General features: G+C 47.9%; 1 protein-coding gene across 3 annotated transcripts; it reads right to left on the bottom strand.

Annotated features, from left to right (window-relative positions):
* Window positions 1-28,662: 28,662 nt before the first annotated feature.
* ZBTB40 (zinc finger and BTB domain containing 40) lies at window positions 28,663-109,158 on the bottom strand. 3 transcript variants are annotated; one of them, XM_045476061.1, is made up of 19 exons: window positions 108,995-109,158; window positions 105,174-105,721; window positions 66,136-66,900; window positions 65,310-65,443; window positions 56,983-57,175; window positions 56,232-56,374; window positions 52,231-52,423; window positions 49,659-49,795; window positions 49,047-49,248; window positions 48,559-48,692; window positions 46,755-46,923; window positions 45,973-46,440; window positions 45,007-45,213; window positions 40,795-40,959; window positions 38,033-38,247; window positions 36,702-36,864; window positions 35,923-36,009; window positions 34,520-34,737; window positions 28,663-32,709 (listed from the first exon to the last, which is right to left on the bottom strand). In XM_045476061.1, exons 3-19 carry the CDS (start codon window positions 66,830-66,832, stop codon window positions 32,515-32,517), a joined length of 3,720 nt encoding a protein of 1,239 aa, XP_045332017.1. In that variant the 5' UTR covers window positions 66,833-66,900; window positions 105,174-105,721; window positions 108,995-109,158; the 3' UTR covers window positions 28,663-32,514. The 3 variants fall into 3 exon arrangements, with proteins under 3 accessions (XP_045332017.1, XP_045332016.1, XP_045332018.1); XM_045476060.1 differs by lacking the exon at window positions 105,174-105,721; XM_045476062.1 differs by lacking the exons at window positions 105,174-105,721; window positions 108,995-109,158 and adding an exon at window positions 108,797-108,969.
* Between the last annotated feature and the right edge of the window lie 25,244 nt (window positions 109,159-134,402).

The following is a 134,402-nucleotide window of genomic DNA, read 5'->3' as shown; positions in this document are numbered from 1 at the left end:
CACCAGGAAAAGTTGGTTGGATCCATGGCTGGAGGTTATACGGAATGATCAGGGCCATTTGGGGAGTGCGTGCCAGACCCTGCTTTCGGCACTTTTTCAACTTGCTCTACTTTAAGCCCCGCACAGCCTGCAGGCGAGGTGCAGCTAAGGAAACTGAAGCCAAGAAAGACCATCGTCATTCGCCTTAGATCACACAGCTGGTTAAATGCTAGCGAGGAGCTCAGATCCAGATCCACTGGACTCTAAAACCCACTTCGTTTCCGTGCATCTTTCTTCGTTATAGAAAGGGGGAAGATAGCTCAAGTTAGGAGCCCTTTCCTAGCACCAAATGCCTCAGACCAACTGCTCAGACCACCTGCCTCAAAGATGTAGTAAGCCCTCTGTTACCAGGAGCATTCAAGCAGACACTAGCTAAAAGCCGTGCAGGGATGCTATGAAGAGGGGGATGTTGGGGTAGAGGCAGCAGATTGGACTAGACTTGGAAAGGCGAACTCAAATGCTCACATGAGACGGGCAGGCAGCCCGATGAAACCAGCTAGGGGAGTCTTTCCAGCTTCAGCCACCATTGCCGCGGGGATGGGGGCCTGATTTTCTGTGTTTTCAAGAGAGGTCTTATAACTGGAATTTTTATGTGGTTATGTCCCAATGTACAAATCTGGCAGTGAATGCAAACCTTTTAATAACAGCACAGTGTGGGCAAACCCGTAGGTGAAGTGGCCACAGCTACCAGGGCTCTAGATCTCCCTGCGGGGCACCCCAGATGGAAGAGTTTGTGGCTGGCAACTCGCTCCTGGAGCACGGTGGGGAGTGAGCAAGGCAGCACCGGAAACTGCAGACAGAGAGCAGGATGCAGTCACGAGCACTTGTGGGCATCTCTTACCCCAGACCAGGGCTCCCAGAAATATTTGTTGATGGGAGGAGGCTGGGGTTCTGCATTTCTAGGTCGAGGTGGAGCCAGCCAAACCTGGGTTTTGCCCATATTGCAGTCTTCTGGAACTGGGGGACCCTTGAAGGACCGGGTGAGCGTGAGGGGCCATTCTCTGTCAGGCAGGGGTGTGCTCCATATTCCGAATCCTCTCTAGCAAGATTAGAAATGTATCTCACCCGCGTTCCGTGGGGGGGAAGAGCGGCTTGTGTTCGGTGGTCTCCTCGCCCTCCGAAACTCCCAGGGTGTCCCAGCCCAGGTGTGCCCTTTCCCAGGGTCTCTCCCTCCCACGCCCTCCCCTTCCACCTGTCCTATGTTTCCAAGTGGCAACTCGCCCACCCACCAATGGGAAGGAAGAAGCCGCTAGACCCTTCTTCTAGAGAAGTGGGTGTCTCAGCAGAACCTTCGGGAAGAGGGGGCCTTCCTTCCTCTCCTGAGTGGTCAGGCAGGCAGGGCAGCTGGGGAGGGGCCCTGGGTGAAGGCAGGGGCAACGCTCCCCAGTGTCATGATCGCTGTCACCGTCACCGTCAACGCTGTCATTCATTGTGCATCTCCCAGGCTCGACTCTGCATCCCTTCTCTCACGCACTCCCTGCTTTCTCCCCATGTTCAAGGCTAGGAGAGGAAGACTGAGGATGGAGTGGGACGCTCTGTGAAGTACACCGGCAGGACTCGGGATGCTTGTGGCTGGTTTGTCTCCCCTCCCTGACTGGATTCTGAGCCTCTCGAGGGCAGCGGCCACGGAGGGTCCTGGCTGGGTGCTCCGGGAACGTTTGCTGAGTGAGCGAATGAGTGAGCAGCCGGTCAAGGGGCCCACACCCCGCTGGCCAAGTGCTGGAGGCCACGGTTGCTGAAGGCCATGCTGGGCTGCAGGACAGCTTGCTTTCTAGATCGCTGTGCTTGACCTCGACTCTCCGAGAGGCGAATCTGAACAGCGCCCAGCTTTGTGCCAGCACGTGGGCCCCTTGGGACCTTGCTCTAAGGGACCGGTAAGGTGGGGGTGGGGCTCCGCCTCTGACTCCTTCCCCCACTTCACGGCTCCTCCCCCCCAGCCTTGACTTTTCCATCTAGGAGCGGGAAGGGGAGTTGCAGGGAGCCTCACACAAGCCCCATTATATTGTCCATTTCCTGGCAGAAATGCCCTCTCAGAAGTACTTCTCACTTCACTTTTCTGAGCCTCAGTTTCCCTCTCTGAGGATAATGAGGATGTGTACCAACTCGAAGGGTTGCTGTGAGACTCATGTGTAGTCACAGGTGCAGACACGCGTGGGAACCTATAACGAGATCTGAGATGGGGCGCCTGGGTGGCTCAGTCAGTCGGGCGTCTGACTTCGGCTCGGGTCATGATCTCGCGGTTGGTGAGTTCGAGCCCCACATTGGGCTCACTGCTGTCGGCGCGGAGCCCGCTTCGGATCCTCTCTTCCCCCCACCCCCGCCCCTCCCCCACTCATGCTGTCTCTCTCAAAAATGAAGAAACAAAATTAATAATAATAAACGTTTTAAAAAGAGATCTGAGACGGGAAGGTGCTAACCGTGTTTTAGAGGATGGGGCTGGCACGGGGCAGTCCTACACCCAAGGGGAGAGCTCCACAGGGCACCCCTTCCGGCGTAGGTAGGAGGGATGCTCTAGCAGGAGGTGGGTGGGTGTGAGTGTTGGGGTAGGGGGAGTGGATAGTGGTTAAACCCCACCCTAACCCCCCCCCCCCCCGCCCTGGACATCCTGTTGCCCCCAGGCCGTCTCCCTCAGACTCCTGAGAGAAGCCCACCCCACGGCCCCTTCTCACTCTCCCTGGGTTTACTCTGTGAGGGGACTGGCTGGAGGGTGGAGCCTCTGAGATCTTAGGAAGAGCCGGATTCCTAGCATGAGGCCCCTGTTGCTTCCTCGCTTGGGGCCTCCGTGTTCCCCTCTGTAACGTGCCCCCTCTACCATTTTCTTCTAATGGGCATTTTTTTTTTTAATTTTTTTTTCGACGTTTATTTATTTTTGGGACAGAGAGAGACAGAGCATGAACGGGGGAGGGGCAGAGAGAGAGGGAGACACAGAATCGGAAACAGGCTCCAGGCTCTGAGCCATCAGCCCAGAGCCCGACGCGGGGCTCGAACTCACGGACCGCGAGATCGTGACCTGGCTGAAGTCGGACGCTTAACCGACTGCGCCACCCAGGCGCCCCTAATGGGCGTTTGTAATGGGCATGAAGGGCTCTACCGTTTCTAATGGGCATGAAGGGAACGTGCTGGTGGCCCACTGGAGATACGGCCTTGCCCAGGAAGTGCTCACAGGCTGGAGGGGAGACAGCCACCGGGACATGCGTGAGGAAGTTCCTTCCATTACATAGGGAACATTCACCCGGACCGCGGGGAACGTGTTGACGCCTTGTCCTCTGCCTCTAGAGCCAGGGCAGGAATGCCTAAGACAACCCCAGCAGATGGAAAGGTCGTGTGTGCCACCTTTTTTCGCTTTTCTTTTCTAGTAGCCGTGTGACCAAAGTGAGAAGGGAAAGAAAAGAAAGAAAGGAAAGAAAAGAAATAGGCCAAGTTAAGGGTGATAATGTTTGTTGAGTGAATGTTGCCTGGCATGCGATATTAATTTACTAATCCATTCGCTAATTCAACAACTCCGTCTCGAGCCCCTCCTGGGGCGCCGTGCAAGGTGCTGGGATTAAGACGGTGAGCCACGCAGACGTAGCCCTCCTTCTCACAGAGCGTCAGCCTAACAGGGAGGCAGATAATTAAACAGGCAATTACAAAATCCCTCTCCACATAAGGGAGCATTTCAGAAACTGTAGGCACCAAAACTTAAAATAAAATTTACAATTTAAAACATTTCAAAAAAAAAAAAAAAAAAGAGTCCTCTTTAAGCAGAAAATACCGAATGTAATTTAGCCCTTGCTCAGTGGCTCAGAATCGTCACTGTGAACAAAGGATCATTGCACATTGATGTGGGAAAGGGACTTTGAGATGAGTTAGTTCAAGCCACTGGTGGTGGGACAGCGTAAGACAGAGGTGCCTTCAGGACCACGGGTGGGGGACCTGCCGGCCCTGTTCACTACGTGCCCCCGGGGCTTCTCTGCTAGAGGGTTCCATGTCTCTCCTGGCTCCCCAGCTGCCAGCTTCTTTCCCTCTGCCGCAGGGGCTCCTGCCCCTGACAGTTCCCACCTGTCTCCTGAGTTGCTGCTCCTAGCGTGGACTAAGGAAAAATGAGCGCTTATTAGAGTTGTATGTAAAGTAAGACTCAGTGGGCTCTAAGTGAGGGACCTCCCTGTTAGTAAAGACTGAGTTTGGCGTCCATGGCTGTGGCTGCTCAGAGGTCCCCTCAGCGTATTTCTGGCTGTTCTCAGGATATTTGTTCTCAGGTTGGAGGGTAAATGAAGTGTTGTTATAAATACCTAAGAGGCTTATTAATGGCCGGGCATGCACAGACTAATTGCTTCCTCCTGTTTCCACATAATCAATCACTTCCACCGTTTGGAGCCACAGGCAGCAGCAGAACGCGGTGGAAGGAAGACGACATCGGGATGGGCCTCCGAGCTCTGGGCTGCTAACTCCTTGTGCACAAGTCCTTCCTGTCCTGGAAAATCAAACCGTGCCATCCCCTTGTCCCTCATTCCCCTGACCTGGGCTATCTCCCTCTCTCCTCCCCCTTCCAGGAAACTTCATTTTTTTTTTTTAAGTTTAATTATTTGGAGAGAGAGACAGACAGAGAGACAGACGGAGAAAACATGAGTGAGGGAGGGGCGGAGAGAAAGAGAGGGGGAGGGAGAAAATCCCAAGCAGGTGCCTCCCCGTCAGCGCAGAGCCCAGTGCGGGGCTTGAACTCACGAACCTTGAGATCGTAACTTGAGCTGAAATCAGGAGTCGGATGCTTCACCAACTGAGCCAGCCAGATGCCCCCCCCCCCCAGTAAACTTCTTGAAGGAATTGTGTCTTCTGTGGACTCCACTGCTTTCTCTTTCAGTCTCTCCTCATCTCGTATCACCTCCGCCACCCCTCAAACTCCACCTGCCCCAGACTCACGCACCACGGCTCTCTGCCACGTGCCTGGCCCTCGTCCAACATTACCGTCCACCCAGCTGTACAAGTCAGGAAACTGAAGTTGGTCTTGTACCTCCTTCTCCATCGGCCGAGTACCCAGGACGTCCCAAACCCTTGGGTTTTACCACCAAAACATACGTTGAATCCACCTGCCACGGCCACCAGCCTGTGAGCCTCTGAGCCCCCATCACCTCTCACCAGGGCGACTGGCCTCTGTGCCCCTTCCCTGGGTCCCTTCAGTCACACACCCCCGCTCCTTCCCCGCCGCTGATGAGAGCCTTTCTAGAGCCTTCCCCTCTTCTCTCTGGACAAAGACCCAAATCTTTATCACGCCCTACAAGGCCCAGTTCAGGTGGTCTGGACCCTGGCACCTTTGCAACATTTCCTCTTCCCTCTCGGTGCTTTCTTGAATGTGCCGTGCCCCTTCCCACACACAGACTTCATCCTCAGTTCCGTCTTCTGGAACATTCTCCTACCTCCATAACTCCTGTTTGTCCTCAGGGAGCCACACCCGACCCCTGGCCCAGGTCAGCTCCCAGAGAACCTTGCCTATCTCCATCAGCACCCTTGGCTCAGTCTGGAATTCTGCCTGCACGTATGTGATTCCTTGATTCAAACCACCTTCTTATGAGAGCAGGGACTCCCTCTGCCCTTGCTGGGCACCATGCCTTTGACACCTGGCACACGGGCAGCCTTCTAGAAGGACGTTTTGCCTCATCCCTGGCTCCCTTTGTGAGGCCTGGAACTGGAGCTAGAGTCTCTTTGCCACTAACTGCCTGTGTGAATTTAGGCAAATCTCACGACCTCTCTGGGGCGCTGCTCAGCCTGGGGGAAGGTCTCTAAGGGCTCCCAACATCTAGGATGATATGTCGCAATATTCACTCTGCTTGTTAAGCTAAACAACAGCCCTTTGAAGTAAGTTCTGTTATTATCTGTACTTTATGTATGAGAATAATTGGGAGCGGGCGCGGTGACATATTTGTCCAAGGGGCCACAGCCACTAAGTGGCAGGCTCAGGATTCGAACCCAGATCTGTGTTTCCAGAGCCCACACGCTTAGTCGTGAGGCAGTGGGAGGGCGCAGAGCGGTGGCTGTTCAGATGAAGGGAAAGTTCGGAACTTGGGGTCGGTCACAGGGAGGGAGCAGATACCACGGGGGCTACTGATCTGTGGGTCACCGGGTGGGTGTGCTGACCCTTCCCCCAGACCTCTGGGGGAAGGTAAAAGGAGCTCATGGCCCCGAGGAGAGGCCACCGTTAGGCCACCACAGGGGATGGGACAGGGGGGTTCTGCCACGTCTGGCATCTACAGGGCCTCGGCCCCTGTCAGAAGGCTGGATTACCCAGCCAGGCCCGGGGCCAGGGCCAAACTGGGCCTGACCTCTCAGCTGGACAATGGGGTGGAGCGGGGACCCTCCCTGTGGAGCCTCAGGATAATGGGCTCCTGGCAGCAGTTGAGGGAAAGTCTCTAAATGTGTTGGGAGGTGGCAAAGAGCTTGAGCTCTGGAGTCAGATCTGCTGGAATCCCGGGCCTGACCCTTGCTGTGTGCTCTGTGGGCTTCGAGAAGCCACTCCCCCTCTTTGAGCTTCAGGCCCCGCCCTGTCCAATGGAGATGCCACCGCCCGCCCTTGTATCACGAACGTTGAAAGGGTGCCTGGCACCCAGGGGGCCCTCCTGCGTCTCAGCCTTTTGACACCTCTCCCAACCTCCCTCCCCCGCCTCAACTGCCCCCAACCCAAGACCTCCCTCAGGGAGCAGGAGGGATCAGGCCACGGCTCATTATCAGAAAGAGGAGTATTAATATCCCTGATATTAAAAAATAACCTTATCATCATTCTGCCTTGTCGGGAGGAGATGAGCCCACATCAGCATTCTGACAGATGGGGAGCAGCTCTCTGTGTTTTCGGGTATTTGCGGGAGAGAGGGAGAGGGAGGGAGGGAGCGTGCGAGCACACAGTGTGTGAGAGAGAGAGCCTGGGTGACAGTGACTTGTGGATGGGGAGGCCGGGGTTTATGTGGGTGTGAGTGCAGGGGTGGGTGGGTGGGTGGTGATGGCACCTCTCCAGAGCAGAGTTTTAGGAGGGTGACTTGGTAATACCCATTATTGAAGGTATTGAAATGCTAAGCAGCTCTAAAGATCTATGTCTGATTTTCATTAAAGCTGCTGAGGCAGAGGGTGTGCTGGGAGGGCAGTGGCTGCCTGGGCAGGTCTGATGACAGGAGCCAGAGCCGGGGTCATGACCACGGCGAGGTCCCTGCCGCCTTTCCCGGCCCACCACTATTATCGTCACTAGTCACCGCAGCCCAGGGGAAACCCTGGCCCTACACGAGGCCGTCTTGGTCACTGAGCTGGCCCCTGCTAACCGATGGCTGCACCCCCCCCCCCCGCACTCCATGTGGGCAAATTGCCCTCCCCCACCTCTGGGGCCCACGTGCTCCTCTGTCATATGGCCAAAGAACCCCTGTCCTGTCTCCATCTCGTTCCTTCCGTGCATGTTTTCTGAGGCCGGGCAGTGTTGGGGCAGGATCCGGGGCTGCTGGGAGCGGAGGACATGTCCACTGCTCTCCGGAAACTGCTAGTCTGATGGCACGGACAGATCCAGAATAGGCCATTTCCTGGCGGTGGGTAAGAACTCCTAGAAGCTAAGGGAGGAATGCTAAACAGCAGGGTGATGGTGTGCATGTGGGAGGGAGGAGGAGAATAGTCACAGGCCCAGAGAGGGCAGCTGACTTCCCCAATGTTACACAGCCAGCAGCAAGTGTGGGATCAGAACCCAATTTCCGGGGTCCAAGCCCAGTGCCCTACATGAGACCACCTCGTGAGAGCAGCCAGAACATGGAGAAAAGGCCAGGCTATGGGTTTGTTCACGCCTTGGGGCGAGGCACTGTAGGGGAGCCTGTGTCCTGCTCCCCAGCAGGGCAGGAGGAAATAATCAGCTGGAAGGGGTCGTCACTTGTGAGGTGTCCACAGTGGGCTGGATGGTTTGTAGTTCCCCTCTCCGGTAACCCCACTCCAGGGCCTCTTACATTAGGCCCCCAAAAGACTCAGAGCCGGAGAGCAAGCTGTCCAAGGTCACCCAGCCAGGAGGCAGCCAAACAGAGATGTGAACCCAAAGGTATCTGACCCTCAAACCTGGGTATGTGTCCCGCTCTCGGCCAGACAACCCCCTGGGGGCAGGTTTCTTGGGAAGGAGACAGAGCGTAACTTGGAAGCTGGAGACACTCAGTGGCTTGGGGTCACCTAGAAAGGAGCTCCCAAGGGTCTAGTTTGATTTGGAACTGTCCCCAAAGCAGATTTACTCCCTGGGATACAAGTGGAAGAGGGGCTGAGAGCCCCGGGCTGCTGGGGGCCCAGGCTGTTTGAATTCTAGCCAAGCTGTTCCCGTTCTGGCCCAAGGTCATTTGTTCGGGGAAGAAAGCTTCTCCGTCCTGCGAGCCCCGCCCTCCCTGCTCTGAGCTGGGAGCTGGGGGAGGCTGAAGGACAACGTTCCCGGTGGAAGCAGATTACCCCGCGAGTGTGAGGGGCCGGCTGGGCGGGATGGCACTGTGGCGACAGATCCATCAGGCGCCTCTCCGAGGGGATGTTTCCTGGGGCTCCTGGTGACAGCCTCCTGGGCTGTGGAGGGAGTGCTGATGAGGTGGAGGCAGCCTGGCCCTGGGGCTGGAGACGGTGATCCAGCCCCTGGCCTCTGGGCAGGGCCTCCTCCTGAGAAGCCCCAGAAATCACCCAGCCACCAGCCCGGTCCCAGCTCCCACCAACCTTTCATTGCATCTGGCCCCTCTTCAACTCCACCCCCTCCCCCGCTCCTGCCCACAGCCTCCTGCCTCCAGGTGCCCCACCTCCAATCCTGCTCCCGCCCACTGCCAGGGTGATCTTTCTGGAACACCACATGCCCCTGCTCACCTGCCTGCAGCGTCCCTACTGCCCCAGCAGAAGGCTTAGCTCCTTGGCCTGCAACGCAAAGCCCTTGACGGACTGGGTCTGGCTTCTGCTTCTCTCTGGGGCTCCATCTCCTACTCTTCTCTCTCTGCTCCGGACCTTTGCACATGCTATTCCTTCACCCCCCATGGGGCCTAAAGTCTACTTCTCCCTCAAGTCTCAGCTTGGACTCACCTCCTCCTTGAGGTCTTCCTTGACCTGAAACCCTGCAGCCCGGGTTGGGGTGGGGGGGGGGCAGGTCCTCGGCACTTATCCCTTGTCATCCTGGTCACTGTCACTGTGTTCATCCTGACAGCTTGCTGCAGTAGACTCCCACGCCTGCAGGGCAAGTGCTAAGTGCCCACATTGCCTCGCTCCCTCCGGCTCCGCCCAGAGCATGGTAAATGCCTGTGTGTCCATCTCACCCACCAAACTGGGGTGCCTTATGTGTACCCCCTTTATAAAGAAAGAAACAAAGACTTGGAGGGGGAGTGATTGCTCGAAGGCACCAGCAGGGAAGTGGCTGAAGTGAGTCAAGAGTTCAAGGGTCCTGACTGCCCACACTCGATGCCGGATCCCACCCGCCCTCGGTATCTCAGCTTCTGGGGGCTGTTGCCCAGTTCTGGCTGGAGGTCAGCCCTGTTCAGCCGGACTTTGGCAGGGACCAGCCCCCCCACCCCCAACCCCAGCAGCCGTGGGCCTCTGGGCCCTGACAGTTGTGAGCAGCTTTCCATGGCGGCTGGAGGTGGGGGTCGGCCGGGGCAGGGAGGAGCTGAGGCTCCCAGGGCAGCCAGGAATCCATAGCCTCTCCTCTCTGGCCCTCCTGGCCCCTCAGCCCCTCGGCAGACTCCTGGAGCTCCTGACCCCACCCAGTCCTGACCTCTGGGCTCCTGGACCCTGCCTGCTGCAGATGCAATAATTCCGTCCTTGTCCTCACATTTCCGACCGGCCCTCAGCCCCGCCCCCCACCCCTCTCCAGCTTGCGGGGGGGCCGTGTGGTGGCTGGGGTTGGGGGTGGGGTGGGGAGAATAAGCATTTCTGACCCTGGATCCTGCCTGAAGCCCTGCCCCCGGCCCTCAGTCTGGGCTTGGGCTTGTTCCGCCCCACTAGTGCTCTGAACCCCAACGCGGAGCTTAGCACTCTGGCCCCACCTCCTCTCCCTACCACTGCTGAGGGGCTGGGGGGGCGGTGGGGGCTGGGGATGATGAAGTCGTCTCGGAAGGAAGAAGCTAAAGATGTAAACGAGCCCGTGAAATCCCCGATGACAGCCGTGACCACTGTGGCTCCCGCCATTAAACACGGAGCTTTAACGGCCCCTGAAATACACCTGGGGCACTTGTCAGCAGCTCCGGCACATGTGGGCCGTGCACACGCGTGCAAACGCGTGCGTGCACACACGGTCTCGGTGAGCACCACAGAAGGGGAGGATAGGGACCTCGGGAAATGGTTCCAAAGGCCTCTGAGTGAGGAAGTGGGGGTGGCGAGACCCTTGCCTGGAGAGGCAAGCGGGAGCCAGGAACAGAACTCTCGTGGTGGGGAACTGACACAGAAGAGGTTCCCAGATGCTTCCTTGGCCGAAGGATGGGGAGACTGGGGTCCGGGTGGAGGCCCAGGCCGGCTTCCCTCGAGGCCGCCTCCTCTTCCAGACGGCACTTTGTGTTTGCACCGTGCTCACCCACCCCCCGCATCCTTCCCGGAGGCTTCGATGTGGGTCAGCTGCTGTTTAATATCCATGCCTCCTCCGGCCCCACGGCACAGCCTCCGAATGTGCAGCCTGGTGCCGGGCACACAGCAGGCACGGGAGGGAGGTGCCAACGGGGTACGTTTGGCAGCACCAACCATCAAGGAGAATTCCCGAGACCTGGCATCTTGGTCTGAGACCCCCCCCACGGTTGAGTTGAAAGCTCTGGCTGGGGGGCCTGGGCTCTGAGTTCTAGCCTTGCCACTAACTCCTCTGCGTGACCTTGGTTGGCCTCCCCCTGTTTGGCATCAGTTTCCTTATCTGCAGAGTCCCCGTCCCGCCCTGGTCATTGGAGCATCGAACCCGTGGCTCCTGCAGCCTGGCCGGGAATGGCGGCCCCAGGCCCCTTGGGGCTGAGGAGGCTCCGTCGGGGCTGCTTCCTCTGTGGGCAATCATTCTTCACACAGAACTTAGCACAGGCACGTGGAACAGGAGGGACGGTTGGTCTGAATGTCGCCACCAAATCCCGAAAGGGCGAATTTTCAGGAAGCATCTGGGAACCTTTTCTGTGTCAGTTCCCCACCACGAGAGTTCTGTTCCTGGCTCTCGCTTGCCTCTCCAGGCAAGGGTCTCGCCACCCCCACTTCCTCACTCAGAGAAACAACCGCTCGGAACTTGCAGTCTCCCCCCTCTGCCGCGGCCAGCATACTCCTCTGCCCTGCCCGTTTGCCTGGTGAGCTCAGCCTCGGCCTGCCCAAACTTCTGGTCTCCAGAAAGCCCTCCCTGGTTCCCCACGTCTGGCTTGGGTGCGTCTTCGGGAAGCTCGGCCTCCCGAACTTCTGCCGTCACAGAGCTGATCACAGCAGCACATCCTTGCTGGCTGGGCCGTGTCTCTCCAGGCGGCTGGGAGTGTGAGAAGGCGGGCGTGGGGTCGCCCCCATGGCTGGCCCCAGCGCACATGGGCATCGACACGGCCTTGCTGAAAGAATCACTGACCCAAGAGCGGCTCGGGCTGGCAGGTCTCTGGTCTCTGGTTCCCACCTGGTGACTGTAAAGCCCACCTGGCTGTGTAGGCACCTGAGGGCCTGCCACACGTGGCCGTTTGTGGGGCCCAGATGCCTTCCTGGGCTGCCCGTTCCAGAGAGCCCAGGGTTGCAGTCAGTCTCGGCCCCGGGGACCGTCCTTAAGTGCCAGGCACAGGGCCGGCGCAAAAAAAAGCCAGCCGCTCTCTCCCGGGCACCATTTCCTTCCAGGGCCGGCCCCTCTCTCCGGCTCGCCAGGGCCTCACGGCCCAATCTGCCGTCTGTCTCACTTACTGTCGACCTTTCCAGGGGTCACTTGTTATAGATCACAGGAAGCAGGGTGCCAAGGACTTTTATTTGAAAGTTCTTGCACAGAAAGCTGCCCATCCTTGCCTGATGGTAGCTTGTGACAAGACCTAACTGCAGAGTATTATCTGCGGTGGAAAATGTCAGGCAGGTGGGGGACAGGTCATGGTGGGAAAGCAGGCAGGCCGTGCTGGAAAGTGTGATGGCTCCGGGCCAGCGGAGAGAATGGCGACAGGCCCTCGTTCGGCAAAAGCCACGTCCGCCAGAAGGGACGGACACGGGGGCGGGCAGAGGGTTGCCAGGGGAAATGGAAGTGCAGGCGGTTGGCAAGGGGCAGGCTCAGGACAGAAGTCTGGACCCTGGGGTAGGGCCCGCTGTAGAGTGTGTAGAGGGCGAGGGGGGGAGGGTGGAGACAGTGGGTGGGGAGGGGCTGTGAGCAAGCCACTTAACCTCTCTGGCCCCCTGTCCTCATCTGTAAAATGGGGACAATAGTAGCTTCCCCACACGGGGTCCTGAGGATGAACCGAGTTACCATAGACACAGCTTAGAACGATGTCAGACGCGGAAGTATTTGCCGTGCCCATGATGACCACTGCCAGCACCCGTGCGGGCTGCTGTTACCGCCACAGAGACGGTGACCCCTTACTGTGTGTGCAGGTGCCACACAAGTGACCGCTCACTTCACCCTCACACCTTGTGTGTACAAACTCTCATCTGGGCTTGCAGAGCGGGCCTAGGGTGGTGGTCGCCTTCCCTGGGTCACCCAGGGAGCAGCAGAGAGACAAGGACCCCAAAGCTGGGTCTGTGGGGAGCCCACACTCAGCCCTCTGCCCGGGGCCTCCTCCCTGGCCCTTAGCTCCTGGTTCCCAGCAGCTTGGGGCTCGCTGGCGCCCCGTGGGCAGAGGCTGGTGGCCTGGTGAGGCTGGTGGCTGACCCAGTGAGCATACTCTGAGGGAGCCCCCGGGGGTGACCACGGGAGGCGGGGCGTGTGGGGAGCCCACTCCCAGTCCCTGGCGTGGTGGCCCCGTCCACACCCTCTGGCCACCATCTCATTTTAACAGCAATGGCCAGCTTGCTAGGGGACTTCAAAGAGAGTATTTGAGGAATTTTAGCAGCTTCAGCAAAACTCTAATTTGAATTTCAGGCGCGGGTGTGTGATTTCCTCGGTGACAGCTCCGAGGAATGCTTGGCTCGGCTGTCATCCAGTGGGGCCTCCGCTGGCTGCCGCAGCCGCCTGCCTTCCCGAGGAGGAGAGAGAGACGGCAGGCTGAGAGGAGCTGGGGCCCCACTGGAGCTCAGGGAGGGGAGGCACACGCGAGTGACAGGGAGAGGGCGGGCGAGGGAGGGGACCCGAGAGCAGAGACGGGAGCACAGAGAAGCAGGAGGCTTCGGAGGAGAGAAAGGGAGTCCAAACGGGGGGAGGTCGGGGGGCCTGGGGGAGGAGGGTCTCGGAGAACAACAGAGGCGGGAGGCGGGGAGATGAAACCCAGAGGGGAAGAGGCAAGAGAAAGGGGGGAGGAAGACAAACTGATGGCCAACATCCGGACTGAAGGAGCAAGAGAGACCAGACCGACAGTGGAGGAGAGGTGGAGGAGCCCGAGCACGGAGGTGGAGATGGGGACACAGGAAGACAGCAGAGGGCAGGGAAAGACAGGGAAGGGAGGAGGGAGAGGGGCAAACTGAGAAGGATGGGGGTGGTGAGGAGACCCTGCGAAAGATGCCCTCGGCCAACCCCCATTTGCTAAGCGAGCTCAGTGCCAGGCCCACGGGGGTTGCAGGGGGATCTAGACAGGGTGGGGGGCAGTGAGTCTGTCCCCCAGCCACCCCCCAGAAGCCCCTCCCATCCTAGCTGGTGGGGCTGTTCCAGGGGTGAGGGGCGCTCCCACTGAAGCCGCTCAGAACTGCCTTCCACCTGCACCCGGGCCCTGCAACGTGGACCTTTGGGGCCCTATCCTAAGGCTGTGGGCCGGATGGGGCTCATTTCCCACGGAGCCCTCCCCGACACGTGTGCACTGCCCACACGGACACACGTGTGCACACACACACGTGGGCACACACTCACCGCCGCCCCCAACACACACATACACACACACGCACACAGCATTGGGAAGGAGAGGGGAAAGGGAGGGACAGAATGAAAGAGGGATCTGGGAGCAAGGGAAAGGTCAGTCCATCTCTCTGAACTGCAGGTTCCTCCTCTGCGGAAACCCAGGAGAGAACAGCACACGTCCCGTGGGGTTCTTGGGTGGTGAGATCAGATAATCAAGCAAAGGGTTTAGTCCAGCGCTGGCTCAGATGATTCTCAGCCGAGGGGACACCCATCCAAGCACAGGGACCCTGGGTTCCGAGGTCTACTTTCCCCATGACGTCGCTCCTCCTGGGGGAAGAGGCAGGCAGCGCCCCTCCACCTTCTCCTTCCAAGCTTCCAGGCAGCTCCACAGGTCTCCACCAGCCTCAGAGCCCCTGCGGCTGCAGTCCAGGGTGGGGAGGGACTGCGAGGGAGAGGCAGCCCACAGTCCCCGAGGGGACCAGAGTGCTCCTGGGTGTCTAGGAGGGAAAGCTTGGGCGCAGGACCAGATGGGAGTTCCAGCCCGGCACTGTCCAAACCACTGTGCTAAGCAGCCTCTGGCCGCGTGTGGCTATTGAGCATTTAGAATGTAGGTGGCCTGAATTGAAATCACTTATTATGAAAAAAATATAAACTATCTTATGAGTATTTTTGTATCAGTTACACGTTAAAATGAAAATAGTTTAGATGCATTGGTTAAGTAAAATATATTAGTCTCAGCTGTTTCTCTAAAAATTTTTTTTAACATTTGAAACTTATTTTTGAGAGGCAGAGAGAGACAGAGCGCCAGTGGGGGAGGGGCAGAGAGCGAGCGAGGGAGACACAGAATCTGAAGCAGGCTCCAGGCTCCCCAGCTGTCAGCACAGAGCCCGACACGGGGTTCAAACTCACAAACCATGAGATCATGACCTGAGCTGAAGTGGGATGCTTAACTGACCACCCAGGCACCCCTAACCTGTTTCTCTCTTTTAATGTGGCTATTAGAAAATTTAAAAGTCTACGTGGCTCATATTATCTTTCTATGGGACTGCACTGTTCTAGAACGTCTAGACATCCAAGACTCTGAACCTCTGTTTTACTAACGGGGAGACTGAGGCCCAGAAGGAAAAGGACTTGCTCCAGGTCACACAGCCGAAAAGGGGCATCTGGAATATTCATGCTTAGGTCTCAGGGGCAGAGCTGGGGACACAAACACTGGTCTCCTCTGGCATCGACAGACCACCAGTTTGTCGGCATAGTTCTTGACCATTCCAACACTGGCAAGGAGGGTGAGGAGCTTGGACAGGCTCCTGCTGGGCAGTCGCAGGGTCCCTACCTGGGGTCCGGGCCCTCCCCAAGGATGGAGGCCAGAGAAGCGACGATGCCACTTTCACCACTGAAGGAGTGTCCTCGCTTAAAAAGCAGGAAAAAGGAAAAGCTGACCTACGAGCAATTATGAAGGCTGTAGTCTTTACCTGCTTAATAAAAGGCAGCAGGGGCGCCCTGAAAACATGACCCGTCCCTCGACTAACATCCTCAGGGGACCCAGCAGAGGGCTGTGTGAAGAACAAAGCCAGTGTCCCAGACCGAAGCCGGCTGGGTGACCTCGGGCCACACCATTAGCCTCTCTGGGTGCCAGCTTTCTCGTTTGTGGCCTGGTGTCGAAGAGTGCAGGCTTTGGAATCGGACGAACCTGGCCACCGGCTCTGCCATTATCCATGACCCTGAGCCAGCCACTTAACCTCTCTGGGGCCCCAATTCTTCATCTGGAAAGTGTCTGACTCCTACCTCAAAGGATCGCTGGGAGGGTGCGCGGACGACAGCCGGGCGGTGCTCAGCCCCTGCCGACACACGGGAACAATGGTGGGGCACCTGCATTGTCCGGGGCCCTGGGGATCCCACAGCGAACAAGGCAGGTCCCCGCCCCTGCGGTGCTTATGATGCAGGTGAGGAGAGAGGCCAGTGGGTACTTGATCAAAGTTTCGATCGTGATAAGTGCTGTGAAACACCAAAGGCGGCTGGAAGGTGGATGGTGGCGTGGGGCTGATCTCGGCAGCATGGACAGGGACGGCTCTCCGGGAAGGAGGCCTCTGAGCTGTTGTTCCTATCAACACGATCCAAGAATCCCGGTGTTGGAGAGGTCTACAAAGGCCGCTGACCTCACAGCCCCCCACCTCCCTAGCGCCCCCCCCCCCCCCCCCCGTCCCCCAGGAGGGCTCTCCCAGCACAGCCGAGAGGCTGTGACAGTCCCAGCCCCACCTCCCAGCAGCTGCGTGATTCTGGGCAAGTTCCTTTACTTCTCCAAGACCCCGTTTCTTCACCTGGATAACGGGGGACACCCGCAAGGCTGCACTGGCTCCTGGAGAGGGGCCCTGAGGCTCTCATTCCACCCACTGATGCTGAGCTGGCCGGGCGACAGCTGCGGGTCCCAGGAACAGGGAAAGGAGAAGGTTCAGCCGAACCACAGAGGACAGATGGGCATTCTGACCTGGGTTCGGGGAGCAGGGAGGGACTCCTCCTTCTTGCCCCAGAGGTGGGGCTGGGCAGAGTGGGTGGCAGGGGCCATTGGCAGTTTGATAACCAGAGAGTGACAAACGAGGGAACGGTGAGTGATGGAGGCTGGGGAGGCCGGCAGAGGCCAGGTCTCCGAGGGCCCTGCCTGGCTGACTGAGCCTCCAGGACTTTCTCTCAGGTGCTGTTGCCGGTGGAGCCAGGGCACCGCGAAGTCGGATCCCTCTGACAGTTGAAAGGTCTGTGAAGACAGCTTTAGGGCCCCTTGGGCCTTCCCTTTTCTGGCTTGGGGTCTCCAGGGCCTCCTCCGGCTGCCCCCCGTCCCACCTCCTCAGTGTGGCCTCCACTTGGAGGTGGCCCCAAGGACAGTTAGAGATTGTGGCTCTTGGATGGACAGCCAGGGCCACCCATGGGAAAGCTGAGCACAGAGGACCTGTTAGGGCCCATGCATCTGCTTTCCTAAACCCACCCCTACCTGTGTCTCCTCACCCCACCCATGCCTTTCAGCCGGTGGGTTTGAACCCACCCGGCTCTTCCACTTACTATCTGTGTGACCTTGGACAAGTGACTTTGTGCTTCAGTCCCTCACCTATAAAATGGGGAGATGGGGGGGAATCTTCGTGTGTGTGTGTGTGTGTGTGTGTGTGTGTGTGTGTGTGAGCTCACATATCTAGAAGCCATGACCCATGGCCTCTGTGTGCCTCCTGTTTGGTGAACACCGTGTGAAGAGGAAGGGGGAAGGGACTGTGCTGCTATCTCCCATTTTAGAGACAGGGAAGCTGAGACTGGAGGGAGGTGGTGGCCTGCCCAAGGATACTCACTCAGCACATCAGGGGCACAGCTGGGACCAGGACTCAAGTCCTGTTTGGGCACATGGTCTAGAATTCTTTCCACCATGTCAGGTGTCATCCAAAGCAATATCTCGAGTTGAGGGATGAAGCTCTAATGGGGGGATTCCAAGCATCAGCCAGTAGCACAGCATTATTCTAAGCTGAGGACATGACAGAAAGATCTTCTCAGTCTCCCCTAAACCCATTCCACACCCCACCTACCCAAAGGAATCACTCTACGTAGGCATCTGCATTCTCTGCCCCTAGACAGGATCTGATGGGCTGGCCTTGCCCAGAACTGTCTTATCCACCTGCTGAAGCCCCGTTTAGCCTAGTCTCTGGAACCTTCCTGATGCTAGGGCCCCACCTCCACTCCCTGCCCCTGGCATGGCCCTTGTCATCGGGTATGATGATTGCCTATTTTCTTCATCTGCCCCTTACTAGATTGTGGGCTTAAGGGCAGCGTCCTTTTGCTTGGTCACCTCTGTCCCCAGCACCAGAACTGAGCCCTCTATTATTGTGTGGTCAAATGAGTGTGTGCTCTAAGCCCTGACCCTCCCTCCCTCCCTTAACCTGGTGTTTCTTACTCTTCTATTCAGTATTGTTCCCCAAGGAGCCTTGTAAGACATTTTCTCCCCTAATCTCCACCCCTATGGAATCAAATACTACAGATACACTGCATGCCTGTGTATGCACTCTACACGTGTCTGCAGTTTACGTAGAGAGTATGATTTTGTCACCCTCCCACAGTCAACTGCCAGCCCTCTCAAGCATGCAAGCTTTAACTCAAGTCACCTGTGGGTCCTGTGGACGGTAAGCCACCCTGGCTAGGGTGACTGGATTGCTTCAACACTTAATCACTTCTGGGTGAAACATGAAGAGGGCAAAATGAATGTCAGGGCGCATTTGCTGTTCCGATGGGTGTTCCGGGAGCAGGGAGCTCCGCCTGAGCCGTGGGGGCCCAGCTCAGAGGAGGGCAAGGGCAAGCCGGCCTCGCTGGGGTACTGGGAGGTCTGAGTCGGTGAGTCTCTTGAAGGTTGTCTGGTCCAAGCTAATTTTACCGATGGAGAGACAGACGTCAAAGAAGGAATGTGGAGGCCCGGGGGTGAGAGTTTGTAACCAGCTTGTGAGTCTGTTGAGGGGACTCGTTCTCGGGTCATCAATGGGACCAAGATGTGCAGGGCATGGTGGGTGGATGAATGGATGGACAGACTGATGGACAAAGGGAGGTCAGACTGATGCCCAGTCTCCTCCCCGCACTGAGGAGGTGAGAGTCCCAGCTGCAGCCCAGGCCTCTGGAAAGCTCTGGTGATGTCAGGTGCCAGGTAGGCCTCCAGAAACAAAACAGGAATGCCGGACAGAGTGACCTCTAGCTCTCCTGACTGCAGACTCTTGCTTCCCCTGCCTCCTTTCCATCTCTACTCGGGCATTTCACAGACACCTCAGACCGCGCATGCCTCGAAGTCAACCCGCCGTCTTCCCTCTGGGACCTGCCTTCTCGTGGTTCTCCCCATCGCAGCACACAGAAATCTCGTGAGTCACCCTTGGGGTCTCTCTTTTCCCCTGAGACCCCACGTCCGGTCCATCAGCAGATTCCACTGGCTCTGCTGTCAGCATCTGACCCCTCCCCACCACCACCCTGGTCAGGCTGCCGTATCTCCCCTTGCCTGGCTGACAAGCCGCTCAGAAACTTACTTAGATCCTAGCCTCATTTTCATTTTCAAGTTTCGAGCAACTCTGCTGTGATGAGATATGGCAACAGCCCCAAAGCAATCTCCCAGCACTCACACTTCTCCCCATACTTACTCTCTACCCACAACCGCAGCACCGCACCCAAAGCCACCACCAACCAGATCCTTGACATCACCCAGAACGTCCCACATACTCCAGACCCCAATTATTTTTCTAGCTTTATCTCCCACTACTCCCCCACCGCCCTTGCCCACTCTGCTCTAGCCACATCGCCTCCTCCATACTCCTCAGACAGGCCACGTGTACTCCTGCCTCGGGGCCCTTGCACTGGCCCTGCTGGGGGGCGGGGTGTCTCCCCCAGACACACAGCCAATCCCTCAAAGCCATCAGATCTTTCCTGAAGACACTCGTTAAGTGAGGTGGCTTTTCCTGGCCCCCCTCTCTAAAACTACAACATTTGCCTGATGTTGCCAACACTCTCCTTGACGCTTAGCATTATTTAGCATACTATATACTTCAATTATTGTCTGTCTCCCATACTAAAATACGAGCTCCATGAGAGCAGGGGTTTTATTCTCTTTTGCTCACTGTGGTGTCTGTAGCACTTAGAACACTGTCTAGCCCTTAGTAAGTGCTCAATTGATGCTGTTGAAGGAAGGAAGGAAGAAGGAAGGAAGGAAGGAAGGAAGGAAGGAAGGAAGGAAGGAAGGAATTCTGGCTTAGGGACTGGAGAGCAGTGTGGAGGGGCCATGCCTGTCTCAGGAAGCCTCTGGCATGGCATGATCTTTGTTCTTTGGCCTCTTTACCTGCTCTTTTTACTCGGTCACTCAGTAGAGGCCCAGGGCTCTGTGGAGGGTTAAGACACGAACACAGACCGATACCACACAATCCATTTCTGTGAGAAACACAGACTAATTCATAGACAGGAGGCACAGAGAGGTGTCCGGGGCCTGGGAGGAGGGGGGCTGGAGTGAAGCTAGCAGACTTGGGGCCTCTTTGGGGGGTGCTGAAAATGTCTAGCGGGTAGAGTTTCAGTGCTGAGAATGTTCTGGAAATGGATGGTGGTGACAGTTGCGCAACAACGTGAATGTATTCAATGCCGTAGAATTTTGCCCTGAAAAATGGCTAAAATGGTAAATTCTTTTGCTGTACTTTAGCACACACAAAAAAGGCAATAAAAAAAATGAACAGAGATTACCACATGCTCAGAATCGTGGGCTGCAGAAGGTATCAGATGAGTCCGGAAGGCACTGTGGCTGGTGTGACTGGGGGCAACTTTGTGGAGTGGGGGATATTTGGGATGGGCCTTGAAGGACGGGGAGAAGGAGGGTGGGAAGATCTGGCAGAGGACGCAGGTGGGGGTGGGGAAGAGGACGGCCAGGAGGTAAGTCTGGCCCCGTGTATGTGTGCTTGGCTGGGGGTACACGCGGCCCCACACGGGGGACCCTGAAGCCCCGTCACCTCCCCCTGCCCCCTGGCAGCCTGGACCTGAGCTCCTGGAAAGGCTCATGGGGAGGCTTCTGGCCAGGAAATAGGGGGCAGCCCACGGTACCCAGGGAATCCTAGCTCCTCGGGCCTGCTGAGTGGCGGGGTGAGGACGCCCCTACAAACGCAGGGTTCCGGGCTTCTTCACCTGGCCAGGCTGGCATACCCTGCGAGACTCTGGGCCTTGGGCCCAGACTCCCCCTGTTAGTGCCGGGGCCACGACGTCTGCAAGGTCAGGGCCGAACGCCTCGCATGGACGCCCTCCTCGCCATTGCCCTGTGGGCACTAGAGTCCACATGACAAAGCAGAGTCTCCTGCAACCGCTGCCCTTTCCAGGCTCAGGCCCAGGGGAGCTAATCACAGCCACCTACCGAGTCCCTTCTCTGCCGGCACCGCACGGGCGTCTTCATGGGTATTACTTTATAATCCCGAGGGACGGACAAGTGCTGGTACCCTCCCCATTTGACAGGCAAGGAAAATAGGGCTCAGAGAGGCTACATGGCCAGCCCAAAGCCAGAGCACTCGGGTTGGCATGTGACCGTCTGACTCTCAGTCCCTGAGCTCTGGGCTGGCTTCAGACCAGGGCTCGAGGGATGGCTTGGCCACTGTCCCTGTGTCCCACTCTCCTCCTGGGGCAGCGCCTCCCCCCAGCTCTGGAAAGCTTCCCTCTTCCTAGGCCTAGATGGTTTTGTCACCCGTCTCTGCCAGCTCCTGGGGGGCACGGTCTCCAAGGCCCCAGCCCTCCCTGAGGTGAGGGGAGGCAGGGCTGCCCTGGACGGAAGCTGCCACAGGAGGCTCCCCTTGGTGCCACTCTCAGCACCCGTGCCAGCATTTTGGCCCAAAGGGGACAGGTTTCCCCTCCCATTGAGGACAGGAGTTCCTCCCACGTCTGTTCCCCACGAGTGGTTATGAGGTACTTCGCTGCGTGCTTGCCCCAGGCCGGGCTCGGTGCTCACAACACTGCAGGGGCAGCACCGGCACGGATGAGGAAACCGAGGCCCAGGGAGAAGTCGCACAGGTGCAGGTTGCAGAGCGATGCCCAGGACCCGGACTGCCCCACTACCAGCGCTGTGCAAGGAACCACAGACTGCTAGACAGGGGCCCTTAGAGGCAGTCTGATCCAGTCACCGGGGTGGGGCCTGTGGCTCGTGGGTGATGATGCATCCAGTTTTCCTAGGACTTCTGTTCTATATACATGCTGACACGTTGCCACAAATCTTGTTAGTTCCAAGATAAACAAAAGTCACGTGTAAGTTTATGGTATGCTTTAAAAAACTGTTTAATGGAGGGGCACCTGGGTGGCTCAGTGGGTTAAGCATCCGACTTCAGCTCAGGTCACGATCTCACGGTTTGTGAGTTTGAGCCCCATGAGGGATTCTGTGCTGCCAGCTCAGAGCCTGGAACCTGCTTCAGATTCTGTGAATCCCTCTCTCTGCCCCTCCCCCAACTCACACTCTGTCTCTCTCAAAAATAAACATTAAATAAAAAAAATTTTTTAAATGTTTGAGGCAAGTACCTTCTACTATGGTAGCCGTCACAATGCCACCGACACAGGAAGGTGAGCCTGCCCTCCGAGAGTGTGCCTGGCCCCCACAGCTCACTCTATGTGGACATTGGCTGGCGCCCGGGGCAGCACGCTCAGTGTAACCGTGTCCTCTCAAAGATGGGGCAGGCAGAGGGTTTCCTGGCTGCCCCGGGGGCAACTTCTCATTTGTTTAGCTCTGGTCTGGACTTTGTGTTTACACCAGGGTGACCCTTCCGGCAAAAGCTGGCTGACCTCAAATTCCTCCACCCTGTTGAGCTCCAATGTACCCACCTGCAAAATGGGCTAAAAGTAATGTCACTAGAGAATCAGCATCCCCGACGGGGCAGGGAGAGCCCCTGGTATCGACGCTGACTCAAATGATGGCGGAGGAGGGGACAGAACGGGGATGGTGCGAGCCTTAGGCGCGTACGGCGAGGGACACCCTTAGTGAACAAAAGGAGGCACTCCTGACCTCGCTGACACCGTCCACCACTCAAGTGCCTGTCCCTCCTGGCACTGGGCACCAGTGGAAATGCCACAGGCTTTGGGGACAGACTTGGGCTTGAATTTGGGTTTAGCCGCTTCCTGAATGTCTCTCACTGAGCACGACAGCCACTAGCCACATACAACTGTTTAAAATGTAGGGGTGCCGGCGTGGCTCAGTCAGTTAAGCGTCAGACTCCTGATTTCAGCTCAGATCGTGATCTCACCGTTCGTTGTGAGATCGAGCCCCGCACGGAGCCTGCTTGGGATTCTCTCTCTCTGCCCCTCCCCTGCTCACAGGCACGTGCTCTCTCTCTCTCTCTCTCTCAAAATAAATAAGGATGTTTAAGAAATAAATTAAAATAGAAAATTCGGTTTCTCGGTCACACTAGCCACATCTCAGGGGCTCAAAGCCACATCTGACCAATGACTCCCACACCAGGCAGTGCAGAGCAGACCGTTTCCCTCAGCACAGGGAATCCTACCGGGCAGGGCTCATCTGGTGACCCGAACGGGATGCGATGTCTGCGCTGGGGACGACGCGCACACAGCCCGGCCCGAGGCAGAGGGCAACGAATGGAAGTGCTCAGCCCGCCCCGGCCGCGAGGGCTGAGCAGTGCCTTTCCCTGCAAAGTGCACGTAATGCTGGGTCGGGCTGCTCGGATCGCTGTCCTGCTGCGGACTTACTGGGTGACCAGGTGAGGTCGCCTCCCGGAGCCTCAACTTCCTCATTTGCAAAATAACAATTCATGCTCTTTTAGCCCCAGAGCACTGCTGCCAGAGTCAAGCAAGCAAATGATTCCAAATGCTCTGAAGTATGGGGGCCACGGTGACAAAAGGGACAGCAGCCCAGTGGAGCGGGAAAAGCCCACGTCTGGTGCCAGACACCTGGACGGCAACTCCACCTCTGACCAGCCGAGGACGCCGGAGCCCGGAGAGGAGGCCGCGTCTGAGCTCCTTCGCTGCAAAAGGAGTAACGACGAAGAGACTTAACCTTCCGTGTTGCTGTGAGGCCGGATAACGGCCCGAGGACGGCAGAGCGCCACGAAGAGTAGGGCCTTATGGGCCTGCTGTTACCCGTGCAGGGAGGCCAAACACTAGGGAGGCCACGCCGGGCCAGGCGTTTGCCACCTGGTCTCCTCGCTGCGCTCCGCCTGCCCGAGTCCCGCTCCACCGGCCGGGAGCCCTCCCGCTGCTCCAAGCCGGCACACCCGCGGGGGACAGAACTGGAGGCACCAAACGGACCAAGACACCCTGTTCTGCTGATGCCAGAACAAGAGGCCACAGGGCCAGGACCTCGGGGTGTGCTCCGAGCTGAGAAGTCGGCCTGCGGTTGGTGGCACGCCCCTGGGCTGCAGGCTGTAGCTCCAGGCGGCTCGGCGGTGCAGCAGGAAGCAGCAGCAGGAGCGTGGTTCCCAGGCATCCAGACCCCAGCTCTGCTTCTGGTTTTGCTGCTCACCTAGTCACTCAGGTGTTTCCTGAGCCCCGGCCATGCACGACTCCAGGGGAATGGGGCATAGAGAGGCGGCTGAGGAGGCCCTGCCTTCCGAACACTCTGTCCAGCTTGCCCTCTTTTCCTTCTTCCTCCCCCACCCAGAAGCCCACTTTGCCTGAGCTTCAGAAGTACCAGTGGGGTCTCTGCATCGGGGCAGGGACCACTCCAGAGCTCTGGGGCCCCTGTTAGCATGAGTTGAATTTTTTTTTAAAGTTTATTTATCTTTGAGAGAGTGAGAGAGAGAGAAGCAGGCAGAGAGAGAGAGGGAGAGAAAGAATCTCAAGCAGGCTCTGCGCTGATGTGGGGCTCGAACTCATGAACCATGAGATCACAACCTGAGCTGTAATCAAGAGTCGGATGGATGTTTAACTGACTAAGCCACCTGGGCGCCCCACGAGTGGTATTTTTTTATTGAGCACTTTCTACATGCAATAACCTATACCAAAGCGTTATATGTGTTACCTTTAATCTCCACAATTACCCTAAGAGTTTTATTACCTCCATTTACAGACAAAAAAAAAAAAAAAAAAAAAAAAAAAAAAAAAAAAAAAAGAAGGATCAAGGTAAAGAGAAGCTAATACCCAGGGTCACACATCTAACAAGGGACACAGCAGGGTATTGAATTTAGATCTGAATAGCTTGGAAGGGTGGCTCTGAACCACATTTCATATAGTGTTCTAATGAAATACTTTCCAATAACTCTGGCTGCTGTTCTGGAAAACATTTATCTTTTAGGAGCCCAGGATTAGGGGAGAGGTGGGGAAGTCAGAGAGGCCAACATGCTTCCCGGAGCTGTGTGGGGCCAGGAACCACCCTCGCATACCTGTGCCAGGCTGTGTAGGCCTCTGCTGCTCTTGTGGGGCTCAGGCTGCTCAGGTGACTGTCCTTCCACGCTCCAAGGACTGGAGTGAGCCTGGACTGAGGTGGCAAGTATTGACTGAGGGCTGGTGAAGCCGGGGTGGGCCCTTGGCCACAGACCAGCTAGTCCCAAAGCCAAGGCAAAGGGCATGACACCACATTTCTAGTGGATAAAAGCAGAGGCTTAGGCCTGACTGGCCATCTCAGGAGGGATGGGGGGAAGGGAAGGGAAAGGAGACAGCAGGCAGGGAGCCTTGCTAGGCCCTCTGACAACAGTCCGGGTACGGCGGGCCGGGCTGTCAGGGACTGGTAGCATAGCTGACTAGATATTTTCTGGCCGACTAGGTATTAAGCAAGAAATGCTTGGCAATTTTTTTTTTAAAGGTTTTATTTTGAAGTAATCTCTACACCCAACGTGGGGCTCGAACTCACAACCCTGAGGGTCAAGAGTCACACGCTCTGCCGACGGAGCCAGCCAGGCGTCCCAGGCGAGAAATGCTTGGATATAGCGTCCACGTAAGAAAAAGCTCTGGAGTCAGAGCGCCTGTGTTTGAACCCCTGCTCACCAGCTCTGTCACTCATTAAGTGACTTCTCTGCCGTTGGTTTCCTCACCTGTAACACAGGATAACAGCAGCGACGTCACAGCGCCAGGGAAGTAAAATTACACAAAGCTCTGTGTCCCAAGCGCTTACATACAGTAAGCATTTAACAGGGATTATTAGGAGAATATTTCGAAAAAATATTAACCACTCCTATGTAAAAGAAAAGAGAGAGAGAGAGAGAGGGAGAGAGAGAGAGACAAACACAGCATTTATAGGTACTTTAGGTCTCGGTCTGGACCGGCATGGATGCTTTTGGTTCTCGTTTCTCATAAATAATCTTTGTTTGGGCAACATGACTATCGGTCCCCAGCACGACCCGACCTCTACAGCATCTGGCGTGGGACGGACGCCACAACAGGACCTCAGAGAGCCCAGAACTCCAGGGAGAACAGACCTTTTGCCATCAGGCACCAGAGGTGCCTGGTTAACTGTGTGCACGTGTGCGTCTCTGTGTGTTAACAGAAGCGATGATGTACGGTTCTTGCCCTTGAAGGCGTCACGTTTTAGTGAGGGAGGATCTTAAGTCACCCTGTGACAACCTGATAACCCCATACTCCCAAACCCACCCTCGCTCCTGCCTGACATGTCTCAGCCCATGGCGTGCGCGTGCACAGCCGCCCTGTTCCCTGTCTTACCTCCGCTCCCTGGGCTCACAGGCAGCTCCAGCCCCGGCCTCTCTGCAAGTGCTGGCTTTGGTCTGGACCCTGTGTCGAGCACAGAGGTTCCGACCTTAAAAGGAATGAAAAGCTGTTCGGTCGTGCGCCAGCCCCGTGGGCCCTCTTCCCACCCCCTGCCCATTTTTATCAGACCCTCCTGACGGCAGGTCTATGAAATCTTCCCTGGAGGGGGCTATGGGTCCCTGGACTGACCTTGTCCTGATGTGTTTGATCAGCTGTTTCTGGCCTACGCTGGGGGAACCAGTGCGAGAAGAGTGGCAGGAGTGGTGTTTGATCAGAGCAGCTGGGGAGCTCTGGGCCTGGCTAGCTGCTCTGAGCCTTCTGCTAATCTCTCCTCGGAGGACAAAGGAAGGAGGATGTTCCGATAGACCAGCCCTCAGGTGGCCTGGGGACCGGCCTCGCTGGCAGGGGGGAGATGTGGGAGGGAGTTTCTCCCTGAGGGGCACGAGGGCAAGCCAGACAAGCAGCATCTACCAAGCACTTGAGTGCACCGTCTGGTGCGCTAAGTGTGCAAACAGACGCAGGTGTCTTAGTGGGCACGCACTGACAGGGCAGAAGATGGCACCGGGGCACAAGAATAAAGCCTAAAGAACGTTCACAAGAAGAAATAAACCTCCTTGTGGGTTTTTAAAGGTTTTACTTTTAAGTAATCTCTACACCCAACATGGGGCTCGAACTCACAACCCTGAGGTCGAGAGTTGCGTGTTCTACCGACCAAGCCAGCCAGGCACCCCCGAACCTGGTTTCTATGCCCATGTCCTAGGCCCTCTGTTCTAGGTGAAGCCTTGGGTACTGGAGTATTTCTCAGTGAAGGGTGAAGCCCTTTGGTCTAGGACAAGTTCACACAGAGGCAGCCAGAAGCTACATTTCTCTTTACACCCAAACACATCCCTGAGCATGAGCGTGGAGGGTAAGAGAAACAATGAACAGGAACACTCCAGAGGCAGAGTGGGAAGACCAGACATCATTACATACTCCGTGTTCCAACTCCCTGGTTCTCACTGGGTGCTGCCCCCACCTGTACTCCGACAAGACTTTTCGGCTGTGCTGCTGAGGGGCTCCGACAGTCCCTGCTCCACTTGGGATGTCCTGTCCCCCTCTAATCCCCATTCACTTGGGTCTGGGACAGAGGCCCCGGGATTACACGGTATGGCCCAGAGAGGGGAGTCTTACCTTGGTCTTGGGCACCCCGGCACTCTATTCCAGGCCCTCTACCTTAAGGATGTGTTGGACGTACTCCTTCTTGCCCTTCTCTACCCTCTCCCCCCCAGGCTCTTTAAACGTGTTGCAAACATCATTTCCAAAGCATCTATATGCTGGTAGAAGTTTAGGAAGGCCTTGTCCAAGGTCATTCGTCTAGTTAGTCCATGCCCTTCCCACTGTGCTGCTTAGCCTCCTACAGCAGCCCCCAGGCCCAGGGCGGAGATAACTGGATTGTCAAGGGATCACTCGGCCCATTTCCCACCTCTGCACACATTCACCTTCGTGGCTGGAGCCCAAGGGTATGTTACCATTATCCAGAGCCACCCAGCACCCTGTAAGGATTATTGCTTACAACAGAGGGCTCCAGCCTCTCTCCAAAGACCGCTTAGGCAGGGGCACTCCTGCATAAAGGCCCTGTGGGCTCTGGACAGGGATCCATTCGAGCCACTCCACGACTGTCCCAGGAGACGTGAGCACAGAGCCACCCTGCCCGCCCGCCTTTCCCCAGCCTCAGGGCTGACCTGACCTTAGAGGACCTCTGGATAGAACGCGCCTCCCCTTGCCTTTCACGCTGATTCTTCCCGCAGAAATGAGGTACATCCTGCCCGTGTGCGGCCTCTCGGTTTCCTCGTTGGCTGCCAGCAACGTGACATTTTCAGCTATTTACCACAAAAGGTTTCTGCTTATTTTATACTCATCCGCTCCGCACTTTGTGCTTTGGGGCAGTTGAGATTCAAGAGATAAATGAAAAGTGGTGGGTGTTAGAAGGTTCCCCGAGGGTTCAGAGAGAGAGAGAGAGAGAGAGAGAGAGAGAGGGAGGCAGGGGGAGGGAGGGAGAAGAGAAACATGAAGGTGCAGGAATGGACACCCGCCTCACTGCCAGCCATCGCAGGGACCGGCTGACCTCCACGTGAAAGACTTCGCGAACAATTACAATCTCAACGCTAAGCTCATTAAAGGCACACCTGGAACCTCCCTACAGTTCTGTGCGGCAATATCCCCCATTATAGATGGGAGTGGGGAGGGGGGAGGCTGAGAGGGTGTCTCCCCCAAGGTCACACAGTCAGAAAGTGGCACAGCTCGGACATACCCAGGTGGCGCACCTACGCCCATCTCTGAAACACTGCAGCACACTTGCTCCCTGGGAAGAGGGCTTCGGAAAGAGCCTCCACGTGACAGGACAGCATCCGTCCGCCCCACCCCACCCCCCCCCCCCCCCGCAGGCCAGGCCGTGCTCGTGTGGCCTGAAGGCACAAGAGCCCCGAGGACACCAGGCGTATCAAGCCGGTACCCATCTGACAGCTGGCCAGAACCAAAGAGGAAACAGGTCTGTAACATCACAGTCCATTTGAAACTCAGGCAGCACAAGATTTTCAAAGTACGTATTTTATTTATACAGAATAGTGCAAGTTAAATGAAAATAATGGTTTGTAATCTAATTTACACAGCACCAGGTGCTGGCTAGTTGTCCTGACCGTGGCGGGAGGTGTGGCTGGCCTTGGGAAGAGAAACGACGAACGTTTCCACGGTTGGGACGCAATGTGAATTAGCCCAGGAAATAATTTTTCTCAACGTGATCCCCAGAACACAGGCGGCTTCCCTCGTCCTTAGAGGCATAGCTGTATGCGCAGGAAGTTTCTGAGTTCCGGCTGTGCTTTGAGCCTTTGGCCCAAGTCCTACCAGCCCCAAGGTTTTCCATGACAACAAAACAATCATCAACTTGCTTCCGATACCCTCTTCGACCCACAAATCTTACTGTTCATCCCATTTCTTCCCTACAACTCAAGGGACCCTGGGATACACTGGACCAAGCAGAGCAGGGCTGAGGCTGCGGCTCTTTCTTTGGGAGGAATAATTAAAACATCCCAGCAATTTCTCTGTCACTGTCCAGCTTTCCAGTCCCGATTTAATAGAAATGCTGCTTGTCCCCTACAACCGTTCTATGCGAGGTTACCAGTTTCTTCCATCCCTTAGGCAATTCATAGATCTCAGGCACATTGAGATTTAAAGGCACAGCCCTCCCATCTCATTAATATGTCATCAGCCTGTGGAGACCGCGACAACACCTGCAGTGAGAAACTCTTAGGGCCCATCTCATCTTTCTCGATTCTGAGAGTACACCTGATTTATTGAAAACCATGAGCAGAGTAGGCCACCTCCCCCACCCCCCACCCCCCCAACCCATTTGCCCTGTCGGACTGGACCTCATTTTGTCCCTCAGCACCTGACCATCAGAGCTCTTCCCTGGGGCATGTGGCCAACGCCCGTGGTTGGTGGGAGAGGAGGGTCGGTGTTTCCGCACAGAAGCCCTGGACGGATCACCAGGATTCATCAGGGAACCCAGGATTCACAGCAGAGACCCTGGCACTCGCCGGGCTCAAAGGCTTCTAAACATAAAGCTTCTGAGACAGAAGAGACAGGCTCTTTGCCTCAGCCCCTCTGCTGCCCTGCCGGCCCCAGGTGCTGCTCAGGTACTTGGGACAGTCCCATCTTCCTCGGGCAACCCTTGCTCTTGAATCTCCTATTTGTCGTCTCACTTACCTGGGATGGCAAATCCCGTTCCATAAATGATCCCCATTATTCCCACAGAAGCAGACTCCAGCTTGGAATCTGACTGCCTTTCCACTCCTCACCGGCTGCTCCACGAGCTCTGGAAGCAGAGAAAGTCTGTGGTCCTACTGAACGTAGCCGGGAAGCCCACGGGCTCCTCCACTCCACCGCAAATGCGCCGGGGTTCAGCCTGGAGGCCAGCAGGGCGCACCCCTGGCAGACACCTCTGCCATAAGAAAGCAAGTGACGGGGACCAAGGAGAGCACAATGACAATGTCCTCTGTGGCAGACATTCAGAAGGTCTCTTGGGCAGCAGTGGGAGGAAAGAACAAAAACAGCAGAGCTAGAAAAAGTCTTCCTACAATTAAAATCCACACTTAGGCATCTCTGGGGAGGGACACTGTAAAATCACCACCACGCAGTGCCCTGCAGAGGTCCACTCGGAGCAATGACTAAACTCAGGACGCACCTTTCCTCACTGTCGACTAGAAGCGGCACAGGGTCCGTGCCTCCTGCCGAACGGGCCACGGGGCAGTCGCGCACCTAGCACAGGTCCAACCCCTCTGTTTGGTCCCAGCCAGTGAGCTGCGGGTCTGGCGATTCTGGAGGAAATGTGTGGCCGTGCCACAATGTGGGGCTCCACCGGAGACCTGAGAAAGGATTTCTCAGTACTTGAAAAGATCTGGAACCTGGTTTAAAAACTTCAGCCTTCCTTCATCAGGAGACTTTTTTAAAAAGAAAAATCACTTTTCCCTACAGGCCCTTAGCAATTACGTTTCTATTTGTTTTTCGACTAGAAGGGATTCTGACGGCGCTGCAATCCCCAGCCACCGCCGAGGCTCGTGAGGAGCGGCACTCTTATCCGCCGGGCTGGCCCCCGTGGCCCTGTAGGCACGGGCCACTCCATTCTCTTCCGGAGGGTTTCGTCTGGTCCCGAGGGGTGATTCGGTGCCACTCTGCCAGTTGCAGATCGAGAGCTCTCCCGGTCTGACAGCTCACAGGACCGCAAAACCCTCAGAAGAGACTGCCGTGGCAGGAGCAGTGAGGGCTTCACGTGGAGGCCACGTCTTAAGGGTTTGAGCACCATCTTCTGGTCAGGTTTTGGCTTTTGAGGACTTGCCTTTGAAAACTTCATTTACTCCACAATGGGAAGATCCCTGAGCCGACAAGCTCAAGTGACTTGCATATCAAAACGAGGACACGAGTGGAGGCAGGAGCAGTTAGCTGCCTGGTGTGCACAGGCCTGCGCTGGAGCTCACCGCCCACACTCAGCCAGATGGCCGCAGCGAACGCCCTGGTCAGCGGCAAGGCTCCGCCTTCCGCCCTTCCAGCGGGGCGCGGAGGCGGTGAGGTCCTCACCGGGTCCCAAATTGACCCCCTGCCCCGGCTTGTACGGGGTGACGCGAAATGTGCTCGGCAAGGAGGCGTGGGCTTGCGGGGGGCCGACGCAACCGGGCACTAGCTCCGCGGGGGTCAAGCCCCTCGCCGTGGCTGGGAGCCCTGCCTGCTGTGTAAACACTGCACTAGCAGACTGCGACCTCCTGGCACCGAGGAAAGGAAGACAAATGCTAGTCGTTCCCTCCAAACGGCGGGAACCTACATCCATCTAATTGCACTTCATAATGGATTCCACAAACCATTAATTATCAGATTATATTTTAGGAACCGCACAAAAAAAACTTGGTGAAATTCAGACTCCAAAGGCTCACGACCCTGTGGTAACAGCGGCAGCCTGGAGAGTCGGACGACAGGCCCCTCGCAAGGCAGGGGGAGCGTGGCCGGAGGAAGAGCCAGGGGCAACCACGGGCACCACCGCACCCGGCCCGGCGCTGGTTCGTTGGCCGTAACACCAGCTCCAGAGTGAGGGAGCCAGGCTTGCGGGCCACGTAGGCATTTCCCGCTCTGACTGGAAATAGGGGTGAGGGGAATGCGGGAAGGCTGCGGGAACCAGCCTTCAGGTACAGAACACCACGGAAAACATCCTGGAAAGGCAGGGATTGTCTTTGCGGCGAGACGGCCCCACACTGACCGCTTCCTGCACAAACACGGCAAGGCCTCGTCTGGGGAAGGGCTGACGGTCCTGACGAGGTGGGACTCGGCATGGAAGCGAGGCCTTCCCACGTTAACACGCTGCTCCCCATCCACCGGGAGTGGGCTGGGCCTCCGGAGCAGATGGGAGGATGACAGGGTGAGGAAGAGGCCAGTGTGCACCAGCCTGGGGGGTCTCTGGATGGTCTGTTGTGCTTTGCTCTCATTTCTAGACGGCCAGAAGGCACCGGCAGCCCCGATCTGTGGGCCGCTGTCCCCCACACCCCTGCCATTCTGCACAGGGAAGGCTGCCCCCGATACGTGACCGCCGTCCCACAGGCACCTGCCATTCTGCAGGGAAGGCTGCCGGCACACAGCCCGTCTCTGGTGCCCTGGCCACCAGCTCCCGTCCCACTGCTCATCACAGAGGCCACTGCAGTAGGCCCGTCCCCTCTGAAGGGCAGCGGTGTCGGTGCCGATGACTCCAACACTGTTGGTTCTATGAGACCGAAGTGAGAGTGTTCCGTTTGGTGGAGGCTAAGATGCCCACTACTCGGGCCAGCCGGGGGCGGAGGGCAAAGGGCAAAGCTGTGGAGCGTTCTCTCTGCGGCAAACGCAGGACCCTCCCCTGGATGGGCAGCCGCTCACTTGGCCTCGCCACAGATGAGGGTCACGGTACCATCTAGCAAATCCTCCACGGTCACCGCCACAAGCTCAGAGCTGGTCTGAGATGTCTGTGAATCCGGCAAGGTCACAAACACCTGTGACCCAGCAAGCTGGGTCTCCTCCAAGGTGATCACCTGCTCCGTCGGGGCCGCTGGCTCTGGGGTTTGGATCACCTGAAAGGGAAAGGCCGCGAGACCGCTCTGGGCAGTGTCCACAGTGGGCTCCCCAGAATTTACGTGGTTTTCGTCTCATGCTGTAATGATGATATTTATGTTTTCACCTGAGGAGAGCAATTACATGTGCCTAATGGGAAGAGGCAAGTCTAACACAGCAGCGATGCAAAAGAGAAGGCAGGCAAACAATTTAAATAACTCCGTGTGCTAAATTGCTATAATTTAGCTCAGTACGCCATCTCAGGGTGCCCGGACTCTATGATTACCCACCGGTGAAGACGGGCTCAGTTTCTTACACTGGGTTTTCCTGTCTCGAGGATCACGCTGCAGAGGGGAGCGCCACTAAAAGGAATGCTACTGAAGGTGGCCGGTCTCAGGCTTGACCACGGAAACAGAAAGACTTATCGGAAGCCTTGGCTTGCCAAAGGCGGGGTCTCTGGCCCTCAGTCAGGCAAAGAGCCTTCCTTGGAGGCTGTGTGGCTACAGAACTTGGGAGCAGGGGCGAGTGGAGGAAATGTGACTTCCGTCAGCTCCCTCGTGTGGCTCCCCAGGCTGGCAGCCCCCCTCCAAGGCCACACGGACTTCTTCCAAATCCGGGTCACCTGTTCCAGACAGCCTTCCCATCCCAGGGAGAGCCAGTCTGTTTCGAAACACCCATTTCCCGCCCGGACCTCCACGCTGATGCTCGTGGCCTGTGGAGCTCGGGACAGCTTGGTGCCCCCTGATACTCTGAAACCAGAGAGTCCGTAGTGGGCACAGCCGCCCTGGCCCTTGAGAATCAGCCCGGAGTGAGGAGCAGAGCGCTAGACCTGAGGGGGCAGAGTGGGGGGGGAGGCCAAGCTCAGTCACCTGTCTGTGCTGTGGGGGTGAGGGGACTAATTCTGAGGTCTAATAAAAAATCACCCGGGATAGCAGTTTTCAAACTGTTTCTCCTTATTCTTTAGCATCAGAAACCTTTTTCTTCCCCCTCTTCATAAGACATCATAACTTACCAAGAATCCTAATATATAAAAAAGATCAAAGCAGAGCCATCCTGGGTGACACAGCAGCAGGGATTTCCCTGGAGCCTGCCCACCTGCCTTGCTCTCTGCTCGCACAAAGGCCCGTAAGAACACGGCTCACAAAGGACTCATCTGTGGGGCTGGACAGCAGGACGTTCAAGCAGTTAACGCTTCCGTTCCAGTCCACCCACAGACGATCGACAGAACTGGGTTTCCTTCCCTCCTCTACCCACCCTCGCTGGAGAAGACAGGAAGGGCAGGAAGAGGACCAGGGACACAGACAGGGGCTGGAGCAAGCTTAGTTTTGAAACATCAGAAGAGGCGAGCTTCCCCCCGGGAAAGGTGAATAGCCTTGACACACCCAATGTGTTTCGAAGGTGTCTCTGGCCCTGAAGGTGGTTGGTCTCAGGCTTCAACGGCAGGGGTCCCGACAGAGAGCTCACTCCCTCTCCTCTGAGGCCTCCCGCAGCTCCTGCCGTACCCCAGGGTGTTGTGCAGAAGATGGGGAGCGTGTGAATGAGGAGAAACCAAGCTTGTTGTGCTTTTGGAAATTCTCGTTCCAGGATCCCTCTACCCAGGGGCCATCTGCATGTGTTCACCAGGAGACCAGAATTTTCTGTTTTGTTTGGTTAAGAGGTCCAGAGAGACTCTTCTACAAGGCCCTCTTGGTCGTGAATATAATTACTCATGGGACCCTCTGGGAGCCCGAGAGAAAGGCCGGGTGGCGTGACACAGCTGCCTCTAGAGAAGCCTTAGGAGCCCCGTGTTAGCACCCTCGTATCCGAAGGCCCCAGCATCACCTGCCCCACCTGTGAGGCTGCTGCTGGAGTCTCAGAGCCCGTCACCTTTGGGTGTTCAGATTCCAAGTGGCCATCAAGCTGGGCCTGTGCGGTGAAGAGCTCCCCGCAGAGCTCACAGGGGAAGGTGCTCTCTGACTGCTTGAAGTGCTCCGTGGTGACGTGGTGTTGCAGTGCTCCCGGGAAGCGGAAAGTAGCCGCACAGTACAAGCACCTGAACGGCTGCGACCCTGGAAGAGGGGGACACAAAGGACGGGCTGTGGGTGGAACGACTGAGAGAAGGAAGAGCAGGGACAGGGGAGAGGCCGCGCGGCCGGGATCAAGGTGCAGATGCAGATGTGGGTTCTGAGGGGCCTGAAGCTTGTAGCTTTGGGGGATCCTCTTTAGGAAAAGGAACGCAACGTGAAAGATACAGGAACGGGCCCCACGCAGGTGAGAGGCACAGCAGCACAGCACCAGATTCAGGCTCCAAGTGCCTCTGCTGAAGCCCATTCTTCACTTAACTGCAGGTAAGGGTGCTGCTGATACTACACTTCATCAGGTCCCAGAGGCACATTTTAACATCCCTGACACAGAGCCAACGGCATCTCACGACTGCTGCGGGCCAGGCGGCGGGCGATGTACAATTACCAATGGCTGCACGGGGACGGACGTCTAAGGTGGCGGCACCAAGCCCTGCGGAGTGTGCGTCCAGGGCTTTGAAGGAAACCCCCGAGACGGGAGCAGCGCACGTTGCTAGCTCACAGGAACCAAATGGCTGAGGAGGGACGCGGTAAGCGGTGGGCGCTCAGCTACCTCCCCAGAGCAGGACAAAGGGGGCTAGTTTTCCCTAACGCTCAGGGGACCAACACCGACGGCCTGCGTGTGTCCGTCCCCAGTGCTGCTGATGCGGAGTAGACATCACGCACGACAACACACGCCCTGGCGGTCAAACTGAGAGCTACTCTGAGAAGCGGCTGCTCACCGTGATTTCTGTCTACCTTCCTCCCGATGTGCACACACAGGAGTGCGTACAGCCTACGTCACATTAAGTCCCAAACGGCACTGAGAATGGCCTGCAAATTCTAAGTGACAACTAAGTATAGTTTAATTGGCAGCAGTGTTTCTTTCTTAATGGCTCATTAAAAACTAGCATTTCAGGTTTGATGAGACATAGCCCTGACTACGATAATCACAGTGGCGCTGGAGGGATGCTCACCGGGGTCGCACCTCCCGTGTTCGCTGGGTACGAACACATTCAGTTTGCAGTTACGCCGTGAGGAAGGAGGCACTACGATTGTCCCCGTTTAATAGATGAGGAAACTGAGGCACACGTTGATTAAGGGTCCTGGGCCGCACACCGCACAGCCGTGGACGGTGGAGAAGAGCATCCCCGGGGCGGCGGGGCCCAGGAACATCGTGGAAGGGGCACTGACCTGAATGCTGGCACTTGATATGAACCTGCAGCAAAGCCGGTGTGGGGAAGAGCTCCTTACACTGGTCACACTCGTGGAACTTCGTATCTGCGGGGCACACAAGGAAAGAGGTGCTGGGAATGAACAAGAGGACGGCCCTCTCGGGCTGGAGGGACAGGGCTGGGGGTGGCGGTGACGGCGAACACTTAGCCAGCGTCCCCCGGGGCCGGGAACCTCGTGCCTACGACCTGTTAGTGCGGTCTAGTGTAAAGAGCACCAGATCAGAACGGGCCGCCCGGAGGAAAGTAGGGCTGCCGTGAGAGGGGAAGGAGAAGGCACCCACCAGAGCTCAGCGTGCGCCTCGCACACAGGAGATGCTTCAAGCCCGCAGTGATTACCCCGCAGACTGACCTGCGAGGTAGGTATTAAGAACTTTCTGAAGAGAAGGAATCTGGCTCAGAAGAGAGCGGTCACCGGCCGAGGTCGTGCAGCCGATCAGTGCCGGAGTCAGGAGTCCACCCAAGCCCATCCGCCACTTCCCGGGTACCATGATGAACCACTGTCGCTCAGGGGCCCGTAGGAGCTTACGGTGCTCCAGGCCTCTGGGTTTGAGAACCACCGCCACTCAAGCTGCTGCTTACCGTTACCGACGGGCCAGTGCGGTGGTGTGCTGGGACAGAACGAAGGCAGTTGCGACACCACACCACCGGAAGTTGGGGTTGTGGACAGAGCTCAGGATGCTGTCATCTAGCCACTCTACCCGTCAGCTCCCACCCCGTCTACAGGCACCCGAACTTCACCTGCATGCTCTGCTTTGATGTGCTTCTTGTGTTCAACGGTGTTGGAAAAGGTCTTGTCACAGGAGCCGCACTGGAGCGATGAGAATTTGGAAGATCGATGATTCTGAGCGGCAAACACATCAGGGTGGTGGGTCCGGTTGTGGTACCACAAACCAGACAATTGCTGCAAGGAATACGGCACACGTTAAGTCTTGGAACGTTCCAACAAGCTGCAGAGTTCACCAGGCCCTCGTGAGACAAATGAGCTTATGGGTCTAGACCCACACTCTTACCTGTCACACGGAGAGCCCACGTGAGAGGAAAGGCTGGGGAACAAGGCACCCGTGTATTTGCCAAGAGGCTACTATGGGGCAGGGCTCAGCCTGGCCCTTCAGAAACTTCTCACCCCTCACAACAAGCCTATGAGAGAGGGGCCAGAACCTTTCTAGCGAGGTGGAAGCTGAGGCACAGAGGGGCTAAATGATTTGCCCAACGTCATATGATTTAGTACAGAGCAGGCCCAGGATTCAAACCCTGGCCTTCCACCTGGAGTGTGTGGGCTGTATCCCACTGCCTCCCAGAGGCCCAGGGAAGCAGCAGAGACCCTCCTGGAGCAGGAGCATTTGTCGTCCCTGCTCCATAAGCAACTGCTACTCCTTTCTGGGCTCCAGGACAGCCCCGAGACACTGTGCCTACAGTTCCGCTTTCCTAGAGGCCAAGCCCCGGCCTTACTCGGCTCTGTAACCCTGACGTCACAGCACCAGCTCGGCACAAAGTTAGCGCTCCATTTCTGTTGAGCTGAAATTAGCTGCTGTGCTTCTCTCCGTATACCCAAATCTTACAGTTGTCACAAGAACCACTGTTTTCTCTGTAGTTTTAGAGTCGAGTTTCTCGTATGTGGTTTCTTTTCAGTTCCATATGGGGTTTCCCTTCAATCATATACCAAATTCGAAGGTGAAAAAGCAGACCCCCTTCCCTGGGAGTTACACAACCACCACCAGCCAGTAATTGTGCTAGATAAGGGAGTTCCAGGCAGTGTTATGCAGCCATCGTCACTCTCACATCCCTTGACACCCAGGGTCAATGGGTTCCACAGAGTGTGAATGTCCGCAGGGAAAAGCAGCATTCAGCTCGTGACAAGGCTGAGACCTGAGAGAAGAGGTGTAGGAATTCTCGGCAATTAAAGCTCCCAACAGCGTTACTCTGACCAGATCACCCTAGAGAGTCTGAGTAATTACAAGCTGCATCCTTCACGGGAAGCGGCCACACCAGCGTCTCCAGGGCTCCCAGCAGATTGGAGGGAGGGCAGCCTGGGGACAGGGGGAGGCGCTCCTGGCAGAGCCTGAGGTCACCTGGTAGGCCTTGTTGCAGATCCCGCAGCTGAAGGGCTTCCCCCCGACGTGGGTCACCATGTGCCGCTCCAGCATGGAAGGGGCGCTGAAGATCTTCCCGCACGTGGGGCAGGGGTGGTACTCCTTGGAGTGGACCTCGTGGATGTGCTTGCGATGGTCCTGCAGGGTGGGGAAGCTCATCCGGCATTTCTTGCAGTCGTAGGGATCTTCTATGTCTGGTGCCACGGGCCATCGTGAGAAGAGACGGAGGGGAAAAGATACGACAGGCAGCAGTCAGTGAGACGCGGGCCGTGTGCAGCTCCAGGTGCCAGACTCCGTTCAGACGTCGGGCACGGCCGCAGACTCTGAGGACCAGCTGCGAGCGCGGTGGTCACCTGACTGCCCCCTACCTTCGTCCCGGGAGGAGGGACTCCCCCGAGGCCTCTGTACTAACCACCTCTGCGGCATCAAGCGGTTCATCCCGATTCCTCACGTTACACCCTCCAAGTTAAATTCCGCGTAACTACTTTGCACAGAGTAGTGCCCTTGCTCTTTCCCTGCTCGCGGTGGGCATTTCTGAGTTTTCTCGTTTTCTACAGAGATTTCCAGCAAACTCCCCGGAGCATGCTATCTCCTTTATTGTCAGCACATGACTGACAGGAAGAAGGCTTCCTCGCTCCTCGCCTTAGACTCAAGAAAAAAAACATTTTCAATGTTTAATGAGTGCCATGCGACAGGCATGTTTTAAGTGCCTTACACATATTAACTCCCTTTATCCTTCCAATAATCCTACGAGTGGGATCTATTATCATCCTATTTTAGAGATTAGGAAAAGCAAGGCTAACAGACTGCCTGCGCAGTGACATGAGTGGGAATGGCTGAACTGGGTGACAGTCCCAGCTCTCATTCCCGTGGCCGTGCTCCGAGCCACCTGCTTAACTGGACATGCCAACCCTGCAGTGAGGCCTCACAAACAAGAGCCAGCACCGATGCCCGAAACGTGTGCTGTCCCTTTGGCAGGAAACTTCAGTTTATTTTTTCTGAAAGCAACAGAAAGCAGAATATTTTCATCCTTTGCCCACGAGCCAATCCTACACGTGCACCGAGTCAGATTAATTCAAGAATCTGGACGCGCGGCCGCACTCGGTGTCATCAACTAGTTTCCCTGTGGACATGAGCTCTTGAAATCTCAGTTTACGCTGCTGTCAGGGCGCTCTGAAGCGGTTCTCCGCAAGCCATGATGCGGGCCTGTGACACAGGTAAGGAACAGTTCAGGAGAGGGGCCTGGATGCTGGCCTGCCACCGGGGACGCTTCCTAAGACCCAGAAGTCTTTGGGGTCCTCTGCGTCTTGACAATTGACCGGTCCCGCCCTCACCCCTCTCCCCGGTAATGCTACCAGGAAAAGGAGACCAGAGGAGCATGGCATTCAAAAAGGCTGAAAGGACATAAAATGATGGCACTAGATCCAAGCCAGATCTCACTCATCTGGGAGCCTCACGAGCTGGATGTGGGGACCCAGGAACACCTTGGGGGAAGGGGGCAGCCCTGTGTATACCTCCTGCGTCGTCCACAGTGTCCAGCCCCGGGCTGGGCACAGAGGAGCCCCAACAATGTCCTTTGCCAGCTGGCAGATAACAGATTTGCATGGGTCGACATTAAGTACATGTTTGTGAAGCCCTGTGTTTGCCGACAGCTAGAAACTGGTGTGTGGGAAACAGAGGCGGGGAGAGGAGAGGGGAGAAGGGAAACAGAGGTGGGGAGGGGAGAGGAGAAGGGAGAAGGGTATGCAGGGTGCATGACGTGCTAGAGAGACCGGCTTTGACGGTGACAAATGGCATCTAGGAGGGCTGCTTTCATCCAGTAACAACATCTGGCATTTAGTGAGCATTTCTGTGTCACGCTTTACACGGGATACCTCACTAACTCTCACAGCGATCCAAGGTGGTGGCATCACTTTCTCTCATGTACAGAAGGGGTATGGGAGGCTTAGAAAGGTAAAGAAATCTGCTTAAGGTCTCAAGGAAGAAAACGGCAGGGTCAAGATTCAAGTCCAGGCCCGTGTGATTTCAGAGCCCAAGCTCCTCCTAACTCCCGGGGACACGGTGTTGATCACACGCCTGCTGCTGGAGAAGACGCAACGTGGCCAGCCACACACCACACTGGCCATCTCCCGAGGCCGGAATGAGGACGGAGTTTTCTTTACCTTCCTATGTGTGTGTCGAACAGTAGCACATCTTTGTATCAGTGCCAGTAGAAGGGGACAAAAATGCGGGCAGACCCCACTGACCAAGTGGCCAGGGGAGCCCTGGAGAGAGAACGTGGGGCAGAAGGCTTTCAGGGCGGCGTGAGCAGGGACCACGTACAACGGTGTGCATGAGCTCAGACAGCGTCCGGCCGCTCCTATGGGGAAGGCGGGTAGGGCTATGAGATGAGTGGGGGTGGGAGGGGGCGTGGAAAGAGAAGCTCGGTGGACTAATGGGAATATTCTGGTGCTCTGCAGCCTGTTATCAAGGATCTCCTTCAAGCATAATTTGCCTTTGTCAGCCAAGCAGTACCAGGTGGGCTAAAAAGGAGACAAGGAAACAGCCTGAACGTTACATGATGACACGTTAAAATGGGATTTTTCTTGGAATAGGAACAAGGGACTCGGTTTTGCAGGAGAATCGGGGAGGGGAAGGCAGCAAACGGGGCTGGCTCTGGTGGAGTGTCACTTTCTGTCATGATTGCTACGAGCCCTCTCAGAGCCAGAGCCTGACATCCACTCCACAATCTCGGTACGTACTGTGGAAGGTGTGCAGGTGGATGGACAGGCCATTGGCTTGCCGGAAGCCCTTGCCACAGTCCCTGCAGACATATGGCTTGTCCCCGGTGTGGGTCCTCACGTGGCGGGACAGCTCAATGGACTGGGCGAACACAGCATCACAATACTGGCAGGCATACATTTTCCCTGGAAGCATACACGAGTTTACCCATTAGAAACAGCACCAAACATTTACGGCATTCCTAAAACAAGATCACACTGCAAGGCACGTGGTGGGGAATATGATCTGGGAAGAGGACATTAAACCACAAGCAATTTGCAACACACCGGGTGAGAGGTCTGAGCCCCTCTATCAGCGGCACACACACACAGCGGATGGCACAGTGTGGTCTCTCTCCCCTGAGGAATGAGGACAGAGTTCTCATCACACAGACTACCCATCTGCTAACCAGGCCACCCCAAGTATGGAAGAGCTCATTCCACTCCCAGGAAAGAGATACATCCTCATGCCCAGAAATTCTCATGCCCAGGTACATTCTCATGCCCAGATACATCCTCATGCCCAGGGTCTGGATCCCTTGCCACAGCCACAGTGCAGAATTGTGACTTCACGTAAAGGTGATAGACGGGGACTCAGAGAATGGAAGCCTTCTCCTGCTGACTTGCTATAAAGTTATTATAAATCATTTGGCTTCTCTATTTCCTCATGCACATTATGAGAATACAATGACCAGACTGCCAAAGACTGTTAGAAAATACAGGTACAGAGCAAGGCTCGGATGCCGGCATCTGTAAGCCACTCGACCAGCTGTGCCTCCAATGTCCATTATGGGCCAACAGAGAAGTGGAGAAATCAGTGAGGCAAGGGTCCAGGTCCCCCAAGCCCTAGGGCCTGCTTCAACGAGAGCAATCAATGCCATTTTCATTGTTCACGTGTTGGGCTTTGAAATAAGATTCGTTAGGGAAAAAAGGGTTTCTTCAATCAAGAGTGGAATTAAGAAGCCCAGGACTCAGCCCTTGGCCTTCCTTATTCACACTTTGTAGAGAACCTTATCTCGGAGCTCAGATGCCACCTGTACCCTGACGACGCCCACGTTTTTGTCTCCGGCTCCCAGCTTTACCCAGAACTGCGGACCTGCACATCCAACCGCCCATCACCCTCCTTCTCCGCCTGGAGGTCTAACCGATACTGCAGACACAGCTCCCAATTCCCTGTCCCCAGCAACCCCAGCAACCCCAGCACCGCCCACCCCCACGCACTCCAGGTTCCTCACCACAGTGAATGGCAGCACCATCTAGTACTCAGTTGCTCAAGCCAGAAACTCCAGGCCGCCCTAAACTCCCCCCTCACATCGGCACCCAGCCCAGCGTGGGTCCTGTACTTCTGTGTCAACAACGCATTCTCAAACATGAACGTTTTACAACCGCTCCTAGCACAGCTCCAGCTGAGCGCCTCATCACCTCCACACCAGATGACTGGCCCACCTTGCCTCCCTGGGCACACTCTTGCCCTATTACAGCTGACAGGCTGGAGTCGCCAGAATTAACTCCAAAACCCCTAAATCACATCCTAGGGATCTTCTGCTCACAACTGTCCTATGGCTTCCTGCTGTAGAATCATGGCCCTCAAGGACGTCCGCATCCTAGCCCCTGAAACTTGGGGATGTGTCCCCTCACATGACAAAGGGGGCTTTGCAGATATGATTAAGTTAAAGATCTTCAGATGACAGGATTATCCTGGATTATACCAGCAGGCCCAACATAATCACCAGGGTCCTTGGAAGAGGGAGCAAGGGTCAGAGGAGGAGGCGGGATGAGGGACACAGAGGTTGCAGCGCCACGGCCACGAGCCGGGGAAGGCAGACAACCTCTAGAAGCTGGGAAAACAAGGAACGAGTTCTGCCCCAAGCCTCCAGAAGGAACACACCTGCCAAATTTTGACTCTACGCTCGTTAAAACTTCTTTTGGCCCCCTTACCTCTAAAGTGGCAAGATAATACGTTTGCATTGTTTTAAGCCACTGTGTGTGGTAATTTGTTACAGCAGCAATAGAAACTAGCACTTTCTGCATAACAACCAGTCCCGACCTTGACTTACAAGACCCTTACAGGCACCTGGGTGGCTCAGTTGGTTAAGCGTCCGACCCTTGGTTTTAGCTCAGGTCGTGATCTTGCGGTTCGTGAGTTCGAGCCCCACATCAGGCTCTATGTAGACAGTGCAGAGCCTGCCCGGGGCGGGGGGGGGGGGTGTCTCCATTTTCCCTCTCTCTTGCCCCTCCCCTACTCCTGTGTGTGCACACGCGTGCTCTCTCTCTCTCTCTCTCTCTCTCTCAGAATAGACAAATAAACTTAAAAAAAAAACAACAACTTAGAAAACAAAACAAGACCCTTACGAGACCTGGCCTCTGGCAACCTCTCCGGCCTTACCTCTCACCCTCTTGTCTCGTTTACGCTGCTTTGGCCCCTTCTAGTTTCCTGTGGTCTCTCAAACAGGCAAGGCTCATCCCCACTTGGAGAGGGGGTTCTGCGCCTGTGAGGCTTTTCTAGATCTGCCACCGGTTCCGGCTCTCACTTCACTCGGGTTTCCACACAAACCTCATTTCATCGAGGCCTTCTCTGACGACACAGAGGGCGCCCCACCCCAGCCCTGCCGCCCTCCTGCCGCTCGCCCTGCTTTACTTCTCGTCAGGGCAAGTACTACTATCTGACTGTATATTACACCTTTGTTCATGGTCTCTCTTACCCAGTGGGATGTAAACTCCACGAGAGCAGGCTGTGTATAGTGACTCTGCCCCTGCTACCTGGAATCGTGCTCAGGAAAGTCATTCAGTCAGTAAGTGTTTACTGAGTGTCTATCTACTCTTGCTAAGTACTATTCTAAGTTCCAAGAATACGCAGTGGTGGGGGGAAAGACTAACAGCCCTACCCTCAGGGAGCTGGCATTCTGACAGGAGGAGACTCACTAGAAACACAGTAAATTAATGAAGCAGATAAGATAGCCGGTGACAAGTACTGTGGAGACAAGCCACGCAGGGGAACGGGGGCTGGGGCTGAGATTTCACACGGGGCGGTCAGGAAAGGACTCACGGGAAGAAGTGTGAATAAAGAGCCGAAGGAGGTGGGGAGGGATGAAAAGCATTCCAAGCAGCGGGCAGGACAAGAATGCAGGGCCCACGGCAGGTATAGCGGAGAGAACAGGGTGTGGGCAGGGGAGAGGTCCCAGGGGACCTGGTCACACGGAGCCTGGCAGGCTATCGTAAGGCCTTCAGATTTTCCACCAAGCGAGGCAAACAGGCTTCGCACACAGGTTTTGAGCAGAGAAGGGGGAGGATATGGTTTAGTTTTTTGTTTTTTTGTTTTTTTTTTCAATGTTTATTTATTTTTGGGACAGAGAGAGACAGAGCATGAACGGGGGAGGGGCAGAGAGAGAGGGAGACACAGAATCGGAAACAGGCTCCAGGCTCTGAGCCATCAGCCCAGAGCCCGACGCGGGGCTCGAACTCACGGACTGCGAGATCGTGACCTGGCTGAAGTCGGACGCTTAACCGACTGCGCCACCCAGGCGCCCCTATGGTTTAGTTTTGAAAGGATCCCTGGGGCTGTGGACTGAGAACACAGTCCAGGGAGAAGGGGAGAGCCAGGACGCCAGTTGGGTGGCTATTCCCGCAGTCCGGGTGAGAGGACGGTGGGACCGTCACTTCCACAGAAATGTGCCGAACGATGCAGAGATTCTCCCGAGAAGCCTTCTCTGACAACACACCTCCCCTCTGACTGGACTAGAAACCCCTCCCTCATTCCTCCATCTCCCTGGTGTTACTCCCTGTTCCAACGGCACCTGTCTCTTTCCCAGACACACCCTAGACCGTCCGCTCTGTGAGCACAGGACGTCCAGCTTCATCACTCAGCCCCTGCCGCTGCGAGCGCCACAGCAGGTGCTAAACCAAGGTTCTTCTCACGCTTGAATTCCACCTCGAAGCCCAAGGAACCCCTGGCTTTACGGAGATTCCAACTATGAAGTCACCAGCCCAGGTGAGCCAGCCTCTCTTCACAAACTCTCACCGGAGCATTTGCACACCTGTGCACCTATGTACTCCTGGTCATCCGTGTGCCCACAGGCTGCACGGTCGCTGTTTGTAAGCTACCTGAGATCCTTATCATGCCTAGATCCACGGGTTTTTAGGCAATTCATACAGTTAAAGTTGGCGGGGCAAATGAAGAAATTCTCCACGCCTTGCCTTCCGAGTGCTTCTTCTTGGTGTGGTAGGCCAGGGCAGAGGCCTGGGTAAAGGTCATGAGGCAGTGCTTGCACATGAACGGGCGGTCCCCAGTGTGAAGGCGAAGGTGGTTCTTCAGGGTAGAATTGGCCGCAAACTTTGCCCCACACTCTTCACAGGAGAAAGGCTTCTCATCAAAGTGCTCTGTCAGTTTGTGGTACTGCATGCCTGGGGACCAGAGGGACACCAGTAAGCAGCGTGATGAAGCCAGCAGGAGGACACGAGAGCACTGTCTGAGACCGGGCCCCGAGAGGAAGCCCAGCACGAACCACAGGACAGCAGGCCACGCTCCCTCCGACCTCACACAGCCATGCTGCTCACCCACCCACCGCCCAGCACTCCAGAGGTCACCTCGGTCCCACCCGTTTGGTTCAGGCACGAGGTGTTCTGGGTTTATCTTTCCCATCCCCTCTTTCTCTTAAATAGGACCTGCCACAGAGGAACAAAAACTCACTTTACGTTTCATTAGGTTTCCCGACATCTGGGACAAGGGTAAACAATTTTGGCTATACACGCCACGGTTTCTGTGACTTACTTATTATTGAGAAACAAGTAACAGCATGGAAACCTAAGAGTCGAGTGTTAAATAGCTGGCTGTTATTCTGAATAATAATGGCCACAGTTCACGAAGTCCTAACTCTGTCGCAGGCACTGCACGTCAGGTGTGTAACCGTATTATCTTAAACCTTGACAACAATTCAAAAAAACGGGTGCTATCAGGGCGCCTACTTAACAGGTGGGGAAGTTAAGAGAGCTGACGCCAAAGCTCAGGCTCTTCTCAAAACATGACCCTGCGTCTGTAGGAACCCGCTCCGTTCCCCAGGCCGGTCCACGGCCCTCACTGCATACGAGACACAAGGCCTGGAATCCACACTGTGATGTCCAGAATTATCACCCTCTTAAGTTACCTCGCCCGCCTCAAAGTACCTGAGGCATGGGCAAATTCTCTCCCACAAAGGTCACATGTCACTGGAAGCCTCTTCTTCTTCTTCTTCGGGGCATCGGGCTCTCCTCCGCCACCGTGGGCCTCCAGCTGATGTTTTTCCAGCTCCTTCTTAGACTCCTTGGTCTCACTGCACTCCTTACACTGCACCTGTTTGCTCTTGGCCACCCGGCAGCGCTTCATGTGCACCTTCAGACGGCAGTAGAAATGGAAGCTTTTGTCACAGGCCTTACAGACGAAGCTCTTCTTGGCAGGGTCGGGGGAGGCAGACGTGTTTTTCGCTTGTGGCTCTGGCAGGGAGCTGGTCTCTCCTTGACTGCTCTGCTTCCCAGACCGGCAGCCTTCCTCCGCTGGCTCGGCTACCTTCTCATCTGTTCTATCGTTGGCTGCGCCGGGAAATTTACTGCTCACTTTCCACCTTTCCTTCTCTCCACCTTCCTGAGTAAGGAAGCCTGCATGTAAGAGAAATCACATGGCTCTGGAAATTCTCCTGTGTTTCTACTTTGCTTCCCAACTTTTCTTCTTAGGATACACTGGAGACTACTTGAGACCCTCCTCAGACTCTCAAGTGATACCCTTGTCATCCTGACTCGCCGATACACGTAAAGAGCATTGCTTCACACGTAGCCTAGGACTCCTCCAGGTACCGAGAGCATACAGAAGGAGTAAGGCAGCAATGGATGAACTCTTGTGCAAACTACTGCCTCTTCTAATAGGGAAACCACCCGCGGGCCTGACAGGACCCCCACCCCACTCTGTTCCTTACCAGTGTATGCCAACTCATGCATGACAGGCTGCAGGCCTGGGAAAGATCTGTGGACACTGCACAGGAGGGAACATATTTCAACGGCCGCGACAGATTTTTCCATGGCTCTGCTCAGCACTGCTTTCAGGGAAGCTTCAGGGCTGGCTGTCTCAGGGGAAATGCTCAGAATCTAAATGAATACCAGGAGACAAAGGTTTGTGGTTAGTATCAGCAGTTTTCTCCATGGTTTTCAACTTAAGGGAAAAAAGCTGATTTCAGGAAGGCACTGCTGTCTCTGTAACAAGTTTACATTTCTTGTGATAAATGTGGAGAACCCTCTTTTCCCCAAGAACAGGGAAATTGGCAAAATTAAAAAAAAAAAAAAAAAAAGAGACAGATGTCAAGACAAATGTGCAAATACAAAGAAGGCACAAGCAAGGAAGCATTAAGCATTTTCTATGAGAAATATCTTCTCAGAAACCAGGAGTCTCCAAAAGAACTTTTCTAGATCTTAATATTAAAAGCTTGGAAAGCTGTAGGATTTGGTAGCTGGTGGTTCTGTCTTGAAGATCAAGATCATTTTTCATAATATATAATTGTCTCAACGTCTGGAAGTGATTCTGCATGATCAGTGGCCTCACATTTTTAGACACTTAGATGTACCCTTTTAAACATTTTCTTTCATGAAAAAACTCAGCTTTTTAAAGAAGGTTCAAATAGGGGCTTTAAAGAGGCCAAGAATATGATTTCAAAGCCATCCTCTTTCAGAATGTTACAGCTATCAGCAGAAAGAGTCAGTACACTAAGAAAATAAAGCTAAAACCATCCACAGATGGCCAAATGGAATTTTCGTTCGGGAAGACATTTTATTTCTGCTCTTTTCAAGCCTATCTAAATAAACCTGATGTCCCTGGAGGCAGGCCTGAGACTCATTAGCGAGGCTCAAACTCATCAACTGCAGGAGCCCCATTCCTGAAGCACGAGGCGAGTTGGAGAGAGCCTAGTGGTACGTCTTTCCTCTGAAGCCCCGAAGAAATACGCACCACCTTCGTCACATCTGAGAGTCAGGCCAAGGTGGGGCTGCCACCTGTGTGGACAGAGCTAGAAACCAGCCCTTCTGCACACCATCCACGCCTACTTGGATTAAAAAGCACTACAGGTGAATCTGTAGTTGAATTTCAGTCCCTTTAGAATTCTTCCCCCCTGGAGAAGCACACGATCCTGGGCTGGACAGCCATGAATCCCCCCCAGTCCCCACCTGGTTTTTCTGGGATGCGGGCCACACCGAGAAGCCTTACAGAAAATGAGCTGGCGCTATTTGCTACCCCATATGGGCAAAAGCTTTGTTCTATCTATGTTTATCTTGGCTCTTCCTAGACGCCAGAACAGAGTATGTAATAAGACCAATTTTACTCTCCTCCCTTTGAAAGCAGTTGCGTCTTAGAACGTGTTGGGGAATAGTCTCATGGTTCCCTTTGAGTTTACCTAAGTTTAGACAAATGAAATACAGCTAGGTTTGAGTCACATGAGCCTGGGTTCAAATCCTGGCTTCAACTCTGACCAGCCAGAGCATCCCAGACATGCTACGGAACCCTTTGGAGCCCGGGTTCCCTTATCTATAAAATGTGGATGACATCACCTGCCACACAGAGTTGGGAGAATAAAAAAACAAAGAGGTGCCGCGAAGGGTTGGCTCAGCAGGCAACAGGCACTCTGCGGAGTTTGGTGTCTCTCTTAGGAACAAGAGCATCCCAGGCCTGGTAGAATTCTCTGGAAAAATGTTTGTCATTCCTCCCCCACCCCCCACCCCCCCGGCCCCTCGCACCTCCTTCACAGCCTCTGCCAGCTGCTCCTCCTCTGCGGTAAAGCACTTGAGTCCAGTCCCTTGTTGGATGGCCTCTAGGATCAGTCTGCGATGCCTTAGCATGGCTTCTAAGGCCGCACTTTCTGGGTTGGTCGCTGAAAGAAAGGAGGATTAAAAACTCATGACTGGAACTATGAACACCATTTTCCCTTCACTCCTTCTCAGCTCCACTCTTCATAGTGAGAATACACTTCACTGATCTTCTTCCTGGGGCTGGGAGTGGGGAAAATGGCAAACATCACTGCAATTACAGTAGAATTAATATCAGCTTAGATTTCTGCATATTTTCAAAGGCTCACAACCCCCCGTGTCCTTGAACAAAATTTCCAGTCCTTACTTCCAATGGTGGGGATGTGGAGGATGACCATAGAGAGCTCTTTCTAGTTTCTGGCAAGGCTGACGATAATCTCTACCAGGGGCAAAGCTAGGACAGAGATCAGGTAGCCTACCTGCCCGGAAGAAAGCATCGGCACCAGGCTCCCTTCGTATTTCCTCCATGAGCAGGTTCAACGGGCAGGTCTTTGTCTCCTGAGCCACCAGCAGCAGTTGCCAAATGGCTGTTGCAGAGACAGTCTGCTTTTCTAGAACTGCTGACATCAGAGAACTGAAACCACCCGAGCCAGAGTCCTGTTTCACAAGCTTCTCCATGACCTTCAAAATGTGGCACAAAAATACAGTGAGGGACTTTCTAGCCACCAGACAAGTGGCAAAGCTGCCAGTCGGGGTCCTGGGTTACAGTGGACCTATTTCTGGGGAGGGGTTTTTCAACATTCTTCACCTCCCAACCTGAGAGACTTTTATACAAGACCAAGTTCTTCACACTTCCTTCTGAATGCCTTTCTTATTACTGCAGAAGTTACAACTTCCAACTTATCGCTGTGCCCTAGAAATTAAATCATCTTGTTTTCTTTCTCCTCTACTGACTCCTTAGCATTTCTCAATATGGCTGTGTGTATATTTATGTAATATAAATATATTTTTAAAGTACGCATATATGTTCATCTTTTTTCCTTCTCTCATTTTACCCACCCTCCCTCCCTCCCCCCTTCTTTTTCTCTTACCTCTCTCTCTCCAGGGGCTAAACCCTTCATGTGTGGGATCGTTTTTAGTAATGTCTGGTTGTCTGTGAAAATCTCCAAAAGGTTTTCGTGATACCGTCTCAACAGCTCAGTCCCATAATCATCAGGGCTTGCTTGGACTGCAGGGATATTAGCAAAACAATAATGTTTGTGACAACGAAACACCCCTACAGGTTTCTCCTACACAAGGTTAGGGGAGCTGACAGAGGAAGAGAGCTGAAATACCAGCTCTCTGTCTCCTCTAGAAGGCAAATTTGGCTCCCAGCTTGGGGCCTCATACACATGTGTTCAGATCTCCTTTGGTCTACCCTTAAGCACTTGGTGCTTCAGGGTCGCAAAACCACTAATGCTTTAAAAGTCAGCGCTCAGTGGCAGAAGCCAGCGATTGCTCAACAGGGAGGTAATTAGAAGGCGCACTTGTAAGAGAGATCCAGAGGTACAGATTTAAGGGGTGTCACTCCTCGAGCCTGAGGTTAAGGATTCATGTGGCAGTCCAAAACACTAGCAGGCATGACTCAAGACTCTGGTAGTAAAGCTATACTTAAGTTTTGTGTATATGCCCTTTGAGCCAATCTGTAACTCTCTCTTAAACGGTTATATTTAATTTAAAAGAAAACTAAAAACCATCAGGCATTTCCTTTAGCTTTACAAATATTCTCCTCTTTGGCCCAGTAACTCCACTTCTGGGAATCATGCCTTAAGAAGGGGGTGCCTGGCTGGCTCAGTCAGTAGAACACCAGACTCTAGATCTTGGGACTGTGAGTTCAAGCTACAGGTTGGGTGCAGAGATTACTTAAAAATAAAATCTTAAAAAAAAAAAAAAACTCAAAACACTTTAAAAAAGGGAGGTGGGGAGGCACCTGGGTGGCTCAGTGAGTTAAGCTTAGTGGGTTGACTCTTGATTTCAGCTCAGGTCATGATCCTAGGGTCACGGGATCGAGCCCCGCATCAGGCTCTGTGCTAAAATGTGGAGCCTGCTTAAGATTCTCTCTCTCCCTCTCCCTCTGCCCTTCCCCCCATTCATGCACATATGCACTTTCTTTCTCTAAAAAACAATAAAAAATAAAAATTAAAAAAAGAAATGCTCTGAAGGGAAAAAGTCTGTGTACAAAAGTATCTGTCACTATATAATTTGTGATGATGATGAACAGAACACTTAATATTTACTGAGTGTCTATGATGTGCTAATATCATAAATATCACTCATTTACTGAATGTCTATGATGTGCTAATAAACGTGCTAAGTATTGTACATATATTATCTCACAGTGGCCACAAAAATTAATGTAATGGGTACCATTCTTACCCCTATCTGAGAGAGGAGAAAATGAGGTTCAGAGAAGTTAAATCGTTGGCTCAGGGTCACACAGCTACAAAGTAAGTCAGGATAACAAACTCAGGTAGTCTTTTTTTGTTGTTGTTGTTGTTGTTTAAGTTTATTTATTTATTTTTTAAATTCATTTTGAGAGAAAGTGAGCATGGGCAGGGGAGAGGCAGCCAGAGAATCCCGAGCAGGCTCTGTGCTGCCAGCGCAGAGCCCAACGTGGGGCTCGATCCCACGAACCGTGCAATCATGACCTGAGCCAAAATCAAGAGTCAGAAGCTTAATCAACTGAGCCACCCAGGTGCCCCACGAACCCAGGTGGTCTTGATAGCCCTAACCATTATGCTACACGTACCCCTAACAGGGCATGAGTAATACATGATATATACACCCTTATGATGGAAAACTACATAGCCTTCAAAAAATAGGGTTACAGGGAGTTTTCCGAAATGTGGGGGAGAATGCTTATGGTATACTGGAGGAAATGATAAAATTATAAAATATGATAGAATATCTCAACATTGTAAAAATAATGTGACAAAATAGGTCAATGTCTTAACACTAAAATAATCAAGTGGTAGGGTCCAAGGTTGTTTTCTTCTTTATTTTTTAAATTGTTCAAGTCTATAAGTATTCATTATTTCTGTAAGCTAGAAAAAAGTTCTCTCATTTTCCAACTACCCTTTCTCTGAAAGCCCTGTCAGTTTCAAGTGCTCTGGGACAGGGGAGAACTGGCTAGACTTGGCCCATTATCCTAAGGGCTGGGACACGGACTCACTTCCCCCAGACAGAAGGTACATGAGGGGCTTAAGGTTAATCCGGGGGACTGCCAGAGCCAAACAGCACTCAAACGGGAGTGGGAAAATCAAGATCTGAGTCTTTGCTGCTTGTATTTATCAACACAGCTTGTCAAAACCATGCGCTCTGTGAGCCCGTCTGCTCCTCAGGCATTCACGGGTGCCATGTGAGGCAACCCTGGAAAAACCACACCTTAACAAACCCCGAACCACGGGAACATCATGAGGGAAACGTGATGGAGAAGAGCACTTCTCAGATTCCAGATCTTCACTCCAGAACTATGGAGGATCACTGATCTCTGACAGCTAGTTTCTGTTTCACAAGGGCATCTCTTACCATTATCTCATCTCCCCAGCATGGAGCCAAAAGGGTGTTTAAGCTCTAATTTTCTGGGAGAGGTTCCAGTCCAGAGAGCCGACAATTAACTAATACCTGTGGTGCTTGGCGAAGTGGCTAATTTCTGCAAATTCTCCAGCAGAAGGCCCAAGTTTGGGGACGTCGGTTTCACAGCCTGAAGGAGTTTTACCAAACTCTCTGCGGTCAGAGTCTTGTCTTCAGACATTCTGTGCAGCAGCTTTTCTATGGTCTCCTTGGGGGTCCCGCCCTCGCAGCACTTCAGGATCACCTGCAGCGGCAAGCAATCAGGCAGACACTGGTTACTAGCGATTCCTGGTGCATCTAACACACCGCTGGCGAGCCCAGCAAAACGGAAGGACGAGGCGCCTGTCCCCGGTCCTCCTCTGCAGTCTCTAGTGCCACTGTTCCCAATAGTCTCTTCTTCGTGTCGTGTCAAATCCCGAGCATTCTCCGAACAAATAGCTCTGTGAGAATCCTTCCTTCTCAAACGCAGGTCTGTGTACATTCTTTGTCCCCCAGTGGTTTGCATTTTGTGAGAAGATTCCTGCACGAGGCCTACATGGCACAGCAGGTAGCTTACCTCTCACGTTGTTCTTCAGATCTGATTTGTTCAGACACAGACACAGACACTGAGAAACAGACTGGAAATTAATGAGTACAGTTACAGTGGTTTTCAGCCTCTGTTCAGTACAGTACATGACCATGGTAAGAGGCTGCAATCTCAGAGCAATCCTATTATTTTACTTCCTTTTACTTTATTGGCATAGCAATTTGAATGCCCAGAGAAGTTACACGTTAGTCTGTGGCCTCCGAAATGATGGATTTAAAGTGCACTTCTGGATGGTTTTTCTCATGGATTCTGTATTCTCGATCTCTCTTATCAGCTCTGCACATACATCAGCTCCAGTCGTCAGCCCCCACCTCTGCCCCCTTTTCTTCCTCGGTGTGCTAGAGGATTTACTGAGTCAAAAGGACACGGGGTTCCAGCAAAAGGTTGAAAAGTAAAACAGATGACTGTTATTTTACAGCTGTTTTCCTATTAAAATAGTCCTAATGGACTACGACTCACTATGTGGAACTAGGCTCTTCTGGAACTGATAGATAACACATGTAATCTACAGATTCCCAGTAACCAAATTTTGAGCTTTCCTTTGGGAAAATGCTAGCTTTCAGGAGAAACAGTGAAGCAGGTCAGTCACAGCTGCATGCCAGAGGATGCCATTGTCAAATTAACTCCCATTTAAAAGTAAATGTAGTTATAAAACCAAGTTGGTTTCACGTATACGAAAGGAACACCTATATACTACGAAAGGAGTGCATACATTATAAATTAAGCGGTCATGTTCCTCGTCAGTACAGAACACAGTCATTCTCTTTGTTTAATGTCTAATATGTACTAGATTTCTACTAAATGAATCATAATTTGAAGTGAAAGTGTCTCTATCTAAAACCCATACTGATTTCACTGCTATGTCTTAGTTCCTAAGTAATTCTCTGATACATAATGAGGCAGCCAGAAACGGTCAAGAGTGGGTACAGGCTTTAAAGCCAGACAGGCCTAGTAGGAACCCCAGTCGTAAAATTTATTGCCTGTGTGACCCTGGGTGAGTTATTTAATTCTTTGAACCTTATCTTCCTATCTGTGGAAGAAGAGAAAAACAACAGACCTTGCACAGCGGTTATGAGGAGTCTATAAAGTGAAGTCGCTATTTGTAGAGCCTGACATAACTTCTGGGACACACGTGATCTTTAAACGATAGTGGCTATTGGTATTATTAGGAAGCACTATGCCCAGCGGTTAAGAGAACTGTGCTTTGCTTAGAGTTCCTGAGTTCCAGGACTGGCACCCAGCAGCTGTGTCTTGGGGTGAGCTGCCTAACCTTCTCAAGTGTCTGTTTCTTCACCTTTATTTTATTATCTTTTTAAATGTTTATTTATCTTTGAGAAAGCGCAAGTGGGGGAGGGGCAGGGAGAGGGAAATAGAGGATCCGAAGCAGGCTCTGTGTGACAGCAGCGAGCCCAATGCGGGTCTAGAACTCACGAACTGTGAGATCGTGACCTGAGCCGAAATCGGGTGCTCAACCGACTGAGCCACCCAGGTGGCTCCTGTTTCATCATCTCTAACATTAGAGTAACATCCGTGACGGCATGGAATTGCTGCGAGGGCGGAACTGAGGAACGTTTCAAAGGTCCTCAGCACACAGTAAGCAGTAAGTTAAAGACAACTGTAGGGTTACCCTCCTTGTGACTGTTTCCAATCCTGAAGTAAAGACATTTCTATTCACCATTTCTTACAGAACCCAGGGTATGGATAGGTAAGGGCCACAGTGCCTTGATTAGCATCATCCCGTAACAGGGAAAAGTTCTAAAAGGGCTGAGTGAACACTCCACACCATGTCAAAACACGGTGGCGATTCGCATCAACATTCACCTCTACGCTCCTGCTTTATTATTTTGCTTCAATTTTCATGAGAAGAAGTAGCTTAATGAAGCTCTGGCAGAACCCCGATTCTAAGAAGTGTTTTTGCGATTTAGAACTAATTTAAGTTCTTCTCCTTCAGTCCTTTCTGTCAAGTAAACTGAAAGTGACAGAAGAAAACGATAGCGTGGTCTGTCTTGGTGCAGGGAATGCGGCTCCGTTTGGGCTCTTCCTATAAACGCTATTTCACCGAGATAATGAAACAGTTCAAAGGACACATTCAATCCAGCTAATAACGAAAAGGTCTGAATGAGTAATCGAATGAAATCCCTAAACAGGGAATCAGGTACTTCTCGAGCTATCAGCAACTTACTTAAACTGAGTGCCTGAAATTACATTTAATTTTAAGTCTCAGGAGAAACCAGAGGTTTAACCTTATTTTGTATATTGTCTTTCTCTAAGAAATTCAAAGGAGTTGTAATTTTGGAAACATAATTTATAGAACATAATTTTGAGATTATAGATTGCTCCCATTTTGCATGAAAAAACTCCAGTTTCAGATCACTGAAAACAGAGAATCTAGGTAGGAGCCAGTCTTCACTACTAATCCAGTGCTCAGCCATTCTACCACTACTTTCTAAACACTTTCTCTCCCCAACATACAAGCCACTTCCCACAGTTTTAAGAACTGATGCCACAGAAGTGCTCTGTCCTTATTCCTTCCTTCCAGATATAAAACTATTTTTAGCACAAAGTTGAAATCAATAACACCAACAAATACAGTTATCTAGTTGACTTGAGAAGTCATGCTAGCAGTTTTATGAGGATTTTAGTAGCTGGCTGGTGGGAGAGTAAATTGGCACAACCTTTCTGAAGGGCAATTTGGCAAAAGAGAGCAAACACCTGAACATTTTGACACTCTCTGTTCCAAAATCTTACTTCTTAGAAATTACTCGAAGGAAAGAATTTGAGAGGTATGCAAGGATGTTCTCTGCCACCTCATTTATTATGGCAAAAAAAACCGGAAACAGATCTGCCGCAACAAACAACTAATGAATTATGGTGTGTCCATTAAACAGAATACAATGCAGCTACCAAAATCCAGCTTACGGGGACGAAGTGTAGTCGCAGTACAGTAAGTAGAAACACCAGGTTATCCTGGCTACTAAGCCTGTCTCTGGGTGACTCAAACGAGGATACGTAGGGGCACGTGCTCCAAAATGTCAGCAGTGGTCACCGTGGAGTGTGAGACGGTGACAGATTTGAATTCTTTTGTTTTTGCTGGTTTCCCCACTTTTTTCTACCGATGAACAGTGTACCCTTTCTATAAAGAAGGAAAGTGTCATAATAATTACAAATGCGCCTGGACGTTTTGACCTTTGAGGCAACTTTTATATTAAAAACTCACCGAGTCGGAGCAGGACTGTGCACCCACCCACACATCTAAGCGTTTAATTGTACGCCATGACTTGTGAGGCCCTCAGCAAGCTGCTGCAGGGGGTACAAAGAGACGCGGATCAAGAACGTGAACCTTAGGGTGCTTTCTATGCAGCGGGCATAGAAACACTGCAAGGGAGAAAATGCTACGTGCCACAGAGAGGTTAAAAATTGTGCTACGCAGATTCAGGAGGGAGGAAGAAATGCTTGACACGGTTACCCTTCTCTCAGCGCCAGTTAGGAATTCCTCCTTGGCTGTTTCCAGGAACTCCAGGATGGGTCTCAGCTGTGTGACACACAGGATCAGGTCCTCTTTGTGTTCCAGTAACAGAGCAGACAAGGTCTTTCCCTCCTCTGTGCTCCCTGGGGGAGAAAGAGTTAGAGACACACACCAGAGAAGCTAGTCAATTTGAAGAAAATGACAGCATGGTTTGTCAAGAGAGATCTAACGGAATAGGAAAGTGACTCTCAGCCTATTTTGAGCACCCGAATGCAGAATCTCTTTTTGGAGAGGAAAATACTTTATTATTCTGTTTAAACTCTATGAAAGGAAAAATGTTTCATTTATCTGTCGAAACACAAAGCTGCAGAGCCAGCCAGAGGTTAACTTCTGGTTGGCAAGGCCACTGCTTTGTACCTAACCCAAGCGAGAGAAACTTCAGCGGCAAGTGCTGCTGGCAAACCAGTTCACGTGACCTGGGCAGTCAGAACACTGACTGGGATGTGTGGCTTTTTGAAGGGCAGGAGAACACGGACCGTCTGCTCCAACTTCAAGGTGTCGGACTAGTTAACTAGGGGATAGAAATGGAGGCTCAAGTTTAGGTTGTATACATTTAACAGGCAGCTTCTGGAATTACAGGCAGAATTGATGTGGAAAATCACTTCATGGCAACTAAGCCACTGGAGCAAACTTGACCGCATCTTCTCAGAATAAAACTCAAGCCACTTGGGTGGACAGGGTTTTCTCCTACCTTCTGGCTGCGCTGCTTGTACGTCTTCTGGCTTTCTGTGTGACAACGCTGCCTTTACTGCAGGATTGGAATCTTGGTATAGCCTCAACAGAGACACAACAGTCTGAACGTCCAGGCTCTCATCTCTTACTTTATCCAGGATTCTCCGGAATGCTGAACGTCCTTCTTCACCCTCAAGACACCCCATTATAGTCTGTGAACACAAGTAACCAACAAGAGAGATCAGCCGGCCACAAGAACCCCGTGCTCTTTGGATTTGGAGAGTGAGGCCCTAACCAATTTGATCCCTGCCTGTTTGGCCTTTCCGTGGCATATGGCATTTCTGTGTCCCTTGCATGAGACAACATTGAGTGGGGGAGACGGGGAGAGAGGAAGAGGGAGAGAGGGGTGCGGGGAGAAAATTAATCTTAAGCAGGCTCCATGCTCAGCACAGAGCCCGACACGGGGCTTGATCCGATGACTCTGGGATTGTGATCCGAACCAAAATCAAGAGTAGGATGCCACCCAGGGGCCCCGGGCTCCTCCGACTTTGTAACACTGAAGCATTTGGTGTGGATAAGCACCAGCCTTTCTGACCCCTCCTTCTCAGCCTTCCTCACTGGCTTTCCTTCCAAATCTCTACCTATCAGCAGTACCAAAAACTGGTCTCAACTCTGTCCTTTTTCTTCCATTAAGCTCTCCCTTTGGAAAAGCTCTCACACATATACTTTTTATATCACCTCTAGGCAGATCCCCCTGAAAGCTAGCTCTCTAATCCGAAGCTTTCCGTTTAAGTCTAGAGCCACACAATTTCCCCCAGAAATGCCTTATCCTCCAGAGGTCTTGGCACCAAATGCCACCATCTGGACTCTTCTAACCCTGGAGTACTAAAATATCAGCAACTCTGGTGGTGAAATAAAACAAAATTAGCGGGAGGAAGGCCAACTGGAAAGAAGGGTTAATATTTCTATTTTAGAAATAATGGGTTTACTTTTAAAAATAAGGAACCGAAAGTTAATTTCACGTGCATAGCCTTTGTATTTCCAGTTGGCAAAACTACAACCTACCTTTGATCATTTTTAGTGTCGATACTATAAAAGAAGAGTTTTTGCACAAGAAAGCAAAAAGTTACGGTTTTCTACACACACAGACAACATGAAAGGATCTCATGAAAATCTACACTTGCGAAATTCATCTAGATAGTTCTTATCAATTCTGGTAGTAATCACAGGTTTAAAATTTTTGTTGAGAGAGATTTTTATCCTCTTCTCCTCCTCCCAAATAAACAGGAATTAGGAACGAGTTAGGCTTTGTGTTTCTTGGCTTTGCTTGAGCTTGCTTTCTGATCACAGAATGGCTGTAGAAAGCCAAGTTAAACTTGGTTCCTAGGATTTTTAGTCAGGTACAAAAGTAAATTCAGATAAAACCCAGTTTAGGAATCCGTATTAAGTGAATTAAGTAACTTCCAAGAACCTGAAGTCACTCATCTTGTCTCTATTTTAAAAACAATAGACAAACGAGATACCAACTCAGTTGAATGCTTAATCCCCTTCAGTCACATTTATTCAGCCTTCTGTACCTTTGTTGGTCCACCTAAAACCTCTTCAGAGAATGCCTTTTTCCCTGATGGCAGTAGGAGGTAGGCAGCCTCTAAAAGGATCGCAATATCCCCGTCACCAGGTATTCGTGCCCTCAGGCTGAGACCTAGGATATGCTTCTAAGGAAAAGAATACGGCAGGAGTCACGGGATGGCACTTCTGAGGCGAAGTTACTAGGACTTCCGTCTCGTCTATGTGGGCGTGGTCCGTCTTGGCTCTCGAGGCAGGCTGCCGTTTTGTGAGCTGCCCTACGGAGAGGCCCACGTGGCAGGAACTATGTCTCCAGCCAACACTCAGTGAGCGGGCTTGGAAGTCAGTCTTCAGAACCCTGCCAACAGTCACGTGGGTGTACTTAGAACGAGACACTCCCCACCCCCACTCCAACCCAGCCCAGGCAGGGGCTGTCTGCGGCCTTGGCTGATGCACCCTGACACAGACCTCCTAGGCACCTTGAGCCAGGGGCTCGGCTAGGTATGCCTAGATTCCTGACCAACAGAAACGGTGAGGTCGTAAACGTGTGCTCTTTTAAACTGCTAAATGTTAATCTGTTACAGGGCAACAAATAACTAACACAGACCCACTCAGTGCTAATGCCCTTAGTAACTAACGGGTTTCTCCCTCTTCATTTTCACTTTCCTTCCACTCTTTCTTCGATGCATCTTAACCGATACAGCATTTAGCCGTCCTCTTCTATCGGAAGCCGGCGTTCTTTCACCCGAAGCTCTCTGAATATCCCGAATCCACCTCTCTCCGGTATCCAATTTGTCGGGCATTATCACATGAGCCGGTGGGGAAGAAAAGCTTTCATCAATGGTGGCGTCTGATGTGCTTCTCATTATCTTCTCTGCTGTCTCCTCCTCGGCAGAACTGCTCAGCAGTGAAATTAAAACATTTGTTAACTTCATTGCTCAGCAGTGACGCTAGGGTGTGACCATCTGGGAAGATGAGCAGGGGTGGGTTGATGAAAGGGCCAGGAGGGAGCAGTCAGTTGCCTGGACAGCCCCGCTCTTTGCTCTTTCTTCCAGAACCTACTGGGGACCTGGCACCAGAGCCAGCATTTTAACTGTTACTCCATCAGCCTCCGAAGCTGCCTGGGGCTCCGCCGTGCGGTGAGCCCTTTTCTGAAATAGCGTATCTGCCTGAACAGAGGGTGTCACATATTGCGGCAGACTGAGGTTCACTTATGGCGATCGTGTACCAGAACTCTGAGAGATGAACCCAAAACCGAGTTTTGCTCTTTAACCATACACTTGGAATTCCTTGGATTCTTAGAGTTAAAGGTACTTCAATAAATTCATATCAATTTATGGTCACACATGTATTCACAGAGTACTTCGATTTATGAACGAATTACAGGTCAGTAGATTTAAAGATGGGACAGTTTCCTTTTAAAAATTTAATCTTTGCCTTGTACGAAGGTGTTTTAATTGAATTTATTTTTCCCAACTGTCTGCCTACTGCCTTTGGGTCTGTTTGAGCTATGCTGTATTCTTGTTCACTCACTCCTCCCTTGAATGCCGAGCCAGATGATGGCACTAATGATACAGACCACACGAGCTCAACACCATCCCAGACACTGTGCATATATGCCGTCTCCTTAACCCCTCACATCAGTCCTAGGGGGCATTACTTCTACAACTACCTAAATGAGTCAAAGAGGTGAGGTAACCTGCCCAAGGCTGCATGGCCAGGAAGTAGAGTTCCCTGGAGGAAACACTGAGCTGATTCCATTGACCTGGAACCTTTTTCATAGTTCCAACTCCCAGATTTTGAGTATAACCAAATCCGCTTACACTGCATTGTACTGGACTTACTAGAATCAACATCACTTTGAACACTGGGTCATATCTTGACCATCTGTAGCATTCCTCCTGGTACCGATGATTTGTATATAGACTGGTACACAGTAGGTGCTTAATAAATACTTGTTTAACTGCATGAAATTCCCTTGCCATAAAACCAATAGCCCTTCTACCTATGGCTGCATATCTTAGACTTAATAATTTGCAGAGAGAAGCTTTGGAAAAACAACAACTTATTTTCATTTCTCATAGGCCTTTAAAATGAATCCTATTAACTTCTCAACAGGGTCACCCTACAATGTCAGTGAACACAGTCCACAAGACACAGGCCTGCACTTCTTGACAAACCTCCAAAGTAGTGACATGTTTGAAAACATCACATTCACATGGGAGACTTGTTTGCCTTTGAAACAAAGTTGAAGGAGAAAAAAATGCTACTAGATCTTAAGCTTTGGGAGTCTTTCTAGAACTTTAGGAGAAAAGTGGATCAAACAGCAAGGAAATCAATAGTAGAAGTTATCTCCTTATTCTAGTCATAGATTCACTCTGCTATATACACAACTAATTAAAAGCAGGGACATGGCTAGGAATAAAGAAAAAAGACAATTAAAAGTTCCTGCATTACAGCTGAAAAAAAGTACGAGCTTGCCTTTAAACAGAGGTTTTGCTCAGCTCAGCCAGAAAGCCTGTTAAGGTCAGGATCTGCTTTTTCTAATGGGCAGCAATATTACACTGAGATAAAGACAGGCAGAAGCCACTTTCCCATCCCAGCACCCAAGAGATTTCTCCTTAATCAGTTTTGGCTTTGGTTGCACACAACCCAAGCAGCCCAGCCTCCTCTCATGTTGCCGCAATCACCGCTCGGGGAATGGCTTTGCCACCTTTCATCATATATCTCAGGAAAGAGAATAATCAGGACACTAGTTGATGGTGTCTTCCTGAAACCCAGTCCAGGCCAGTTGCACACCCTATATCTGTGTTTCAGAAAAGGAACAGGCTGGTCCATCTCAACAGAATGCTCACAAGCCTTAACAAGCCTCAAAATTACACATCCAAGCACAGATTTTTTTTTTTTTAATTTTTTTTTCAACGTTTATTTATTTTTTTTGGGACAGAGAGAGACAGAGCATGAACGGGGGAGGGGCAGAGAGAGAGGGAGACACAGAATCGGAAACAGGCTCCAGGCTCTGAGCCATCAGCCCAGAGCCCGACGCGGGGCTCGAACTCACGGATGGCGAGATCGTGACCTGGCTGAAGTCGGATGCTTAACCGACTGCGCCACCCAGGCGCCCCAAGCACAGATTATTTTTAATGTTAAGCTGTCTTCTTAATGTTATGCTGATTAACCAAATAACAACAACAAAAAGCATTCAAAGCTCCTTGGGAGCTAAAAATGTTTAAACAGAAAAATAACAAACAAGCTCCCAAACTTTACGATTGTAGCTGAAATGCAGACTGATGTTTCAAGTGAACAGTTTGCAGATGCTTTCAATACTGAGGCCTTCTGGGGATTCCCATAGTTTGGGGACTTCCAAAAAAATAATTACATGTGTGGCAGGACTTCTTTGCTATAAGGATAGGGATCCAGTCTTATTTCCTTTTCTTTTCCTAGCAACCAGCTCAATGCCTGGCACTTACCAGCTGCTCAGTAAATATTTGCTGAATCAGGGGTAAGCAAAGAGTAACACTTGGGAACAATGTTGCTTGGTGGCCCCTCAAATCACTGAGAGGCAGCAGCACACTGTGACATCTGCCATCATACATGAAGAATTGTGTGAGCCATGAACTTCTCTGACAGTGCTTCTGAGAAATGTGGTCTACAGATACCAAAGCAGCAAAACGGGGAGACTGTTAAAAGACGTAGATTCCCCAAACTCTACCACAACCTAAGAATCAGACCCTCTGGAAATGAGGTTTGGAGGTGTAAGTTTTAACAAGTACACCGGATAATTTGTATATACACTGAACCCACTGTCCTAGAGACCGATGGCTTTGTACAAGACGCTACACCTGCAGTTCGGGAAGGTACTTCCAGGCGGGTAATGGTACCTATTTGAAAGCATGACTTGCAAATTAAGCTTAAAGAAACAGCGATCCATCTCATGTGTCAGAGAAAACGACCATGGAACGAGGATATTGTAAGGCATTAAGTAAAAAACGGGTTTCAAAGTCAACTAGGCCTAAAATAGAGAGTTGATGTAAAAACAAACAACAGCAGTCACCATCAACTGAGCTCCTTCTATGTGCCTGACATTTTAGTGTGAGTTTTACATTAATAATCTTTATTAATTTGACAACGATCCTGTAATGTAGGTGATAACATTCCTGTTTTACAAATTAAGAAATTAACGTTTATAGAGATTAAGTTGTTTGAGAGCACAACACTAGCAAACGGGAGAGGTGAATAAAATAATTGTATATCCACACTGGAACTCTGCTCGGGCATAAAAAAGGAATAAACATACGATGACATGGACAGACCCCAGAAGAATTATACTGAATGCAAGAAGCCAGACCAAAAAATATATATTGACTATATGACTCCATTTGTATATAATACTCTAGAAAATACAAATTCACTTACAGAGAGAAAGCAGGTCACTATCACCCAGGGATGGGTAAGTTGAAAGGGGGGGGGGGGAGAAGGGAGAAGGGATTACCAAGGGCCTAAGTAAACTTAAGGGTGATGGATATGTTCAATATCTTGCTTGTGGTGATGGTTTCAGGTTTTAAAACTTATCAAACTGCACACTTTAAATACATACATCTTGCTGTATGTCAATCATGCCTTAATAAACCTGTCTAAAGGGAAGTTAAAAAGTGACAGATGGGGCACCTGGGTGGCTCAGTCGGTTAAGCGTCCGGCTTCGGCTCAGGCCATGATCTCTGGTTCGCGGGTTCGAGCCCCGTGTCGGCCTCTGTGCTGACAGCTCAGAGCCTGGAGCCTGCTTCGGATTCTGTGTCTCCCTCTCTCTCTGCCCCTCCCCCGCTCACACTCTCTATCTCTCAAAAATAAACAAACATTAAAAAAGTGAGACAGAAGTACAGGGCCTAAGTACAAAGCAGCACTTCACCAACTCTATATGTTAATTTAATCTGATGCTCTTTAGCCGCTTTTCTTTTTCTTTCTGTAACTGAAAGGTTTATTATGGACTATAACAGACTCCGTTTTAAATACAGCCACCAAGTGATTTGTAGAGCTCTTACTCTCATCTCTAAAACTGAGAAAAAATAACATAAGCCTATAATGATCCCCAACAGTGAATCAGTGTTCTTTCAAAGTATTATTAATGTTACTGCCATCAAAAGATTAGGACAAGAATCAGGAGGGGAAAAAATGTTGAATGAAACCATGTACAGCAAAAATTTCTTGAGCATTTGTTATTTGCCGCACATTTTAGGTACCAGTGTTAGAAAAAAATGCTTAACACACAGTTCAAGCAAGTCCGTCCACAGGCAACACTAAACATTTGGGTGTTGCTGGTCTAAGGGATGCTCTTGCTCCTCCACAACCAAAATTAAGTGGAGAGGAAGTCCTAAGAGAACAAATGAAGAGACGTGTCTATAAGCTATCAAGGTAACAAACTAGTGACAAAAATGATACACCGAACAGTTAAGAGAACATCCAAGGGCAAAAATATAAAATCATAATGTCCTTCAACATAATCGGTACAAAGAATACCAAGGATTTGTACCAAGATACCAACCTGTAACCTCCCTACCAGCGTCATCAGGGTTAACCCAGTCTTATAAAAAGCTTCTCTCTCAAGAAAATAATTTACAGCCAACTACTGATTAACCACGGTCAAAATAAATACTTGACCTTGAATTTTTTTTTTTTTTTTAAAGTAACTTGCTATGAATCGGGGAAATACTTAAATAGTAGAAGACATTTACTGCTTGGATTATGGTAACTAACAGCAACATGGGAGGCCTCCCCCACCCCACTCCACCCCTCAGATGAGCCTGCAGGCACAGTGCCCGCTGGCTGTGCCAGCCCCTCTCAGCACGGGAGGCACGGCTGGGTGAAGAGAGAAGCACGAGGAGTTCTAAAGTGGCCGTGGAATCAATCCTGTAGGTTCAAGATCTGAGGAATCAGGTAGTGGGAAGCCCACAGGTGGGGATGCGTCTCACCAAGATACTGAAAAGGAGAAAAGGTCAGCTGAGAAAAAGAGCATGATAAGCCATTGGGCGGTTTTCTGTCGGGCAATTCTTAAACATTTATACATACATGACAAATGTGTATCATTTTTACCCTATTGGCAGTAAAACCCAGTGTGCAAAGGAACACCTAGCTCTAAAGTCAAAGTGGTTTGGTCTGAAGTACTGCTCAGTCCTACGAGCTCTGTGACCTTGGCCACGTTATAGTACCTCCTTGAGACAGTTTTCTCTTCCATAGAACGGGGCTAGAAAAGAGTAAAATCCACCCTGGTGATTTCTGTCAGAATTAAATGTGATAACATGTGTCCCAAGTGTAGCATATTAAGTACTCAGTAAATGTTCACCATGACTGTTTTGTGTCTGAAAATGGCTACTGTATTCCTAAACACTGACTACAGTTCACTATGTAAGGTTTGTATTAAATCCTTGACGTGCCACGTTTTGAATATTTCTTGTTGTTCTGCTTTGGTTTTTATCATTTGATCTTGATTTGGGGTTATCCATGACTACCCTCTGCTTCATTTTACCCTTGATTAATCAGGAGGAAATGGTATGATCAGTTAAGCATCCTGGATCAAAACTGGTTGAAAGCTGGGATTCAGGATTTGAAAGCACATTGCCTAGTACTGTTGCAAGACGGCTCTTTAGAGACTAAATGTCAAAAAAATTTAAGTTTGAAAAAATTGAGACCTGAGGTATTTTGCATTTTCATTGTTCTGCCCCATATGGAAGGCTGATCTGGGATCCAGAGAACACTACACCAGCAAATAAAACTCGCAGGACCTACCTCCTCCTGTGCACCTTTAATTTCTGAACATTCTTCTAGTCTTTTTAAAACATCCTGGGTAACCAAGAGTGCATCAGAGAAGATACTTTCATTTTCTAGAAGAAAATTCAGCTGACGGCGTTTCCTCTCATACTCTGAGTGCAAAACAAAACATAATAAAAAAAATCAGTGATTCATTATTTGAAGTGATTTTTAAAAGTTTAAGCTGATGACCTTTAGGGCATATACTGCATCTATAACTGACACCTGACACATCAGTTATGGGTAACAAAGAACAGTGTCTCTTACAGCTTCTTCCTTGGTGCCAGCCTCATCCTGGTTAGAATAATGGGTAGACATTAAAACTGATACATCACCATTTCAGTATTGCTTTCCTGCTCTGTAGTTCATCTTCAGACTTCCAACACTCAAAAACACAAACACTTTTAAAAGAAGAATGCCCCAGGAGGAGTTTTGCTTCGGATTTTGTGTGGGACTGGATTGGATTTTGGGTGCCTATCTAGCAGTGGTCTTCAGTAAATTCATCACTGAAACAAAAGAATTCATGGGGCGCCTGGGTGGCTCCGTGGGTTGAGCGTCCGGTTCTTGGTTTCACGCAGGTCACGATCTCACATTTCCTGAATTCGAGCCCCAGGTTCACTATCCACTGGCAGCCCGGAGCCTACTTGGGATTCTCTCCGTCTCTTTCTGCCCCTCCCCTTCACTCTCTCTCTCTCAAAAATAAACAAACTTTAAAAAAAAGAAACAAAAAATCCACAAGAGTCACTGAACATAGTAACTGACAACAGAGGGACGGGTCACAAAACAACTATTACGTGAATGTTACCTGGTTCCGTGCTCGCCTCCTTCGCCGCACTAAAGGCTTGTCCGGCAGGGGAGGGGGAACAAACTTCAGCTGGACGAGGAGTCTCCACCGGGGCGTCTGCACTCCCCGGAATCTCCTGGGCAGTGGAAGGACCCACGCTCATCTCCTGTGCAGCCGTATGGACCGCCTCCTCGGTCTCGGCTTTCACAGGGCCCCCCGGAGGGGCAGAATCCTCCAGGGAACAACGAGGCTCTCCGGCACCCTCAGGGGGAAGGATTTCCACCTCGGGCTTCTCGGGCTCCTTCCTGAATGACTCTGAGGACGGTGCGGAGACATCCCTCGCCACCTGGCCCTGAACGGAGCAGCTTACGAGGTCGGTCAGAAGGTTTTTACAACTAACGGCCACGTCAAACATCTGCAGGCTGTCGGCTAAAGAGATGATTTTGGAGAAGTTGTGCTTGCCCACAGGCAGCTTGCCAGTGTACATCATTTCCAGCAAGAGGGCAAACTCCTCGGGGCTCACCACAGACGCGTCGATGGAGATGGTGTCGGTGTTGTCCAGCAGGGTTTTGAACAGGAGGCTGGCCGCGGCAAGGACGAGCTTGTGGGCCCGGAAGTAAATGGTGCCAATGGAAATGGTGCAGTCACAGAACTGCTGCTCCTTGCACAGGGTGTAGAGCTGCTGCAGCAGCTGCCGGCTATAGTTGGGGAGCTCCATCGCATCAGCTCTGCCCCGAGGACGTCTCCCCCTCTCTTCTTCCGGAATCCGCTTTCTGCGGATCAGCGCTACATCCCAGAGAAACCCAGAAAGCGCCACGTTAATACCTCACCGGCACAAAGGGAGACGCCACGAACGAAACAGTCAGACAAACAGGCAACTCACTCGTGCGTTTGACAAACGTTTCTCAACAGGGAGGGGCGCTGCGCCAGGTACGCTAAATTCATGACGGTAACCGTCACGCGTTTAATACACGGAAGCGACCACGCTTAGCGCTTCATCTGGAAGCGCTCACGGGATCCTCACAATGACTCAATGGAAGCCGTCCCCATTTGACAGATGAGACTGGAGCTCAGAGGTAGTGAGAGAACCAGCCTGAGGAAAACAGCTGTTCAACAGCATATGCGTACCACCCGTGTCAGAGTGGTACGCGCCCCTGCTCCCGGTGACTTCTCAGCCAAACGAAGAAGGCTCAAACGGTTACATAAACGGACTTTCAATACGCTGTCCTCATCTCATCTGACCTATGTGCAACAAAGGACACGGGTCATCACTCCCTCCCGCTGCAAACACCTGTTTCACTTTCTCTCTGGTTCTCCTGTGACCTCACCACCCAGCATCCTTTGCTGGGTCCTCTGGGTCACACTGGCCTCTAGTGTTTGGAATATTCCAGGACTCAGTCATCTCTCCTCCTGTCTTCTGTCCCATCTAATTCCACACTTTTGAAATATCAACAAATCCTAGGGCACCTGGGTGGCTCAGTCGGTTGAGTGGCTGACTTCCGCTCAGGTCATGATCTCGCGGTCCGTGAGTGAGTTCGAGCGCCGTGTTGGGCTCTGTGCTGACAGCTCGGAGCCTGGAGCCCGTTTCAGATTCTGTGTCTCCCTCTCTCTCCAGCCCTCCCCCGTTTGCGCTCTGTCTCTCTCTGTCTTTCAAAAATGAATAAATGTTAAAAAAAGAAAAAAAAGAAAAAAAAAAGAAATGTCAACAAATCCTGACTATGCAGTTTATCCTTATCCTGTCAGCTTGCAGGGTGACATCTCGAGCTCAGTCCTGTCCTCTGGAGTCCAGATGCACACCTCCAGCTACCTACTCAGCATCTCCAATCGGAGGCCTGATAGGTTGTTTCAACTTGTATCTAAAACTCTCCTGCCACCTTCCCATTTTATAGCAATTTTGTCTTTCTAGCTAGCTGTTCAGAACAAAACTCAAAAGTCAACCTTGATTCCCGTCTTTTCCTCCTACTCCGTATGGAATCCGTTATAAATCCTGTTGGCTCTACCTTCAACACATATCCAAAACCCAATCACTTCCTGCTGCCTCCACTGGCTCTCTCTGATCAGTCCAAGCCCCGTCCCCTATTATCTGGACTACAACAGCGATCCCTTCTAACCGTCTCCATGCCTCTGCCCCTTTCCAGCACTACCCCAGGAGTCACAGGGGTCTTCCTAGCACACAGCCACATCCTGTCCCTTCTTCGCACAAAGGCCTCCTGGGCTTCTGGTCTCAGAGTAAACGCCAAAAGCCAAAGTCCTCCTAATGGCCTACATTCCTCCTCATAACCTGGTTGGCATTAACTCTCTGATGTCACCTTCCACCCGCTCTCCCTCACTCATTCCACCTTAAGCACACTGCCTTCCTCACGGATCACGGAACACACTAAGCATGCTCACCTGCAGGTGTCTCCACACGTGTGCATGGCTCACTCTCACTTCCATCAGGTCTCTGCTCTCAGGCCCCATCACCACTGAAGGCTTCCCTATGTCCTTTAAATAGGAGCCTCTTCTCCATTCCATTCCTCTTACTCTATTTATCAGCATAGCATTATCACCTATGACATATATTTTTACTCATCATCGTGTATCTCCCTTCACTGGAATGTAAGCTCCTTTAGGGAAGGAACTTGTTAAAATCGTCTGCTATATCCCAGAGCTTAAAACTCTGCCTCACACGATGTTGTTGATTAGATGGTGGCATGAAGAAACGAATGGAAGGAAAGCTAATGGCAGAGATTTGCACCCAGAAACCCAGCTTCGGAATAGGGGGGTCAGGCAGTTAGAGGAGGAGCTGACCGGCCTGAATAAATGAGTAGGCACTGACGAGGGAAAGACAGTGAAAGGCAACAGGCGCTCGAAGCAGGCAGCCTGCGTGAGGCACGTGGACAAGAAAACATACCCAGCGGTGGTGAGGAAGGGGAGGAGGGGGAGCTGTAAGGATGTCAGTGATACTGGACAGGGAGTATCAGGGGCTAAATCTGGCAGGGGGTGTGGCCACAGATACATGGGCCATGCTTAGGAGCTTGGATTTATCTGAAAGGGAATGAGGAGCCACTGAAGGGTTTCAAAGGCTTTAAGTAGGGAAGTTGCATGGTCAGAGAGGCATCTTAAATGTATCATCTAAGTGACATTTGCACAGAATTGAGGGAGATAATGCTGGAGACAGGCTCTATTATTGCATGAGTTCAGAGATAAATCAATGAAGGCTTTGACCCGGAAAAGTGGCAAGAGAAGAGAGAGAAAGAGACAACCAAAAATATTCAGAAAATGTAACTGTCATGATTTAAGAGTCTGAGCGGATGCGAGGGAAGAGAGAGACAGCTCCCAGGTCCTGGTATGGTACGCGAAGGTGGATGCTGAGATGATCCAGACAACATAAGAAAAGTTTAGGGAAGAGGACATCCAGTTCAGTTTTGGGTGTGATGATCTTATGATCATAGCCAAACTGTATAATCTCACTCGGATAAGGAAAAGAAAATGCACTGACAAGGGGGTGGGGTGGGGGGGACAAATGTCAGAATAACACTGGTTGTCTCTGTTAGCAAGATTGTGGATGATCCCCTTCTAGTCCACCACCATTTCTTTAATTTTCCACATTTGAAGCTGACAGATAAAAATACAAATATTTCCAAGTTCTGGTTTCTGGTCTGGCATGGAAGGAGCTTAGGAAGTCACCATTCCTTCCTGACAACAAGTAAAAAGCTGAAAAAAAATGGAAAGGTCAACAACTCTTTTTAGATCTGTCAGAGAACTGAGGTCACAGGGCAAAACTGCTATCCCCCAAATTGGAGAGAAAGACAGGCAGATTCGGAGAACTGCAACTTCTCAGAACAGAAACCCACCAACAGACACATGGTGGGAACCACACCAGGAACAAAACAAAAAAATGAAATTGACAAACTGCCTCAGGCTCAGGGTGGACAAGTCTGAGTTAAAAACTCCAGAGGGACCAAGTCATAATTTTGTGAGTTCTACCTGCAGGAGCTCTAAGGGGTGAATATAGGAGAAAAACCTCCTCCTGCTTCAGGCAGAGGAAGGGAGGGAACTAACCATTTTTAAATATACCAGAGCACTCTGTTCTTAACAAGGCCTAGTTTCAGGAGAAACTATTTTACCAGATTCATACCTAACTGGGGGAAGGAAAATACACTTCACCCCACTTTTAGCCATCCTGCCCCAAGATGTGTGTTGGGGGGGGGGGGGGATGGTTCTGAAAAACACTGGTGAAGTTCACAGACCAGGGGCACAGGCTCACCAAACCACTGACACCTAATCATCAGTCTATAAAACACTTCCTCCCCTGTACCTTACCATCCCATCAACTATAGGCTTATTTACCACAATTTCTTTGTATGTATGTATGTATGTATGTATGTATGTATGTATGTATATACGTGTGCATATATATATACACACACACACACACGTATTTTTTATATTTATATAAATATAAATGCTCACTCATTATATATTTATATATATACATATACATATATACATGTATATACATATTTACTTATTTACTTATTTTTAACATTTATTCATTTTATGAGAGACAGAGTGTGAATGGAGGAAGGGCAGAGAGAGAGAGGGAGACACAGAATCGGAAGCAGGCTCCAGGCTCTGAGCTAACAGCACAGAGCCCAACACGGGGCTTGAACCCACAGACCGTGAGATCATGACCTAAGCCAAAGTCAGACACTCAACCAACTGAGCCAGCCACCCAGGCACCCCTACCACAATTCCTTTTACCCGGTACTTTACGTCTACCTTTCAAGAAAAACTTTCAAGGGGCACCTGGGTGGCTCCGCCGGTTAATTGTCCAACTTCAGCTCAGGTCATGATCTCACAGTCCGTGAGTTTGAGCCCCGTGTCAGGCTGTGTGCTGACAGCCTGGAGCCCGTTTCAGATTCTGTGTCTCCCTCTCTCTCTGCCCCTCCCCTGCTCATGTTCTGTCTCTCTCTGTCTCAAAAATAAATAAAAACATTAAAAAAATTAAAAAAGAAAAAAGAAAAACTTTCAAGACATACTGAAAGGCAAAAATTATAGCTTTAAGGACTGAACAAGCATCAGAACTACACTCAAATATGTCAGGAGTTATCTGACCAAGAAGTGTTTGGTTGTTTTTTTTGTTTTTTTTTTTTAAGTTTATTTATTTGAGAGTGGGTGGGGAGGGCAGAGAGGGGGAGAATCCCAAACAGGCTCCGTGCTGTCAGTGCAGAGCCCAACGAAGGGCTCAAACTCAAAAAAAATGTGAGATCGTGGCCTGAGCCAAAATCAAGAGTTTGATGCTTAACCAACTGAGCCACCTACGCACCACTCTGACCAAAAATTTTTAAACGTGACAATTAATATGCTAAGGGCATTAATGGAAAAAGTAGACAACACACAAGAAAGGATGAACAATAGAAGAAAGATGGAAATAAGAAAAAATGAAAAAAAATGCTACAAGTCAAAAACATAACAGAAATTAGGAATGCCTCTGATATGTTCATTGGAAAACTGGAAAAAACTGAGGAAAGAATCTCTGAGTTTGGGGGTGCCTGGGTGGCTCAGTCAGTTGAGTGTCCGACTTTGGCTCAGGTCATGATCTCACGGTCTGTGAGTTCGAGCCCCATGTCGGGCTCTGTGCTGACAGCTCAGAGCCTGGAGCCTGCTTCGGATTCTGTGTCTCCCTCTCTCTCTGCTCCTCCCCCACCCACACTCTCTCTCTCAAAAATAAATAAAACATAAAAAAAATTTTTTAAATAATTCTGAGTTTGAGGATTGATATAACAATAATATTTGATGGAGCCGACAGTAAAAGGAACACAAGCGATATTTGAATAATAATGACTGAGCATTTCCCCAAATCAATGTCAGACACCACACCACAGGTTGAGGGTGCTCAGAGAACACCAAGCAGGGCAAGCAGCAAATGTTACATTTAGGCATATCATATTCAAACTACAGAAAATTAATACTTTAAAAAAAAATCTCCAAATAAAGGGGGGGGGGGTGGGGAGGAAGACCACTCTATTTCTAGAGGATCAAAGATAAGAATCACCTCTGATTCCTCCTCAGAAACTATGCAAACAGGAAGAAGGTAGAATAAAATATTTGAAGTGCAAGAGAAAAAAACCAACTTAGAATTCTGTACCCTGCAAAATTACCCTTCAAAAGTGAGGGGGGGAATAAAGCCTTTCTCAGACAAGCAAAACTGAGAGACTCGGTTGCCATTAGACCTGCCTTGCAAGGAATGTTAAAGAAGTTCTTCAGAGAGAAGGAAAACGATAAAGTACAGAAATCTGAATCTACATAAAGAAATGAAAAGCACTGGAGAATGAATAGGTGAAGGTAAAATAAAAATTTATTTCTTAATTCTTAATTGATATAACTGATAACTGTTCAAAATAACAGCAATTTATTTGATTATGTATGTTTATGTCTTGATATACTTACATATATATAAGTCAAATAAATGACAGCAATGATACAAGGGATGGGAGGGGAAAATTGGGATTATTTTATTAGTATATATGGTACTTGCAGTACCTGTGAAATAGTATAGTGTCATTTGAAAGTGGACTTGAATTAGATATAAATGTATACTGCAAACTACAGAGCAACCACTAAAACAAGTCTGAAAAGGAGTATAACCGATATGTTAGGAAAGAAGTGAAAACGGACTCAGGTCAAATACTCAATTAAAAACCATGAAAGAATGAAAAAAACTCGGAAGACAGAAATAGGAACAAAGAACAAGGGCAGCATGTACACAACATTAACAAATATGGCAGATATAAATCAACTATATCAATAATCACTTCAAACATCAATGGTCTAAATACACCTATTAAAAGGCAGATATCAGAACAGACTGAAAAACAGGACCCAAACTCTATGTTATCTGTAAGAAACCCACTTCAAATATAAAGACATATAGATTTAAAGTAAATCCACAGAGAAAGATATATCATGCTAGTACTAATCAAAAGAAAGCAGGAGTAGCTATATTAATTTCACACAGAATACACTTCAAAGTAAAAAAAAAAAAAACAAAAAACGATCAGGGATAAAGAGGGGCATTGCAAAATAGAAAAGGGGTCAATACTTCAAAAAGACATAATCTTTTACATGCATATGCCTAACAACAGAGTATCAAAACAAGGCAAAGTGAAAGAACTGCAAAGAGAAATAGACAAAGCTACTATTATAGTTGGAGACTTTAAACATCCCTCTATCAAAAATGGACAGGTCCAGCAGGCAGAACTTCAGTAAGGACACGGTTGAAGTCAACAGTACTATCAGTCAACGGGGTATAATGGGCATTGATAGACTTTCCATCTAACGACAGCAGATTAGACATTCTTCTCAAGATCACATGAACATTCACCCAACTAGACCAATTCTGGGCCATAAAACTCCCTTAACAGACTAAAAAGAATAGAAATACAATCTCTGCTCTCAGACCACAATAGAATTAAACTAGAAATCAATGACAAAGAGATAGCTGGAAAATCCCAAATACTTGGAGATTAAACAACACACATTTTTCTAAAATTTTTTAATCTTTATTTATTTTTGAGAGAGAGAGAGAGACAGAGCATGAGCAGGGGAGGAACAGAGAGAGAGGGAGACACAGAATCCGAAGCAGGCTCCAGGCTCTGAGCTGTCAGCACAGAGCCAGACGCGGGGCTTGAACTCATGAACCGTGAGATCATGACCTGAGCTGAAGTTGGGACCCTTAACCGACTGAGCCACCTAGGCACCCCAAACAACACACATTTTTCTAAATAACACATCGGTCAAGAAAGAAATCGCAAGAGGAGTTTAACTAGGGGGCGCCTGGCTGGTTCAGTAGATGGAGCAGGTGACTCTTGACTTCAGGGTCATGAGTTTAAGCCCCATGTTGGATGTAGAAATTTAAAAATATATATGTCCTAAACTAAATGAAAATGTAAATACAACTCATCAAAATTTGTAGAATGCAGCAAAAGCAGTGCTTAGAAGAACATCTATAGCACTGAATGCGTTTTCAGAAAAGAAGATCTAAAACCAATAATTTAAGCCTCCACCTTGGGATAGAACAAGAACAAAGTAAATCCAATTAAACAGTAGAAAAAAATTAGCAAAGAAATAAATGAAATTGAAAAGAATTAATGCATAAAGAAAAATCAATGAAACCAAAAGCTCTTTCTTTGAAAAGATCAATAAAATAAGTATGTCTCTAACCAGACTAAGGAAAAAACAAAAAACAAAAGGAAACAAAACAAAAAACACAAGTTACTCATACAGAAATGAAAAAAGGGACATTACTATAGATTTCACATAAAATAAAAGGAAAATCAAAAAATATGGGCAACTTTATGCCCACAAATTTGATAACTCTGACAAAATGGATCAATTCTTTAAAAGATACAATCTGCCAAAACTCACACAAGAAGAAAGAGACAATCTGAATAGGCCTAAATCTATTAAAGATATTGAGTAATTAATATTGAAAACACGAGCCCCAGATGGGTTTACTGGTGAATTCTACCAGACATTTAAGGACAAAATTACACCAAATATCTACAATCTCTTCCAGAAGACAGAATCAGAGAGAATACTTCCTAACTCATTCTATGAAGCCAGCATTACACTAACACTAAAACCAGACAAAGACATTAGAAGGAAACACACACACACACACACACACACACACACACACACACACAGACCAACATCTCTCATAAACCAAGATACATAAATCCTCAACAAAGTATTAGCAAATCAACTCCAACAATATATACAAAGAATGATATACCATGATCAAGAGGGATTTATCCCAGGTATCCAAAGCTGGTTCAATATTTGAAAATCAGTAAATGTAATCCATCACATCAACAGGCTAAAGAAAAAAATCACATTATCATATCACTTGACAAAATCTAAAATGCATTTATGATTAAAAACTCTCAGCAAGTTAGGAATAGAGAGAAACTTCTTCAATTTGATAAACAACATCTACAAAAACCAACAGCTAACATTATCATTAATGGAGAGAAACTTGTTCTTGCTAAGATCAGGAACAAGGTAAGGGTGTCCCTTCTCGCCCTTGCTTTTCAACATTGTACTGGAAGTTCTAGCTAATTAATAAAACAAGAAAAGGACATAAAAAGTCTACAGATTGGGAAGACAGGAATAAGACAGTCTTTGTTTACAGATGATACTGTCTCTGTAGAAAATCCAGCAAAAAAATCAACAACAAAAAAACCCCTAATAAGCAATTATAGCAAGATTGCAGGATACAAGGTAAATATATGAACATTAATCACTTTCCAATATATCAGCAATAAACAAGTAGAACTTGAAGTTAAAACATTACCACTTAAGTAGGACCTAAAAACAAAATTTTAAAAATGAAATATTTAACGGTGAGTCTAACAAAATATGTATAAGAGTTATATGAGGAAAACTATAAAACTTTGATGAGAGATCAAAAAAAAACTAAGTAAACGGTGAGATGTTCTATGTTCATGGATAGGAGGACTCAGTTTTGTCAAAATTTCAGTTTTTTCCCAACTTGATCTATAGACGCAACACAATCCTAATCAAAATCGCAGCAAGTTATTTTGTGGATACTGATAAACTGTTTTTAAAGTTTATTTGGAGAGGCAGATTAGCCAACTCGATATTGAAGGAGAGTAACAAAAATGGAGGACTGACGCTACTCAATTTCAAGGCTTACTACAAAGATACAGTAACTGAGACAGTGCAGTATTGGTAAAAGAGCAGATAAATCATCTCACAAAAATACAGTCAATTGATCTTTGACAAAGGAGCAAAGACAAGACAAGGCAAGATAGTATTTTCAACAAATAGTGCTACAGAAACTGGACATCCACATGTAAAAAAATGAATCTAGATACAGACCTCACAGCCTTCACAAATTTAACTCAAAATGGATCACAGATCTAAATGTGAAACATAGAACTAGGAAACTAAAAAACAACACAGAAGGGGCACCTGGGTAGTTCAGTTGGTTAAGTGGACTCTTGGCTTCGGCTCACATGTTACAGTGGTGAGATCGAGCCCCTGTGTCGGACTCTGCACTGACAGCACTGAGCCTGCTTGGGATTCTCTGCCTCCCTCTCTCTGCCCCTCCCCTGCTCGCTCTCTTTCTCAAAATAATAAGAAAAGAAAAGAACATAGGAGAAAACCTAGAGGAACTTGAGTACAGTGATGACTCTTTAGCAACAACACCAAAGGCATGATCCCTAAAAGAAATAACTGAGAAGCCAGATTTCAAATTATAAAAAAAAAACACTTTTGTTCTGTGAAAGGTAATGTCAAAAAAATGAGAAGACAAGCCACAGACTAGAATAAAATATTTGCAAAAGACACATCTATTAAAGGACTACTACCCAAAGAACTCTTAAACTCAACAATAGGAAAACACACGACCTGACTAGAAAACGCACCAAAGCTTAACAGACCTCTCACCAAAGAGATACAGATAGCAAGTATAAGAAGCAAATATGAAAACAATGTTCAATATATGTCATAAGAGAATTGCAAATTAAAGCAACCTATTACAATGGCCCAAATCCACAACATTGACAATACCAAATGCAGTGAGGATGTATAGTAACAAGAACTCCTCTTTATTGCTAATGAGAATGTAAAATAGTACAGCTGCTTTGGAAGACAGCTTAGCAGTTTCTTAGAAAACGAAGCATACCCTTCCCGTATGATCCAACAATTGTGCTCCCTGGTGTTTAACCAAATGAACTGCCCACACAGAAAGGTGCACGCAGATATTTACAGCAGCTCTATTAAGAACTGCCAAAACTTGGGAGCAATCAAAATGACTTTCAGTAGGTAAATGGATAAATAAACTGTGGCACATCCTGATAATAGAACATAATTCTACACTAAAAAGAAATGAGGAACGAGCCACAGAAAGACATGGAGGAAACTTAAATGCATATTGCTCAGTGAAAGAAGCCAATTTGAAACGGCTATATACTGTATGAATCCAACTATTGTATTCTAGAAAAAGGCAAAATTCTAGAAAAGGCAAAACTATTGCGGCAGTCAAAAGATCAGTGGTTGCCGGTGGTTGAAGGAAGGCAGGGATAAATAGGTGAAGAACAGAGGATTTTTGGGCAGTGAAATTATTCTTTATGATACCACAATGGTAGATTCATGTATTATACATCTGTCAAAATCCCACTGAGTGAACAATGCCAAAAGAGTACCCTAATGAAACTATGGGCTTTGGGTGATAATAAGTCCACGTAGGTTCACTAATTGTAACAAATATATCACTGTGTTGTGAGATAGTGGGGAGCCTGCGGGGGAGGCAGGGTTACATGGGAACTCAACTGTACTCTGTACTCTCAATCTTGCTGTAAACCTAAAACTTCTCTAAGAATTAAAGTTCATTTATTTAAAAAACTTCATAAAACGAATGTAAATTTTTCGGTTCTCATCACCCCAAACCTTATCTATATACCGTGGTATTGAACATTGTGGAACATTCATGAATTCATAGAATTTTTTTTAGCTTACTCACAGTATCTTTAAGAATATCTAGCCCTACTGTTTGAATACAATTTGTCTTAATATCTGGATTATAAAAATGCATACTTTTTTTAAAGAAATAAAGTGCAGACTGGGAGCTGACATGTGACACTAGTAGCCGCAGGGGCAGGACTGGAATCCGTATCTCCTGGTTTTCTAGTGGAAAACAAAACAAAACAAAACAAAACAAAACAAAAAAGATTCTGTAAGATTTTAACAAGACAAAAGTAGGAGCTATATTTTTTTTAAAAAGGAGATAGTTCTTAAAATTTGTAAATTAACTTCTTTTAATAACTGAGAATGAAATCAGAACAAGAATTCAGTGTGCAGACAGCACAAAGTATAAACTACTAAACAGGCACTAAAGTTTTTCTAAAAAATGAATTATATCAACAGAATGTGCCTTTTTTCCCCTAAGAGCAAACATAGGCCTTGCGGATTCAGTAAATCAAAAGACTTATCTGGATGTACATTAGATCTTTTTAAACATTCTTATTAATATGAAATAAGTGACTGAGATTTTATTTTCAGGAAAAACTAAAACATACTTAAAATGTCATTTTTGGGGGGCGCCTGGGTGGCTCAGTCAGTTGAGCTTCCGACTTCGGCTCAGGTCATGATCTCACGGTCTGTGAGTTCGAGCCCCATGTCGGGCTCTGTGCTGACAGCTCAGAGCCTGGAGCCTGCTTCAGATTCTGTGTCTCCCTCTCTCTCTCTGACCCTCTCCTGTTCATGCTCTGTCTCTGTCTCAAAAATAAATAAACATTAAAAAAAAATTTTTTTTAATGTCGTTTTTGGTAATTTTTTCTAGGGAAATTATCCACATCTTCCATCAGATTAAAAAACAAAAGATCTACCAATGATCCAGAGGGAGGTATTTTAAGCATTAACTACAGAATCTTGTAGTCAGAGCTATTTCATATTTTTGTCAACAACTAGATTAGATGAGAAAATAATAGAATAACTGTAGCAGAATAAGCAACTGAGCAAAGTTAAAAAAAAATTGAACTGAACTATATGGTTTACCAATATACAGATACTAAAACATAGTTATCAACCTGCAATAAAGGGAGAATGGAGGTAGTTAAGGCAGAAAACATTCAAGGGTGATCAAGGGCTACTTAATGAATGTAAGCTGGCAGTGTTGAAAGTTGCAAATTACTGATTAATAGGAATACTAATTAAAGAGCGGACTTTTGGCAAAATGGCACACTGAGCTGGTGTAAATGGACCTTTTCTCCCACTTCATACACACAGAAATGCTGGATAAAACATTTTAAAATGCTTTTAAAATATATAGTCAAGCTTAAAAAAAAAAAAAAAAAAAAAAAAAAAAAGGAAATCCCCAAGCACCTAAAATGAAAGAGACATCAAAATCAAAGCTGGAACAGTAAGTGGATGTTGAGACCACGGTGACCCACAGGGGTTTCAAACTCCAATCCAGGCCCTGGGCTTGGAGGAGAAAGCCTTAATCCTCACACGGAGACTAGAAATACAGCTTCAGGCAGGTAGAAGGTGGGTGAGTTGAAACTGAGACCCTTGTGTAAAGCCCAGAGACTCAAATATCTATCCTTCCTTGATACACTGTCTGAAAAAAAATCTCTGCTCACTGACTCAGGGAAGCAGCAATAAAAGTTGTTAATTATCTATGCCTTAAAAGGAAAAGGCACCCACAAGAAATCTAAAATGGAGGCCTATGCCATACAGAGGCATGTGTAGGTATGCAAATCTGTATCATACAGGAATCCTGAGCTGAGAAATTAACATCCAAACTGGTCTTTGATGTGCAGCGGAAAAAACCCAGAATACTTTCACAACCCAAGGCACAGAGACACAGGGAAAAAGAAAAACACAGAACAGAACTCACTATTACAAACCATATGAGGAAGACCCAAACGTGAAAGGTAAATCTATAAAGGCTAACAGTAGAAAATGTCAGAGGGTGTCTTTGAAGCAGGGGTAGGGAAACTTCGTAATGCCCCAAATGCCAAAAAAAGGGGGGGGGGCGGATAATGATGAATTTCACTGCATTGATGGTAAAGATTTCTATCAAAAACATGATTAACAGACAATGGACAAATGGTAAATCAGGAGATGATATTTGCAGAGTTTAAAGTCAACAAGGAGTTAGTATGAGATTTAAGTAATTCCTGCAAATCTTAGGAAAAAAATTAAAATTCAAGTAGGGGTAAAAGGAGCAAATGATATAACCAGGCAATTAAGAGAAGGAAAAGCTTACTTTTGATTAACTGACAAGTAGTAATTGTAGTGGTTGTAACAGCAGTAATAAAAGCTGGCATTTATTTGATGCTTATTATATTCAGGAAGAGTTTATTATATTCAGGAATATGCTTTACATATATTAATTCATTCTGTCCTCTCAACAACCTGATGAGGCAGATTCTGTAATTATCCCCTTTTACTGATGAAGAGCCTAAGGCCCAGAGAGGTTGAGTAATTTCTCTAAGGTCTCACAGTAACACATGGTAGAACTTGAATTTGAATCTAGGGTACCACTGGTGAGTATATAAATTGATACAGCTATTCTGGAAAAACATTCTGGTAATATTTAGTGAAATTTTCTCTGCATATATGCCTTGCAACCCAGTAATCATACTCCTGCATACATATCCTAGAAGAGTTCTTACCTGGGTCCACAAGGAAACATGGCCAGAAAGATTATTGGGGCATTGTTTGGGTAGCAGGGAGATGACAGGCAATTTAGATGTCTATCACTAAAAGACAGTAAGGAAATGCACTGGATGCATACTATGGAAAATAGTGCATTAGAAAGAAACAACAACTAGCTACTCAGACAGAACGTGGATAGATACCCAGTGTTGAGTGAAAAACTAACAGCCAGAACGAGATCTAGAGCATAATAAGCATTTATATGAACTAAAAACACATAATCTAAATAGTACTATATGTTAGATAAAGCTACATATGTAGCTAAAGACATTTTATCCAATACATTAGAGTGGGTACCTGTAGCAGGGGAGGGCAATGACGGTAGGTGTTGAAGGTGAGAAAGAAAAATAAAATCAAACAAGAGGGGCCTTGCCCAGATAAGAGAAATGCTACAGTGTCACAGGAGGAGGCTCCCTACACCATCCCCAAAAGGCAAAAATAAAACTAAAAAGTCACATGAGATGGATCATGAGAAGGAAAGACATTAACTGCAAAAACCAGCACAAATAGCAGCCCCAAGAACTGAAAATCATAAAAATAATAGAATACTATGGAAAATGCTATAAATTGTGTTTCATTTTAATAAACAGGCAAAATGAAGAGAAGTCATAATCCAGGAACAAGATAACATGGAAAAAGGATAATCAGATATGAAAAAGAACCGAAAGACTCCTAGGAATAAAAACGGAAATCACTGCATTCATCCATTGACAAAGTAAATAGACTAGATACAGTTAAAGATAAAATCAGTAATTAAGAAGAGAAGTCTGAGAAAATTACTCAGAAGATGGCAGAGTTTATAAAGACAGAAACATGAAAGGGAAGCTAAAGGACACAGAAGACAGAATGAGAAGGCCGCGCATGCATCTAATAGGTGTTCCAGATGGGGGAGCCTGGGTGGCTCTGTCGGTTGAGCCTCCGACTTTGGCTCAGGTCATGATCTCACAGTTCCTGAGTTCGAGCCCCAAACTGGGGTCACTGCTGTCACCACAGAGTCTGTGGTGACAGGTTCTTTCTTTGCCCCTACCCAGAGCTTACGCTCTCTCTCAAAAATAAATAAATCTTAAGAATTTATATGTAAGTGTTCCAGATGGAAACAATGGAGAATATGTAGAAGCAATCTGAAGATATCATTGCGGAGCTATTTCTAGAATTAAAGACGAACATGAGTCTTCAGAATGGAAACTTCAAAGTATTAACAACAGTGAGAAAAAGAAGTTGTAAAACAACAACAACAACAACAAGAGAAAAGACACTACTTACAAAAGACTGACAACTGGACAGATACAGACTTTTCATTTAATAACAGATGCCAGAGGAAAATGCAGTAACAGTTTTTGAATATTAAGGAAAATAACAATCAAGTTTCAACATCCAGGTCACGATAAAATTATCTTCAAACAAACAGATACAGACGGTCACCGGAAGAATTACTTTAAGAAGGAAACTGAACCAAAAGAGGTGGGGTGGGGGGGATAGAATGCAAGAAAAAATAGCAAGTGGCAAGCAAAGAAACAGCTAAACAAATAAACCGGAAAAGTTAAAATCAGGAAGACTAATAACACCAATGTTGGAGATGCCGAGTGACCAGACTCTCATACGTTGTTGGTTGAAGTGTAAAACAGACAACCACCTGGGAGCGTGGAGGTTTCTTACAATAAAGAATAAACTACTAATAAATGCAACAACATGGATAAACCTCACAACGATTACGTTAAGGAGCATCTGGGTGGCTCTGTTGGTTAAGCATCTGACTCTTGCCAGGTCATGATCTCGGAGTCGTGGGATTGAGCCCTATGTCAGGCTCCACACTAAGAGGGGACCCTGCTTAATAGTCTCTCTCTGCCCCTCCCCCATGTGTGTGCACTCTTTCTCTCAAAATAATTAAACATTTAAAACAAAATGAACTATTATGTTAAGTCAAAGAAGTCAGGCACAAAAGAGTACATACATAGGACTCAACTTACAGGAAATAGAATTACAGGTAAAACTAATTTACAGTGATAAAAATGAGGAGTGTGGAGGCTTTGGGGATGGTGTAGGGAAGGGAATGGAAAGAGACACAAAAGAACTTTCTGGGGAATGGAAATGTTCTACATCTTATCTTGGGTGGTGTTTAAAGAATAGCTATTTGTCAAAACTCTTCAAATTTAATACCTAAGCTCAGTTGTTAATTATATTTCAATAAAAAAGAAATTAAGAAATGTGTTAGGATACCGAAAACACACTGACTGTTTAAAAATGGGTACTGGAAGGAGAGGTTAAAAACAAGGTAGAAAAATGACAACCGAAGTAGCTAGCATTTACTGAATGCTTACTATGTGCCAGGCATTGTTCGAAATACTGTGCATAAATTAACTCATTTAATTCTTTGAATAATTTATGAAGCAGGTACTCTTATCCACATTTTACAGATTAAAAAAAAAAAAAAAACTGGCACAAAGAGGTTACATTACTTAACTAGGGTTTACACTAATGTGTGGCAGAGCTAAGGTCCAAATTCTGGTAGCCTGGCTCTCAGGTCCCACATTCTTAGAAACCCACTGCCTCTCTGAAATTAACAGTCAACAACAACACGAGAAGAGCAGAGAAGGAGAACAGAGTCAGGGTGTTCCAAGGGTCAAGAGGGTGACTGACTGACTTTAGCCTTTGGCCTAAGTGAAGTGTTAACAAGTAAGGATGTAGGGGAATAGAAGCAAGATTAATATTTGCAAACAAGGGATACAAAAGAGAATAATGGATATGTGATTAATCAACAGCAAGTGAGAAAAGGGAGGAAGAAAGGCAAGAGAAAATCGTATTAAGTAGATAACAATTAAAGACAGCAGAAAGAAGTCCAAATGTGTTAGTAATCACAACAGAAACGGACTGAACTTTCTTGTTAAAAGGCAGAGAGATTCTCTGATTGGGTTTTTAAAAAATCAGCTATGTGTTACTTGTAAGAGAATTAATGTGTGGGCATGTTTACACTTGAAATGGTGCCTAGCACATAGAAACTACTCCATGTGTTAGTGGTTATGACTATTAGAAAGAGACTGTGGGTCATCCTCATTAGTTTTCCAAGTAGCCATCTGACAGGACAGCTGAAATATAAACAATTAAACTGTATCATCTCTGTAGACTACTTTCAGGTACAGAATACTGTTATTAAATAAATCTAATATATAATCATGAGGGATACACTGGTGATTTGGGGGCTACTGAGTACTACAGAGGCTAAACTATACTTTGCTGATCTCACAGCTAAAACGTAAGAGCCTCTAACATATATTTTACTGTTTCCCCTAATTCCCTTTGTAAAGATGTGAAACCGAACAGAGAGAATACAGCACTAGATACGATGTTGTGAAAGTGTATCTTTCAGAGTTAGAACACTGCATGTTGGACTCTTAAGTGAAGTCCTGTAGATTCTTGTATAGAGGCAAACCTAATTTATGTTATTAAGCACTTACTGAAATTGCTGGGCTTGGGAAAATTGTCAAAGGTCCCAAGGGAAGAACATTTAAGCAACAAACGAGCACCAGAAAGATGGCTGTTCCTCCAAGGAACAATATTAAAGCTTCAAGAAAAGACTATACTGATCTAGAATAAAGATACTTAGAAAAAACTTAATTGGCTGAACCAAGTGCTACGTAACGACCCAAAACCCAAATGGGAATTCAACACAAAGTGGAAACTAGGCCAGCTTTCTAAAAGGAGCACAAGGAATATTTATTTACTTATTCATCCATCCATTCATTCATTCATTCACTTATATTTTTATTCTGTCTACTTCCAAAAAGGATTTAGGGGCACGTGGGTGGCTCAGCTGGTGAGTGTCTGACTTCAGCTCAGGTCATGATCTCATGGTTCGTGACTTCAAAGCCCCACATTGGCTCGCTGCTGTCAGTGCAGAGACCACTTCAGGTCCTCTGTCCCCTCTCTCTGCCCCTCCCCCCACCTGTACATGTGTGCGCGCGCGCGCTCTCTCTCTCTCTCTCAAAAATAAGTAAACATTAAAAATAAAGGGATTCTTGGGGCACCTGGGTGGCTCAGTCGGTTGGGCGTCTGACTTGGGCTCAGGTCATGATCTCACCGTTCGTGAGTTCAGGTCCCATGTCAGGCTCTGTGCTGACAGCTTGGAGCCTGAAGCCTGCTTCGGATTCTGTGTCTCCCCTCTTTCTCTGCCCCTCCCCGTCTCGTGCTCGCGTGCGCTCTCTCTCTCTCTCAATAAATATTTGAAAAAATTTTTTTAAATAAAGGGATTCCTTCACTTAAAAGGAAATGAGAAAAACCAGGAAAAGCAAAGGTGAGAACTAAGTCACAGTTCATAGAAAACACAAAATCCCTTCAATGAACAAGGAAGAATACAACAACACTAAAGGCTTATTCTCGATATGCACTGCTTACTTTTAATAACGTAGATGTTCTGAAATCCACAATTGCTGGCAATGTCCTTATAGCAAAAAAAAGCGCTCAAAGGCCTTTCTTTGCTGCTACTGCTAGAGAGCAGTCGGAGGCTCTTTTCTGTCCGTCAGGAACAGAACCTCCCATTCCCCAATTTACTACACTCACTTCCCGTCCGTCTTCAGCCCGCCACACGCCCGTGTCATCCAGTTACTAACTGTGGGTCATCTGCCTTTTGTTTACTCAGCACACTGCTAGGTGCTGTGTGGGAACCAAATGAAATATAAAACAAGATCTCTGTCCACAGGGAGTTGGTAATAAAGCTGACCCCGTGCTGGAATGCTTAAAAACAGAACTCTTAAAAAGACTCAATCCATAACAGACAAGAAGGAAAGGAAGAAGAGGAAACAAAACAGACCGATCCCAGTGAGTGGCAAGGAAAAGGAAAGGAGCTAGAGCTGGTAAACGCAAGTTAGGTGTGTGGCAGACACAATTTCAACAGGCCAGGGTGAAAGGAAAAGAACTCCAGGGGCGCCTGGGTGGCGCAGTCGGTTAAACGTCCGACTTCAGCCAGGTCACGATCTCGCGGTCCGTGAGTTCGAGCCCCGCGTCGGGCTCTGGGCTGATGGCTCAGAGCCTGGAGCCTGTTTCCGATTCTGTGTCTCCCTCTCTCTCTGCCCCTCCCCCGTTCATGCTCTGTCTCTCTCTGTCCCAAAAATAAATAAACGTTGAAAAAAAAAAAAAAAATTTTTAAAAAAAGAACTCCAGACAGAGGAAGAACCACGATCAGTTCCGGAAGAGGCACGCTTAGCATGTATGCTAGAAACAGTGTATGTGTTCAGGCAACTGGCACTGCACTTGGCTTTGGAAAGACATCTAGTAACTAGCTGCCATCAATCATTACTATGGACCCCGGGCTGGCTAGGGTGGGTCTCCAAAAGCACTGGTGGAAGAGAAGTATGGAGCACAAGGGTATGCATGGTTAGAGAGCCCAGAAAATAAGCAGAGGAACTTATACCTGCTTTGAGGGAGGAGCTTCTGAAATAGGAATAACACAATTAAAGCAGAGCTTTACCAGTGACAGGAGGGATGGACTGATCAGGAAAATGTTTAGCAATGGAAAGAAAGAACAGGCTCCTATATTGTCTATATTGGCTGTCTACATAGGTTTGTTGCCTTAGACATCCTGTATCATAGAATTCCCTGGAGCAGAAGTTGGACCCACCTCTGCCTGGATCTGTGTTCCAATATCCAAGAGAGAAAAGCCACTCTGTGACTTAATCAAGGGTCCTCCATTCTGGTTCCCCTAACAATTCTGCACTCCCCTTTGGCATACCTATCTCATGGTCTGAGATATCTCTCTTATCTGGCTCAATGCAACCTTATCTGCTTAAAGTCCCCCCCCCCCCCCCCCCGTCACTGTTGATAACCCCTTTCTCCTGAATAAAATCTTTACCTCTACCTTGATGCCTACGCTCCGTTGGAACCAGAGAGCTGGAAGAGACCTTGGAGAGCCCTATTCATCGCTTTCAGCAAACAGAAGTTCATTACTTTATCTATCACGTACTCTTGTCGCATGACCAAATGACCTTAGTCCAATCTCTTCCCTTTTTAAGGGAGGAAACTGAGGTCCTGAGAGGCTGAGTTGCTCTTTGATCCAAGTCGGCTTCAACCCCGTGGCTATTTAGTCTCACAAACAACCAGAGTCAGGTGAAATAACAGGCACTCTCAACATAATTAGAGCAAAGATCACACATTTAGAGACAAGAAATGGGGCATTTGCTTCACACAAAAAGATGATTTAAAATGTAAGGTATCTAAGGAATCAGCTAAGTTAAAAGAGAACCACTAGCAATTATTTCTGAGAATACAAGGTGGATGGGTGAGGTCAAAGAAGGGTGACTGCAGCTTTTCGCGGGCCCAGATTTCTCAAGTTCAAAAGCAGCTGTCATTTGGTCTTGTCTCTTACACAGAAGGCCTGAAAGGCAGTAATGTGTAGTGTGAGGGATGGAGGTTTCTGCATTTGGCACTCCTGGATTCATGGTAGTGTCTTCTTGTATGTACCGGCATTGTTGTTTCTAATGCTATCACTACCGTCATCATTCCATTCCAAATGCTAGTCTACCACAACTATTCCCGTCCTTGAGACTTACAGCAATACACGAATGGCCTGTGTGCTTTCCTAAGATACATTCTGGTCGCTGGGAACTCCAAGTAGCCTGAACAGCTCTGAAGAACGCCAGGAGTGAGCATTCCAAAGTGGCCGGCTGCGTCAGGCATAAAATTCACCTGCGGGGATTTGAATGCTGTCCAGTGAGCAACGTGGCAGACGAAAAGCAAGCATGATCTGGACATGCTATCTTGCTTGTGTACTGGGAGTTATACCAAACTCCATTTAATCTCGTTTACAGGTGAAGACCAAGGCTCAGACATGTTAAATGCCTTGTTAAGGATCATGAGTTAATGAGGCAAAGAAGTGAGTGCAGGTCTCAATTCTCAAACCATGGTTCTGTCCCCTAAAATGTGAAGGCCTTGCTGGATGCCAAGACCTAGCTACCCCTTCTGCAGATAATTCTCCCTTCCAAGAGCTCAGAAGCCATTAAGAAGCACAGCTGTCAACTCTTGGTTACTTAACAAGTACACTTACAGTCTCACCCTGAGGGAACGGGTTAGTGAGGAACCACATCCACTGCCCCACCAGCTCAAGAGACCCTATTTTTCTCAATTATCAACTCATGTCTCATGACAGAGTTAGCCCTAATGATATCCTCCTGCTCATTCTTTTCATAGTCTGTCAAACTACATAGGAGTATTATTTATCAAATAACCCCTAATAAGAGCTACTAATAATTAAGTACTTTACTATGTTTCTGAGCACTTTTTATGTCACCCCCTTTAACACTAACAATCCAGCAAGATAATTAAACCCAATTTACAATAAGTCCTGATAGTGGAAAGGTTAAGGAACCGGCCCAAGATCACACAGTAAATCAGTAAAGGAAATGAGATTTTAATCCAGTCTGCCTGACCTAAAGTTCTTGCCTTCTATCCACAGAAAGATTTCTTACCTGGGATACTGCCAAAGAGAAGATTCTGATCCTGAATTTCTGGGGTGGGGCCTGAATTCTGCATTTCTAATAAGCTCCAGGTGATATGGATACTGTTGGTTCAGGAACCCACTCTGAGGAACAAAGCACTATATATACGAGACTCCCTGTTCTCCAATCACTTTTTCCCTATCAAATTATTGTGTTTTAAGCAACTCTTCATCTTTTTTTTTTTAAATGTTTTTTTAACATTTATTTATTTTTGAGACAGGGAGAGACAGAGCATGAACAGGGGAGGGTCAGAGAGAGGGAGACACAGAATCTGAAACAGGCTCCAGGCTCTGAGCTGTCAGCACAAAGCCCAACGTGGGGATGGAACTCACGGACCGCGAGATCATGACCTGAGCCGAAGTCGGGCGCTTAACCGACTGAGCCACCCAGGCGCCCCACAACTCTTCATCTTTAAAAATTAGTCTCAAGAGGGGCGCCTGGGTGGCGCAGTCGGTTAAGCGTCCGACTTCAACCAGGTCACGATCTTGCGGTCCGTGAGTTCGAGCCCCGCGTCAGGCTCTGGGCTGATGGCTCAGAGCCTGGAGCCTGCTTCCGATTCTGTGTCTCCCTCTCTCTCTGCCCCTCCCCCGTTCATGCTCTGTCTCTCTCTGTCCCAAAAAAAATAAATAAACGTTGAAAAAATAAATAAATAAAAAAATAAATAAATAAATAAAAAGTCTCAAGTCATCTTCCAATCCTTCCCTTTTGCACCTGCCTTTGGCTCCAATCAGAAAAACAGACACCATAATCGCTCTAGGAATACAACCTACCAAATATGGAGGACTCCAATTACAAGGCCTGAGGTGAACAGATCTATGGTCCCGGCACCAACTCCAGTTCCTACAGAACACGTTCCAGTGATCTGGTCTACAAAGCTAGTGCGGCCTTCCTGGCTGCTGCCAAAGTAACTGGAGGTCAAACTGCCCCTGATCTAGAGTGATCAACTGAACCTGGTTAAGCGTTGGGAGGGCCTAGGATGGCACAGCCAATCGATGAATGTATGCTGAACCGAATACAATGAAGAGATCTCTGGTTAGGACACTCCGTATGGGTTACTGTGATACTTCCTTTCTAGCCACTATGCCATTTATCTTTCCCCACAAAATCAGACAACTCTATTTATCTTCCATAGCCTTCTACCCAGATCCCCTGAAAACTGTAGTAAACAGCATTTCAAGGCCTGTGTTCTCTTCTGTGACACAGAGTCTAAAATCGAGACTCAATATTATGTGCTGCCCTGACATCTGGTAAAATCAGGAGAGCCTCAAATGGCCCAAGCACAAATTCTGCTACCCATTCTGCTCTGGTAGACAAGGTCCCTGAGCCAAACAATCCTCCTTATCAAAGAGACTAAGGTTCAGCTCCTGTTCATCCCTGAGTAGTGGGTTTCAGTTCCTTGTCAGCACCCTCCCCCCACCCCAATTATTCCAGCAAGCCAATGACATCCTCTAGCAGAAACCAGGGGGCGCCCCACCCTCTTGATACCACAAAGCCTGCCTCCCACAGCCCCTGGTTGTTTACTCTGCTCCCGAGGGCAACCCCATATGGTCCTGAGTAGCAGACTATGTATGTCCTCCTCTGGGGCTGTGAGTACACGTGAGTAAAAATCCGTCAGTCTCATTTGCCAGAGTCCAGTGTTGTGCACTCCCCCATAACCCTGGGGCGGGGATCCTTCCCTCATCAACAGGATGAATAAGAGGTGATTAAAACATCTGTTTTGCTCAATCCACTGGTCTCGGCTCTTTTCATACGCTTGAATCTTTTGAATGCCTTTGGCAAGGTCATCAACTGCTGCAAGATGGCAATAATGTCCAGCATCGTGCTAAGCACTGTCCATACACTTTCCATTCAATTCCCCTAACATCCTATGAGATAGATACATTATCCCTAATGTACAGATGAGGAAACTAATGTCTAACAGCCTATGCCCAAGACCATACAGCTAAGAAGTCTGGGTACAGTTCAAATGCAGATGTGCTGACTCTCTGTTCTTCATCACTACCTTAGCCTTGACAGCATTTCGGGGCTCAGCAGCAGCATTCCTCGGTGCCGCTCACAGATAGAGACGCGTTGCTAGCTGGCCCGACAGCAGCACCTGCACTTGAGATGCCTTGTTTCTTTTGCTGGTCTCTACTGAAAGATGGATGGAGATGCGTATCTGGAAAGAGTGCTATGGGAACAGGCCGGCTGGCTGGCTGCCAAGAGAATTCCCTTGATGGCTTGAACTTGATTTACCAAAAGGTCTAGTTTGGTTGTCAACCTTGCAGATACAAACCACCTATCCTATAAAAGCCTCATAGTTCATCGGACTTCGGAAGGCTGGATAACACGGTCCAAACTCATATAAGAGAAGAGATATAAATCAGAAAGTAAATTTATTAGTTCATTTGTTAGTGAAATAGGCCTACTCTTTACAGTTACCTGTGAAAAAGATTCAAGCAGCAAGGTCAAGTATCATCAGAAGAGACTGTATGCTACCAACATGTAATGAAAACAGGGTTCATCTGTCTTCGCCATGCAAGTAAGTGCCTGGCGCCAGACTGGGCAGGTAAGAGTCTGAGGGCCAAGGTACACTACACAGGCACCGCCAACTGACATTGTCTTGTCCCTTCTATCACCGAGTTCCTGGATCCTTCTGTGGCTCCAGTTTCTCTTTTGATATAGCCGGACTCAGCTTTGTCTCTGAGGTAACCTTGAGCACGTATTTAATAGCACTGACCATGGGCTAATTTTTCAGTCTCTCTCAGAATGTGAGCAGTGCGCCCCTGGTGCTCCTGCCCACAGGTTTTTCATTCTGTGCTCCGAACATCTATCAGATCAGAACGGGCTCCTCCAACAAGCTTCACCCAATGAAGCTCTCAATTCACTTCAAACTTATCCACCTTCTAACTTCTATCTGGCTCAACCACCTGACATGGCCTATCCCTGATTCAGTCCTCACTCCTTCCCTTTCCCTCTGTCCCTCACCTACTCCCTACTCTGCACTTCTGTCACTCTGCCTTCCTCTAGCCACTCCACCACACGTCCCTAATTAAAACTTTTTTTAAAAAAGTATCTATCAATACCAAATGTACGTGAAATGACTCCTGATGAGAAGGATAATAAAAATCAAGAGAATTGTGCAACTCTAAATTCTCCTTAGATAATTTAGAGGGGTGCCTGGGTGGCTCAGTCAGTTAAGCTCAAAGGTCATGATCCCATGGTCAGTGGGTTTGAGCCCCACATCGGGCTCTGTCTTGACAGTTCACAGAGCCTGGAGCCTCCTTCAGATTCTGCGTCTCCCTTTCTCTCTCTCTGCCCCTCTCCTGCTTGTGCCTTCTCTCTCTCTCTCTCTCTCTCTCTCTCTCTCTCTCAAAAAATAAACTAATTAACATTAAAAACTTTATCCTCAGAGACTATGTAATCCAGGCCTATCATTCCATAGATGAAAATACTGACAGAAATTAAGGGACCTGACAAATCATGTACCCTGGTAATGGCAGGGCCAAACCCAGGACCCGAGTTCTGGGCTTTCAAGCCAATACTTGAACCAAAACACCAAACTCCTAACTATACACATCAGGTGAGGGGTTCCGTGGGGAGGGCTTCCTAGGTATCTCACACACAGACTGGTGGTCACGAGCACTAGGTGTTGTCATACAGCACATTTACTATTTTTCTTTGAGTGTTAAGTACCAACCACTGATATCTCTTTCAATGAGAAGATAATTACCCTCAAGCCAGAAAACTGCCGCAAAGTGTCTCAGGGAATATATGATTGCAAATTCCCCAATCCACTGTCACCAGTAAGACTGTAAGTTGGATCTGTGACTTAACAACAACAAAAAGAAAAACCACATTTCTAACATGACTATTTAAGACACTTAAAAGATAACATTTTATGAATATGTAATTGAGATCATGATGGAGAAGGCCTTTTTATGCATAGAGGAAACAGAAGAAATTCACAAATAACCAACAGATGTGATTATATAAAAACATAAACTTCCAAAACCCAGCACCAATAAAACTAAAAGATAAATGATATGTTACATGAAATGAAAAACAGTTAATATTAGAATAGAAAGATCACACAAATCAATAAAGAAAACTAACATTTAAAATTTTAAAGATGGACAAAGAAAAACAATTTACAAAAGAAATAAAAAGTTGATTTTAAAAGTTGGTCCTTCTGAATAATTAAAGAAATGCACATTAAAACATCCATACTATTTTGGGGCAAATTAGAAAAGTTTTGCAATGATAATATTTAATTGAGAAGCAGTAGTTTTAGTTTTATTCATGTATTTTTAAATGTTTATTTTTGAGAGAGAGAGAGAGAGAGAGAGAGAGATAGCAGCAAGCATACATGTGTGGGGGAGAGCAGGAGTGCGGGGGGACAGAAGATCCCAAGCAGGCTCTCTGCTGACAGCAGAGAGCCGGATGTGGGGCTCAAACTCACGAACCATGAGATCATGACCTGGGCGGAAGTTGGACACTTAACCAACTGAGCCACCCAGGTGCCCTAAGAAGTAGTTTTGGACCACGCACTCTTGATCTGGTTCAAAGCCTAACTTAAACACTTACTCAGTGACTTTGGGCAAGTCACTTTAATCACTGTGAGCCTGAACATCTTTACAGTTTTGTTGTGAAGATGAAGTGAGACAACGCATCTGAGGTGTTTTAGCAAAGTTCCTATCAACAGTAGATGCTCAGTGTTAGCTGCTATTATCATATTACTTGCATTAATAACTCAAGGAAGGGACCACTGAGACAGGTACCCACATGGTACGGATGGAAGTATAAACTGGTAAAAATCCTTCAGGGAACTAATGCGACAAGTAATCTGCTCATCTAGAGCTATAAGAAATGTCTTTGCTCTGGAAAACAGTATGGAGGTTCCTCAGAAAATTAAGAAGAGAACTACCCTACGACCCAGCAATTGCACTACTAGGCACTGATCCACGGGATACAGGTGTGCTGTTTCGAAGGGACACATGCACCCCCATGTTTACAGCAGCGCTATCAACAATAGCCGAAGTATGGAAAGAGCCCAAATGTCTATTGATGGATGAATGGATAAAGAAGCTGTGTGTGTGTGTGTGTGTGTGTGTGTGTGTGTACACACACACACACACACACACACACACACACACACACACAATATAGTATTACCCAGCAATCAAAAAGAATGAAATCTTGCCATTTGCAACTACGTGGATGGAACTAGAGGGTATTATGCTAAGTGAAATTAGTGAGTCAGAGAAAGACAAATACCACATGACTTCATTCATGTGATCATTAAGATACAAAACAGATGAACATAAGGGAAGGGAGGCAAAAATAATATAAAGACAGGGAGGGGGACAAAACAGAAGAGACTCTTAAATACAGAGAACAAATTGAGGGTTGCAGGAAGGGTTGTGGGTGGGGGATGGGCTAAATGGGCAAGGGGCATTAAGGAGACACTTGTTGGGATGAACACTGGGTGTTATACATAGGGGATGAATCACTGGATTCTACTCCTAAAATCATTATTGCACTATATGCTAACTAACCTGGATGTAAATTTTTTAAAAAAGTGTCTTTGGAGAGAGACATGAGAATCTGGGTGCTAAGGGTGGTCATGTGCCCTGTCTGAATGGTTTTACCAGAAACTTTACATGGCAGTTGTATAATTATAGATAAATAAAAAAGAATGAGAAGCCCATGACAGAAGACAAAAAGATTGTTTTAAATATGTATGCCTTTAGACACTTATAGGAATCTATCTATACACAAATAATCAGAGATATAATGAAATATTTATGTACACTGAACTCAGAACAATAGCATCCCTAGTAAAAAACTGAAAATGTAGATGTATAATATGAGGAGTGTGTGTGTGTGTGTGTTGTTTTTTTGTTTCTTTGGAGAGAGGGCAGGGGGGAGAACAAGAGGGGGAGGGGGAGGGGGAGGGAGAGAGAGAATGAATCCCAAGCAGGTTCCATGCTCAGCACAGAGCCCAACACAGGGCTGGATCCCACGACCCTGGGATCATGACCTGAACCAAAATCAAGAGTTGGATGCTCAACCAACTGAGCCACCCAAGTGCCCCTACAATACGAAGTTTTTAAGTAAATAGGGTATACAGCCATATTATAAAATATTATGCAGCCATTAAAAATTAGGCTGTCTAGGGGCGCCTGGGTGGCGCAGTCGGTTAAGCATCCGACTTCAGCCAGGTCACGATCTCGCGGTCCGGGAGTTCGAGCCCCGCATCAGGCTCTGGGCTGATGGCTCAGAGCCTGGAGCCTGTTTCCGATTCTGTGTCTCCCTCTCTCTCTGCCCCTCCCCCGTTCATGCTCTGTCTCTCTCTGTCCCAAAAATGAATAAACGTTGAAAAAAAAATTTAAAAAAAAAAAAAAAAATTAGGCTGTCTATAGAATATCTATAGCACAAGCAACCAAAAATAAATAAACAGGACTTGATCAAATTTAAAACTTTTGTGTATCAAAGGATACTATTACGAAAATGAAAAGATAGCTCCAGAATGGGAACAAATACTCTCAAGTGACTTATCTGATAAGGGTCCAGCATCCAGAATATATAAACATAGCATATCAGAGTACAGCATCCAGAACTCTTACAACTCACCAGTAAAAAGACAAATAAGCCAATTAAAATCAGCAAAGGATTTGAATAAACATCTCTCAAAAGAAGGTATACAAAACGGCCAATAAGTACGCGAAAAGATACTCAGCATCAGCTGTCATTAGGGAAATGAAGATGGAAACCACCGCGATACCACCCCGTACCCACTAGGATGCTGCAACAAGACAAGCACACACAGACCGAAAGTACAAGGGCTGCTGAGGAGGCAGAGAAACTGGAACCCTCATACGTTGCTGGTGGGAACGTAAAACGGTGCAGCCACTGTGGAAAACAGTTTGCAAGTTCCTCAGAAAGTTAAACAGAGATACTACATGACCCAGCAATTCCAACCCCAGATCTAACCCGAGAAAAATGAAAACATACATCCACACAAAAACTTGTACACCAATGTTCACTGGCACATTATACGTAACAGCCCAAAACTGGAAACAACCCAAACGTCCACCGACTGATAAATGAACAAACAAAATGTTGTCTATCCACACAATGGAATATTATTCACCCATAAAAAGGAATGGAATACAGAATACTGTTACAGGGGTGAAACTTGAAAACATTATGTTCTGTGAAAGAAGCCAGGCACAAAAGGCCACACACTGTAGGATTCCATTTATAGGAACTGTCCAGATTAGACAGATTCGTAGAGACAGACAGTGGATTAGTGGATGCCAGCTGGGAGGAGGGGGAGTTGGGGAGAGAATGCTAATGGGTACGGAGTTTTGGGATTTTTTTTTTTTTTTTGGAGGGATGAAAATCTTCTAGAATTAGAAAGTGGTGATGGTTACACAGACTTTTAAATTGTACACTTTAAAACAGTAAATTATACGGTATGTGAATTATATCTAAATACATTTTTTTAAATTAGGCTCTTGAAGATTTTTAATAACATGAGGAAATGCTCTCAACATACTAAAAGGGAAAAAAAAAAAACCCAGCATGCAACTGTATGTATAATTCCAATTTGATTTAAAAATATATGTACATGCATATACACATTTGCATTTAAAAAGACAGACAATATATCAAAATGCTAACAGTGGGTTCCTAGGTAGTGTCATTATGGGGGACTTATTTACTTCTTCATACTTTTTTTAATGTTTGTTTATTTGAGATAGAGCAAACGCAGGAGGGGCAGAGAGAGGGAGACAGAGCATTCCATGCAGGCTCCACCCTGTCAGCCCAGAGCCCAATGAGGGGATCGATCCCACGAACCCTGAGATCATGACCTGAGCCGAAATCAAGAGTTGGATGCTTAACCAACTGAGCCACCCAGGCACCCCTCTTCTTCATACATTTCAATTTTTTTTTATAGTAAATACGTACTATTTTTATAAGAAGGAAGTTGTAAAACAGAAACCCAGGTAGGTCAGTCTGGCTTCAAAGCTGGTGTCATTTCCAACATGCTGTTCGTTCATTAAACACGTATTTAGTTCCTGCTCTGTTCCAAGTAAAGCTAAGGAAGATATAATCTCTGCCTGCAGGGCATTTACGTAAGTCCAGGGTGGGGTTTGAACCTGAGTCCGCCCGCCCACCAGGAAAGAGACCGTATCCTCCTTAAATGACAGGCAGCGCTGTCCACCTGCACACCTTCTGGGGCAGAGGGCCCAGGGCTGCGAGAGCAGTGTAGCTTAGTGGTTAAAGGATAGAGCGGGAGCCGGACTACCTGGTGCGAAGCTCGACGGTCCGATCACAAAGTGTGTGATCTCACGGGGCACCAGGGAGGCTCAGTCGATCAAGCGACCAACTAACTCTTGGTTTCGGCTCAGGTCACAATTTCGTGGTTCATGGGTTTGAGCCCCACATCGGGCTGTGTACTGATGATGTGGAGGCTGCTTGTGATTCTCTCTCTGCTTCTGCTTCTCCCTGCTTCTGTTCTCTCTCTCTCTCTCTCTCTCAAAATAAATAAATAAACTTTAAAAAAAAACAAAAACAAAAAACCAAGGTGTGTGATCTTAGGAAAATTACCTAACCTGCCAGGGACACGGCCTCTAGGGGCACTAACGGTTCTCTCACTGGGCGGTTAGAAGATGAGCGTGAACATACCTAAAGCACTGGCATCATGCATGGAGGACACAGCAAGTGCTCAACAGATTCATTAGCGGCTAGCCACCATCGTCACCATCCCTGCCACCACCCCACCACCCGTCGCTCAAGGGGGCAGAAACAGAATGGATTAAAAACCACGAGAAAGCTTGTTTTCCACATCTCAAAACTACCATCATCTGATTCTTGATAAGCCTGTAATAACCATTACATTAAACCAATTTCTTTTTCCACATTCTCTCAACGTCTAATGAAACTCTTCTTTTGAGGCATTCTACAAAATACAATGAGCTAGAACATCAAAATGTCCACTGCTGACAAACTGCTTGTGTCCTCTTATCTTTGAACTCATAAAAACAAGCGATTTTTTCAAGGCTATTATAACGGGAGGTGGCTCTGAGAGGCTTTTCTGTCTTTCCTCTGCCTTTCCGGCCACGCTGCTCTGAGTCAGGAGTTCACCCAGGATGACTCTTCGCGGGCCAAATGCAACATCTCTGGAGCAATACGACCGCCTAACGAGTGACTGGGGACGGTGACTGCATTCCACCTACTGCGACTCTTCCAGCCGGCAGAGGAGAGTCTCAACAAGCAATCATCACTCCGATGCTTTCCTATCCCATCTCTTAGATGTTTAAAAAAAAAAAAAAAAAAAGGCCCTTGGCTTTGTCACTGGTACTGATAGCAGTCTGTAGTGACCTGAAGACGTGGGTAAGTTCTGAGTTTTCACCAACTTGATTGCAGGAGTATGCTTTTCTTCAGCAGGGAGTAAGAAATCTGGACACACAGTATAACACAGTACCAAGGCTCAGATTCAAAGACACCCATTTAATGGAAAGACTAAAGAGCTCAGGCAACTACACGATACCAAGCCAGGCCTTGTGGCTCCAGAGGCCGTGTGCCTAACAGTAAGGGCTGGAGGCTCTAGGGCCGGCCCATCCGCCCAGGGCGTGGGTCACAGCACTGCCACTCTCACCAACTGCGTGACTCTAGGCACGTGACTTAACTCTCTAGTCCTCAGTTTTCTCACAGGTAAAATGGAGGTTTTGGTGCTTATCAGTGGGGGAGCTGTAAGCACTAATAAGCCACTGCATGTATATGAGTCAATACACGTACAGGACATTTCCTATAATATGGGAAGCATTCATTAAATGTCAGAAGGAAGCATAAAAACCCACCTACCAAAATATTTAGTTTTCTAGTTCTTAGGTTGGATAATCAGTTCACAGATGTACTTTTTTTTCCAAAGTTTATTTATTTTTGAGGGGCGGAGGGTGGACAGAGGATCCCAAGCGGGTTCCGCGCCGACAGAAGAGAGTCTGATGCAGGGCTCGAACTCACACACTGCGAGATCAAGACCTGAGCCGAAGTAGGACACTTAACCGACTTGAGCCACCCCGGTGCCCCCACAGATGTACTTTTTGGAACTCACTCTGCTTCATTACTTATATAAGTTACAAATCTACCTTCTATATGTCAAATATTGCATAATTCTTTTTTTTTAAATAATGGACTTTATAGACAACCATGCTGCTGGTTTCAGCCTGTCTAGGATGGGAGGCAGCTAGGAAAGCAAGATAAAATGGGGTGGGTTAGGCCTCTCATACCAAAGAGTGTTGGGCTATAATCTGAGAGAATTCAAAGTCTTAAACTCATTGGAAGTTAGCAGGAGATACAGGAATTTTTGAAATCACCTGGTCCAACTCCACATTTTGTAGATGAGGAAACGGAGACGTTGACAAGTGTTTTAAGATCTTCCAGTTCACTAATGACAGAAATGAGACTCTTCCTGTTACCTGTGTTTTAGGCACATACTCTAAATGGAAAGCGATGAGAAAAACATTTTGGAAAGGGAAAAAGACACAGTTTGGAAGGGTTAAGGTAGCGATCTAACAATAGGAGGTAACACTGCGAAGGTTTATCATATCCCAGGCACTGTGCCAATCACTTCGCATGGTAGCCTTACATAAATTTTGCACAACCTGTGAGGTAGCCACTATCATTAACTAACTCCGCTTTCCAGAAAGTAGAGGCCTATCGAAAGTAAACGGCATGCCCCACGTCACAAAGCTGGTGAAGTGTAGAGTCTGTACATGAACCCACACTGTCTGACTCCAGAGACAGAACCTCCACCCCTGGATATTGCCCACGCGTGAGAATTGAAAAAGCAGTGGAACTCTTCATGCCTCAGTCCTTCTCCTACTTTTTGGGTAACTTCTCTGTTCAGGCGCAGTGCAGATGCACAGTAAATTAAGTGGGGTTTTTGTTGTTGCGTGATTGTTTTTAATTCCAGGATAGTTAACGTATTGTTATCTGAGTACAACACAGAGATTTAACAATTCTATATATTACTCAGTGCTCATCATAAGTGTACATAAATAAGGTGCTTTTATTTATTTATTTATTTTTTTTTTTCAACGTTTATTTATTTTTTTTGCGACAGAGAGAGACAGAGCATGAACGGGGGAGGGGCAGAGAGAGAGGGAGACACAGAATCGGAAACAGGCTCCAGGCTCTGAGCCATCAGCCCAGAGCCCGACGCGGGGCTCGAACTCCCGGACCGCGAGATCGTGACCTGGCTGAAGTCGGATGCTTAACCGACTGCGCCACCCAGGCGCCCCAGGGTGCTTTTAAACTAAGAGGAGATAACAATAATTTAGAGCCTACTTGCTCTGTGCTATGCGAGGCACCACACGCAGACTCAAGGGCCCCAACCTGTCTAAGGCCACAAAGCCGGTGATAGTGCTGCTGGGGGAGGTGGAGCCCCACGCAGCCCTAGCGGGGCTCCAAGGCCCCATTTCCCAGCCTATTCAGTGGACAGCGTGCGCCTGTCCATCCAGCAGCTCTTTACTGAGCTCAGCCAAATGCCCTTAACTAAGGCTTGTCCTTACATAGAGAAGAAATTCAGCAAAACCCTGCTCTCACAGAATGCACAGCAGCGGTAAGAGAACGGACCGCTTTCAGCTTGGAACCCTACTTTCCTTGTACCTCAGCAGTCGAGTGGCAGAAGCAGCAAGGACTCTGGAGCCCCCGCCTCCCCCGTCACTGTCCTAGGAGACCACACACATCGGCCAGCCTTCGCTGCACCTCTGTGCACACTTCACAGATGAACTCCATTCTCCTCTCCTCCTAATGCTGGAAGCTTTTTGTCTTCAAAGTGGGAATTATGTTCATCTCTAGCTTTCTCTCATTTACTACCAGGTAGTATGACAAAAGGGTTAACTTGAGGAGCTAACAACAACAAAAATGCAAAAGAGGGTAACTCCTCTACTGCCTCTACCTTTGGGAAAGGGCCTATGGGATTCCACGGTATGTGCTCAAAAATGTCCAAGGAAGACATGGAAGATTCTATCCTCAACACTTCGCTGCCTGAGAAAAAAAAATCCAGAACCCTAGGGGCCAATTATTCTGCTGCCTTGGACTCTGACCTTAGGAAGTCTCCTTCTGGTCTGAACCTGACTGGAACTGAGGGCAGCTGACAGCAGAATGGCAGCTATGTGCGCAGCCGGTAGGAGGGCGGTCAAAGCCAATGACAGCCAGCTTCAGAGCACCATTCACGAGCTACCCCACCAAACCCATGGGAGAAATGAAGAGTGGCAAGTCTTACTGTGATTCAAATTCGTAAGTTCCTGCTCCGTTCCCAATATCATGCCGGGAGCTGGGGACTCAAAACACCGGCAGGATTTTAAAGATCAAGTAACACTGGGGGCGCCTGGGGGGCGTAGTCAGTTAAGCGTCCGACTCTGGTTCTCGGTTCAGGTCATGATCTCCCAGTTCACGAGTCTGAGCCCCGCATCAGGCTCTGCACGGATGGCGTGGCGCCTGCTTGGGATTCTGCCTCTCTGCCGCTCCCCTACTTGTGTGCACATGCGCTCTCTCAAAATAAAAGAAAATTTAAATTAGAATTAAAATCAAGTAAAAGCGAATTGCACTAATAAAAGTAGACCAAGAGAAGGCAAGGAAGAGCAGAGCATGAAGAGAAGTAGGAGGGAGAGGGAGATAAGAGGACTTACTGTTTGCAAACAGAAGTGAGGGAAATCTTTGTGACACGAATTAGAAGGGAAGACTCATGTAAAAGTACCAGCTGGAGTTTAGCATGGAGTGGCTCTTGACTGTCTCGCCTGCTTCTGCTTTTCCCTGGCCAGCTGGGAGTGTAAAATTTGAAAAACAACCTTAATAGGGAGCTAAAAAGAGCTGGGTTCTAAACCGGATTTTAAACTTTGTAACCTTGAGTCACCTTAATCTTTCTTTCAAAACCTGTTTCCTCAACTGTAAAAGGGAGGTAACACCTATACAGGAGCTCATAAAGCTATTCACACTTTTGTATGTTTGAAACTTCCATATTTCAATGGAGATACTAATACCTATTGCTTAGTTGCTATGAGGATTACAAGAAGTAATTACAGAAAATACGTAGCCAGTGCCGGGGACTTTGTAGTAGTCAATGGTAACTATCATTATCAACATGGTATTTTTTAAAGTTCTGTGATGAGGGTACGGAGAACAAAACACTATGAACCAGTGAATTCACTGCTGCAGAGTGCAGACTAGGAATGTCTGGATGTCTATACAAGGACAATCTTCCCATATATCATCAGTCTTACAGGCTCACTCTGTCACCCGCTTTCGTCTTCCCCTTCCTGCTTTATTCATTCACTCAACAAATATGCATTGACTGCCTGCTGTACGTAGGACACAGAGCTGCATACTGAGAATGGGAACCGGAGGAAGAAAGGAGGAGACAGTAACAGGACAGGATGACGGGGACACCTATGAACCGTTTGAAATTATAAAACGTTTTGAGTATGTCGGTGTGTACACTCCTCTGAGAAGTTCTGGAGAGATTCTAAAAGGAATTTTTTTGTTTTAAGTTAAGAAAATCTAATAAACTTAACAGAAAACATACAAAACGTACACAGGGAAAAACATAACACACTCGTGAAAAATCACAAAAGTAGCCTTGAGCAAATGGAAAGACAGGCCACGATCTTGGATAAGAAGACTCAATATCATAAAGATGTCAGTTCTCTCTCAGCTAAGTTTAACATAATCTCAACAGAAACACCATCCAGTTGTTGCTGCCTGAAACTAGACAAACTGATTATAAAGTTTATATGGCAGAATAAGCAAGCAAAAGCAGCCAGGAAGACATTAAAAAAGAGCAGTATGAAAAAACTGGCCCTTCTAGGTGTTAAAACAAATTAAAAAGCCTCTAAAATTAAGATGGTTTCGTAACGGCATATGAATTGGCGTTCAAACCAATGGAACGTAACAGAAAATCCAGTAAGAAACCCAAATGTATACAAGAACGTAGTATCCAGTAAAAACAAGATCTCAAACCAATGGAGAAAAGATAAGAACTTTTCATAAGTAGTGTTGGAATACCTGGCTGGCTAATGGGGAAAAGATAAAATTGGATCCTTCCTCAAACCAAACTAAATGTCAAGATAAATTCCAAATGGATAGGAGCCTAAAGATGTGTTTAAAAAAAAGGGGGGGGGGGAGGGGGTGAAACCATACATACACTGGAAGAAAACATTAACAAATTCCCCATAAATTAAAAGCAGGGCAAACTTCCTGGGACTCAAATTCTAAAGCAATACACTGTAAGACCCATAAATATAACTATATAAAGATGAAAAACCTTTGTACAGCAATAAAACAACATATGCAAAGTTAGGCATATGACAAATTGAAAAAAATATTTTTGCAACTTATAGCACAGACTTTGGGCAGATACCCTGTATCTCATTAAAGGAGAAAACAAATTTAAACTATAGTGAAACATTTCTTACCTAACAGATGGGCAAAACTCCCCCAGAACTTTGGTAGCAAGACTCCAGAGAAACAGAGAAGAGGGATCAGGCATCAAATAAAAACTTCTATGAGGGGCGCCTGGGTGGCTCAGTCGGTTGGGTGTCTGACTTCGGCTCAGGTCATGATCTCGCGGTCTGTGGGTTCAAGCCCTGCGATGGACTCTGTGCTGACAGCTCGGAGCCTGGAGCCTGTTTCCAATCCTGCGTCTCCCTCTCTCTCTGCCCCTCCCCCACTCTAACTTTGTCTCACTCTGTCTCTCAAAAATAAATAAATATATATAAAAAATTTTTATTAAAAAAAAAAACTGTGAATGAACATAGTTTTGATTTTGAAACCACATAAATGGTTTACACAGTTAAAAAACAAAATTAGATTTTTAAAAGCAGTTCTTAAAGTTTAAACCAAATGAGCCTGTTGCTAAAGCTTATCAAATTGGTGGCATAAGCACACAGAGAAATAAATACATCAACTGGCCTCAGGGCAGAGTCTGACAACACATTTGAAGTAGCAGATAGTCTAAGGACAAGGGAACCAACAGAAAATTCACACAACATTCAGTGATCTAATGATCAGTGCAGTTAGTGGCATGCTACTGGGTTGGTTAGTAACATGGCCAGGAAAATCCAGCAGCCTTCAAAGCCCCAGAGTGTGACCCACTTGTCCAGGGAACGATAAAGTTCTGTGGCCCATTTGAGTGTTACTGGCTAGTGCCCAAGTAGAAGAGTGAGAGGGAAGGGAAGAGAGTAAAGTGAGATTTGAACACACCCAACCAGAGCTTGAGGGCAGCACAGGTCAAGCCACTAACTGCATTTACCCTGAGGGCAAGCAAGCCACTTAAGACTTTTAAGGAAGGGGGTAACAGAGTAACATGTGATCTGTGCTTCGTAAAGATCACTGGCATCAGTATACAAAATGGATTAGAGAGGAACAAAGGAAGAAGCCAGCTGGACAGCTAGGAGGCTGCTGTAGTAATCCAGGACAAGAGATTACAGTAGCTTTAAACCAAAAGAGAAAGGGGACATCAGTAGACTTGTAGCCTAAATAAATACATGCTAACTGCAGGTAGGGAGTGGAAGGAGGGTGGGAGGCTGACAGAAGGGGAAGAATATGCGGGACTCCCAAGTTTCTGCCTTTTGCAACTTTGTGGTGCCATCTGAAGAGACTTGGAACTGAAGGTAAGTACCAGATGGAAGAAAAATAGCAAGTTCACTGCTGCCTGAGCCCCTGACATCATCCTTCAGAGCTGGTGGGGACAAGGAGTTAAGAAGGAAGATCCAATAACCAGGCTGCAGTGTTAGAAAGCTGAGAAACAGATGAAACAAGCAGGTCAGATAACCTCTTGCAGTATTTTCTCAAAATCAGAAATAGAACCACATACTGTTCACTTTGTTTTTTCTTTTAATGTTTACTTTTGAGGGAGAGAGACAGACTGCATGGGGGGGGGGGGTGCGCAGGGAATAGGGAGACACAGAATCTGAACCAGGCTCCAGGCTCTGAGGTGTCAGCACAGAGCCTGACGCGGGGCTAGAACTCAGGAACCGTGAGACCATGACCTGAGCTGAAGTCAGATGCTTAACCGACTGAGCCACCCAGGTGCCCCTCACTTTGTTTTTATATTTTAAAAAAATGTCACGTAACCAATATCTGGAGGCTTAAAAGCTAGTAATCCTTTGTTTCTAATCTCCTCTTCCTTCTTGGGCCCTTTCCTTCATAAAAACTGAGTTCGTAAAACATCTAGAGTCCCAGAATCAGACTCTCAGGCGGATAATAGAGGTCACTCACACAAATACCTCCAGGGACCGGAAAGACATAAAGTCTCTTTAAATGTAAGCAACTCGCTGTTAAACACTATATGGGCCAAACAAACTGGCCCACGGCAGTTTTCTACTGAGGTCCCACGTTTACAAAATGTCCTAAGAAAATGACTTAAAACAGTTCCTTCCTTTTCTTTCCATTTGAGTACTAATAAATAAAACCAGAAACTACACCAACGAATTACTTTTTCAGAGGTCTTAGTTTAGATAAGAAAGAGAAGTTTGGCTTCAAAAAGAGCTCTTTCTTTCCCTCCATAGATACACAGGGCTGCCAGGACAGATACAGGGGCAGCCTCCCTCCTCCTTTGCTCCTCGGTCTCTGCCTCCGTGAAGCCCTCTCCTCTTCCTCTCTCTCCTAACCTTACTTTCCTGTGGTCCTGAGGAACCGCGTCCATTAGCAAGAAGTGGATTCCTAGAGCCAGAGTATTAGGCTCCTACCACTCTTCCTTTCACGGGTCAGAAGAAACCAGCAGGGCAACGGCTACCAAGGTTGCCAAGACAACACACTACCATTTCAACCGTCTCCTATAAAATAAGGACGATGATCTCTGAGGCATTTCCAAGTACCTCACTGGGTAAATATCCCTATGAGACAGGAACACCCAACTCTGCTTGGCCACTTTAGAGAAGAAACAAGGCCTGGAAAGATACTTTCAAAACTGAAGTCAAGACCACACGGCAGTAAGAAGTAACTGGTTTCAGGCGGGATTCATCACCACTTTGGTTCACTGGTTTTTATTACATGTGACGTTTCATTGTTGGCTCTGCACCTTTAGAGGGTCAAGGATCCCTCTGAGACCTGATTAAAGAATGGGCTCACTCCCCACAAAAACGACAGACAAATCTGCAGGCAAATTCAAAGGATTCGTGAATCCCCCGCAGCTCAACCACTGACCCCAGTTTAACAATCTGGGATCAGCTAGAATGTATGTACTTCATCTAAGGACAGGAAAAACTTGGGTGTCATGAATTTGAGGATTTGGAGTTAAATAACAACATCAGGGAAATACAAGGAAAGCCGGCGTTCTTTCCTTACCCTTCTCTCCCTTGAGGGCTGCAGACGTCTCAAAACTGCAAAGGTCTCTGCAAACGACACACCACACCCTCTGCAGGACTTCAAGACAGTGACAATCTCATCTCCGAGTTTAAATGCCTTTAATATTTAATTCTTTCCTCTACATGGTTACAGCTTGCTTTTTTCACATTATCGGGATGATGGCTTTCGGAGGCAGCCTATTGGAGATCCAGAAAACCATAAATTCCAATTCAATTTCCTTGTGAAAATCAAAGAACTCACTCGCTTGAAGAGTTGAAAGCGTCTGAGGGGTCACTGCCTTCCTCCAGGGTGCTGGTGCAGGCAGTGTTCCAGAAGGGTAATGTAAACACTCAGTATGAGGCAACAGGGCATACCAATTTGTTTTCCAATCTATTTTATTTCAGTTCAGAGCTTCTTTGCAGACAGATAGTCCACAAAAACAACCACACTTTGGGTGTACTCAGTCTTCTTCAATCTCCAAAAGCAGTTGAGTATTGCCAAAGCGTGGCTCGTTTCCCTGCGCTGCCCGTCTGCAATGAGGCTTTGCACTGAAATAAAATAGATTGAAAAACAAATTGGTATGCCCTCGCTCTCCCTGCAGTTTTATATTATCCTTCAAAACTAGTGTTACCACCTTCTCTTTACTGGAACCCAACAGACCCAAATAACAGAGTAAAACTGCAACACTTTAAATGTGCAGGTCCCACCCAAACCTAAAATAGCAATTTAATGCTGGGCTTATTGTTTAACATTGCATTAACATGCCACTCTCCGTCCTGTTCCTTGCTCCATTTGCCGGGCTGGATTACACCTTCTAAGGACACGTGCAATCGTGCAATCGGGTTACTAGACGCAGTTTAAAGCAAAACCTGACACTGCCGATCCTCTTACGCGGTCTGCTTGATTTCTCACTGCCTCTGCAATTTTTCACGTTCATGACCCCAAATACCTTCCTATTTTTACCAATTCAAAAAGTCTGTTACTTGCTTTAAAGCGTCCAATGCCCTGCTTAAAGTATGCAACATTATTTTGAAAACTTTCAGAGGAAACCAAAAATCATTTGCAAACAAACTTTGAAATGACCACCAACTAGAAGAAACCTGTAATTTTCTTACACTGCCTTAAGAAAATGCACATGCCTTCAATGGAGGAACACACTAAAATAATGAAAAGTACTCTGAATAGATAGTTGTATAATTTGGTTGAAAAAAATTTAAAACTCGTTTGGAGGAGTTCCTCTCTCAACAAGCACAATGAGAAAAAATAAGAGCTGTTCCTGTCTCCCCCAAAGATAGAAGCATACACACACACCCTCAGCTTTGTTGGTAACGTAATCCTAGACTTTTGTTATTATTTAGCACTTTAAATACGTTTCCATTTGGGGCCCAATTTGGTTTTCTCTGATTGGAATTCAGCAACATGTGTAACAACAAAAAGGAAACAGCAAACCTGTTATTACACTTTTTCTTATTTAATCCACACAACAACCCTTTTCAGGAGGTACCACTATCCGCATTTCACATACTAGACCATCTGGAACCGGCCCACGGCACGCAGCTCTCCCAGCAGTAAAGCTGGCTTGAGGGCCAGCGACTCAGAGCACGGGACTGGATCACGGCACCACTACTCACTTCTTTCAATCCTTCCAACACCCCACATTCTTGCCACCTCACAATCTCTGATGCTACTAAAAAGTTCTTCCTTCCCAGTTCTCTCCCTTCTCCCTTCTTGCCTGGACTGGATTCTCGTCACTCAAACAGGTTCGGTTTAAACTACCTTTCTCAAGTGCCTTGCTGGGCCAGGCCGGTAAGAGGGGTCCTCCGGGTCAGCACTGTTTAATCACCTTTATCACAGTTGCCACTATTTGCCTTAGACACGAGGTGTTAGGTCCATCTTGCTCACGGTAATCATAAGGCCCAGCACAGTGGGGTCTGGTACATAGCAGGCACTCAAATATTTGATCAACAAATGGCCTGAATTGTTTATTTAATACTTACCAGACTACAGGCTGTGGGCACTGGCTAGCAGCTGATACAAAAATAGGTTAGGTGTGGTCCTGCCCTGGAGAGCCTCCCAAGAAAAGGTAATTACCAGACGGAATAATACAGACTGGTGTGATCAGTTGAGGTTCAGAACCCAGCTCCCTCGTACATTAACTATGTAACCTTGGACATTGCTCTGAATCTCAATTTTCTCATCTTTACAACAGGAATATTAATACTACCTTCGTCACAGTGTTGGTGAGAGAGCTGAATGATATTCCATGTAAATAGAGCACACAGTGCTTTGCAGAAATCATTTAATAAATACAAACTAGTGACTTTATTATGATACTATGACAGCTGTATTTGAAATTAGCTTTGTTTACAGGTATACCATCTGTCCAAGACCCTGCTGAATTTAAATCCTGTGAAAGGGCAAAGAGCTTGTTGATCTTGTCCACCACTTTTCTTCCAGGGATTTGAATCATCCTTAGTACATAGTAGGTGCTAAAAAAACACTGAAAGATTCATGAATGCATACGTGCAGGCAAGGGGTGTTCTGAAATCGTTTGTTAGTTCAACTAGGGATGAACAGCTAAGTTTGGGAACTACTGCCATGAAAGAAATGCATCTAAATTAGAAAGTAGGGTGTGGTATAAATTTGATGATTTAGCTAAGAAAAACTTCACTTTGAGGTTGTAATTAGATCTCCATAAGCCATACAAAGACTTGGAATACGATTTCAGGGAAGAACCAAAGAGCCCCAGGTTGAGACTTCAAAGAAGTTCCAGCAGTATGAGGCGGGTCACAAAGCAGAGGGCTCCCTGGAATGAGCTCCATCTGCCAGACCTATAATCTAGTACACCCTTAGGAAGCTTAACCTCAGAATCTGGTATTGTTAGCAAAAAACCGCTGGGTATGAATAGAAACGAAGCACCTTATTGTAGGCGCTGGGTGGATGGTACTGTTACTAAAAACAGTGGGAAACAATTCCCACATTGATTAACAGATCAGATCAATAAGTCTAGAGCTTTAGGTGCATGGGGTAGTTTTAACTCGAGTTTCCCTTTCCGTGAGAAATGATCAGAAGAATCGCCGGACAACGCTGACCAGTCTACTTGTGTCTAGGGCAGGGGCTGGCACACTTCTGGGAAGGGCCGGACCTTAGGTATTTTTGGCCTTGTGGGCCATGCCCTCAAAGCCATGCCATGTCTGTCGCAACAACTCAACGTAGCCCTCGTAGCAAGAAACGAGCCACAGATGATATAAAACAATGAACATGGCTATGTTCCAACAAAATTTCACTTGTGGACACTGAAATCTGATTTCATATACATTTCGTAAATTACAAGAAAGTCTTCTTTTTTCCCTCCCAAGCATTTAAAAATGTAAAAACCACTGTTAGTTCCCCACAGACCAAAACGGGGTGGGGTGGGGGACCGGGGATTTGGCCCCAGGCCGGAGTTTGCCGAAGCCTGGCGCAGACTTGGCAGGAGGGGGGAGAGACTCGAGAAGCAGCAGCGAGGAGGCCTCGGATCGCGCCGAGGAGCAGGCGGTGACGAGCGAGGGCAGGCCCCAGGCGGGGGCCAAGCCGGGTGCACCCCGACAGGGCCCCGCGGCCTCTCCCCACCGGAGACTTACAGCCGAGCCTGCGCTCGGGGTGGGAGCCTCCCCAGGGGGTCCGCGTCCGGGGCAAGAGGAGGCGGCTGCGACTTGGCAGAGCCCCACGGAGTTCGCCACGCCGAAGGGTCTCAGCGCGCCCCTCATTTGGGGCGCCTCTCGGGCCTCAACAGCTAAAGGGGTCTCCACGCTGAGTCCCAGCCCCGTTTCTATGGTTACCTGTTCAGCACCGATTCAAACTGCCGTTCTTTATTGACAGCGCCATAGAGGACACGAACACTCCTGCCCGAAGGGAACAATAAAGCTTTCTCCATTCAACAGCGGCAGAGACGCCAGAAGGCGGCCATTTTAAGGCCGGCGCGTAAGGAGTAGAGCGGCGAGGGGGCGGCCCGGCCTGCCCCGCGCGCCGTGGTCACGTGTCGGGGGGCGGGGGGGGGGCGGGCCTCGGGGGGCGGGGCCTGCGTCGAGCGCGCCCTCCACCAATGCTAGGGCGCGGGGGCTAACCGGTTGTTAGCCTGTTCTCTGACCTATGACCTTAGCCACTCCCTCCCCTCCCCACACTCTCTTATGAAAGTTTTGATGGGGTTCCACGGACTCTCGCTTGGGCAGTACTAGAGTGGGGATCTTGTTTCAAGAATGGCACAGAAGTAGACACAAAAAGGTTTCTCTACATTTTTCCAAAACATGTTCACGTGCAAGGCAGAGACGTGACCTGAGCCGCGTCCCCAGACGCATCCTCATAGGTGGAGAGTCTTGGCACCGCTCGGACGGGATAGGCTACCAGGGTCGTATCAGCCAATCGAGGTGCCCGGAAGGCGTTTTGATCCCGCCTTTCCCTCCTTCCGCTCAGGAATTTAGGGTGCGTGTTGCGGGGGGGGGGGGGGGGGGGGGGTGGTGGTCATAGCTTTTCTTCTGCTCAGTTTCTTTCACACGCTTTGTTGCACAGTGAGCGTTCCACGTTGGAGCTCCTGTTGCCACCCTCATACAGCCGAAGAGATTAAGTCAGATCCAGACAGTATCAGACAAATTAAGTCACATCAGTGCTGGCCCACTGAACCTCACACTGTCACTCCGTCACTGACGCGCAGCCAATTTTTCTGTCACTGCCAGTCATGCCACCCAAATCCAGCAGTCTCAGTACAATGCCGAGTTCCCTCTGTGGTTACAGCTGTTACATCCACAGTGTCAATATTCGGTCGTTCTGAGAGCTGACACTGTCAGGTTGACTCCCACTCCATCACCGTTTTTAATCACAAATTCAATCTGCTGGGCAGAACTGTCACTTGCATTGTTGCTGTCGTTGGGTTCATTATTGTTTACTGTCACTGTCCAACCACAGGCGACCACTGTCAAGGACCACAAACTTCAAACAGTTCTGTACAGTATAGCAATTGGACTCTGTGCCCAGCTGTCACTCTTTCGGTTGTTTTCACTGTCATTGTCACTCAGCTACTTTCACTGCCCCATAGTCAAGCCAATATTCAGCAGGCCCCTACTGGGTACACAGCTGTCCTTGTTACTGCCCGATTAGTCACTTTCACTATTATACTCTCATGTCACTGTCACGTTCAGGATCAGATTTACTATAGCTGACATCCAGTCACTCTTGTAGTCACTAGAGCTGCACCACAGCTGTTGCGCCCCCTAATCACTCATTTCCACCACCTCTGCATTGTCCCTTAATGGGAGTCCCCAAAACACAGGGTTGCCACATTTAGCAAACAAACCACAACTACCTAGAATGGTACTTGGCACGTAGTAGGTGCTCAAAATATATTTCCCAAATTAATGGATTTTTTATTTTTTTAACGTTTACTTATTTTTGAGACAGAGAGAGACAGAGCATGAACGGGGGAGGGGCAGAGAGAGAGGGAGACACAGAATCCGAAGCAGGCTCCAGGCTCTGAGCTGTCAGCACAGAGCCCGACGCGGGGCTCGAACTCACAGACCGCGAGATCGTGACCTGAGCTGAAGACGGACGCTTAACCGACTGAGCCACCCAGGCGCCCCAAATTAATGGATTTTTTAAAAATGTGTATTTATTTATTTTGAGAGAGAGAGAGAGCGAGCGAGCAGAGGAGGGACAGAGAGAGAGACCCAGAATTCGAAGCAGGCTCCAGGCTCTGAGCTGTCAGCACACAGCTCAGTGGGGGCCTTGAACCCACAAACCGCAATATCATGACCTGACCCGAAGTTGGACGCTCAACCAACTGAGCCACTCAGGCACCCCAAAATGGATTTCTTTTAATAAAAAAAAAACAAAAACAACATTATTGGCAATGTGCTGTTTGTAAATGTGAATGGCTTGAGGTTCTAACATCTCAAACAGTAGGCTGTCCTCACTGTTCCACTTAACAACACTCTGCATCCTACAGGCACTAGGAGAAAACATGAGAAATGTGGCTACCAGGTACATGAATCCTGGGACCATGGTTACAAAGAATAGGATTCCTTAACTTTGGATTTCTTATTTTAAAAGGAATGCATGTTGGGGTGCCAGGGTGGCTAAGTTGGTTAAGTGTCCAACTCTTGATCTCCTCGCAGTTTGTGGTCTCACGGTTCATGAGATCAAGCCCTGTGTCGGGCTCTGCACTGAGTGTAGAGACTGCTTGAGATTCTCTCTCTCTCTCTCTCTCTCTCTCTCTCTCTCTCCCTCTCCCTGTCTCTCTGCCCTTCCCCCACCCTCTCTCTCTCAAAATAAATGGACATTTTTAAAAAATGAAAGGAATGCATGTTTATTGTAGAGTGTTTATAAAATATGGGAAGGACTCTTTTGCCTCTGAAGGATTGTTTTAGGATGTCAAAGAATACCCTCCCCCAGCACCCTCACACACAGTCATGGCTACAGTTTTCTCCGTAATTGTTCACTTGAGGTTTTGCATTATTGGAAATTTTCAGGGGAATTTCTTGCCTATAGCTGGCCCAGCACATGGGAGAAGAAGAGAACAATGACGGGAACCTCTAAGGACCTCATCTCTCCAGAGAGCCTGAAGGATTTGGAAGAAATAACTTGTGCTTCCCAGTTGCCAGAAGGACCAATCCTTGAACCTAAAGGAGGAAGGTACTTGAAAACTTTCCCCCCCTTTCTTCCACCTTGACAGAGAATGTTCCCAGGCTCTGCCTGAGGTGGCTCCAGCTAAACTACCAGCTGTTTCTGGAACGGCTACCACATGCCAAGGACATGGAGGTCAATGGAACACGGTCACTGCCATAAGAAATAGTACAGCCTTCACCACTTCTACTGCTAATAGCCTCACTCTCATTCTCTGCCAGGTACAATGCCAAGCTCTACCTAGATACCTCATTTAATTCTCCTAACCCCTGGCAGAGGTAAGTGATATTATTACCTTTATTATTATTATTATTATTATTATTATTATTATTATTCAAGAGAAAACAGATTCAGGTGTGCCTGGGTGGCTGGGCTGGTTGAGCGTCCGACTCTTAACTTCGGCTCAGGTCATGATCTCAGGGTCGTGGGAAGGAGCCTTGTGTTGGGCTCTGCACTGAGAGTGGAGCCTGCTTAGGATTGTCTCTCTCCCTCTGCCCCTCTTCATCTCTCCCCCCTCATGCTCTCTTTCTCTCTTAAATAAATAAATTAATTAATTAATTAAAATAAAATAAAAACCGATTCAGTGATGGTGACGCAGCTCCTAGGCAATGGAGTTGGGGTTTAAACCTAGGAAGTCTGACTCTAGAATCTTCACTTTTTCCCCTCAGAATGACTTGAGGGTTTTATGAAATATATGTGTCTGTTATAAAGAGTTCAAGGATTACGGGGGGGAAAAAATGGAGAAGAGATTTAAAAACAGAATCACTCTAAATCCTAGCACTTAACAATAACGTATCATTATAGCTGAGCATTTCTCCATCTCTGGCATATATATGTAGGTGGGTAGATGGAGGGGTAATAATGATAATGATGAGCTTCCCTCCAGTATGCACTATGCCACTGGACACTGTTCCAAACACTTTCCATGAATTAACACATTTAATTTACTCAGAGAGAGGTGGAGAGACATAATTTTATTAAAAGGAACTCATTTAACATACTCAGGGTTCACAGCAGCAGCCAACCACCCGGTGATGTTTTTCCCCAAATCTGGTTCTTTTCCTCAGTCTTTGCTCTCTTCTCTCCGCCTCCTAATCAAATCCTAAGCCCAGAGTCCTTGGGCTGCAAAATCTGAGTCTTTAAATAGCACCCTCTGCACAGCTGCTGCCCGGTCAAATGTCTCTGCTGTTCCCTAAGGCGGTGGCGGTATTTGTAGAAGTGAAATTTGCTGGATGCTCGGCATACGCTTTTTATTTGTTAGGGTAGGTATCTGGGCTTTGGCTTTCTTTTTCCCTGGCTTTTTAAGTGTTCAAATTCATTCCCCTTTTCTCAAATCCAAATGAAGCTTGGTCTTCAGATCTTGCCCAGTGGAGACCAGCTAGTCTCAGATGAGAAAGCTGTTGGAATTTGCCGAATGACTCAGAAAGGTCAGCCGCCTGCTCATCCATCCGACATGACAGAAGACGTGGAGGAGGGAGACTTTCTCGCTGCAAAGGGGCTGCCCCGGCCAATGGAATCTGGGGCCCTTCTGTGGGTCTGGCCCGACCAACATCTTACACTGTGAATGAATCCCTTGCCTTGGTTTCCCCCCAAACAAAAGGCACTCTTGCATTCAGAATGACGAAATGAAATTGACATCTCCATGGAGATGGGCCATCCACAGAAGCTATGATTTTCCAGCCAAATCTGCTTCTCCTCTTCAGCTCCTTAGCTCAGAGAGGACAACCCACCCACCATTCTCTGCCCAATTGCGGGTCAGACACACGGAGGTTGTCCCTGACACTTCTGTTGCTCACGCTCAATCAGTCCCCCAGTCTTATTGATTTTACCTCTAAATATATACTCTCCATTTCCACGGACAAAATCCAGTCAACCTTTACCTCTCACCTATTGTGATGTCCTCATCCTCCAGCCTTTACTTCACTCTGCACATGCAAGCCAGCCTAGTTTTTCATGTCAACTTTATCAAGAAGATTTTACATAAAAGAAAATGTACTCAGTTAAAGCAGAGTCTAGGCAAATATATACACCTGTGTAACCACCACTATATCAAGATATAGGACATTTTTTTTTTTTAGGGCAGTTTTAGATTCATAGCAAAAATGAGAGGTAAGTACACAGATGTCCAATATTCCCCCTGCCTATACACAGTGCATAGCCTCCTCTCTACCACCAGCATCCCCACCAGAGTGATACATTTGTTACGGTTGATGGACCGACACTGACACATCATTATCACCTGAAGTCCACAGTTTACATGACCGTTCACTCGTGGTGTTGTGGATTCTCTGGGTTTGGCCAAATGTAGAAGGGCATGTATCCACCATTATCATATCATACAGGAGAATTTCACTGCTCTAAAGATCCTCTGTGCTCCTCATATTCATCCTCCCCCGTCTGACCACTGACCATTAACTTTTGGACTATCTCCATAATTTTGTCTTTTCCAGGATGTCATAAAATGGGAATCATACAGTATGTGGCCTTTTCAGATTGGCTTCTTTCACTTGGTAATATGCATTGAAGTTTTCACCATGTTTTTTCATGGCTTGATAGCTCATTTCTTTTTATCACTGAATAATATTCCATCGTTAGTTGAGTAGTGTCAGTCCTCCTCCTTCACAATTGGGTTGTCTAATCTGGGTCTTTTGCCTTTCCATATAAACTCTGGAATCAGTTTGATCCCTTAGATATCAGTGGTATGGGACATCTAGAGTGGGTTGGAGTGGGGTATTTCCTTTCCCCCTGACAAAAGCACCAAGGGATTTTTCTCTCATATTCACTAGTAGAGCTCCAAGAGGTAAAGTAACAAAAACGAATATGACTAACCTCCCCCCATGACTGGTCCCTCTGGAGTTTTTAACTCTTAATTAGACTTGTCCACACTGAGCCTCTGGCTTTTTGTCAACTATAGTTCAGGTTTCCCTGTCCCTACGCTGGTTCCCGCCAAGGTTTCTGTTCCTGGGTTTCTGCTCGGGTAGGTTGGGATTCTCTGTGTCCACCTGTCTGTCTCTCAACTTGGAGGGCAGCAGTTTTCCCTGTGACCTCACTTCTCTGATGAATCTAAAAAGAATTGTTGATTTTTCAATTTATTCAGCTTTTTATTTGTTAGGACAGAGTGGCTATTTCCAAGTTTCTTTCATGCCAGACTAGAAACCAGAGTCTTAAGACATTTCCATCACCTGAAAAAGTGCACTGTTCCCTTGTGTCCCTTCCCTGTTCAGCTGCCCTGCTGCAGCCCCCCAGCAACCACCGATCTAACTCGCTGTCAGTATAGGTGACTCTTGTCTGTTCTAGAATGTCAAATAATCAGATTACATAGTATGTAGTATCTTGTGCCTCACTTCTTTCACTCAGCCTCACTTAGGTGAGCTTCATCCATGTTGCTAAGTTTATCAATACTTTATTCCTTTTAATTGCTGGGCCCTTTGGTTTTGATACGCCACCATGTGTGTATTCATTCACCTATTAACTTGGGTGTTTCCAGCTTTAGGGTATTATGAATAATGCCGCTGTGAATATTTGTCTACAAGTCTCTGTGTAGGTGTGTGTTTTTGTTTGTCCTAGGCAAACACCTAGGAATGGAATGGCCAGATTATATAGTAACTATTTATCTTTATAAGAAGGAACCAAAGAGTTCCCCAAAGTGGCTGTAACATCTGTGTTCCCAACATCAATGCTGAGAGTTCCAATTACTCCACCTCCTCGTCATCTATTGTCAGTTATTTTAAATGTAGTCATTGTAATGCCTGTGAAGTGGGTATCTGCTTTTGGTTTTCATTTTCATTTCCTTTTGCATATTGTTTTTTTTTATTATTATTGAGTTATAGAAATTCTCTATATATTTTGGATACAAGGATTTAAGTTCTTTATCAGATATAGGTATTGGGAATATTTCAGTCCTGGCTTCCCTTTTCTTTTTTCTTTTCTTTTTTTTTTTTTGATGGTGTCATTCAAGGAGCAAAAGCTTTGGATTTTGATGAAATCCAATTTATCAATTTTTCTTTTTAAAAGGAAAACCGTTAACACAGTGCAACTACTTAAAGGGGGGAACCCTGGGGCATTCTGCTAAAAGTTAGGAACAACAAGGATGGCTACCATCACCATTATTATTATTTTTTTTTTAAGATTACTTTGGATGTATTACTCAACACAATTGGATAAGAGAAAAGAGAGATAATAGGATTATATATCTGGAAACCCCCAAAGAATCACCTGAATAACCTATTCTAAGAAAAAGAATGAGAGAAGGGAGAGAAAGCTAGAGAGGATGGGGGAAGGGAGAGGGAGGAGAAGGTGATAAAGTAAGTAAGCTGATGATGTGTGAAACAAACATGCAGAAACCAACTAGAAGACAAAGGCCGTCTGCCTTGGACTGGGAATTCTACCATTGGCTTCAGTTCTCAGGCCTTTGGCCGTGGACTGAATTATACCACTAGACTTCCTGGTTCCTCAGTTTGCAGATGGTATATCATGGCATATCTCAGCCTCTATCATTGTGAGAGCCAATTCCCCAAATAAATCTCCTCTTATATATTCCTATCCCTATCTTGATCTCTATGCTATTGGTTCTTTTTCTCTGGAGAACCATGACTGATGCATTAATGTGTAAACTTTACACAGAACCCAGTTATAAGAGGTAATGGAAGAAAAGAGTGTATTTACAATAGCAACAAAAGATAAAAATACCAATGTATAAACTTAAAATATTAGTGAAGGACACAACAGAAAACTTGAGCAGAAAGACAGACCATTTCCTAAATAGCAAGAAGACTAAACATGGTAAAAATGTTGATTCCCAGCAAAACACACCAACAGGGCTTTGGGTTGTTTTTTGGTTGTTTGTTTCTTTCCCGCCAAGAAGCTGATTATAACATTTAAGTGGAAAAACAGACAACAAAGAATATGGAGAACCAGCCCTACCAGATATTAAACTACATTCTAAAGTTTCAGCAATTGGGGCGCCTGAGTGGCTCATTTAGTTAAGCGGCTGACTTCAGCTCAGGTCATGATCTCGTGGTTCGTGAGTTCGAGCCCCGCGTCGGGCTCTGGGCTGACAGCTCGGAGCCTGGAGCCCGCTTCGGATTCTGCGTCTCCCTCTGTCTGCCCCTCCGCTGCTTGCACTCTGTCTCTTGCATTGTCTCAAAAATAAATAAATATTAAAAAAAAAATTTTTTTAAAGTGTCGGCAATTAAAATAGTGGGCACACAAATAGACAAACAAAACCAATAGAACAAATTAACAAGTCCAGGAACAGACCAAAATTACATAGAGGAATTTAGCATATGCGAAAAGTGTAAGAGAAAAGGTAAATTTTATAATTAATGGTGTGGGGATAATTGGGTAATCATTTGAAAAAGACGTTTTATCTATATCTCACATCTTATGCTAGGGTGACTAAAAATAGATCAAAGATTTGAAGCTAAAAAATTGTACACATTAAAGTACTAGAAAAAAGTGGACAAATTTCTTTCAAACTGTGAGGTGGTAAAATTCTTTTTAATTGACTCAAAATCCAAAAACCAAATAAGAAAAGACTGATCAACTTAACCACATTTAAAAATCACGAACAAAGACTGATCGATTAACCACATTTAAAGATCACGAACAAAGTCTAAATATAAATGACATCCCGGGAAGGGCATCTGGGTGGCTCAGTTGGTTAAGCGCCCGACTTTGGCTTAGGTCATGATCTCGTGGTTTGTAAGTTTGAGCCCCACTTTGGGCATACTGCTGTCAGCATGGAGCCCAGTGCAGATCTTCTCTGCCCCTCCCTTGTTCATGTTCTCCCCCGCCCTCTCTTTTTCTTTCAAAATAAATAAATGAACTTAAAAAAAAAGACGACATCCTGGGAAAATATATTTGCAACTCATATTACAAAGGATTAATTTCCCTAATACATGAAGAGCTTCTAGAAATTCATAAGAACAAGAACAAAACTCTCTCCAAAATCTTAGAAAAATGGGCAGAGATGTGAAAAGACATATCACACACACACAAGAAGACACACAGACAGCCTATAAATACACGAAAAGATGCTCAACCCATTCATAATATGAGCAGTACAAATTAAAACTCCCTTGGAGTATCTTTTTTTAACACATAAAATTGGAAAAAATTCTGGAAATGTGACCATGTGATAGTAAACAGACACTCTCATACACTGCAGGTTGGAATATAAATTAGTACAGTTCCTATGTAGATTAACAATACTTATCGCAATTTTAAAATGCATTTTCCCTTTGACCCAATAATTTCACTTCTGAGTATTCATTTTATATATGCACCTGCCTGTGTACAAAATGGCACATATACAAGGTTACTTACTGAAATAGTTCATGAAATAGGGAGAAAATGGAATTTAAACCAAAAACAAAATGGCTTAAATATATTGTGATGCATTTATTCAATGGAATACTATGCAGCTTAAAAAAAAAAGTGAGGAAGCTCTAGAATTCTTGTAAGGAAAGAACTCCAAATATATTGCTAAAATGAAAAAGCAAGATACAGAACAGCAATCAACAAGCATTTTTTTGTAAAGGGCCAGACGCAAAGTGTTTTCGGCTTTTCGGGCCATGTAATCTGTGTTGCATCTACTCAACTTGCTAACCTGTCATTGTAGCAGGAAAGTGTGCAGACATATATAACTAAACAGGTGTGGCCAGATTTGGCTGGATTTGGCCTGCTGCAGTGGTTTGTCAGACCTCTGCCCTGGATGTATGGCTTGTTATTTTTGTGTAAATGAGTGTGTGTGTGTGTGTGTGTGTGTAGATGAGAATCTGTATTTGTATTTGTTTATATTTGCGTAGAAACATTGAAAAGATACATATGAAAAATGGAGTGTGTATCAGTAAGGGGCCAATAGGGAGACAGAAACCAGGGAAATCTGAACAGAGAAACTTTAATATAAAGAATTATTAGCTAGTCATGTAACTCATAATATTAACTAATATGATGTCAAGAATTATTAACTGATAAAGGAGATTAAGTCCTCAAAGGGATAGAGAGACCTCTGAGGCCGTGAGTCCAACAGAATGGTCTGAAATACTGGGTGGGTTCTGTCTGTACTGCCCAGTGTAGTAGTCATTAGCCACATGTGGCTATTAAACACTTGAAATGTTGGGGCGCCTGGGTGGCGCAGTCGGTTAAGCGTCCGACTTCAGCCAGGTCATGATCTCGCTGTCCGTGAGTTCGAGCCCCGCATCAGACTCTGGGCTGATGGCTCAGAGCCTGGAGCCTGTTTCCGATTCTGTGTCTCCCTCTCTCTCTGCCCCTCCCCCGTTCATGCTCTGTCTCTCTCTGTCCCAAAAATAAATAAACGTTGAAAAAAAAATAAATAAAAATAAACACTTGAAATGTAGCTACTGTGATTGAGGAATGGGGTTTTTAATTCGATTTTATTTTAATTAATGTTAAAAATTTGTTTTTCATGTTTCTTTATTTTTGAGAAAGAGAGAGCGTATGAGCAGGGGAGGGGCAGAGAGAGAGGGAGACGCAGAATCTGAGGCAGGCTCTGGGCTCTGAGCTGTCAGGACAGAACCTGACACGGAGCTCAGACCCAAGAACTGCGAGATCATGACCTGAGCCAAAGTTGGACGCTTAACCGACTGAGCCACCCAGGAGCCCCTAATTAATTTATGTTTAAATCTAAGTAGCCACACTGGACTAGTGGCTACCACACGAGCAGAAGTGTGGGGAGTTGCTGCCAGCTCTCAGCTGAGGAATGTACTCAGGGAGAAACAAACTTGGAAGAGCCCCTCACTCCCCCCCCCCAAAACTGAGATTTGCACCTCATTGGAGAGGGTATAGCTGTAGCCCACGGGATACTGGTATGTACTTGCCACTGGGTTTCCGACATACCTTTGACAGAGAAGTGCCTGCTAATAAGGAAGCCGCCACACGATAGAAGCCAGAAAGGAAAGCACCAGAACTGGAAGAACAGTACCTTCATCAAGACATCAAAGCCAAGCTGCTTTTCATCCTACTTTTCCATCCTCAGTGCAGCAGACTCATCCACAGACCAGCTCCCCTCCTAGACGCAAGAGAGCTCATCAGCTCCAGGCTTCCCATTTCTCAGAGAAAGCTATCTTTCCCCAAAGCCCCTCATCCTCTACCTATCCGGTTAACCCTTGGACAAGGCGGGTGTTAGGGATGCCAGCCCTGTGCAGTTAGAAATCTGTGTATAACTTTGAACCCCCCAGATTGTAACTACTAATAGCCCACCGTTGATGGGAAGCCTTGCTGATAACATAAACAGTCAATTAGCACATATTTTGTATATTTATGAATTATACAAAAAAGTAAGCTGTAGAAAAGAAAGTATCATTAGGAAAATCCTAAGGAAGAGTACATTTACAGTACTGTATTGCAAAGACTCCTTGTATAAGTGGACCCGTGCGGTTCAGACCCGTGTTGGTCAAGGGTGAACTGTACTTTTCTGCCTCACTGCATCATATACTCACATCTGAGCTAATCGCTGACAAGGAACAGGGAACCACTGTGTTTGGCATCGGCCAGATCTGGGTCACTGTCCAAATGGCTCTCTAAGGCTGCAGGAGGCTACGCTCTCTTGAAATATGTGACCAAGTGGAGAAAAATGGGGGTATAAGGGAGATGACGGCTGGCGAGGCTGTCAACATGTCTGCTCTTGCTATGAAAAACTTGATGCCAAAAAATTTGGAAAGCTTAAGCAAAATGCGTAAGGGCTTGGAAAAATATGAAATGCCCAAAATAGCACAACAAGAAAAATACAGTGTATATTTGTATAAAATATCCATTCACCCATTCATTCAATAAATACTTATTATTTGTTAAGTGCTAGGCACTCTTGATAAGTGTGATTAGTAAGCACTACCACCCCCCCTCTGCCACGCCTCCTGACTCTCCCACACCTCCCCTCCCTACCTCCCTCACCCCTCCAAGGGAAAAAAAAAAAATATCACCAGACCAGAATCATTTTGCAGGGAAATTCTACCAAACTTTTAGAGGACAGCTAGTTCCTGTATCATTCAAGTTTTCGCAGAGAAGCAGGGGGAGGCGGGAGAGGGGGTGTCACGCAACCAATTTATGAATCTAGTTAAACCTTGATATTATAGAAGATAGGAACAGTAATTTTTTTTTTTTAATTTTTTTTTTTCAACGTTTATTTATTTTTGGGACAGAGAGAGACAGAGCATGAACGGGGGAGGGGCAGAGAGAGAGGGAGACACAGAATCGGAAACAGGCTCCAGGCTCTGAGCCGTCAGCCCAGAGCCTGACGCGGGGCTCGAACTCCCGGACCACGAGATCGTGACCTGGCTGAAGTCGGACGCTTAACCGACTGCGCCACCCAGGCGCCCCAGGAACAGTAATTTTAAGCTGTTTTTACTTACAGTTACAGATGCAAAATTCCTAACTCAAAAAAAACCCAAGTGGGATTTAGTTTGGAAATGTAAGGATGACTTAACAGCAGATAAATCTATCAAGGTGCTTCAGGTTAAAGAAGAAAATACAGTATTTCAATAGATACAAGAAAGAGATCTATTTGTGATTAAAGTAGCTCTCTTAACCTCCTAAAAATTCTCTATTAGAAACTTACAACACACAACATATTTGATGAAAAGCAATGTCGATTTCTAGCTAACATGGAAACCAGAGAAGCATACGTCCCACTAACACTACTGTCTAATGTAGTATTGGGAGCTGATATATGAGAGACATGGCATCACAGCCCAGCAAGGAGAGAACGAATTATTTTAATATGTGGTAGTGGGAGAATTGATTCAAAATGTAAAGAAAGTGAACTTGGACTCCTATCATACACTATTTAAAAAAAAAAAAAAAAAAGTCAAAATACTTCCAGATGGATTAAAGACCGAATGTGAGAAGGCAAAGCTATAGAAGAAAAAGGTGGGCAAATGTCATTGTGACTTTGGAATTGGTAAGAATTTTTTTAAAGAGGAAAACCGAAGGATTAGACTATTTCAAAATGAAAGACTTTTGCTCCTATCATTTAGATTTAAGGTTCAGCTCTGAGAGAAGTAAGCAGTCCAGAAATAAGTGGTCCATGCCAGGCATCAGGGACCCAGTCCTTCTATTGTAGTTTCCCTATCCTTAGCACAGGGCTCCCTACTCATGACCCAACATGCCAACCAGTGAGGAAAAAAGAGGAAAGAAGGGAGTGGTTTCTCCATAAGACCATCTCCTGCAAATTTCCCATAATACCTTTTCTTACATCCTATTGGCCAGAAATTAGTCACATGGTCACACCTTGCAAGGTATGCTGGGAAATATAGTGTTTATGCCAGAAAGCCTTGTATCCAGTTAAAAAACAGTTTGTCTTTAAAAAAAAATTTTTTTTTAATGTTTATTTTTGAGAGAGAGAGAGAGAGAGAGCACGCGTGTGAGCAGGGGAGGGGCAGAGAGAGAGAGAGGGAGACACAGAGTCCAAACCAGGCTCCAGGCTCCTAGCTATCAGCACAGAGCCCCATGCGGGGCTTGAACTCATGAACTGTGAGATCATGACCTGAGCTCAAGTCAGATGCTTAACTGACTGAGCCACCCAGGCACCCCCAGTTTGTCTATTTTAATAAACAAAGAAAAGGAGTTATTGACGATAGCTAATACCTATACAAAACAAAACAAAATAAAACGAAAATGAAAAAACACCACAGAGTTAACCAGCAATTGAAAAACTTGGGTGCCTGGGTGGCTCAGTCGGTTAAGCATACAACTTTGGCTCAGGTCATGATCTCATGGTTTGTGGGTCCGAGCCCTGCATAAGGCTCTGTGCTGACAGCTCAGAGCCTGGATCCTGCTTCAGATTCTGTATCTCTCTCTCTCTGCCCCTCTCTGCTCATGTTCTGTCTCTCTCTCTCAAAAATAAATAAACATTAAAAAAATTTTTTTTAAAAACCCTGGGTGAATATATATTCAATACATATGACTGTCAGTGCCTGAAACCACCAAATCAGAAAAAAAAAAAAAAAATTCTATATAAAAATGTGGAAATAAAAGCAAGCAATTCACTGAAAAGGAACTCAGAAATCTAAGTGGCTAATAAACAGATAAAGAGATGTTTAACCTTAATAATCATAGAAATGCAAAATAAAGTGAGAAATAGATACTGCTTTGCATTCAAAGATAAAATATGTGATACTATCAAACTGTCAAAGATGTGGGGAAGATGCAACTTGTAGGCACTACCAGAGGGAAAATTGGTGCAGTCATTTTGAAGGGCAATTTGGAGGTATTAAGTGATATGGACAAATGCACATCACTTTACACTGGAGATCCTGGCTCGTGTATAAACCCCAGAGAAATTCTTGCCTAAGCCCACAAAGGGATATGTTCAAGGATGTTTATTAGTTTATATAGCATTAATTTATAATAACAGAGTTGGAACTAGCTTCAATGTTCTTCAATAAGGAAATACTAACGAAATATAATAAGTGTAAATGATGGAATATGATGCAACAGTCAAAAGAAAAGGACTAGGTCTACAGTTAATCAGCATGAACAGATCTCAAAGAAGCAGAATGAGATAAATAGCAACGTATCCCTTGTGTACATGAAATATGCACACATAATAATACCGTATGTTGTATTACGTAAATAAGATATATATGTATCTAAAATGTGAATGCATTTAAAAGTGTAAATAAGATGGACAGAGAACCTGAGAACAGTGCCTATGGGGAAGGGGGAATGGAAGATGAACAGAAAAAAGTTAAATTGAAGAAGAAAATAATAATAGATAAAAATAAATAATAAATATGTGCCAATGTGGAACAAGATTAAAGCTCCTTAAGTGTAGATCTGGGCTCAATTCATCTTTCAAGCCACAAAACACCCAGTTTTACAAATAACCGAGTGCTCCACAATGTTTCTTGAATGAATGGATGACTATTCCCCAAGCATAAAATCGCTGTGTCTGATGTGCTACAACATGGGATTTGTGCAATGATTCATAGGAATATTTTCCTCTTTGGGGCTTGCATCATTTGCCTCCAACTGTTTAATCTCATCAAGCAGCGTGCCCACAATTTCGAGTTATTTCTTGTGAGGCCATTATCATTGCTGGGGTTTTTTGTTTTTCATTTGGAATTGTGTTTCGAAAGTATCTCTTTCCCTGCAGGTTTCAAGCCATCTGCGATAAAGAAGGTACTTAAGATTTCAATAACAACAAAAACAGATTAACTAAAGGTTTGCCTTTCATGTTGAGTGTGTTTCTGTTCAACTTTCAGGCGAGACACTACAAAGAGTCTTTATTTTGTTTCAGTCGATTGAAAATGAGGCCTATGTCCTGGATGAAATGCATTTGCTCTCTTTTCAACTGTTTCCAAGTGTGGCAATCTCTTCCCTCAGATATTCACATGACTTCGCTCACATATCTGCTCAAATGTCATTTTTTTTAGGGGAGGCTTTCCCTGTTTATCACAGCATCTCCGTGACTCCCTGGTTTTTTACTCTTGTTTTATGTTTCTTCAGGGCACTTATTATTATACTGTACTATATGTTCATTCATTTATTAGATGTCCCCTCCCAAGAATGTGAGCTCCATGAGAACAGAGACCTTATCTCCTTTGTTCACTGCTCTGTCCCCCCATTGGGAAAAGTGCCTGGAACAGAGAAGGCACTCACTAAATGTGCAGGGACGGCATGAATGAGGAATTTTCTGAAGGGTTTTGTAAAAATGTCTCCCTTATACTCCAGTTCAGTATATTTTTTTATAATTAACCCAAAAAGCATTTCTCCATTAAAAAAAATTAATGTTTATTTATTATTGGGAGACTGAGTGTGAGCAGGGGAGAGAGAGGGAGACACAGAATCCGAAGCAGGTTCCAGGCTCTCAGCTGTCAGCACAGAGCCCGACGCGGGGCTTGAACTCACAAACTGGGAGATCGTGAGCTGAGCCTAAGTTGGACGCTTAACCGACTGAGCCACCCAGGCACCCCCACATTTCTTCCCTTTGCTGTTAATCTTTCAGCTCTGTCTTTATGATTCACCTAAGATTGATTGAGCTCCTACCATGTGCCAGGTCCTGTGCTCAGTGCTGGGGGTTCTGCGGACCCTGCCTCATAATTTTTGTTTCTGCTTTCACAAATGACACCGACCTCACCTTTCTAAAATTGGTATACGGGTATTAAAAGTTTACTCCGTGCTAAGCACAGACTGAATCTCGTTAACATCCATTATCTTTTTCAAACCTCCCAACAATACTATGAAGTTGATATTATTAGAGTGTTCCAAAATTTCTTTCCTGGAAGCATGCAGTTTGTGAGCAATAAATAAAACAACAGAATTATCTTGTCAAAGCCAGATGGAGGCTTCCAGAGAGCGGCATCCAGGGCACAACTACGTGGAACAGGTGCAGAGCCCCTGCAGAGCCTCCCCGCTCTCCCCCCACCTCTTCCCCAGAGGCTCTTGATGCTCTTTTCCCAACAAGCACACCTTTGCCTTCAACTTCACAGGTTTATTTAGCAACTGTCTTATCACTCAAGGCTTTTATACAGAAGGAACACAGACATGCAGGGTCACCAGGGCTTTAAGACATATTTGAAAGTGATGCCAAACTGTTTACACGCAGTCGCCTTTTCCGTTCTATGCTCGACACTGTCCCTTCACGAGAAAGGACTTTTGATACACCTTAGTAATTTCGACATCATTTTAGAGACAAGGAAATTGATGGCCAGAGAGGTTAAGAAACTTACTCAAGGTGAATAAGTGGTTGATTCAAGATTTATACCCAGGCCTGTCTCCCAGACCTCTGTTCTCATCCACCAAGCTGTGCCCACTCCAATGGGACCATTTTTGCCCATTGAGGCCTCTGTCAAGTCCCTTTTTATATTTCTCTCTGAGGGCAGGGCTGCTAACCTGGGAGACCAGAGATTTGGACTCTAGTCCTGACTCTGTCTGTAATTTACTGTGACCCTGGGCTGTGTATCTTCCCCTCTCTGACCTTCAGTTGCCTCATCTGCAAAATAAGAGGGGGGCGCACCTGGGTGGCTCAGTCAGTTAAGCGACCGACTTTGGCTCAGGTCATGATCTCAAGTTTCATGGGTTTGAGCCCCGGGTCAGGGCTGTGCTGACAGCTCAGAGCTTGGAACCTGCCTCAGATTCTGTGTCTCCCTCTCTCTCTGCCCTTCCCCCACTCGTTCTCTGTCTCTTTCTGTCTCTCAGAAATAAATAAACATTCAAAGAATTTTAAACGATGAGAAGGGAAAGATGGGCATTTTTCATATTTTTTAAAAAAGCCTTTCTTTAAATGAAATCACATATAGAAATACAATGTCTAGATATGTCAGACAGGTGAACATGCAGCTTCTCTCATTGAACCTGGAGCTGGAAGTTTCCAAGCTCTGTCCATGTGGCCCTCCCCTACCACTGAGGACTGGTTTCAGGGACTCTATGAACCTCTGAAATTGTGTGCTGAGTTGTGCGTGTACATGTGCACATTTTTCGTCGGTCTCAGAGGGGTCCATGATCCCCATTAAAAGGTGTGGACGATGATCCCAATCACGGCTGACATGTACCAGCAGCCATGCTGAAGCACTTTATATGCATTAGCTAATTTCGTCCTTACGACAACCCGATGAATAGATACTGATGATAGAATTGCCATTTTACAGATGAGAAAACAGAGGAACAGAGTGGCTAAGTCATTGGCTCCAGGCTGTACAGCTAATAAGCGTTTTTCTAAACAGCTAGCTTTTTGTAAAGATGACCAATCTCTCTTTTGCGAAGTTTTATATACTCACAAAACTTTATACTGTTTCCTTTGGGATATTGTTTTTCATCAACTATGATATTTTGCACTCAAATTTTTGCCCTTTTTACCTAGACTTTGCCTAGAACCCATCTTGGACAGCTCTTATTTTTCCTGGGCTCTTCAGCTTGCTCTCTGCCTGAGTGTTCCAGGATGGTGCTTTTCCAAATTTAGTCTGGAACCCTCGCCCTGGAATCACCTGGAAAGATATAGATCAGCTCTGATCTGAACCAGGGTCTTTGGTGTGTGTGTGTGTGTGTGTGTGTGTGTATGCATTTTTTTTTTTTTTTTAAACAAAAAAGCGTGTATGGAGGTTGGAAGATTCTGGTAATGAAATCCCACCACCTGACTTCCCTGCCCCGGGGATGCCTTGGTGGAGAGGGTGTGCCTATGAACAGAGGAGTAAGAGTTACAGGATGGGAGGGAGGTCATATTATCCAGTTCTACGTCAAGCTTTGTCTTTTTTTTTTTTTTTTTTTTTTACCGTTTATTTATGTTTGAGACAGAGAGAGACAGAGCATGAACGGGGGAGGGTCAGAGAGAGAGGGAGACACAGAATCCGAAGCAGGCTCCAGGCTCCTAGCTGTCAGCACAGAGCCCGATGCGGGGCTTGAACTCACGGACCGCGAGATCATGACCTGAGCCGAAGTCGGATGCTCAACCGACAGAGTCACCCAGGCGCCCCTCAAGCTTTGTCTTAAGCACAGTGTTTGCCATTTTTAAAGCTTCACAATAACCAGAGGTGGGTGATATTGCCCCCATCTTACAGAGGAGGAAACCGAGGCTCAGGGAGGTGATGGACTGTCCCCAGGTTCACACAATTGGTCAGCAGAGGGGGTACAGCTTGATTTTTTCCTACCATTAAGTCATGAGAATAAATATTCCTATATTATCTTCTGTAATTTTTATTCTTTTGTCTTTCACATTAAGATCTATAACCCACTTGGATTTAGGTGGGGGGGGGGGGAGAGGGAATGAAAGGAGATAAATTTTTTTTCTGTATAGGTATTCAATTTTCCCCAAGCCATTCATCAAAAAAGACCATCATCCACCCTTTTGTTATAAATCCAATCTCCAGGCAGGTGAGGGTGTGTTTCTGCGTTCTCTATTCTATTCTACGTTTCTCTTTGTCTTTGTACCCACACTCCACTCTCTCAGTTTTTAGCACTTTATAACACGTTTTGATGTACAGTAGGGCAAGTATTTTCACATGTTCTCCAAGATTCCACGTCTCTGCCTGGCCAGATACTTCATTCAGGTATCTACTCAAATGGTCCTCAAAGGGCCCTTCCCCCACCGCCCTTAGAAAATGGCCGTCCTCTCCATCATTCCCTATCTCCTCCGCTTTATTGTTCTTCCTATCACATGTTGAGTTGTGTATTTCCTGACACTCGTGCACTAGAAGGCAAATGCTATGAGGGCTGTGAAGGCAGGGGCTTTGTTTTGATGTACTCCTAATGGCATAATCAGTAATGTTTGGCACACGGTAGGCCAAACACTAGTTATTGAAGAAGTGACTGACTGACTGACTGACTGAATTAATGAATGACTGGGAGGGTCTTAAACAGGGAGACCACATTCTAATTAAAATTTTTTTTTAACATTTTTCATTCATTTTTTGATAGAGAGACAAAGTGAGAGTGGGGGAGGGGCAGAGAGTGAGGGAGACACAGAATCTGAAGCAGGCTCCAGGCTCCGAGCCGTCAGCCCAGAGCCCGGCGCGGGGCTCGAACCCAGACTGCGAGATCATGACCTGAGCTGAGGTCAGGCGCTCAACCGACTGAGCCACCCAGGCGCCCCGACCACATTCTAATTTTAGAACAATCCCTCTAGTTGTAGAATTGCAAAGAGATCACACAGGGTACAATTGGAGGCTGTTGGACAGGCTGCTAGGTTGGCTAACGCAGTGCCCAGACTTGAGGTGATGTGGCTTTGACCAGGGTGGTAGTGAGGGGTGGTGGAGAAAGTGGACAGAGAGGCTTGGTGGGGGAATAGCTCTAGGACCTGAAGCCCAGGGGGGCTGAAGGACAGACAGAAGGCAGAGATGGTCTCCGTAGCTTTGACTTGACCAACTGGCTGGTTATGGTGCCAGTTACAGCCTCAAGTCCATGAGAATGGTGTTGGGGTGGCTCTGGTGCCTAAACACTTATGCCCCCCTTAAATCCACCTCCATCTTCTTCTAGGGAGTAGAGGTGGGGGGTGGGGAATAACTCCCAGGAGAAGAGGGCAGAGCACCTGCAGTGGAGGGAGTAGCTGGGCAGGGATGACATCGACAATTTCGGCCATGCAGGCATTTCAGACTTCCTGCCATTCGCACAACTGAGGCTCCCTTAGGTTGCTGGAAGAAATGTCATCCAATAACCAGCAAATACCCCTGGCCTCCCAGAGATGCAGTGCTGCCAATGACCTTGGTAGTAATGACCTTCAGAGGAAGATCCAAGGGAGCACAAAGCCAGTGGGGGAAGCTCTCCAATCAAGAGCTGGAGTCGCCCTGACTTCAGAGTGCGTGGACGCTGACCTCTTTGGCCTGGTAGTGACTAGAACTCATCTTCTGCATTCAAGACACCAAGATGAAACATGGAGATTTGCTGAAGATCTGCCTTGAGCCAGCCGCTCCAGCCTTTATTCTGGGGACTCTGGGGATGCAGTGACACCTGGCCTCCTTTCCAGCCTCAGTTACCTAGCGGTGGATGAATTCATATTCACAGGGGCACAAAGGCCAAATTGCTTTATCCCGTGTGCCTACCACAGCACCTGACACAAGGCAGGCCCCCAGTAAGTGTGGAGGGAAAGGAGAAATAAATTTACAATATTGCATTGGTGCAAAAGAACTGGGAGATCTTAGTTCCGGTTTGAAGCCGGAGTCCTTTGTACCACCCGGCATGGGAGAAGCCAGGACGGGAGGGTGAGGAACCGAGCCTCTGTCTGCCAGAGGCTGATTCCTCTCTCTTTTTCTTTTGAGGCTGGTACCACAAACTTCCCTTCAGAGACCTGGGATCCAGACTCTGCTCAGACACTCATTTGCTGTGTGGCCTCGAGCAAGGCAGTTCCCTCTCTGGGCTTCCGTGTTGCCCTTTGAGAAGCAAAGTGGTTGGACCGCATACACAGAGCTAATATACATAATTTTGGGCTCTTACCTGGGGCACCTGGCTGGCTCAGTCAGTAGAGCGCGAGGACCCTTGACCTCTGGGTTGTGAGTTCAAGCCCCACATCGGGCATGGAGCCTACTTAAAAAAAAATCTGGTCTCTTACAAGCACCAGGCACTGTTCTGAGTGCTGTGCATGTATTACTCCATTAAAAAAAATGTTTTTAAATGTTTATTTATTTTTGAGAGACAGAGAGAGGGAGAGAGACAGAGCATGAGGAGGGGAGGGACAGAGGAAGAGGGAGACACAGAATCGGAAGCAGGCTCCAGGCTCTGAGCTGTCAGCACAGAGCCCGATGGGGAGCTCAGACCCCCGAACTGTGAGATCATGATCTGAGTCAAAGTCGGACACTCAATCGACTGAGCCACACAGGTGCCCCTGTATTACCCCATTTAACCTTTACGATAACCCTGCAACATGGGTAGTATTTCCTTCATATTCTTAATGGGGAAACCAAGGCACAGAAAGGTCAAATAACGTGCCCAAAGTCTCACAGCTAGTAACAAATGGAGCTGGGGCTTTTATCCAACGACCGGCTTCCAGAGACCACCTCTTAAAACCCCAAAGCCGAGCTCCTTCTCAGCTGCATGATGTATTTATAAGACCCATTCCTGCTTTACAGTGGAAACTCTATTATTCTTTTTAAAAAAAAATTTTTTTTAACATTTATTTATTTTTGAGACAGAGAGAGACAGAGCATGAGCAGGGGAGGGTCAGAGAGAAAGGGAGACACAGAATCCAAAACAGGCTCCAGGCTCCCGAACTGTCAGCCCAGAGTCCGATGCGGGGCTTGAACTCACAGACCGCGAAATCATGACCTGAGCTGAAGTCAGACGCCCAACCGACTGAGCCACTCAGGCGCCCCGGAAACTCTATTATTCTCATGATGAGGATATTTACATTTGATGCCTTCAAAGTCCAGGGGTTTTTTGTTTTTTTTTTTAAGTTTATTTATCTATTTATTTATTTATTTATTTATTTATTTATTTGGAGAGATAGAGCAGGGAAGGGGCAGAGAGAGACGGAGAGAGAGAATTCTAAGCAGGCTTCATGCTGTCCATGTGTAGCCAGAAGCAGGACTCAACCTCATGAACCGTGAGATCACCACCTGGGTCGAAATCAAGAGTCAGTCGCTTAACTGACTGAGCCACTCAGGGGCCCCCAGAGTCCAGTCTGAACTGGCCATTTGCTGAGAGAACAGAGGCCTTCAGCCTCTTAGCCCCTCGTGATGGTTAGAGAGGAGGCTGGCGAGGGTGTGGATTCAGGAGTAGGGCAGACCCGGACCCGACTTGCGGCCCCGTCTGCTCACCTGCTGTGAACATCGGCTGGTTCCTGCACCTCTTGGAACCTCGATTATAAGACCTGTTGAAGCAGAAGTGAGTTTCAAAATCTTCTTTGGTGGCTGTAACGATGATGGAATACAAGAAAGTTTGCCAGATTTAGCAAGTAGAAATACAGGATGTTCAGTTCAATTTGATTTCCAGATAAGCAAGAAATAATTTTTTCGTATAGGTATGTCTCATACGATATTTGGGACATACTCATTCTGATAAATTATCCCTTGTTCATCTGGAATTCCAAGTTAACTGGGTGTCCTGTGTTCTATCTGACAAGCTCACATGCGGAGGAATCACTTAGCATAGTGCCTGTCCCATTGGAAGGGCTCGGTAAACTTTGAAAGATCTCTGCCTAACCCCCCCCCCCCCCACTTTGCCTTTCCCCGGGACATCCTTTGGAGGCCTGGACTGTGGTTAAAATCTGCATTCGCCCACGTTCGGTTGCCCTACTATGTGGCTTGGTTGTCTGTGGATTTGAGTGGACAGACCTAGGATTTCAGAAGAGGACGCCTGACAGGGCCCTTCTGAAACACCAGCGGGTGGACGGAGATGCCCCTTCTCATCTGAGGCAGGGTGGGAACCACAGGCCCGCCTCCTCAGCCGCCCTGATGGGCTCACGGCAGCTGGTTCTCTAGCCGAGGGCGCCATCTTGTGCCAGCATCTAGGTTGCCGGCCTGGCGCGCGGTTCCAAGCAGAAGCTGGGTCCTGGGGAGAACCCCAGAGAGGCCTGTCTTGCCTCGTCTTGTTCCCTGTCCCGACAGAACCTCCCTTCCTAGTTCCCTAATGATCCCGCCTCCTCTTTTCCCGTCCATCTCTCTCTCTCCAACACTCACATCAGGCTACTGAGGCTACTGTACTAACTACACCTCGAGGTTCTTGGGGAAGCTGCAGGTGCCCGAGAAACAGCACAGATCAGGAGTCAGAAGAGCCTAGATCAGAACCCGGGGAAACCACTTAGTAGCTATAGGACCTTGGGAGGATTCACGTAACTCCTCTGAAGCTATTAGCTTTGTGGGGTCGTGAGAAAGATCTCTGCCTTGCGTATCTCGAGGGACTGCGGTGAGGAGAAATGAATCGTGCGTGCAAAAGTGCTCTGAAAATTGTGAAGTGCCCTGACAACGTAAGTGATTTTATGGTATCTTCTTAGGTAGCATCCGTAATAATAGAGTTTGTTATTAGTAGCAGTAATAACAGCGATATTTCCTGGGCACCCTAATACTGAGCCCTGAATGTCTGGAGACATCTCTGCCTCCTTGCCTCTGTTTGCCTCTGGCTTTCAGGTCCTGGTTCTCCCCACCAGGTTCCTCTGTCTGCGTTGAATCAGGTCCCACCAGCATCCAGGAGGCAGAATGGCTCGTGCGGCAGTCAAAAGCCCCGTATCTGTTAGCAGCTACTTGTCCCCAATGCCTGTTTCCTCATCTGTATAATGGGGGTGAGTGACAGCAGCCTCCCTTCTTGCGAGAATTAACTGTAAGTGTGAAACACCCGACATCTTTAGCAAACTCCAAATAGATGCTAGTTATTACTTCCTCCAGATGCTGGCTGTTATCCCAACTGCCCCCTTTGAAGGAGGTAGGGTGGAGGAGAGACGGAAATTGCATGGGGTTTGTGGCCAGAGAGAAGTGACTTTGAGTATCAGCTTTGTCCCCAACATCATCCCTCCGGGACTCTGGCAGGTGTCTTCACCTCTCTGAGCCAGATTCCTCCCCCTTGAAATGGGGACAGAAATAGATTCTATCTCCACGGTGACATGAAGATTAAATGGCATCACTTTGTAAAGTGCTCTGCGTGTTTCTGCCTAATTACGAGACGTGGCTGCTCTTACATTTTCCTTCCTCTTCTTTCAGCCACATCCAGTCGTCCAGCTATTAAACTTCTCCTGTGGGCCAGATCCCATGCTAGTTCCTGGGGATACAGAAATAAATAAGACCCGCGTCTCGCCCTCCAGGATTTTATAGTCTTGTGGGGGAATATGAATAAAAAGAATCCCTCCCATTTATTGCACACCTACGATTCAGCAGGCACAATGCTAGCATCCTCTCAGTAAAATGTCACAAAGACCCAGGACTTAAGTCTAAGCAAAGGACATGACTCTAGAGGCCTTGGTTTCAACCAAAGCTCCCTCGTGTCCTCCAGGATCAACTGGTCAGGTAAGTGGGCCAAACGCACACTTTGGTGTGAGGGCCACCACGGGGGTCTGAGAGAGGCCAGGAGGGGCCCAGAAGCGGGGTGCTTAGCTCCATGAAGGGGGGCTGGGGAGGCCAAGCAGTCAGTGGGTGGTCTTAGGGGCAGAGGCCCTCCCACGGCCGCAGGCAGAGGCCTGGAGGCACAAAGGAACAGGTGTCGTCGGGGGAACCTGAGCACTTTGTGCCGGTCAGAGCAAGAGTGCAGGGGTGGGAGTAGATGATGCTGGGGAGGTGGGTGGAGAAGGGGCTCAGCGCATGGAGGGGCCTCAGCTGTCCTGATTCTGCCCAGCGGTTTGGACTCCGTGCTGCAGGGGTGGGGGGGTGTTGTGGTTTCCGAGCCAGGTGTGTGAGTGCCGAGAGGGGGATGTAACCACCACTGCAGCAGTGTGGACGGTGGAAGGAGGAAAGCAGCCGGGAGTAATTTGCCATAACCCAGTCCTGGAACAAGAGCAGAGGTGGCAGAGGGTGGAGAGGAGCAGGCGGGCAAGGGCTAGGCGCGACAGGGTTGACCGCCTCACTTCCGGCGCTGACCCCGGGGTGGGGGGGGGGGGGACAACAGGGACGGCTCCTCCGTGGATGGAGGAATGCTGCCATTTACCGGAACAGGGAATCCGGGAGGAAGAGCAGAAGTTGGGGAAACGGATGATGAATTTTTGTTGAGTTGCTGATGACGAAGCAGCTCAAAGGGCCACGTTCCAGACGGCGCTGTGCAGTCTATTCCAGACCCAAGAACCAGCTCTGGACAATCCCGTCGTCGTCCCCACTTTACAGACGGGGAAACTAAACTTCAGAGTCGTCCGATCTCTTCCCGGGATCACACAGCTTGGGAGCGGCAGGGCCAGGGTTTGAACCCACATCTGCCTGGCTCCAAACCCGGAGGGGGAGGAAAAATCGAGGACAGATTTTTCAAGGGGTGGTGATGTCCAATTGTTAGAACTGGACCCTCAGAATAATTCTAGAAACTCAGGAAGGTATTGACACTGTCTTTCAACCTGTTCTCCTCTTGGCCGCAGAGAAACCCTCCAGGGTTTTAGCCCTTCTCCAAGACTCCACCTTGGCCGAGCTCGCCCCGGGCCGGAAGGGCCTACGGAACCATTAGCGGGCTGTGTCCATGGTGCCTGCCTTCCAGTCCCTGACCAGGCCACCTCCTCTCGTGGGA

Source organism: Leopardus geoffroyi, chromosome C1, assembly GCF_018350155.1.
Source record: "Leopardus geoffroyi isolate Oge1 chromosome C1, O.geoffroyi_Oge1_pat1.0, whole genome shotgun sequence".
Lineage (NCBI taxonomy): Eukaryota > Metazoa > Chordata > Mammalia > Carnivora > Felidae > Leopardus > Leopardus geoffroyi.
This window is presented reverse-complemented; position numbering and strand designations above follow the sequence as displayed.

Excerpts from the sequence above, each read along its gene's own strand:
- ZBTB40 (XM_045476061.1), bottom strand. The coding sequence starts at position 66,832 with ATGGAGCTCCCCAACTATAGCCGGCAGCTGCTGCAGCAGCTCTACACC. Across the intron at positions 65,444-66,135 it reads GGAGGCGAGCACGGAACCAG|AGTATGAGAGGAAACGCCGT; the intron begins GTAACATTCACG and ends TTTTGCACTCAG. Across the intron at positions 49,796-52,230 it reads CACTTCGCCAAGCACCACAG|TCCAAGCAAGCCCTGATGAT; the intron begins GTATTAGTTAAT and ends ATATCCCTGCAG.